The sequence below is a fragment of the Diceros bicornis genome, chromosome 11 (assembly GCF_020826845.1).
Source record: "Diceros bicornis minor isolate mBicDic1 chromosome 11, mDicBic1.mat.cur, whole genome shotgun sequence".
NCBI classification, from domain to species: domain Eukaryota; kingdom Metazoa; phylum Chordata; class Mammalia; order Perissodactyla; family Rhinocerotidae; genus Diceros; species Diceros bicornis.
In genome coordinates, this window is record NC_080750.1 from 34,355,549 (window position 1) to 34,499,727 (window position 144,179).

The window sequence follows — 144,179 nt, forward strand, 5'->3', positions numbered from 1 at the left end:
CAAGATTAAATAAATTTACAGCAATTCAGAATTAACAAATTGGTAGTCTTTAAGGTCTTTGTTAAAGTAATTGTTACCTTAAATATACTTGTGAGGTATAGGTTTATTGAATCTTAAAAGAAACTTTAGATGTCATCTGCTATTCAGAAATTCCATTATTAATATCTCTAATTCCAAGTTTAATTTTGTCTCCACAGTGGATGACCACATTCCTTTCTGGAGCTTCAGTGCTCTAGCTAATGTATTTCATTCCTTTCTCTGGTGTACGTTACCATTTCCAAGGCATATTTTGTGAAATAAATATTCAGGTCAGCTTAAAAATAAAAATTGTAGGATCTGCTGTATCTTTCTTAGCATATTTTCTTTTCCAGTAGTAAACAAAATAAACATATTAGAGCCATCTACCTCATGAATACAAGAATATTCATTCATATAAGTAATAAAATCAGAAATCTGTCCCCACAAAGCACTGATTTAAGACATTATCTCAAGTATATTTCTTTGTGTGGCCTTTGTTTTTGAAAATCTGCTTATGTATGAAAATTTGGAACCAGAATTGCCTAAATCAAAATGTTCAGAAAATTAAAATGTCGGGAAAAGTGACTTAATTCTGTCTTTTCCTTTGCCAGGAAAATTATGCATAGAGGTTACACCCCAGAGCAAAATAGCATGGATTTCTGAAACTCTTTGTATTGGTTGTGGTATTTGCATTAAGGTAAGTGCTATTTTATTTGTCGGATCAAATGTGAAACGTGGAGATGAAATCTGAAAATTCTGAATACATTATAGCTATTTTTAAAGAGGCAAAATGTAAAGCAATGAATAAAGAATATAAATTTAGGAAAATCGTATTCTTAGATCAATAATCTAATATTGTTGCTTTTTTAATTAATTAAACCACCCTATGTAAAAGTTATCCTTGGGGGCCGGCCCAGTGGCGCAAGCTGTTAAGTGTGCGCGCTCCGCTGCAGTGGCCCGGGGTTCCCCAGTTCGGAACCCTGGGCGCGCACCAGTGCACCGCTTGTCAAGCCATGCAGTGGCAGCGTCCCATCTAAAGTAGAGGAAGATGGGCATGGATGTTAGCCCAGGGCCAGTCTTCCTCAGCAAAAAAAAAAGAGGAGGATTGGCAGATGTTAGCTCAGGGCCGATCTTCCTCACAAATAAATAAATAAATGAAATAAAAGTTATCCTTGTGATACTCAACTTTGTAAAGCCATTTCCAGCCAAAATTAATTTCTCTTTTTTCACCCTTTTATGAGAAGGACATTCTCCAGCGTGTCTTGACCACAACTTTTTAGAAATATAAATACAAAAAATGTGAGTCATATTACATACGTTTTTTTCAAGTCTGTATCTAATTTTAAATTCATATCTTTTAAATAGAAATGCACACAACCAAAAATTTTTTAATTTAGCCTAATCCTTAAGTGCTTCTTCTGCTCTATTATACATGCTTCTATGTTGGATTTATCCCAGTAGTGTAATTTTTCAAAATACTTCAGTTTTTGTTGCGTTGAATAGTTTGATTAGGGCATTTGACTTAAGGATGATGAATTTCCAACTTTACTTCATAAAAGATATTTAGGAGCCAGTGCATAAAGTTCTTAATTAAGATATTTTTATTTGTAGATAATGTATTTTAGAGAGACACTTTACCAGAATATGGATACCAGCCTGTTACTTATTCTAATAAGGCTTATGTATGTTTTACATTGGTTTCTGAATCCTCAGTTAAGTGTCCGAAAAGATTTCATTGGTACCTGAACGCATTTTCCCTTGTTTTGAAAATATAAGCAGGAAACATTCCTTACAGCAAATATTTAGTAATCTCTTGTTATATACCTGCCAATGTTGTGGGTGCTGAAAGTCTGATTTTGAACATTATATTATCCTCTACTCTATTTTCTTTCTTCGCTGCTATAGAAAAATGAAGTTCCAAAATTTGGAGTATGAACTTCAGTGGCTGAAAAGATACTAATGTGATGAATCTGTTTGGGAGTGGGAGTAATATATACCCCCGAACACTAAGATACTTATCATATATGAATAGTATGGATATTTTTTCCTTGTAGATTTAGAGAAGTTTAAGTTACTTGTAGCCTATAAGCATCTTATGTACATTGATGGAATAATAGAGAATTCTGTAAATAGAGATAACTCCATTTGCAGAAAAATATTTCATGTAAAGAATTAATAGTTTTGGTTAGAGGGTGGTAATTACTTTGTTAGATAACAAGAGTTTTGTTTTTGTTTTTTAATTCTCTGTGTTCTTATAACTTATAAAGTGAGAATTAAGTGAAATCTTTATGTACGGAGACTTGAATTGGTCCCCTGATCTCATTGAACAGTTGTGCTAAACAAATCTAATCTGAGGCTATGCTTTTTGGATGTACCTATATCTATGCAGTTATAGACATCTGTATTTCTGAGAAATTTTTCTAGCCACGTTACCACTGTTGAATGAGCTTCCAGTTCTTGCCATTCTTGTCTCTTGGGCATTTATCTGATTAATAGTCAACTGTTATTTGAATAAGTTTTTTTAGGAATAACTTTTTTTTATGTGAATTTACTCAGTTGGAATATGAAGCATCTTTTTCGTATGGGGTGGTTAAAAATCACAATGGAAAGACATTAATCCTTACTCTATGCAAATATGCTAGCTGGTTGGTGGGACATAAATAGACCAAAAAAGGTACAATCCATGACCTTAAAGGACTTTACAAGGTAGAAGAGGAGGCATACAAAGACGGGAAGAAGTAGAAGGAAATCATCTGTCATGGACTGAATATGAAATCGTATACTCAGTAACCATGTTTTATCTTGCCTTAGCCTTCTCCTATCTAATAATGTAAAAACACACACACACATCAAAAAAACCTCAGGTTCTGTAAGGTTTTTCATAAATATGAAACACATGAAATGTCTAGGATTATGCCAGTCACTAAGGGGAATACAAAATTAGTTGATATGATTCTTGCCTTCAGGGAACTTAACTTTTATTTTTTAAGTAAATAAGAAAAGGAAATGAAACAATACTTTACATCTTTGTGAAACTCTCATGGTTGGAATATTGCTTATAAAAAATTCTTTATTTTAGTCATTTGTATATTTCTAAATATTAATACAAAATTAATTCTTTACTTTAAACAACAGAAATGCCCCTTTGGCGCCTTATCAATTGTCAATTTACCAAGCAACTTGGAAAAAGAAACAACACATCGGTATTGTGCCAATGCCTTCAAACTTCACAGGTATATTTTCAAGTCAACATTCTTCTTTACATCAGTCAAGAGTAAAATACATTTGGAATTTTCAGAGAAATGCAAAAATGGAAAAAATTGGTATTAAGCATCCACTAAAGAGAAATAACAATATTAGTACATCATGCAGAGTCATATTGCATATGTCAGTGGTTCATTCTGGCTAACATTAGAATTACGTGGGGGTCTTTTTAAAATTACTAATGCCTACGTTTCAGCCCAGTTGAATTACATCACATCTCTGGATGTAGAGTCTGGACCTCAGTAAGTTACAAAAGCTCCCAGGTCATTCTAATATACAACTGGGTTTGAGAATCACTATTGTTAAAATACCCTTATCCCCAAAATAACTTTTAATGAAATTTGTCATTGATTTTATTTATCTATTAATCTCATGATCTACAGAGAATATTACCCTGAACTTGGACATAGATTGTTAAATCACAGGAGCTCTGTGAGGTTTAACCTGCTGAACACTAATATTTTGAATCTGGGAGTCTAGATTTAACTAATAAAAAGATATTTCTCAACCTCCCAGCTTTAAGGGGCCTACTGCAGCAGGGAGAATGAAGTGGAATATTTCTGGTTGATGTGGCACTTCTCTCCTTGTAAGTAAATGGCAGGTCAAAAAAGAAGACAGTGTGAGGTTGCACCTGCTATGTAATTTTGTACCAAAGCATTTTGTTATACATTAAAACTGAGCCTTATATGTAAAGAAGAATTGTACTTTAGAATGGACTTTGAATGAAAATTGAAAAAATAAAATTTGAAGTAATATTGGTTATGGATGCATTTCTAACAATTAACGGTTTAAGTTAATCTTGGCTGTTTTTTTTTTTTCTTCTAATAGCCAATAATACCTGGCATATATCTCTTAGCTTATTAATGGATGTGTGTGGAGTGCAAATGCATTACAATACATCATTCAGATATTATGGAGCTTTTTCTGCCTAAGTCTGGTTTTATTATTTTTGTATGCTTATGACAGGTTGCCTATTCCTCGTCCAGGTGAAGTTTTGGGATTAGTTGGAACTAATGGTATTGGAAAGTCAACTGCTCTAAAAATTTTAGCAGGAAAGCAAAAGCCAAACCTTGGAAAGTATGATGTATGTATTACCACCTTATAAAAATGAATATCTAGGGTTGGTTTTATGAGATTTTGAAGGAGAGTGTATATGTGGTTTTTTTTTTTTTTTTTTTTTTTTTACTGCTCTTACTTTCAAGATTATTTGTGGAATTAATGCTGAGAAACTATATATAGATGGAACGCCTTGTTTTTTAATTAAAATATGTTAATGCTACGTAACTGATAATTCTGAGCATCCTTAAACTGTTGAGTTGGTATGCCTTGATTTGAAATTAAATCCACCTCTAATATTAAGATTAAGTTAGAAACCAGAAGTATCCTATTTGGATGTATGTTCTATTTTGTATAACAGTCATCCTCTTTGCAATTGTATCGTTAACTTAAATTCATATAATTATACGTATATTTCTAGGATCCACCTGATTGGCAAGAAATTTTGACTTACTTCCGTGGATCTGAATTGCAAAATTACTTTACCAAAATTCTAGAAGATGACTTAAAAGCCATTATCAAACCTCAGTATGTTGACCAGATTCCCAAGGCTGCAAAGGTCAGTTTCTTTTTAGGAGGAATTTATGCATTATAGATATGGGTGGAATATAAAAGATATATCAAAGAAAACTTATTTTACTTTGTAACTCTTTATAATATGGAAGGAATTTTAATATGATGGAAAATAGTAGTAACTGCTTCTGGTATATTATGACAGGGGACAGTGGGTTCTATTTTGGACCGAAAGGACGAAACAAAGACACAAGCAGTCGTATGTCAACAGCTTGGTAAGTGTTTATTTTGTGTGTGTGTTTTAATATGCCCTGAACTTAACTCACGAAGATAGATATCTTTATATGGATTACTGAAATAAAAGGGGAAATCTCTAGTAGTTGTCATTATTTACTTCTTATGTTATACAATTTTCAACTGAAATATCATTCAAACCCAGAATGACATGCAATGTTCATTTTGCTTAGAGGAGGTAAAATAAAACTTAACAACACTGAATACAATGCCTCTATGTTCTTTGTAGATTTAACCCATCTAAAAGAACGAAATGTTGAAGATCTTTCAGGAGGAGAGTTGCAGAGATTTGCTTGTGCTGTCGTCTGCATACAGAAAGCTGATATGTAGGTGACTTTATACCTTTTGTATATCTTAATCCTTATTTTAGAGTTTTTATTTGTAATAGTGCTGATAAAGCAATAGTTTTGAAAGAAATTAATAGAAATAGTATCTAAGGTTCTAATTTTGAGCTAAGATATTGAAGCAGTTATACATCCATTGCCCATTCGCCGCCTTATTCCCGCAGGGGGGAAAAACTCATTTATTTACGTTAAGTGCTTTACAACTTACCAGTTCCAGAGGTTTTTAATATAAAGGCAGTTTATTTTTTAAACTCTCTTTGTACATAAGAAGGATATTTTTTAAGACTTATGCTCTCCAATCAGACGGGCAAGTTTTTTTTTGTTTTGTTTTGTTTTCTTCCCAAAGCCCCAGCACATAGTTGTAGGTCCTTCCAGTTCTTCTGTGTGGGATGCCCCCTCAGCATGGCTTGATGAGCTGTGAGTAGCTCCGCGCCCAGGATCCGAACTGGCGAACTCCGGGCCGCCGAAGCAGAACACACAAACTTAACCACTATGCCACCGGGTCGGCTCCCCAGCAAGTTTTTTAAATACCTCAAGTAGAACATGAGGTATTTTAGGTTATCCCAAGTCAGGGTGACATGCCATGTTAGGGAGAAAAGGGAAGTGAAAAAGGCTAGTTTCCTTCCTACCTTCTACTGTCTCTCTTCTCCCAGATATTTATTGCTGTCATCTTTTTCCACATTTCTACTCTGGGATCCAATGCAGGCTAGCTCTTCTCCAGAAAGTATTCTGTAATTCTGTGCCATGCCCTCCTTTCCAAAAACTCTTGTTTGCGTTAATGCAGCTGACTTTAGGTAATAAGAGAAAAGTTCTCTGAATTACTTCTGACTGTATCAGAATATTTTTCATGAGGAGGTAACAATTTGTAAATTAGCCTAATCTGGAACTCTCTCTCCAGACTTGATATGCAGTCCTGCTTTTCATAATTTCTTCTACTTCTGAGCAGAATATAGAGGTTTTTACCATTACAGAGTGGACTCTTCATTAGTATAATAGTATAATTTTTGTTGTTGTTAAATCGGAAACTATATTACAGTGCTTTAAAATAATAACATGCAAGGTAGAATTGTCATATTTGTCTCTCAAATTATTACATTTGTTTTTCTTTTTCATAGTTTCATGTTTGATGAACCTTCTAGTTACCTAGATGTCAAGCAGCGATTAAAGGCTGCTATTACTATACGATCTCTAATAAATCCAGATAGGTAAGTACAGATTTGGTGTATGCCTGTGTTATTTTTGGGGGGAGTTTTATAGATTTCTAAAGATTAAACACTGGGACCATCAATATATATCTGCATGTTTTCCATCTTGGTTATTTAGAGCTACCACTTGAATTTCCCTTCCTCTATCTAAAACAGAGGTTCTTAATGTAAGATTCATTTACTACCATGCCTATTTCCAGAGAGCCTAGGAATTCTCTGAAATGATATGCAAATATTGGCATGTATGTATGCATTTCTGGGAAGCAGATCCTTACTTAGCTTTTACCAGATCCTCAAATGGATATGTCACCCAAACACACACAAAATTTAAAACATTATAAGGATCACCAGAGTAATTCTGGTTCAGGGTCTTACTGAGCACAAGAGAGTTCTTAACCTCTGTTAAGTAATCACAACACCCTGTGTTTATAGGGTGCTTTTGTAGTTTGCAGAGTTTTTAAATCCATTATCTCATTTGAGCCTCTCACAGTAATCTTATAAGTTAGAATCTTTAGGTAGTATTCCCATTTTGCAGATGAAGAAGTTTAAGGTCAGAAAAGCTAGTTATTTGTTCTAGGTTACAAATTTACTATATGGCAAAGCTATGACCAGAACCCAGGGTTTTTTTTGTACAGCATTTTTTATGCCTGTGCTTAGTGACTGATTTAATACACAGCTGATCTTACAAGAAAGCAAGAGAAATTCCTAGAGATCAAAAACCAAAGGGAGAACTATAAAGAAAAGACAAGGTCATGGCTTTCCTGAGGGATAATGCTCAACTCTCTAGTAGGTCTTGGGCTTTAACAACCACTTGTGAGCAAGAAGCAAGACCTTATATTGGATTATCACACGTATAATGCCAGGACTGTCAAAGGACTGCTTTCTCAGCAAAAGGGCAAACATATGAAGATGTCAAGGAAGCATATATATGCCGCTCACTGAGCTTGTTGGGGTTGGAGGGATGGCTCCCCTTCAAATCTATTCATGGACCAGCAGCTCACGGGGATATGGAATTGAAATTTATATAACAAGGGGAGTCTAAACTCTTCCATGGTAACAAAGCAAAATACAAAGGGTCCTAGAATCTTTAATCCTATGGTACCTAGCAGAAGCAAATATAAAACCACTCTGGAAGGGTGTGCCCTCAACTCTGGTTACGCAGGATAGTTACACAGCATCCTTACAGGTAAAGACTCATGAGCTCAAATCCAGGGTTATAAATGACAGGAGGAAACCGTCTACAAATGAGTCAGTCAGCAGACAGCAGGATTAGACCTTTAAGAACTTCAGGTGACATTCTCAAAGAGAGTTAAGATAATATTTAAAACAAATAAAAACATAAAGAAGGATTCAAAACCCTAAGAGTATGATACTACAAAAAAGCAATAGGTAAATATTCAAAAAACCCAAACAAATCTAGAAATTAGAAGTAGAGTCGTGACATTGAAAGCTCACTGGACAGATTATAGATAAGTTAGAGACAGCAGAGAAGAGCATTAGAAACCTGAAAAGTTGATCTGAGCAAGTTACCAGAATACAGCAGAGAAAGAATGAGATTGAAATACGAAAGGGAGGTTCAGAGACATGGAGAATGGAATGAGAAGACTATAAATATCTTAATAGGAGTCTGAAAAAGCCATGAAAAGATCATGGCTGAGAATTTTTCATAATTGAAATACATGATTCAAGGAGTGAATGATTCACCTACATACTTTGAATTGAAACTTAGTATATCAGTGATGAAGAGACACCTCAGTTGGGCCAAATAGTAGCTGTAATTTTCATTTCAGACATAGGCCTGGGCATTATGATAGGCTCTTGGGGGAATGTAAGAATATGAAATGTAGTCCCAGTATTCAAGGACTTCACAATCTGGTAAAGAAAAGAATACACAAGCAGTTGAGTCAGTTGTTCTTAACCCTAGCCCCTTTTTAAATATGTTTTTACTTAATTATTATACTGAAATGAAAGTCATAGATAAATCTACCTTCACACACAATTTTTTTTAAACATCAAGTATCATGCTAACCATAATAAAAAGAACTGAAAGGATAGTAATCTACAGCCAGGTGACGTGTGTCTCAGTACATAAATGTTCAGGCAAATCATTACAATCCTATATTATGAGAGGACAGTAACTTTAATTGTAATAGGGATGGCATGTCAAAACAAATTAGATTGACAAAGTCAATGAAATGATTGAGTTAGACATTTTTACAAATGTACTGGTTCTTATTTATAGGTATAGGGTGAAAATAATCTCTATAGTGATAGATTGATAATAAAAAGTTACAGGAAGTGTATGTGCTTCTTGAAATTCTGTATGTCAATGAACACTTTCAGTCTTTAATGCTGTAAAAAAAATTTTGGAGATCATATCCTTGGATAAACAACAAATAGAGGATGGATTGGAGAAAGGAATAATAATGCAAGAGGTTTTCTAGAATTTGACCTCTAAGAAAATCTTCAGTAAGATTAAAAGCCAACAAGTAACCCAAAATTAATTGAGGGGTGTAAATTTTCACAGCATAGATTTCTCATTACGCTGTAGATTTCTGTTGCTTCCCAAACCCTCAAAAATAGAATAGCTCACCTAAATCTTTTTTGTATTTTGGACTTCTGCATAAGCTTCATTTAAAGGTAGGGAAAGCAAGGAGGTTTGACCTGTTTTTTTCTTTTCAAAGCAAATTAAAAGCCACTAGATAATACCGGGCTTTGAAGATTTTAGTGATAAAAAGTAAAGAATTATTCCAGATAACAGAACATTGCCAAGAAAGACACCAAGGCAGGATGAGTATTGGCTCACTTGAATGATTTGCCATTTTTATTGATGCTTACCACCATCATGGTAGAAAACATATGCTCTTACTATTTCCTGTTTATATTAAACTTGCCCTTATCTTTTTTTATATTCCTTCTTTTACCACCTGAGACCTGGATTACTGTGATACCTTCCTTAAAAAAAGGTTCTTACCAGAGTAATCTTTCTGAAATGATATTTTTTCATATCATTTTCTTATTCTAGAACTGTGCTATAGCCTCTAGCCTTATGTTGCTATTTTAATTTTAATTAAAATTAAAAATTTATTTCTTCAGCCACACTAGTCACATTCCAGGTGCTCCACATTCCAGGTAGCTGCTTGCTAACATGTGGAACAACATGGAGATAGAACATTTCCATAATCATAGACAGTTTTATTGGACAGTGCTGTTTCAGAACCTACCAATTTCCCCATTGCCAATTAGCATAAGTCCAAATTCTTCATCTTGTCATTCAACAACTTTATTGAATATCTGTTTGGTACATAGCACAAGACTAAAGATCATAGAGGTTCTAAAATGTATTATAGTCTGTCTTCAAGATGTTTATGGGCAAGTTGTAGGAGTACTCAAAACTAGCAAAAGTCCACGTAAAAGTTCAGAGTTATGAGGGTTCAAGAGTGGAGGAAAGCAGGTTCATCTGCGTATTAGGGAGGGTGTCCCTACAGAAGGTAGGATTTGAGATGCACTCCAGAGGGTTAAGTAGGATTTCAACAGGTGAGGGTTTAGGCAGGAGACCATTTAGGGGATAGAATAGCTTTAGACGCACAAATATGGAAAAGCGGACTATTCAGGAAACAATGAAAGATCCATTTTCAGTGTGTCCTATATATGAGTGAAGTAAGAGAAATAATAGCTGAAGTTTTGGACGTTTTGAAAGAAAGTCTAAGGATATTTGTTTCATTTGCAACTGAGAGCCATGTGTGAAGATCTGAAGAAAATGAGATTTGTCAAAAGTCTGTAGCAATATTGGAAGAAACATAATGAGAGCCTGAACTAGAATTTAGAGAAAGAAAGAAAAGGATCAAATAGACACATAAGACATTGTTGAGAAAGAGTTCACAGACTTGACAATTTAAACAATAGATCATTGGGAATAAAATGAGTCACTTTTTATGAGAGTGATGATTCCATTAATACAAATATAGAGGAAACTTATTTGTACAGGAAGCTGATAAATTAAGTTGGAATTTGAGGTTTTTGGGGACGTTGGTTTTTGAACATATTGAACTAAGTCGAATAGGAATAAAGTGCTGCATAAAAGCTTCATGACTGTTATTTGCCTAATAGTTTCTACACTAACAATACTTTTTTCTTATTACCTCAAAAGTCATGTCATATCCCATCCCATTTTTTAAAGTGCTCCAGTACACACTAGCCTGTTTCCTTCTGACCTTCACTGGATTTTATTATCTGTAGAACATATTTTGCTATGTTGTCTTTTTGCTGTTGTTTCCTGTCTATTCCTTGTCTTCCCTGACAAAACTGCAAGTTCTCAGGTTAAGGTTCTCTGTCGTATTCTTTATGCATGCTCTACTAGAGCTGCCATGGGAAAGGACAAGTAGAAGGGCTGAATGCATAAGTTGAATAGCATAATAATCAAACAGTTGAGGCTACATCTGATTTAAATCTATTATAATTGTTTCTGCTTTGTAAAGTTTCTTTAAAAATATGTTCTTTATTAGCAGAACACATTTCATATATCCATAAACTATTTAATGTTAACTTTTTTTTCTTCCTTTTAGTTGAGGTAAACAATTTGAAATATGAACATTGATAATGTGTCTTATTCAAAGAAAATGTTTTATGGCTTTTGCTTAATATGGTCTTTACAATTTTTAAAAAATACATCTGTTTTCCTGAAATTTATAATGCAGTAAAAAGTTGAGTTTTAATTATAATTAAATATAATTTTAATTTAATTATATATGTTACATTACATTTAAAAATAAAAATCTGTATTGATTTTCAGATATATCATTGTGGTGGAGCATGATCTAAGTGTATTAGACTATCTCTCTGACTTCATCTGCTGTTTATATGGCGTACCAAGTGCTTATGGTGTTGTCACTATGCCTTTTAGTGTAAGAGAAGGTAACTTGAAAAACTGTATTCTCTTTCACTCTAGTGCTTAGAAAATATATTATTGTTGATATTAAGTAGTTATATGTTGCTGTAGTATTATTTATCCAAAACTCTTGTCTTATGGAATTTAATCACTCAACAGAATGTATATATAAGGTTATATACAGCAGTTGTTATATAAAATCTATTTCTTTTTTGAGAATTTTCTCTTGGGGTTGGTAAAAATGGTTTATCAGTTTCACTGTTTATTTGCTATAATAAAAGTTTCTTTTATATTTTGACTTCTGCAGCAGCATTGTCATCTTCAACTTTATCTTTGACAGGCCAATACCAGTAGTGAAACTCGTAGAATTCATTTAGTGTTCATCTTGTTTTCATGTTTCAAATTTATCTCTATTCTAAGTTTGTGGGAATAAGACTGTCTAAAAGTCTAATGAGATAGTTTAGTAACTATGATATAGTTGAGTAAGTGACTAAAAGTCTAATTAAAATAGCTTAGTATGTATATTTCATTTATTCCTTCTACTTTCAGAAAAGAGGGACTCGGGCCTCTCTTTTCCATGTCTCTTTCCTACCTAAGCAAATTAGGCAAAAGTAAAAACTAGCCTACCACCAAGTGACTCCTGAAACAAGTATCAGTGCACTCTCCACTTGGTATGTCTTTTTCTATTTAATTTCTTTTCCCATTTCCTTCCACTGCTTTCTTACTCCTATTTTACTTTATATTTTTTCTTTCTAGCTATGCCAATCTAGGACACCTAAAAGGACTACTTAAGTAGTCCATATCTTGAAAAAAATACCAGATTCTGTTAAGGATAATTGTTTAAGCCTTGTAGCTTCCTAGGTTATAGCAGGCCTCCTTTTCTTTCTTTCTTTTTTTTTAAAGCCATCTCTTCGAAGGGACAGTTTTTGAGATACCTTAGAAATTCTTTTGGAAAAAGAAATTTATATTGCAGCATACACTTCGCATAAAAGGGCAGTTGTGGCTTTTTTAATTTATAAAAAGTGCATAAATATTTTAGGTTAAGATGTGGGGAAGGAATTTCTATCACTTATCTACTTCTCTATAGATGCATATTTTAAGGAAAAATTTGTGAGATTGTCCAGTTTTCTTTCCGGTAGTATTAAGAGATGATCTCAGAAACAATTATTAATGTTTTATTCTCCTCAATTAGCAAGTATTTATTGAGTACCTACTCTGTGCCATATAGTAGTTCTAGAATCTCATTGATAATGATGTGGGTAGCTGGCAATCATTCTTTACAATTTTGGTTATTAATGCCATGTGTAAAGGCTTTGCCATTCAAAAAATGGTTCCTGGTGAAGTTTTTAATGTGCCTCATCTGTTAAAACAATTCAAGAAACAAACTGCACTTAATCTTTCTGCTTTCCTTTAATATACTGAAATTAATGCAGTATCAGTAAAAGCCTTCTATAAACTATAAAGGCAATTATAGTTTGGAATCAGTTTTTTAAATTGATAAGACAAACATTGCAGTAGGAATGTGAAGGCTGACTTAATGTTTTTTGCACAAAGTCACTCATTTCTCTGAGCCTTCATTTGCTTACCTGATAAATTAGGCATTTGGACTAAATGGCCGCTAAGGCTTTCAAGTTTATGTTTTTATTTAATTTTTGTTTTTAATTTTTTAACCTCACATTTATAATTTTTAAATAGTTTAAGATCAAAAAACATGCTGATTTTGGCAGAATTAAATGTATCTATTTATTCTGTCAGCAATTATTTACTGAATGCCTATGTTTTAGGCTCAGGATACAACCCCCCTAATGTGGCTCTCCATTCCGGATGAAATGAATAATAGTCTTAGACTTTCTTTCAAGACCTTCCAAAACTTCAGCTACCAACTTTCTCTTATTTCTCTTTAGGAAACATTTTAAAACAGATCTTTTCATTGTTTCACAAATAATCCACTTTTTCATTTTTGTGTCTGCCATTGTGGATTTTAACAACTTTAGTATAGAGGGATTCTCGTGTACAATATGTTAGTTTACTTTCAGTTATGAAAATCTGTTTAGATAATGGTGTTTGTTAAATGAAGTTAGTTCATTATAAATTTCTTACGAACCTACAAAATTAATCTGAAAAAAATGCAGTAAATTGTAATGTCAATGTATAGTTATATCTCATGTAAAAATGAATGCTCTAATTAAATTGTTTCAAAAATTATTTCCCAAACTATTTTATATCATTTTATGTCAATCTAGGAGAATATTCCATTTTTATTTGTCATTATTAGAGAAAAATTGCAATTTTTGATTTAAAAACACAGCAGAAATGGCATCATATGTCTTTGGATAAAACCTAATGGAAGAAATCTCGTCAAAATCACATCATAATGAAAAGATATGCTTCGTATATGTGTGTGTATATATAGGTACATATACATGCATGCATTTTTTAAATTATAATCGACAACACAATATTATATTAGTTCCAGGTGTACAACATAGTGATTCGATATTTTTATACATTACAGAATGGTCACCATGATAAGTCTCGTTACCGTCTGTTAACCATACAAAGTTATTACAATATTATATAAGTGGAAGTTTATATCTCTTAATCTCCTTCACCTATTTCTCCCATCCCGCTACCTCACTCCCCCCGGCAACCACCAGTTTGTTCTCTGTATCTTTGAATCTGTTTCTGTTTTGTTTTGTTTGTTTGTTTGTTTTTTGGATTCCACATACAAGTGAAATTATATGGTATTTGTCTTTCTCTGTCTGACTTGTTTCACTTAGCATAATACCAAGTCCATCCATGTTGTTGCAAATGGCAAGAATTTACTTTTTTTTATGGCTGAGTGATACTCCATTGTATATATATACCACATCTTCTTTATCCGTTCATCTGTCAGTGGACACTTAGGTTGCTTCCATATCTTGGCTGTTGAATTAATGCTGCAATGAACATAGGGTATGCGTGAATTATTTAAACTTGCATTAGATACATAAAACGCCATGTTGTCACAGCATGTTATAAGTCCACAGAAATTTAAAATCTATTTGGAGATTGCTCCCAAGAGAGCCTAGGGTTTTGGCTTTTATATGGTAGTGTCTTGCTGTAGAAAACGTTTAGTCTTTAACTGATCTTTACTAATCTCTTGTCAATGACTTTCCAACAGGCATAAACATTTTTTTGGATGGCTACGTTCCAACAGAAAACTTGAGATTCAGAGATGCATCACTTGTTTTTAAAGTGGCTGAGACAGCAAATGAAGAGGAAGTTAAAAAGATGTGTATGTATAAATATCCTGGAATGAAGAAAAAGATGGGAGAGTTTGAGCTCACAATTGTAGCTGGAGAGTTTACAGATTCTGAAATCATGGTGATGTTGGGAGAAAATGGTAAGTTTTCCTTATTTGTGATATTTGAAAGTCTGTTCTTTTTATCAATTAGTTTTAACTACTCCTTGAAAAACTTGGAGACATATAACTCAGTTATATGTCTGGAAGCTGGATTGAATGTATACATTTCTCAGTGTAGTTCACATTTTGTGACATTCTGTGATTTAATCTCACTGTCATTCAATCAAGTTCATACTTCCTATTTTGTTTTGTAACCTTCAGTGAAAATAAGGTGTTTTTCTATATATAAATTGATACGGCATTTATTCATCTTGGAAACTGACTAGGAAGGAAAGGATAAAGATAAATTGATAATTCAGAAGCAATCTAGTTTAAAATTTTTTCCTTACACTCTTCCATTGGAGTTTTTATTGCTTTAAATTCACGCTAGTCTACCTTTGTAAATAGTTGTATTACCGGCTTTTTTTGATATTAGATTGCCATCATAAATATGGCTATGAGATGAATTTGAGTACCAAGTATCTCGTATTGCTTTCATGATTTTGAAAAAAAGGTTTGAATGATATACTTCGAGTTTACAAAACTGTAGAAGAAAAAATTTTATGAGGATTGTTGCAATGTATCAGTCTTTAGTTAATGGAGGAATTTTGAACAGGGTTGCAATTAACTTCAATATTTTATGAAAGTGGACTTTACAAATGATAGTATCAATCATAACAGTACTAGCCTATCTTAACAATAAATTATGCACATTGATATTTTAACTGTCTTTTAAAAACTAACCCAAGCCTTAGACTTTATAGACCTACCATTTATTAAAGTGGTCGTTATAAGCTTTAACTAATCTATATTCCTCTTAATTAGTTTAGAATTATACTTGAGAGGTGAATCATGAAAGTATTTTTCTGTATAACCTTCAGAATTCAGTAATGTCAGTGTATATCTTTAAAACTAATTTCTCAATTAAAATCTGGTAGTACATAATGATTTACTCTAAATGTGAAGCCTCTTTCAAGTCAATTTGTTGTGTGTTGTATTGCCAGGTACCGGTAAAACGACGTTTATCAGAATGCTTGCCGGAAGACTTAAACCTGATGAAGGAGGTACTGTTGTAACATGGAGTATTTTTACTCTGTTGCACATAGTAAACGTTAAAGATCTGGGCAGTTTTCAGTGTTTTATTTATTTACATTATTTTGCAGGAGAAGTACCAGTTCTAAATGTCAGTTATAAGCCACAGAAAATCAGTCCCAAATCAACTGTGAGTTATTATTCTGTTATTTGGTTGTTAAAGAAAAGTTTATATGTGTGTGTGTGTGTGTGTGTGTATATATATATATATATATATATATATATATATACACCAATAGCTTTAATGTTTCACCATATCAAAATTCTCCAAATTAGTTTCTGTACAGTTTTATCGAAAGTGTCTGAAGAAGGTGTTAAGGCCGTGGTCTATGATTCATTTCCGCCAATAGAAAAATGCTTTTTTAAAATACTTTTTTTTTTTTTAATTTTATTTATTTATTTTTTCCCCCCAAAGCCCCAGTAGATAGTTGTATGTCATAGCTGCACATCCTTCTAGTTGCTGTATGTGGGCGGCGGCCTCAGCATGGCCGGAGAAGTGGTGCGTCGGTGCGTGCCCGGGATCCGAACCCAGGCCGCCAGTAGCGGAGCGCGCGCACTTAACCGCTAAGCCACAGGGCCGGCCCCCGGAAAATGCTTTTAAAATCTCTTTGGCACCTTTTTCCAAAATAAACTTTTGAAAACCTAATGTGTTTTGTGCTGTAAATGACACCATCAAGAAAGTGAAAAGGCCACCCACAGGATAGGAGAAAATATTTGCAAATCATATATCTAATAAGGTACCCATGTCTGGACTATATAAAGAACTCTTACAACTCAATTTAAAAACAGGCAAAGGATTTGAATAGACATTTTTCCAAAGAAAATATCCAAATGGCTAATAAGCACATAAAAACATGCTCAGCATCATTAGTCATTAGGGGAATGTAAATCAAAACCACAGTGAGATACCACTTCACACCCATTAGGATGACTTAAATCAAAAAGACAGTAACAGTTATTGGTGAGGATGTGAAGAAATTGGAACCTCATACATTGCTGATGGGAATTTAAAATGGTAGAGCCACTTTGAAAAACAACCTGCCAGCTCCTCAAACGATTAAACATAGAGTTACATATGAACCAGCATTTCTACTCCTAGATATATACCCAAGAGAAATAAAGACATCTCTCTACACAAAAACTTGCACACAAATGCATTATTCATAATAGCCAAAAAGTGGAAAACAACCCAGATGTCCATCAACTGGTGAATGGATAAACACAATATAGTATATCCATAGAATTTATGTTATTCGGCCTTAAAAAGAATTAAAATACTGATACATGTTACAATATTGATGAACTTTGAAAACATGAAGTTAACTTCCTTTGGTTTCTGTAGGTGTTATAATGAACTTCTTTATATAGTATTTACACTCAATACCTGTACACTCACTTTATGTTAGGCCTATTTGAGATGGCTTAGCTTACAATAAAAATTTTATCGTTGATACTTTCTATTAGCTTAGCTTTTAAGTTCTCAGACTCAGCCCTCTCCTGAAATGACAAGCAAAAGGAGTCTTAAGATTTGTCTTTATCACATTATCATGCATTTTGTGTTATCTTACTGATTGCCTAAGGTTACTAGATACTCATATTGACCTTTAGAATTATTCCTATTCTCAAATAATTTCTCCTCTGAAACATTCCTCATTTACTACTTTTAAATTGTAAGATTATTACTTTTTTTACTTGTTAGACGTGATGGGTTTTTAATTTAAAAATCTCAATACATGCCATAGATGATGGATTAAGCATAAAAATACTATTGATATCTGTTGGTGGCAAATTGACATACTTTTGCCATGGAGCTTAACTTTGTCAAGATTTATAATTAGTGGAGTCCTGTACTGAAATAAAAATTCAGTACTTTTTCCATTAAAAACAGGGAAGTGTTCGACAGTTACTACATGAAAGGATAAGAGATGCTTACACTCATCCACAATTTGTGACTGATGTAATGAAGCCTCTGCAAATTGAAAACATCATCGATCAAGAGGTACTCTAAAATAATTATTTTTGTTATTTTATTATTTTAAGCTTTGGATGTCTCTACGTGGTTTGCTAACTTTGTTCTCCAAATAGGTGCAGACATTATCTGGTGGTGAACTGCAGCGAGTAGCTTTAGCTCTTTGTTTGGGCAAACCTGCTGATGTCTATTTAATTGATGAACCCTCTGCATATTTGGATTCTGAGCAAAGGCTGATGGCAGCTCGAGTTGTCAAACGGTAATGTCCTGCTCGTAAGAGTATTACTTTTGATTATATGTACTGGCATACAACTGTTATAGCATTTGAATATTTGATGATATACAACTATAAAAGATTTCAAAATCATGTGTTTTATTAGTTTCATACTCCATGCTAAGAAGACAGCCTTTGTTGTGGAACATGACTTCATCATGGCCACCTATCTAGCAGATCGAGTCATCGTTTTTGATGGTATTCCCTCTAAGAATACAGTTGCAAACAGGTAAAACTACTTTGTAAAATATTCAGACCTAATTATAAGTTCTAACAATTAGAAAATTATTATTTAACAAATTTCCAATAAGCTTATAAACATTAGTCATACCATTTTAATTTTTGAAAAGGAAAGACATAGCCAGAAATTCTAGAAATGATTCTGTGACTTCCAAGATTATTCATATCAAATACTGGATTGGACCAGGTAGAACAGTGGTTTTCAGACTATAGTATAGAACTTCTGACTCGGGGGGGATAAGCATGCAGAGCTTTGGGCCCCTCACCTTTTCTTTCAGGTTAAATTTTGTCTGCTTCATTATTTGGATTTCCAAAACAGATTAGGATTTTGGTTTTGCAAATAATTTTTTGAAAACCATTGATGTCGTGTATGACAGATAAAGAAAACAAGATCCACGTTAGGTTACATGATTTGCCTAACTTAACACTCCTAGTGGTAAAGCTCACCATAGACCCCAAATATCTAGTATTGGTCTACAGCAGAGTTAAATGAATGATTTTACCTTCTCCCCTTTTCTTCTCTCATTTTTCCTTATTGGCTTGATTGAGAGCACTTGTAATATAGAGAAGCCTAACATTCAAATCAGGTTATGAGAAATTTCTTATACTTTTAGTGCTAAAACCTTACGTTAGGTTGAACCATATGAAATTACTGATATTCAACCATTTTTGACCTATAAAAACAGCAATTTCGTATGATTCCAGCATAATATTTTCTAGTATTAAAGAGGGAGGAATGGAGTTGCCATTTTAATAATTCATCTAAGAAATGAAAGCACCTTACTGAGCTTTTTCCCAGAATTCCTTTGTTTTCATTTTAAATTTGTATATCAATTATTGAGAATTACATATTTCTTTGTGAGTTAAGGAAATTTCTTAGACTGTATAAAGCTTATTTATTCAAATAATGATCCCTTTGTATTTATAAAATGCTTAAAATATTCCACATGTATGGTGTGATTTAGCATGATTTAAGAACTGGTTTGGGTGAAAAAGATGAATAAAGCATAGAAATGTAAAGAGGAGTTCTTACTAAAAACAATTATGTGGTACATATTCCCTCCAGTGCCAAATTCCTAACATAAATATTACCTTTTCTGTTAAATTCTCTTCTCCCCTAAAAATATCAGATTTGAATTTTCGTCATCTCCTAATTAATGTTTTTTTGTTTTTCTAAAGTAGTACTTCTGTCTTAAATGTTTTACACAAAAATACTATAGCCAAACAAACAATATAGCTTGAGCAAAGACATTTCTGAACATAGAATTTATAATATGCTCTGATTATATTATTATGCAGATGATATATTATATTGTGTGTGTATATATATTATTATGATTGGGGAATTAGAGGGAACAGTTATTCTTAATACTCTTCATGCCAAAAAGCAGTTAAATTTTGGGGGTAAAATTTAATCACAATTGATAGATCTTATTTTTCCCCTAGTCCTCAGACCCTTTTGGCTGGCATGAATAAATTTTTATCTCAGCTTGAAATTACATTCAGAAGAGATCCAAACAACTATAGGCCAAGAATAAACAAACTCAATTCAATTAAGGTATGTAGAAAAACTATCTTAAATTACAGATAACTTCTCACTGTAAATAATGGAAAGGCATGTTTCAAATTGGAAGGCTGTTTCATTAAAAATCTACACATATTTCATTAATTCTAAGATTCGTGTTTTTCACGTTTTAATATCTGGTGGCGTACTTCAGTCTGGTAGGCAGCAGTTGTGATGCCATTGCTGTGTGGACTCAGGCAGAGCTGTTCACATTGTCTCATTGAATTGTACCCACTGTTGTACTACGTGTGTTGAGTTTAATTGCCGTTTAAAATGTCTTCAGAAAGATTGCAGTAATTCACCATTGAAACAAAGAAGTTTTTACAAATACCTTGACCAGTTTCTCTTATATCTTTTTATGCATGTACAAGAGCAACATGGGATTAATATGTGTATTTTAAGAGTCTAAAGACGCTGCTTCAATGAGCATAATATTCTAAACAATGGAAAAGCATTTTCTCAGTTTAATTGGCAATGTTTTTTTCTTTGTGGTACATAAATAATCGTGCACCTTACACCTGATGTAGTCAGTGAAATATGGTTTGTTTTTTAGAAGGCAATAATCTCTTGGTCACTCAAAAAAAGAAAAAGTGAATGAACTCTAAAAAAGCATTTCTGTGTTTTTAGTATCCCCTGTAGTGCCTACTTAAAATGCTACTTATATTTTATGGCCCTCTAGCCAGCGTCCTTAATACTTAGAAGCATATTACACATACCTGTAGCATTTACTAGTTTTTATTTTTTTTGTATTTGTACTTCTGTAGCTTTGCTACTAAACTGTTAGCTCTTGACAAGCAGAGACAAGGTCATCGTACACATCATGTTTTCTTAATTACCTAACACGATGTCTGGATGCCTTTAGCCTTCACTATGTATTTTCTTTATAAATGATTTATATTACTCTCACCAGGAAAATGAAATGACAAGTTCTGACCTAAAATTGAAGGGTTTTCTCAGTTTTGAAAAGCATATTAAGTAGAAAAGAGGAACTAAATTCTAGTACACTTATTATGCACAGCTTAATTTTCCTAAGAATTTCTTCTGAAGCATTATGAACACTTTTCATTTTCTTTGTATTGTCATTTTCTTGTGTGGATACTCATGGTTCAGTCCCCAGGTACAGCTATTCATCATTTCTCTATGCCCAGTCATCTTAGACAGTCATACCATAATCCTGCTAAGGCAGCAGCTAGGCAAGTAGGTAGATGGATCATTACTGCTCAGTGTGTAAATAGTACTGGGAAAAATTATTTTTATATACATTTTGTTTAAGTTCTCAAACTGACAGTATGTTACCTTTTGGACCAGGAGCTTAAAGTTAAAATGATGAAAATGAAATTGTTTTCCTGGAAACTGTATTTTATATAGCATAATTTTTTATGTGTAAGTAAGGCATTATGTAAAGGGGCTTTGCTTGAGTTGGACCAGAGGAGGTGTTCTGTGAGTAGGGATGGGTAGCAGAGGTAGTAATCTTGCCTTCAAGTAGTGGACCAGGAATATCCAAAAGCAGACAGTGAGTACAGAGGAAGTTATACAAACACTGTTGTGAATACTGCTAAGTAATACTGTGGGTGAAAGTCTACCCCTACATATGGAAGAATGGTGTTGATTTTTGTTGCTTCTCTATTTTATTTTTTAGGATGTAGAACAAAAGAAGAGTGGAAACTACTTTTTCTTGGATGATTAGACTGAATCTGAGAATATCAATAAGCCATTAATTAAAAGAAACATATATTGGGATTTTTGTCATAGAAAACTTTAAGCAGGTTTTATGCCCCACATACTCCAGAGCTTGAAGTATAGTTTACTTAATGTAACATCAAAAGCAAGTCGTGTTGTAAGTTGTAGTCTGAACACAGAAAATGCCACTTTTCTGTTCCTGGTAAGGCCCTTTTTGTGTATAACATTCTAAAATGAAGACGTTTCAAGCTATACAAATTACCTCCAAGTTTTCATGATGTATGGGAAGATTTTTAATGGGTGTATTATATTCATGTACCAAATGCTGACCAGTGTTGCCCCCTTTTAAAAATCTTGAAAAAAGACTTCTGTACTTATGTGGTTTGCCACGTACGCCAATATGATGAAACTGCCCTTATTTTAAAAGCCGGTCGAAGACTCCACTGATGAAGTTTGATAAATAAACATCAGGATTATATTTATTATTTGTTTTCAGTCTTTGCACGATATTATTGATGTGTTTAGACTTTCAAAGGAAGATTACTACAAAACACCACTTTTGGGAAATGGCTCTTTGTCACCAACTTAAGCATTGTTTACAGTGTTTTGGATGCTTTCGAATATCTTTATCAAAAATCATTTCAACATCTTTATTCTGTCTTTATTCTGAATTATTCAATTTTAGATTTCCATAAGATTCTGTATTCTGTAATTATTCTCCAGATGATGACATTCTTTAAACATACATTTATATAATCACTGATCGAGATTTAGCAGAAAGCATTTTAAAGAATATTTGCTTCCCTTTAAAGTACAGCCTCAAAATTTTTCGAGTTGGTGCCTAAACATCTATGTATTTTTAAACTTCCACCGATTTCTGATGGGCAGCCAAGGACTGTGAGCCACTTACCTAAAGGCAGCATTAATGCAAACGAGTCCCCAGAGAGCAATACAAAGTGTCCTTTGGTACCAAATACATTCATTTGTAAGTTTGGATAAAGAGGACATTATCTAAATCTATTTGACTTTTTTTGTTGTGGTTTTTTGGAGTTTTGGATAGTACGTAGCAAGAGTTCTAAAAACTTATCCAAATCTCTTGGGTTCCTGAGTTTGAACAGTGGGATACCTATAATGTGAAATCACTTTCATTTATACTTCTGACTAATGCACTCAACTGGAACTTACAAGTGAGGAAAAGAGTTTACAAAATAAATTAATGGAACAAGCAAAATAGAGAGGAAAATTAGAAATTATTGAACAGACTTTGAGAGCTTGAAACTGTAGAAGCTTTCATTAATATGCAAACAGTGGATAGAAAGTATGGTTTAACGGTGCCACTAGGCCTTTTAAAAAATTAATTTATATGGGTAATCCATAAGTACATGTTTGTTGTAAAAAAATCAAATATACAGAAATATGGGGACTAAAAAGTTATCTCCCTTTATGTTATCCTCCCAAAGGTTACCAGTGTTTGTGCTTAATAATATATATCCTTTCATGCTTTGTTCACTTAGTATGAATATGTAAAGGGTTTGTTTTGTACATAAATGGGATTATACGAACATAAGTAGTGCCTATTTTTAAGGATAGGTTAAATTTGTGAATGATTATTTCAAATATATATTGAATAAAATAAGACAAAAGCTATTTTTATTTACCGATCCATATTCTGTCCTAAGAAAATACTTGTGATATTATAAGAACACAGTTCTTTCTACTTGTTGCTGATGACAGAATATTTATTGTAATGTTTTTCATGTAAATTAAATTTTAAAAATACGGATTTAGATGTTACTTGAAATTATATATAGCAATAGAAAAGAAAGATCTTACAGTTGCTAAAAGAAGAAAAACGTTTTTCTATAAAATCAGTTTTACCAACTCAAATACACCATCAATGCACATTAGCTATTAAAAGAATGAGACTGCTCAATATGTCCTGATTGGAAAAAATCTAAGCAAAAGAGCATGGTGCAGCACAGTTTATATAATACACCCCCATTTACAGAAAATATACAAAATATTAAAATACACAAAAAGACACTCTAGAAACTTAATAATGCTAACTTGATGGTTACAGAACAGGGAAGAAAAGGAGACATATATACACATATACCCATTATCTTTTGAATTTTGTGCATACCAACTTTAGAAATCATTTAAGTTTGTTTTTAAATCTTCAATAAAGAGATAATCCACATTTATTATGTTCAACTAGTGTACAGCAGTCTTAACAAAAGCAGTGTGTGTATGCAATTTAAGTTAACCTAATTTTAGACAATAACATCTTAAGTCCAGTCCAATATCTCTCTTATAATTCAGTGTATAGTTGTTTGGTGTCTGGCATGTCCTTTGCCTACTGTATTGAAAGAATGAATCTGCTTGCCACAGAGAGTGAGTGGGAAGACTGGATAACTACTCAATTCTATAATTTCATTCATATTCATTAATATTTGGATACGTTTATGTCAAGCTCTTAACCCAGTGCCTGGTGTATTTTGAGCACGCAGAAGAGAAATAGTTCTGGGTTGGAGAGTCAGACAGGGCTACATGAAGGAGGTAGCTCCCAGGAAAAATAGCACCCATAATGATAAAAAGATAATCCATGTAAAGTAGAATACTTGTCAGGTCAGGCAGAAATCAGCATGGGCATTGAAGAGGTTAGTGCAAGGATGCATACAGGCAGATTGTTGTGGATTTCCTATGCCTTCAAGATCTAAGTTTGAAGTTTTTACATATTTGACATAGCTACTAAAGAAGCACAGCAAAATTAGAGAAGCACCTAGAATTTTCAATATAGACGTTAAGGAGCTTATAATTTTTAATTTTTTTATTCTGTTGTCTTTTAATCTTTTGAAACATTTACAGCCTGTCCACTTAGCTCATGCATTGCTTTGTGTTGTGTCTGCTACCTCTTGCTCTTGGAGGATTGTTTCCTTTATTATTTTAATTTGTGAGTTGATGTTCACTGAAGCTTTATCTGTGAAAATTCTAAGGTTTATTGTGCCAAACAGTCCCCTTTTCCTTCCCCTCCTACTCACCAGCACCTCCTTCCTTGCCAATTTGATTGATAGGGTAGGCAGTGTGCCCAGCCCCCAATAATGGTGGGTCATCATTGGGCTAAGACAATCATGACAACCCTCTTCCATATTTTCCTACTCTCTTGCAGCTAGGCAGGGCCATGTTGATCCAGTTCTAGCCAGTAAGTTGAAAGTAGAAGTCTTTTGGGGTGTTTCTGGAAGTGCTCTTGCTTTCCTAATAAAAAGAGATACGTATCTATCTGGTACTGCTTCTTGTGGATGTGTTGTGCATATAAGGTGACACAAGGGAAATGCCAGGAAAGCCACAAGGATGCCAGTCCTGACATCAAGCAGTGCACAACTGCCAGCAGCCACTGCTCTCCAGATTCCTTATGAAAGGGAAATAAATCTCTTTTTTTTTTTTTTTTTAATGTTTTAATGGTTTCTAACATTGTGAAATTTTGGGTTGTACATTTTTGTTTGTCCATCACCCCATATATGACTCCCTTCACTCCTTGTGCCCACCCCCCACCCCCACTGCCCGGGTAACCACAGTCCAGTTTTCTCTGTCCATGTGTTGGTTTATATTCCACATATGAGTGAGATCACACAGTGTTTGTCTTTCTCTTTCTGGCTTATTTCACTTAACATAATACGCTCCAGGCCCATCCATGTTGTTGCAAATGGGACGATTTTGTCTTTTTTTATGGCTGAGTAGTATTCCATTGTATATATATATACCACATTTTCTTAATCCAATCGTCAGTCGAGGGACACTTAGGTTGCTTCCACTTCTTGGCTATGGTGAATAATGCTGCAATGAACATAGGGGTGCATAAGCCTCTTTGGATTGTTGATTTCAGGTGCGTTGGATAGATTCCCAGTAATGGGATGGCTGGATCATAGGGCATCTCTATTTTTAATTCTTTGAGGAATCTCCATACCGTTTTCCATAGAGGCTGCACCAATTTGCATTCCCACCAGCTGTGTATGAGGGTTCCTGTTTCTCCACATCCTCTCCAACATTTGTTGTTTTTTTGTCTTGGTGATTATAGCCATTCTAATGGGTGTGAGGTGGTATCTTAGTGTTGTTTTGATTTGCATTTCCCTGATGATTAGTGATGTTGAGCATCTTTTCATGTGCCTATTGGCCATCTGTATATCTTCCTTGGAGAAGTGTCTGTTCATTTCCTCTGCCCATTTTTTGATCGGGTTGTTTGTTTTTTTGTTGTTCAATTGTGTGAGTTCTTTATATATTATGGAGATCAACCCCTTGTCAGATGTATGTTTTGCAAATATTCTCTCCCAGCTGGTTGGTTGGTTGTTCATCTTGATTCTGGTTTCATTTGTCTTATAAAAGCTCTTTAATCTGATAAAGTCCCACTTGTTTATTTTTTCTTTAGTTTCCCTAGTCTGGGTAGGCATGTCATCCGAAAAGATCCCTTTAAAACCAATGTCAAATAGTGTGTTGCCTATATTTTCTTCTATGAGTTTTATAGTTTCAGGTCTCACCTTCAGGTCTTTGATCCATTTTGAGTTAATTTTTGTGAGTGGCGATAGCACATGGTCCACTTTCATTCTTTTGCATGTGGATGTCCAGTTTTCCCAACACCATTTATTGAAGAGACTTTCCTTTCTCCATTGCATGTTCTTAGCACCTTTATCGAAAATTAGCTGTCCGTATATGTGTGGTTTTATTTCTGGGCTTTCAATTCTGTTCCATTGATCTGTGTGTCTGTTTTTGTACCAGTACCATGCTGTTTTGATTACTATTGCTTTGTAGTATGTTTTGAAGTCAGGAATTGTGATGCCTCCTGCTTTGTTCTTTGTCTTTAGGATTTCTTTAGCTATTCGGGGTCTTTTGTTGCCCCATATAAATTTTAGTATTCTTTTTTCTATTTCTGTGAAGAATGTCATTGGGATTCTGATTGGGATTGCATTGAATCTGTAGATTGCTTTAGGTAATATAGACATTTTAACTATGTTTATTCTTCCAATCCACGTGCATGGGATATCTTTCCATTTCTTTATGTCATCGTGGATTTCCCTCAATAATTTCTTGTAGTTCTCATTGTATAGGTCCTTCACCTCCTTGGTAAGATTTATTCCTAGGTATTTTATTCTTTTTGATGCAATTGTAAATGGTATTATCTTTTTGAGCTCTCTTTCTGTTAGTTCATTATTAGCATATAGAAATGCAACTGATTTTTGTAGATTGATTTTGTACCCTGCAACTTTGCTGTAGTTGTTGATTGTTTCTAACAGTTTTCCAACAGATTCTTTAGGGTTTTCTATATATACAATCATGTCATCTGCAAATAATGAGAGTTTCACTTCTTCGTTACCTATTTGGATTCCTTTTATTCCTTTTTCTTGCCTAATTGCTCTGGCCAAAACCTCCAGTACTATGTTGAACAGGAGTGGTGAGAGTGGGCAGCCCTGCCTCGTTCCTGTTCTCAGAGGAATGGCTTTCAGTCTTTCCCTGTTGAGTATGATGTTAGCTGTGGGTTTGTCATATATGGCCTTTATTATGTTGAGGTACTTTCCTTCTATTCCCATTTTATTGAGAGTTTTTATCATAAATGGATGTTGTATCTTGTCAAATGCCTTCTCTGTGTCTATTGAGACGATCATGTGGTTTTTATTCTTTGTTTTGTTGATGTGATGTATCACGTTGATTGGTTTGTGGATGTTGAACCATCCCTGCGTCTCTGGTATAAATCCCACTTGATCATGGTGTATGATCTTTTTAATATATTGTTGTATTCGGTTTGCCAATATTTTGTTGAGGATTTTTGCATCAATGTTCATCAGCGATATTGGCCTGTAATTTTCTTTCTTTGTATTGTCTTTGTCTGGTTTTGGTATCAGGGTGATGTTGGCCTCATAGAATGATTCAGGAAGTGTTCCATCTTCCTCTATTTTTTGGAATAGTTTGAGGAGGATGGGTATTAAATCTTCTTTGAATGTTTGGTAAAATTCACTGGAGAAGCCATCTGGTCCTGGACTTTTATTTTTTGGGAGGTTTTTGATTACTATTTCAATCTCTTTACTTGTTATTGGTCTATTCAGATTCTCCATTTCTTCTTGGTTCAATTTTGGGAGGTTGTATAAGTCTAAGAATTTATCCATTTCTTCTAGATTGTCCAATTTGTTGGCATATAATTTCTCATAGTATTCTCTTATAACCCTCTGTATTTCCATGGTATCCGTTGTAATTTCTCCTCTTTCATTTCTAATTTTATTTACTTGAGCCTTTTCTCTTTTTTTCTTAGTAAGCCTGGCTAAGGGTTTGTCTATTTTGTTTATCTTCTTGAAGAACCAACTCTTTGTTTCATTAATCCTTTCTACTGTTTTTTTGGTCTCAATATCATTTATTTCTGCTCTGATTTTTATTATTTCTCTCCTTCTGCTGGCTTTGGGCTTTGTTTGTTCTTCTTTTTCTAGTTCTGTTAGCTGTAATTTAAGGTTGCCTATTAGGGCTTTTTCTTGTTTGTTAAGGTGGGCTTGTATCGCTATGAGTTTCCCTCTCAGGACCACTTTTGCTGCATCCCATATGGTTTGATATGGCATGTTATCATTTTCGTTTGTTTCCAGATAGTTTTTGATTTCTCCTTTAATTTCATCAATGATCCATTGGTTGTTCAGTAGCATGTTGTTTAATCTCCACATTTTTGTCACTTTCCCAGTTTTTTTTTCCTGGTTCATTTCCAGTTTCATAGCCTTATGGTCTGAAAAGATGCTTGTTATGATTTCAATCTTCTTAAATTTATTGAGGCTTGCTTTGTTTCCCAACATATGGTCTATCCTAGAGAATGTTCCATGCGCGCTTGAGAAGAATGTGTAGTCAGCTGTTTTGGGGTGGAGTGCTCTGTATATGTCTACTAGGTCCATCTCGTCCAGTTTTTCATTTAAGTCTAATATTTCTTTATTAACTTTTTGTCTGGATGATCTATCCATTGCTGTAAGTGGGGTGTTAAGATCCCCTACTATTATTGTGTTGTTGTTGATTTCTCCTTTTAGGTTTGTTAATAGTTGCTTTATATACATTGGTGCTCCTATGTTGGGTGCATATATATATTTATAAGTGATATGTCTTCTTGATGGAGTGTCCCTTTTATCATTATATATTTCCCTTCTTTGTCTTTCTTAACCTGTTTTATCTTGAAGTCTACTTTGTCTGATATGAGTATGGCAACACCTGCTTTCTTTTGTTTGCCATTAGCTTGGAGTATTGTCTTCCATCCTTTCACTCTCAGCCTGTGCTTGTCTTTAGTGCTAAGATGTGTTTCCTGAAGGCAGCATATTGTTGGGTCTTGCTTTTTAATCCATCCTGCCACTCTGTATCTTTTGATTGGAGAGTTCAATCCATTTACATTTAGGGTAATTATTGAAATATGAGGGCTGAATGTTGCTGTTTTGTCACTTATTTTCTGGTTCTTTTGCATTTCCTTTGTTTCTTGTCCCATTTGTTTTGGACTGCCAATTCAGTTTGGTTGTTCTGTCTTATGATTCTTCTAGTTTTCTCTTTGTTTATCATATGTGGTTTTGCTTTGATTATTTGTTTAGTGGTTACCTTGAGGTTTGGGCAAAAAATCTTGTGTATGAGATAGTCCATTATCTGATAGCCTCCTATTTCCTTATACTAAGTCAATTCAGTCACTTTCCTCTTCCCCTTCTAAGTTGCTCTTGTTATACCTTATTCTATCTTGTGTTGTGGCTGTGTGTTTACAGTGATGAGGTTAAATTTATTTTTGGTGAATTTCTTCCTTTGATCTTTGAATTTAGTATTTAAGTGGTTGCTAACCTATTCCGGTAAAGATCTACTATTCTCTGATTTTGTCTACCTACTTTTCTCCTTACTCCAAGCTTTGTGTTCCCTTTCTCTTCTTTTTTTCAGGCCTGAGGGCCTTCTTGAGTATTTCTTGTAGTGGGGGTCTCGTGGCCATGAACTCCCTTAGCTTTTGTTTATCTGGGAGAGTTACTATTTCTCCATCATATTTGAAGGATATTTTTGCTGGATAGAGTATTCTTGGCTGCAAGTTTTTGTCTTTTAGTATTTTGAATATATCATTCCAGTCTCTTCTAGCCAGAAAAGTTTCTGTTGAGAAATCCGCTGAGAGCCTGATGGGAGTTCCTTTGTACGTTATTTTTTGTTTTTGTTTAGCTGCCCTTAATATTGTTTCTTTGTCGTTGACCCTGGCTAGCCTTACCACTAGGTGTCGTGGTGAAGGCCTTTGTCTGTTAATATATATAGGTGTTCTGTTGGCTTCGCTTACTGGTATTTCCTGCTCCTTCCCCAGATTTGGGAAATTTTCAGCTATTATTTCCTTGAATAGGCTCTCTGTTCCTCTTTCCCTCTCCTCTCCCTCAGGAATACCTATAATTCTTATGTTACATTTTCTAATAGAGTCAGATATTTCTCGGAGTCTTTCTTCATTCTTTCCTCCATATTGTCAGCTCTGTTCTTTAAAGATTCCAGATTCTCCTTTATCTCCTCCATTGTGTTCTTCATCTCCATCAGCACTGATAGGTTTTTCTTTATGATTTCAATCTCTTTTGTGAAGAAACTCCTAATCTCATTGAATTGTTTGTCTGTGTTGTCTCGTATTTCGTTGAGTGTTTTTATGATAGCTATTTTGAAATCTCTGTCATTTAGTTTATGGATTTCTGTGTCTTCGGGGTTGATTTCTGGGTGCTTGTCATTTTGTTTCTGGTCTGGTGATTTCATATATTTTTGCATTGTGGTTCCTGTGTTGGTTTTGATTTTCCTCATCCTGGAAGTCTCTGGTTGCAATTTCCACCTGCCGCCACTGTGTGGTGGTAAAGGGCTGTGTAGTCTAAGGCCCCTGCGCTCTGCCCCAGTTTTTCTGCTGCGATCCGCAGTTTTGTTTTGTTTTGTTTTTTCCCCGCTGCGATCCAGGGGTCCAGTCCAGTTTGTTCAGGTCTGCCTCGGATCGCTAGGTCTGGTCGAGCTGCAGACTCCGGGTTGCGGGGAGGGGGGAGCTCTCTCTTTTGCCCTCTGGGTCCCTGACGTGGGAGGCTTCTCCTTTGCCCCTCTTTATCCGCTCTCTGGGGTGCTCAGATGTTGATGGTAGCCCTGTGGCTCCTCTGAGTCCTCTGTGCGGGAGTTTCCCACTGGCTGAGAGAGCCCGAAGAGCTACAGTTTTCCCGCTGAGGGCCGCCCCTCCCCCCTCTCTGGAAGCCACGCGGACCGGGATCGCTGATCTGATGGGGAGAGAGCGGAGTTCTTACCTCTCCCCACTTCCTCCGGGGGCCCAGCACGTTCCGCTCTCAGATGTGCGGCAGTGTGGATCCCTCCGCTCTAGGTTTTCACTGTCTGGGATTCCGTTGTTGGTCTGTGGCTGTTGCTTTTGTTGTATCTTGTGGGGGAAGAATTCACGGGAAAGCTCACTCCACCATGATGCTGACGTCACTCCAAAATCGCTCTTTTTTTAAGCTACTGTTAAGTCAAACTGGTTTTCTGTTAAAGTAACCTTGGCTCCTTGGCTGAGGTCTGCCTCTCCAAAGGCTTTGCGTCTGCTTCTGCTAGATGACCCAAGTGCATTACCAGCTTGGAACCACTTTTCAACTGGGCTTGCAGATTCCTGGACCTCAAGCCTAAACAAATGGGATGACATTCTCAGTGTTTTTTGGGGGTTTCTTTGCCTTTAAGAACCTAGAACCCAGGCCAGGAGAGGCTTTCTGTAGGAAATTTTTACTGTTTACCATTACGGCCCTTTTTACTGGGGTGCTCTCCTGGCTTGAATGCAAATGTTAATTCCAGTCCCCAACCTTGCATGTATGTGCCCAAGCCTGTCTCCCTTATCTACACAGTTCTCAGCTGAGACGGGCAACCATGTCTGTCCCTTCCCATGGACTGCAGCCTTGGTGTCACTTCATGTCTTTGCCTCTGGTTTCTGGTCCCCACTTCTGGAACTGATTTGTAAACATACCGTATAAAATTATAAAGGACTTAAATGCTTTTACTAACTCCTAATTTATAAAGGAACTTACAGGAAGCATGCAACAAGTTACAGTTTAACAGGTATATCCCTAGGTAGGTACATAGAATTACATTGTTTTCTACTCATATGAAGGCAGTTTAGTCTAAAGCCAAGGTTTTAAAAGAAAAAAGTTACTTTACTACACAGAATTTTTGTTTTTGTTGAATCACTTAGTAATTTGCCAGTTAAGTAGACTATCCAAAGGGATAGGTGGCCATAAGAACCACAGTTCATCTTCTGTATTTACAACTTTAATCTTTATAAGATTTTTTTTTCTAAATGTGAAAAATAAAGGGCCGGCCCCGTGGCTTAGCGGTTAAGTGCACGCGCTCCGCTGCTAGTGGCCCGGGTTCAGATCCCAGGCACGCACCGACGCACTGCTTCTCCGGCCATGCTGAGGCCGCGTCCCACATGCAGCAACTAGAAGGATGTGCAGCTATGACATACAACTATCTACTGGGGCTTTGGGGGAAAAAAAATAAATAAAATTATTTTTTAAAAAAATGTGAAAAATAAAATGTAATAATAGGAATGGTACGTATTTAAAATGGGTTGACTTCGAAGCTCGTTTCTCTAATAAACTCATAGGATCAATCTAAACAAACATGATGTTTATACCAATGTGTGTAGCTTCACTATTCTGGGGAGTGCATGATTCACACTTTTGGAAGAGCCTATAAATTTAGTTATGAAGGGAAGCTGTGTTTACTTCTTTTGTAGTTTATTCTCATACTATTCCCTAGACGTGAACCTAAAAGTCAAAGTTAATATAATAAATATTCAAAAGTGAAAAGCAGGCCCTTCTAATTATAAAAACCTTTTAGAGAAAGCCTGTATCAGACACCTCTTGTGGACCACCGGTCACTTGTCTTACCTTGTTATCACATCCACTTCAAGCTACCAGTTCTATAAGGGCTCCACCCAGCACCAACAGAACACCCCTCTTGTTTTCCTCTCCATACTCTGGCTTCTACATTGTCTCGTGGGGAAAGGCGCTGGCACTCAGCCAGCTAACAAATAAATGTTTCCTCCTTTTTTCCTTCCTTTGTCCCTCCAATCCCCTCAAGGTTCTGTGATACCTCACTCACCTCAGGCAGTCCCAAACTGGCCTATATGACTAACCAACTTGTCCTCCTCCTTCCCAGCTTGCTGCCCTTGTTCCTAGATCACCTTTCTAACAAACACTTGAGCTGAATGAAGCTTTTGTTTCAGGCTGTGCTTACTGGAGAAGCCATTCTGAAACAAAGTCTATATAATAAGTACGTTAAACAAGTATTGACTAGCAATATTCTTAGGTGACTTGATTTAACGAAGAAGTACAGCCTTAAGAAACTTGAGTTTTCAAAGTATTTATGTATACTTGCTACCTTTGTTTTCATATAAAACTTTCAAAAGATTTGCTTTACCTTCAGAAGACAAATGTTATTGAACACTAACTTAAAAGGGCCATTTAATCCATAAATTATTCTTAAGTATTCTACACATTCCCATTTCATTTAATGATTGCTGAAAAAATGGTAGAGAGCACTACTCTAAAACCACTCAGAGCTAGGTTCAAATCCAAATTCTACCACTTATTAGATGTACAATCTTGGTCAAATTACTTGGCCTGTCAGTTTTATTAGACAGTCGTGTGTCACTTTTAACGATAGAGATACTGAGAAATGCGTCATTAGGCGATTTCATTGTCGTGTGAACATCATAGAGTGTACTTACACAAACCTAGACAGTATAGCCTACTACGCACCTAGGCTGGATGGTGCTAATCTTACGGGGACCACCATTGTATATGCCATCCATTGTTAGGCAGTACATGACTGTATATATAAAGTAAGGAAAAGAACAGTTACCTACCCCATGGATTATAAATCCCATGTGGTTTTTAGTTGCACATACTAGAATTATCTTCTGCCTGGATAAAAACCATGGAAACCATCTCTTATTTTTAAAAGTTTACTATAATTCCTGTCAAGATTTATATGCTATATTATTTGGTTAACCCTGGAATCAAAGAAATGACAAGCAGAATCAAGAGACAAAATTTAATATATGCACACAGTTTTATATATAATGCAGCATCACACCATGTAGGGCATTTACTCTTATTTTATACATTCAGATATGTTTGAAACACTTCTTAAGGCTACAAAACAGAACATAGAAAAATAAACAGGAATATATTCAACACTTACAAAAAGTGATATGATAAAGAATATAAAGTACTATTTTCCTTTCAACACTTCAAAAGATATGTATATATACTTTTTTTACAAGTAACATCACAAATGATCACATCTTCACATGCTTTTAAGTATTATTTGTACTCAGTGTAAGGCTATTATCATTTTTCATACATAAATTTTTTTCTAGCTCTGTAACAATGCAATTTTTAATCCATTCAAGTAAATTCAACCCCAAAGTTGCTGTTTCCCAGCATTAAGACATGCACCCACCCTCTTCTAGGATTTTCTAAAACTTATATTTCAGGGGGAAAAAAATCCCAATTAGTGGGAGAGTAAATGGCTGACACTAGTAGCAAAACCTTAGTTCTTTGAAATTGACATACTGGAACTGAGCCATTAAGATTTAAACAAAAACACAATAGCATTTAGACATTAAATAGGAAGCAGAACACAGTAAACAGAAATAGTGTAGCCAAATATGCATTCTCTTCAGCTACACTAAAATGGACCTTGCTTAGTACCCATAAGTGAAAGACTAAGGTTACCTCATCTAAAACTGAAGGTAAAATAAATGAGGCATAAATAAATATTGCTAGTTTCTAGGATGGCTGAATGTTTTCTAAACCAGAAATGGTTAGAAAGGAACTTTATTGCACCAAGTCAATCATAAGCAAGTTTGCAGTTCACAGGCATTTTAATTCAACCTTGAGTCACAAAGGAAACACTGCAAGAATATAGAGTTTGCATCAATTACGTTGCATCAGCATTGTGGTTTGGGAAAACCCACTCTTGCCAGGTCAAGGCAGGCTCTGAGCTTAGGTCAGCCGTGAAAATGAACGTACAGGCTACCAGGAAACGAACAAGGACTACACAGATGCTAACATCCTGCTGCCAACCAGTACATGGAGCAAGAGTTGAAGACTTACTGAGGAACTGAAATTGAAGAAGAGAAACACACACGATACTAAAAGGAAAGGGACAGCAACCAAGTTGAGCAAAAGCAACTAAATAAAACGAAAAGAACAGGTGAGCTTTGGTCATTCTAAACATTTGTTCTTAAAAATGTGTAAGATCATAATACAGTGAAGTTCCATAATTTCCAACTCAAAATACAAATGATTCTCACTTCTAAGCTTTTTTCTGTTATACAGAAACATTATATCTCATGTCAACATACCTCTGACTCAGTTAAAACGGAGGACAAAAGCTAGCTTGGCCCTAGTTTGACCTCAGCATAAGGCAGAATCCCCTGGACTAAAACATTTAAAACAAACCTAAAGGAAAAAAACAAAACTGACCTTCATACAAAGACTGATAACTTTAAAACTAATTATCAAAAGTCAGAGTTCTTTTATTCCAGAGGTCACTGAGTAAAGTACCATCTGCTAAACTTCTCTTTCAGCACTGTTTCCATCATGTCCTGGAGGTAAGGTACGGGAAACAGGAAGCAAATCACTATTTCCTTCAGGAACTATAGAGTATTCTGTTACTCAATTGAGGTAAGACAGAGTGACAGTGAAGAAATGAGCAGTATTCTTTCCTATCCAATTTTTAAACATTTCCAGAAGAAACTGAGATCAAATCTCAGTCAATAAACTGAAGGACACTAGAAATAGCAATTTCTTTTGGACTCCTGAGATCACACTACTGAACTTTTAACTGTGGTCATTCTATCTAAATTTGATTTTCATAAAAATTATCAGGTAAGCTAATTCTACATAATAAAGCATTAGCTGAAAGTGGAGGACCCTCTAGTCTTCATTCCATAACAACTGTTGATGTTAACTAAGAAAAAAATGGCTTAAACAGTACCTTCCCCAATTGTTCTAGCTTAGGTGACAGAAATTCCTTTCAACAGGTTGTCTCAAGAATTTTTTTTTTCCACACAACCATCCCAGTCTTCACAAATTTTTGCCTAGCACCATCATAATAAAATGTTATCTTTCAAAGTGCTCTCTAAAATCCTATATTACAAAACATCTAAATGCTAATCACTACTCAAATCAGCAGTTACACAGACATTAGGTAATTAAAACAACAGAGGTAAATAACCATTATTACAGTACAGTGGAGATTCACTGAGCCTAGCTGGCATCCCAACATTCCTGCAGGTTATCAGAGAACCCAGAAAACTCATCCGCTTCAGTTTGTCAAATTCAAGTGAATTGTATTTGCTTTTAAAGTAATTTGCTTTTTAAAAAAAAAAAAATCTATTTTTGGCTAGATATATTACACGTGGCATGCAAAGAGAAATTACTATGTTATTTGCATAGCACTCAAATTTCCTGATCAAAAGAGAACATAAAAAAGGGTAGATTTTCACATTGGTATGTACAAATAAGAAACATAAGCTAGTTATTTTTACAGAGTAACACAGATAAACGAATACTGTGTTAATTGAGAGAGTCACATCTCCACGTGAGAACAGAGTGCAGCATGCAAAGGGAATTTCTAGTGAACACTGCAAAGACTGGAAGGAAGCAGCATCAGAGGCGTTAGGGAAGGGGTGACAAGCTATAAAATGCAAAGCAAAACCATCTTCTAGCAGCATCCTCTAGAAAAGAACTAAAAGTCACAATCGTACTGTTTTTGTACAATAGTTCCCACTGTGACAAATTGAACATGCAAATGTAAAGTGATACACATAACCAATGGTGCAAAGAGAAAAACAAAACACAGTAACTCTATAGAAACCTGTCAAGCTAAAAATTTTTAACATTTCTTCTCACAAAATATTTAAATCTGTCAGTGCATTAGTGTTAAAGTGGCATTAAAAAATTTCTGCAGTTTTAACAGATGCAGATTATTTTCAAAATGCATAGCATCTACATTTCTTTCGAGTAGGCACCATGATATTTACACCAGTGCTAAGAATTCTTGGTGGAAACAGCCATTTCATTAGATTTCCTATTTCCTAAACATCTGTTCTTGTATGCGATCTCAAGTTCAACAAATACTCACCAAAATTCAAAAATATACCCTATGAATATTAAAAGAACTATATACAACATTTCTAAGACACAGGTTAATAGGCTGCCTTATGTGTAATATTAAAGAGAAGACATTATTCAAGTTTGACAGATATTGAGATGAAAGGCCTTTGGGTTGGAAGCATTTCAAAAGACAGTGTTTTAGGCTAAGAATTGTTTGAGCCCAGTTTATGACTAAGGCATTGCATAATAAAATATACATTTCTATTTGGTGCAATGTTATGTTTTGGAATCTATAGTGTGTCAAATGGTATATTTTCTTGTCACTTTAGTAAACACTATAAAGCACACATTTCCAACATTTGAAATTAAACTTATATAAGGAGAAAAACAAAAAACTAAATCTATAATGTTTTATATTAAGCTGTTTATAAAAAATACTTTAACAAACTTATTTTCTATTTTTTATGGGGGCAGTCACCTAATAAACAGATTCTGAACGAAGAAAAATGGCAACGCCAGGAATTCACCTGCCCCCTTGAACGCATATCCAACATCTCTTGTCCAAGATGGGAATGAGGGTATGGGGGAAGGGAGAAGACAGTTCCAATTTGGGTTTTTATTTTAATGTATTTTTTTTAAAGCCTTCAGAAACATTTCATCTAAGAAAGGGTTTCTGCTCTAAAATACCACAGCAACAAACATCAAGTGTGTTGTCCCCGATGGCCATCTCCCATGCCTGATCTCCTCCTGTCCCCCCTATACGGCCGTCCTCTGACATTTCGATGGTACTGATAACCTTCGTCTCGGCTTCTGCTTTGCTGCCCTTTCCAGGACTCCTCACCTCTCGCGTGTTGATATCCTCCCCTGCCAGAATAGCCCCAATCACTTTTGTACTTCCTGCCTCCATAAGTCTGATTATAGAACTGCTTGGATCTACCACTTCTCAGAATATTAGACACTTCATTTTCATCTTCTGAACTCTCTTCTTTTGGTCTTTGCACTCTGCTATCCACAGAGTTGGCCCCACTGACCACATCAGCAGCAGTCTTAGGATCTTTCACTTTTTCTGGTTTTTCTTTCAGACTTGGAATGGTCCTTTTAGGCTCAAGTTCAACAGGCACAGTTTCTCGCTCTCTGTTTAGAATCTGAGTGGGAAGATGAGCCTTTCCCTCTGCTACAGGAGGGATGGAAGCCAATGCCAGATCTGCCTTGGGTGTCTGGGACGACTGCTCCACCCGGCCTTCATGCTTACTCACACTGGCTTCAGGGAGAGAATGTGTGCCTTCACCTCTGGCCTCCTGAAACTCTTCTACTGCTGAACCTGAACCACATTCTTTAGAAAGATCCAAATTTTCCAGAGGCAGATCCAATTCTCCTTTCTCATCAGAGGGCAGAACAATATTCTGCCTCATTACTGGATTTTCTATGAATCCCTGAAAAGGGTACCCATACCACACATGAGGAAAGAAAGGAGGTGCAATGGGAACTGGGCCTAAGAATGGATTGGGTCCAAAGGACGGTTGTGGGAACATATTCTTGCCACTTAGTGACTCTTCATATTCAGCATGAAGAAGCTGTCCAGAGTTTTCCGATTCAAGATCAGCCTGGTAAGACAACTGTCCATGACTTTCAGACACCTGAGATGCAGGGATAACTAGAGGTGAAGAAAATGTCGGCGGTCCAATCTCGGCCTGCGGCATCTGACCATTAACACTGGCCTCAGGCTGCATGGGAAAGTGTGCATCGGTACAGGTACAATCACTTTCATTCTGAGCAGAAGGAGCTTCTTGGAACCAAGGATTTTGAGGATACACAGGGACAGGGACCTTTGGGTACATCCTGCAGGCTGCAAGGTAGGCCTGGTGCAGAGGGTACAGATAAGAATGCGGGGCCCACATAGGACAACTATATGCCTAAAAGAGACAAAAAATAGATAAACAGAAGGAGAGAAAAAAAGTTTAGAGTAGGCTTAATAAAAATTTCTCATGCCTGCAAAGATCATATAATCTGCAGTCCAAATACCAGATCACTGTGACATGCAACCTGAAAAGGAATTACAAAATTAAGTCACTGCTCTAAGACTCCATTCCTTGTTCCTATCCTGAAACCAACCCAAAGTCCTGGTATAAAGGCTGATAGGAGACAATATAATGAACCACCCATAGATTATCATAATCATTAATTTCATCCTTTGGATATAACTGCATCGAATTAATTTTGGTTGATACAGATCTCAAAAACAACCAACATCCAGCACTTGAGCCTCCAGCTTCAATATCCCTATCACTGGCTGTTTAGCCTGACCTGCATTTGGGTTCTGGCTCTACCACTAACTCACTGTGTGACCCCATGCCAACTAGTTAACTGCTCTGGACGTGTTGTACCAGAAAAATGCTGGTATAGGAGCAGATGATCCCCAGTGTTAGGACTCCACAGTTCTAGGAGCCCCCAAACCACTTCAACTCCAAGATTAAAGTTAGACCTCTAGTCAGAGAAGGGTAATACTGAAAATGAAATATCCCAAATCCTTCTCCTGCAAAGGTTCAGCTAAAGATCAAGACACACAGAAAAATTTACCAGCTAATTGGCTAATTAACTAAATAAATCCAATATTAACTAGATAAATATAAAACTAGGCAATGAACACAGTAGATGGTCAAATTAACCAAGTCTCCTTTTATGAACTGGTCAATAGGCTACAGCAGGACACTTCATTCCATATTTTAACAGTCTAGAACCCTCAGAAACTAACCCAAGACAGGAGACAACACAGCACTGACAAAGACATAGAGCTTTCCAGCCTCTTTCTAAGACAAGCTGTTTCCAGGCAGACCACTTCCCAAAGGATACCTCTGCTCTGATAACAAGCACACCGCCTTCCACAGGAGTACTTTCACATGTCATTTCCTTTCACCCTTTCAACAACTGAAGCAGGTGGAAGAATGTTATCCCCGTTCCGTAAATGAAAAAGCTAGGCTCGCTGATTCGCCCAGGGCTACACAGCAAACAAGTGATGGAAGAGAACTTCAAACCCAGATCTTTCACTCAATTCCTCACTAAGGGCATTTCCACTACACTGGTCAGGGACAGGGCTGTTTCCTGAATATACTAACAGGGTTAAACCACCGCCAATTAAAAGGAAAAGCAATGGGGCCGGCCCAGTGGCGCAGTGGTTAAGTTCTCGCGCTCCGCTTCGGGGTCCCGGGATTCACAGGTTCAGATCCCAGGTGCGGAATTACACACCGTTCAAGCCATGCGTGGCGGCATCCCATATACAAAGAAGAGGAAGACTGGCAAGGATGTTAGCTCAGGGCCAATCGTCCTCACCAAAATAAATAAATAAACAAAAAGGAAAAGCAAGCAAATATGGAGTCTCAACCACCACCAAAAATAAACAATACAGTACTGAAAATGCTAGTTCTTAAAATAATGAGATTTAATAGACCTTGTTATTGACTGACAGCATTAAGAGTTAAGATTATTAAAATAGTAGTAATTTAGAACAGTGTTAACTTAAAAATAACTTGAAAATGATAAAAATGTAAATACCTTTACACCAAGATTGAAGAAGAATCGAAGAATGTTCTTATCTGAAAATAACATAATAATCACTCATTAAAATTATATATTCAAGAAGCTTTTTTTCATTATCCTCAAACAACATATAGTTCTAAAGACAATGTTGCCTACTGGAATTGTTTTCTCCAGCCTGTGATATAAAACACAGATAAAACCTGTAATATAACCGAACCAGGCTCTGCCATTATAGGGTAATTCCAGGTTCAATATGCTTTGTCTATGCTAACATCTAAGTCCCAAAATGCCTAAAATTGAGGGTTTTATCCGATTAAAATTAAATCTGTGTGAAGGAAACTCAGGTGTTCACTGTTACTTCCTTTCCAACTTCTCTGTGGGGTTTAAAAAATTATGAAATAAAAATGTTGAGGGATAAGGGTAAAATCAACATAAACCTAACATTAATAACCTGAGATTAGTAGGATGATATTAGCCTAGGTATTCATTTGACACCAGCCAGTTACCCAGACTCAAACATCAAACCACTAATAAAACCAAAGGGTCTACAAAAATCCAGGTAAAGAGCACAGAGATAGTCACTGCATTACCCTTCCAGTTTTTCTACAGATAAGAAATTTTGCAAACTAAAATTCCTTTAAAAAAAGGGAGGGACAGGCAAATTTTAAGAGAATTCTTTTAAAAAAAACACTGTTGATTGTAGTACTATAATGATGGCTGTTACGTATTATATTCATTCTTCTCTATAATTTTTTCACGGATAAGGTAATATGAGTAGTTCCAAAAACCAGACCAGTGTTGAGAAAACTCAGTGTTTAGTTATCTGGTCAGCAACATTATTAACACTGAATTCAAAATGGTTTTAGGCTGTTTTTGAAAACAGGGACATTATTAAGAGACATTAGTAAGACTGAAGTCAAAATGGTTTAGGCTGTTTGTTTTGACATAGGGGGAGGGGCAGTTACGAAACACACAAAAAACATATTCCAATCAAACACAAGCTGAAACAGGAGCGTGAACGACTAATAGCCAAACCTCTGCTGTCCCTCCCAAGGAAGTCCTTTGGCTTGCTCGGCAACATGACTTCTGACCTCTGTTTACATTTCTCACTGATCCTGTATCAGTACTTGGGTAAATAAAACCCATCTGAACTTGGAGAAGGATCTCACCTTTAGGGAGGTCCTCCCCAGTGTGACACAGTGAATAAGGTGGTGCAATGGCTCGATCTCCCTTTTCATTACAAGGAAACCCAGGATAGAGTGGGTCTTGGTAAAGGCTCATTGTCTGAGGCAAAGGCATCATGGGCTGGTTAACTGCCTGTATTGACACAGGAACTGGCGATGGTGTTAAATGAGCTTGGGACACAGCAGATTCGGGTCCAGTGGTCAGAGTCTGTGTCACTGACAAAACGGGAATTTGAGCAGGAACACCTACAAAAGAGAGGGAAAGGAACCAAAAACTATAAAAAGGTGAAAATAATTCTCTACAGATATAAGTTTACACTAAGCTAAAAAGTAAAGAATTCTGTAAAATTGACACAGCTGGTAAAAAGTTGTGTACTTAAGCAATCTAAAGAAGTACTTTTTATATCAACCAAGGACCCTCCTGGACACAAAGGAGGAAATGAGCCCAGGAAACAAGCTGTGAGTCAACGTCTTCTAATAGAAGCTCTTATAAACATGTGTAAGACACAGAGCTTGGCAAAGGGTTCAATGAGGGGGCCACAAAGAGCTGGTCCACGAAGGATGCAAACTGTGGTGCCAGTGCTGAGCAACCAAGGCAACCAGCAGAGATAACCAGCTCAAACTTCCTGCTCTTGGGATTCTGAGGGCTTATCTCAAATGAACCTGGCCCTCCCACACTAGATGCAGAGGACCACAAAAAGCTCCGTGAGGCTCAACACACCTAACCCTGCTCTGAGGTCAAGCTCTCACTCAAGAATTTGAAGTCTCTGACTTGGAAGGCTTTTGATGGTTGGTTTATTGGATTTTTAAAATTCTTATCTAACCTGTTGGTCCAAAAGTTGTAGGTTCACTTGGCCAGGCTGGCACAGTGGCTGGTAAAGAAGGCACCGCAGGAGTTAGATGTACCTCTGGAGAAACTAGAAGGGGAGCTGGATTTGACAAAGACACGTGTTCTGCTGGCTTCTTCAAGAAGAGAGGTGGAAAAAGACAAGAGTTCATTTTGCTTAACACTAATTTTAATGACCAAACATAGCTTGAGTTGCCTATCTTTTACGCAACTGCAGTTTCTATATAAATGGTCTTTCTGGTCTTAGAAATGAAAGAAAAAAACACAGTAGCTAAAAATTCCACACAAAGTTGATCCTAACCAGAGATTGCCTACCAAAAATCACAAGTCACTGGCAGTTAGAAACAAATTCTGAAGCAACTTGAATCCAATGCTTTTAAGGCAAAATCTCTGAAACCACCTTGAAATTCATGAGTCATTTAGAATAGCTCCTCACACAAAGATATACATGAAACTACATGCTTTCTGACATGAAGGATGTTAACAGAAAAGCAAGGACTCAGAACTTACTCTACTCCTGTATTAGACCAAGAACCAAAATATCTGCCAGAACTCAGGTGCCTTCATCATTAAATTCGTAAATTGGTATACTGCTTTTTAAATATATATTTTTCTAATCTCTTCAATCATTACATTCCCTCCCTTCTATGAAATAATTGTTAAGGATGCAGACAACTCTTTTTTAAAGTTTTGAAGTAGAAATTTATAATTTCCCTTCAAAAATCTAATTTTCAAGCGAACTCACCACAAAGATAAGAACACAAGATACCAAATATAAACTTACTCAAAATCAATTCAGAAGATGGCTTCTATGTCCAGAAAATGCTGATTATAAAAATAACACTCCATAAAAACTGAGAACATCACAGACTAACCAACAACAGAATTATAGAAATTCATAACTGCACCTAAATTATGATGCTAAAATAAATGTTCCATTTCCTATACAAATGTTTTTTATTCTTTTTTTTTTGTGAGGAAGATCAGCACTGAGCTAACATCCGATGCCAATCCTCCTCTTTTTGCTGAGAAAGATTGGCCCTGAGCTAACAACCGTGGCCATCTTCCTCTACTTTATATGGGATGCCGCCACAGCATGGCTCTACAAGCAGTGCATCGGTGCGCGCCCAGGATCTGAAACAGCGAACCCCGGGCTGTCGCAGCAGAGCGCACGCACTTAACCACTTGCGCCACCGGGCCAGCCCCGATGTTTTCTATTTTTAAATGATCATATATACAGAGCTAAGAACCCCAGAGAATGGAGAATGTTGGTGTCAAATGCAACAATGTACTTACTTGTTCTGCAGGAGGCGGGCACTCTAATTTCTTTGACTTTGACGGTGATGAAACTCTTGCACATTTATCATCACTAATATTCTTTGGAAGCAAAAAAAAAAGCATAATTTTGTATTTCAAAGACCCACATTCTCGGATAATCATGGTTGCCTTTATAGTTCACCCTACCTGCACCTAAATGAACCCTCTCACGACTGAGTATTTTTTTCAATTACATCTGGTTTTCAACAGGTAGGTAACGTTGCCTGCCCATCTTTATCACATCAAACTACTGGGCCACCGTTTTGATTGTGGGTATGGTATCAAAATAGCACACTCTTCCTTTAAAAATCTCCATCTACTAGTGAGTAATGGAAAGTAAAAGCTACTTTCCACCCGTTCAGATAGGTCGTCATACTGTACCCTTGAAGAAATGGTTATAATTTGTGAATGCATTCTCCTTAAGCACTATCATCTCCTCCCAATTTTTTTCTCCGCTTTTCTACTTCCCTACCAGTTATAAAATGATGACGTCATCTCCATTTTCTCCTTCAACTTCTTCCTGCTATACTATCACAGTGTTAAGGAAAAAGAAGATGCAATTAGTATTTAAAATGTTTACCTCCAATGTGCTTGGCTCGGGTTTTTTATCCATGTGAACATGTCCATGGACAGAGTCTGTAACACATGAAGATAAAAAGGACAGCATCAGCCACTGGTCAGGTCTGAAGAGAGAACAGCAAAATAGGAAGACAGAGAAAGCCCAAGACTATCTGAACCATGTTTAGTCAGTGAAAAATAGTTTTCAGAATAACATTTAACATGCTTTAGCTTGAGTCAAGGTTTCTCTGCAAAAGTGAGATACGTGACAATAAACTGCTTTATGATTTAAATAGTAAGCGTTCTTTTCCCAATGTATGACTTTAAATCAGACACGGATCTCTAGCACCTGCATTCAAATGATGAAGTAACACACCTTTCTCTTTTCGTTCTTCGGGATCCACTCTCCGCCTGCTTCCTTTTCTATCACCTACATGTGATGATTTTCTCTGGACACTTGGGTTGCTGCTCTGAGAAGCTGACTGACTGACTGATGAGCTCTTAAAATGAACAAAACCCAACACTTTGTGTTAAAATTTACCCACAAATACATGAACCAAAGTCTCATAATCTTATTCTTAATACATCTGACTAAAAATCTCAAAATTCATAGCCCTATATCATTATACTTCTGAAACTACAAAAAAAAGAACCTAGGGTTCATATTTAATTATGTACTCTACAGTAACAGGCTTATCAATAAGTATTAGGCAATAGACCATTGGCCTAAATTAGGAGTAAGACTTCCTCAGATCCCCGTTTCAGGGAGCCACCCTGACCAAACTCTCACCTTGCAACTTATACTTACATTCTTTGCACAAAGACTAGCACCCTTCACACCAAGCTTCAAAAGCAGCCATTATAGAGCCACCATCCTTTGTGGGGAAAAACACCCAAGTGCAAAGAGCAGAAACAGTGCACTAGGATTCTTATCACTGAAATGCTACTGACTGTCAACAAATCACTTAAGCTCTGCTTGAGATCCAACCTTCTAATTGGTGAAACAAAGGGACCGGAATAAGTCAGGTTTTTAAGCTAAATTATCACTGAAGCCCCTTTCCTCTTCTAGCTCTCTATGAGTGAATGTTGCACACAGCTGAAGAGAAGATCTCAGCCCTCTGTGGCAAGAGTTTTCTAGAACACAAACCCAAGTCACTATCAAGTCCAAGAAAGGCTCTAACTGCCTAGTCTAAGTATGAAGACCCCACTTTAACAATCAAAAAATTTTACAATCTATTCCCACATGACAGTAGTTGCAGTTTTATCATTCCCTAATTGAAAAAAAGGACAAAAAGCTATGAGTACAATCTTAAATGATTTGTAGTTATTTTACTATCTAAATGTCATGAAAAAATAACATATATGACATAAATATACTTAGCCTACAGACCATGCCTAATTCACATATGGATGTGGGCACTTATTCCAACCCCTGTACCAGAATGAACTAATATTACAGATTAGCTGCTTTAAACTGAGCATCTCACACCTCTAAAGGATTCCATAAAAGCCAGAGGACAGAGAATTGAGTGTGTGAGGCTTTAATGTTTTATATTCTGGGTAGCCTCCTACAAAACCACATTTTGCTTGTTTAATCCACTGTTAAGAAAAAGTGTCCAACCACCATTCTGGATCACAAATCATTTGGTACCACTTACCAATATTTAAAAGAACATAGGCCCAGGACTCCCAGTGCAACCAAACTGAATCAGTTACCCCTCCCCTGTGCTGCCAATGAACCCTCCCCACAGAGCATTTACTTCACTCCACAGTAGAACAGAACTGTCTTCCCTTCTGACTCCCCCAAAAGAATTAAGAAACCTAAAGGTAGAGAACATTTCTTCCATCAGAGAAGCATCCATCAAAGCCCAGCGTCCGACACACGGAACACGGGCAAAGCCACAGGATTACATGTACTATCATCTCCAACAGCAAACACTCAGAATGACAGCTCTTATTGTATGTTCTAGGTTACCAGGTCCTCGTATGTTTAAGAAGGAACATTGCAAAGAGTGTCCTGATTTTATAGATGTATCTTGTTAACTGAATCATGAACTTCTACTGCATATTACTCTGGCTAGCAAAATAAACATGTTTTGGTTCAAAAGAAAATACTAAACTAGAAGTGAGGTAACCAGTTTACTTGCCTCAACTCTGCCACCAACTAGTACTGTCTTTAGACCTAATCTTCTTCATAAAATATGTCAAAAGGAAAGGCAACTACATGATCTTTAAGGTACCTTTCAGTTTAAAAACATTTTAGGCTATCATTGGAAACTATGGTTTAATATAAAAACTGTATTAAGGAGTGACTTCTAAGTGATAACTTCTAAAATCTTTTATACGTACGGAAAGGGCTGGGAAAGCCTGTTCATCTCTGTTCTGAATCTCATAGAGTAAACGAGATTCTTCTATAGCTTGCTTCTCTCTGCGCTCTTCTGGGGAGAGGCCAAAATAGTTTGGTTCTCGACTCGTGTGATCAGAATCCTCAGCTCTCTCACGATCAGGTTTTCTGTCAAATAAAACATTCTTGTCATGAAAAAAAAAGACAAAATGTATTGAGTACCTAAAATAAAATAACCTTTTTTGCAATACACATATTTGACTAATTTAGCTACACTGTGATATTATTCAACTTTTGGAGGCCTGATTAATAAATGTTTAGCAAATGAAAGTTCCTGTAGCATTAGGTTCCATTACAGAGTCAAGACGACAAACTTACAGGAGGGGGAAAAAATTTAGAAAGAAAAGAAATATATAACTCACTTTCAAGAAATAATTCAGATTTTTTTTTTCCTTTTCATCAGGGCAGAAATGTAAGCACTGTGTATATGCTTTATGTCATATTCCAATACTTTCATAAGAATTCACTTTCAAAAGAAAAGGAAAGTTAACAGTTTAGGTCTCAAAAGCACTCTAATTTTCTGTTCTAAGGGGACCGTTCAAGGGAGACACTTGGTCCATTCTTCTGCTTTCTGACGACACCACTGAGGGAGATGGAAAGCTGAGAGGAACAAAAATTAAAATGCACCAGGCTAAATACTAACCACACAGATAAGACTGCTGTCATCTCAACATAATTTTGGTCAAAGAAGAACAACAAGAAATTCATGAAAAGAGTTCTGTAGCCTATAACATAATCCTAGTGTTTTTATATAGCTCACAAGTATTATAGGCAATATAAATACCATTTCTACTATGTCTAACAGTTTCACAACAGTGGGAAATGAAAATCTAAAACTCACAGGAAAAATTTGTCACAATACAAAGAGATATAACCTTCTTAAAAAGAGTGGGAAGAACACAATGATACCATCTGATTTTTTTACCTCTGAAATAAATAGTCATTTCATGTCCTCAAATGGTCCCACTTAAAATCACACCCTAATTCCAACAAGGCAGATGTCAACCCCAATGATATTGGGTAAAAAAAGCAGGGGAGCTAATCTGGACCCTCATAATCTTACGCCAGTCCTTTTCAAACCTGGTGGTGGAAGACTCCACAGAGGACTCAGCAAGTGCCAGGTGTCTCTGGAAAGTTAACAGTAACGTCCTATCACTCAAATCCGTCCATCTTATCCCCATCCATGAAGGTCTCATGCCCAACATTACATTTCTTTTATTCTATAACTAGAAGAATTCAAAACTGATGTGTTAAATCTTAGAAATAAAGTCAAGATAAACTATGAGTGTAAATCAATTGGACTATTAGCTATAAAATTCTAAACTTTCCCTAAATTTTTTAAAAAATCTTATTTCAAATATTTAATCATCAGCAGTCTCTAAATTTATTTTAATATACTAGTAAAATCCACTCTCACACCCACAGTGGAGAAGGCAGACGAACTGCAAATACAACTAGGTTCCCACGTAATCAATCAGTCACAATGTCGAAAATTCTCTAAAGCTTCATATCTATGTTATTACCTGCTGTCTTCTACCACCAAGTGTTTTCATGTACCAACTAATACATAGCTAACACATAAAAAAGAAAAGGATCCTAATAAGACAAAGACATTTCACATCTGTCTGACCATTCCACCAATTCCTAGGAGATTGGATACATCACCAGAAACACACTGGATATAAATTCAGTTTGTGGTAAACAAAAGTATATTTAAATTAGCCATTTAGTAGTCTACATGTACTTTCTTTTTTAATCTTTAAGACACTAAAGAATATCCTTGTGTTCAAGGAAAAAAAAAATGCTTCTTTTCTAGTCTATTAAAAAAACAAGAATTTTGTTAAAGAAAAGTCTCATTTCTGCCTATGACCTTCCTATATTTACTTCATATTTTTAGGTTTCCAAAGTCAATATTCAAAATAAGTTAGTCCTCTTAGCTACTTTGCCTGCATTGGGTAAGATGCCACCAGATGCTAGTGGAGTCTGGTCAACGTCCAAACAACAGACTTCAGCCTCAACTAGTTGACTAACGGCACAAATTCCGTCTGTTGGGAGAGGTAACCCACCGTGGGCCCTGAATGTCCCTGCACATTGTTGCTAGGTGTGCCAAGAATGCAAAGCCCTGACCACTCTACCCAGGCCAATTCTCAGGGTTGCGCTTGCAATGACCAACCTCGACGGATGAAGTAACATCATTCTTCTGACTGATTTTTAATCACTTGTCCTCATTAAAACTTTTGGAAAACTGGCTTATGAATATGTATGTACCTTTTACATATGTATAAAGTAGCCCTGCAAGGACACACAGGAGTCTGTTAACACTGGAGACCTCTGCAGAAGGAAACTAGATCACAGGGAAAACAGGGACAGGAAGAAGGATTATCAAAATAAATAAGCTTCTGCATATTTTGGAGTTTGAACAATATGAATTAATTTCCTATCCTAAATAGTTTGTTAAACTAAAAAGAAAAATGTAATGGCTGTGAAGTATTGTTATTCGTTACGGATTGAATTGTGACTCCCAAAAAGATATGTTCAAGTCCTAACCCCGGGGTGCCTGTGCATGGGACTTTATTTATAATAGGTCTTTGCAGAAGTCATCAAGTGGAGGTCACACTGGAGTAAGGAGGCCCTAAACCCAATATGACTGGGATCCTTATTAGAAGAGACACAGACACACAGGGAGAACACCATATGATGACGGAGGCAGAAACCGGAATGATGGATCTACAAGCAAAGGAACGCCAAGGGCTGAGGGCAACACCAGAAGTAGGAGAGGGGCATGGAACAGATTCTCCCCTTGAGCCTTCAGAGAGAGCAAGGCCTTACTGACAACTTGAACTCTGAGCCTCCAGAACTGTGAGAGAATAAATTTCTATTGTTTTAAGCCACCCAGTTTGTGGTACCTTGCCATGACAGCCCCAGGAAACTAACACAGTATTGGTAACATGTCAGCCTAAGAACCCAAAACTGTCTTGAAAACGTTACATAAACTATCTTTAATGTCAAAATGTTAAGTACATTCCCAAGAAAGGGGAATGCCCAAATGCCAGAAATAAAGGAACTAACAACCAGAGCTTGACAAGCACATAAGCTGAGGCTACAGCTGTACAGACAATTGGGGACAGGGAGCATGTATGGGGAAGGCACTGGTCACAGTAACCAGCAGGGCCCCAGCACCCGCAGGCCAAGTCCATGTGAAGAGGACAGCCTCAACTTAACGCATACCCTCTCAAATAAAGCTCCTCCAAAGGGCCACAAACTACTCCGCAAAAGGGCAGATTAGGGAAAAAATAAAATCCACAGCGCAGGAAATTTTGACCCTGAAGTTCATCTGTCTCTTGATACTCAGTGAGAATGTTAATATTCAAGATTACATGAAACTAAAACTCGTAGCCCCATTCAGTACTGGACACATTACCAACACAAGCAATCCAAAGCTATCAGAACAAAGTAAACCAACTATTTTCGTTGATTTCAAGTTCATATAAAAAGGAGAACATCCTCACCCTCCAAGGAACTTGGAATGCAATTTGGAATTCAGTATATAACGTATTACAAGCTACCAGAAAACTAATAAATGCCAGAATAAGATTTGGCTAGGATAAGATCTCCCAAATCATTTGAAAAAAATTATTCAAAAATATAGATGTTTTACCCTACAAAATTACTTTGACTTGTTGAAAGAGAATTATAAAGGACTGAAATCCTCAAATGTTATCTTATCAACGATACTTCTCATATTATGCTATAGACAAGTATATAAACAAAAAATTCTAACTATTTAAATGCATGTAATGTGGCAAATAAAAGAAATGCCCCTCACTTAATTTCTACTTCTCTTACATTCAGGAAGGTTACCTTATGATTTGTGAGGGTGTCCTGCTAAGACTTTTGTGCTCACTGGAGGGTTTCTGAGACTGTGCCCCTGCAGAATGACTGGAGAATGCGTGCTGTCTCACTCCCGAAGGGTGCTGGAGTCGAGGAGGTAGTGCTGATGGGGCTTTGACTGGCTTGCTTGGATTCTTTGGCCCTCTGTAATCCATGTCTGTGACAAGAAGTCAAAAATGCCTCATAATTTTCCTATTACAATCCAAGTACCATCACACCTCCCCCAAAGAAAGTGTAACTCGATGTGCTCCTACCAGGATGGAAATTTTGTCCAGAAGTGGAAGGTTTTTTCATCTTCTTCCCTGATACTGTGTTCCAGCTTTCTGAGGGAGGTGGTTTGAGATTCTTCGGTGAGTGTCTTCAAAAGGAAGGAAAAGACTTGTAATAACTTAAAGTATTCCTAGTAAGAATATCTACTTAAGTATTCTGCATAAATATTTTATTTTCAACTTACATAAGAATTTCCAGTTTTAGTTCTTATATTAAAAACAAATTAAAATACAAAGCATTTAGCAATCCAAATGTAATTCTAATCAAATAAGATGACATAAATCAAAAGCATATTTTCTAAGCTAACAAAAACAGAAGACTAAAAGGCCTTAATCATAATCTAAGCAAAAGATTAGATAAAGGAATGACTGTTACTCTGTTAGCTGTGATGATGATACTGTAGTTAAGGTGGGGAAAGAGAGGAGTCCTCACTGTGTTAGGGACACATATAAGCATCTATGTGTCTATAACAACTGGTGTGATGTCTAGGATTTGCTTCAAAATATTCCAAATCCATCCCCATTTAAAAAAAGAAAGGGTTAGGGAGAACAGATTAGAAAAGATTGCCAAATGCTGTTAGTTGCTGAAACAGGGTGATGGTTATATTGAGGGTCACTGTACTATCCTCCTGATATCTGTGTGTGTTTGAAATTGTCCAGAGTAAAGTTTAGGTGTAATTTACTACCTTTTTCCCTAATAAAGGCAGCAGCAACTGAAACAAAAGGTGCTCTGAAGTATTACTATAATAGAAAGTCAACCATAATATGTGACTACTCCATCTGACAAATATTTACTGAAAACTACATATGCAATGCAATGCTGAATGAGATCAGAAATGAATATCGGCTCTGTCCTCCCAAGCTCCCACTTTAAAGTTACAATATAATCAATTTCCCAAATTGCCTTTGTGAAAAATGGCACATTTTAAACAGTAAGCAACAAAACACGTTATTTTTTATTTAAATATGTCAACCTGCAAAACACTAAATTTGAACTCAACTCTTTTTTTCAAAAGATCTAAACAAATATATTTTCTACACATAGGCAATACCTTTAATTGACTTTGCAAATACACAGGGCCATTTAAAAACACTCATGATTATATTAGGCTAAATGGAAGAGACAGGAAATGCCTTAGTTGAAGAGTAGTACATACTTCTTTCCAAGTTCTTCAACCAAAACCGGTCCATTCTCAGAGTGAACCCCTTGAAAGTCTACATTAGAAAATTTTCCATTGTGATCCAACCTAACCTGTTGAACAATTCCAGAAACAAAAATCAGTCACCTGCTTCCTTTGCATTAATGATCAGTTTTTAAATTTTTATTTTGTTTTCAATTAAAGAGAAAATGAACGTATATTGTTAAAAACAAAACTAAGTTCAAAAGGGTGCACAACAATATCTGTCTCTCTGACCTCCCAGACCTACGGACCTCTACCCAAAACACTTTGCTTACTTTCCAAAATTTTTCCAAATTGTTTTTCTAAATAGTTCAAGCAGAAGGAAGAGCACAATCGATTAAGGCTCCAAACAAGAGAGGCAGCATGTCCTGGTTCGGAACCAGGGCAGTGGCACCCCACACACTAGGACTCCAGGCCCACTCTTCTACTTACCAGCAATATGACCCTGGGCAAGTTACTTATCTCAGTTTCAGTGTCCTCATGTGTGGGGCTAATAATAGTACCTACATCATAGTACTCGTGGAGATGGAATGAGATACATACGATATACATAAGGACACCAACTTGCACACAGCAACCACTCTACAAATGAGAGCAACTATTATTATAATTACTATTATCTTCTCACTTTTCCAATATTTAAAATGTGTAACTGTGACCTTTTTTCTCCCTAAAAATAGATCGACCATCTGTTCTCTAATATACAACTGGTATTAGCCAATAGCAAATTGTGACAGAAGATTAAGCCTTTAGGTTTCTTTCTATAGTCAAACGGTACACATTAATCAAGGCATCTGCCGATCACCATGCTAGGATCACTGCACTAGGAGCCATATGTGCACAGCAAGGCTATAAGTAACCTCCTACTTTTATGAGCAGACGAAAGTCCTCAAGCTGAGGTTTCATTATTCATCAACCACAATAGGACATTTTGCCTTCCTCTCATCAAAAGTTTAATAATAAAAAAGATTTTCCTGAAGTTAATTTTGATCAAGTAAACTCCATCTTACATGCTTACTTGAGTAAACAAAAGTCACCTTTGAGTCACAGCAGTTTCCATAATAAAATTTCAATTTAAATTTTAGCCAAGTGAAATAGTCTAGTAGAAATCGAAACAAAATACTCTAAAAAGGACAAAATTAAAATTAAAACAAGTATCTGCTTTACCATCTACTTTATCAACAGCATCTACTTTACCGAAAGCAACTGCAACCTCAAAGGAAATATGCTTGATTTAAAATAACGAATAACACAATTCTAGCGATCCAACATAAGATAAGCAATCTTCTCTTCTCTGTTTAGGGGGGGTGGGGGTCGGGAGGGAGAGGGAGCCCTAATTCACTCTTCTCTTTTATTCCCTTCCAAGATTTCCAAATCACTGTAACAAAACATTCCACAATTCTGTTCTGCCATCAGAGCATACTTCTGACAAGCCTGTAAAGAAGAACCTAAATTAATCATATTCTCTCCATCCTCTCCTTTCAAATACCCCACAATCAGAACAGTATTAAAAGTTCTTAAGGTAAAGTCTGCCATTAATGCCCAGATACAATCCTGGTCAATCAGATACTTTTCACAAGCTATCATAAAGGAAACGAGTGTTTCCTTCACAAGTCAAGAAGAAATGTCTGTCAATGGCTATAGTAATATAGTTTTAAAATGGCAACACTTTTGGATAGAAACCATTTTTGATGAAAATTATCTTCCAAATAACAATATTTTTGTATATGTGGGTTGTTTTTGTTTTGCAAATAGTAGTATTTTTTCAAAAACAAAGAACAGAAAAGGGACTTTGAAAATTATCTTATTGACAGTTTCTCTAGCCTTGACACGACTGGACCAGATAATTGGCATTACCCACATTATTTGGATCAGATATAATTCTTTGTGGGGGCTAGGGTAGAGGGGTGTCCTGTGCATTGTAGGATGTTTGGCAGCATCCCTGGCCTCTACTCACTAGATGTCAGTAGCACCTTCCCAGTTGTGACAACAAAAAAAATGTCTGCTGACACTGCTAAATGGAGGATGGGGGGGTGCAAATCACTCCAAACTAAGAAACACTGATCTAATCCAACTTTCCTCTTTAACAATCAGCTACTTAAATCCAGAGCAGTAGCTTATTCAAAGTAAACAGCACTCTCCTTACTGTTCACTCTCCTTTCTCAATCCAAGAGAAAAACATTATGTATCTATCAAAATATTCCAAGATTACTTTCATAAAGAAAACAAATTACTCTATAATGTCAAGTTTGAATTACTTTCAGTAAATTATTTGCCAAGTGTAATGAAAATATCTAAAAATCTAAAATGTTATTGTTACTTCTTTGAAGCAAGTAATATCAAAGGTTGAACTGTTGTTAAAGATCACGTGATGGGATGCCATAGTTTTAGATACGTGCAACTTTGGTAATGTATTCAAATGGGTCAAAAAGCTAAGTATTTATAACTATTAAAACATAAACATGATAAAATATATTCTGAAATCCCAAATTAACAACACATTCAAACTTGAGCTGTTTTCTTGGTTCCTATTAGAATAAGTAAAATTTGAGGTAAATCTTTTCTTCCTCTGTATAATCACTTACTTGGCATTTATCTCCAACTTCATACTGTAAGCCCGCAGCAATGGAATAGTCACGTTTCTGCTGAGCTGTAAACAATATCAGTATATCAAGTTGACTTCATTATTTTCAAGTGCCACAAATCAAATTTATGGGAAATGCAGAGATTTTTTAACTCACCTTGTTTAGACTTCAGCCAAATTTCATATTCCACATTTCTATAGACTGCTGGATTGAGTGACTTAAGAACCTTTCTAGACAAAGGAAGGCTAGGAGAGTTCCCATTGTTTTTCGGGTGCTAAACAAACAAAGTCAGAAAGTCCGATCAACACAGAAATGCTTTTGAAACATTTTTGTTTGAGATATATATAAGAGTAAAATCAAATGAAGAAGAAAACCTCAAAAATTAAGAAATCAGCCAAAAAATTTCTTACTAGTAGGTGATCCTGACTCTACTGAAAATGTACCAGAAAAAAGAAAAAAAAATAAGACTATACAAAAATACCTCATCACTTGACAAAGCTTTACATCCATTCACATCATTAGCAGTGGTAGTTTTAATCCTACAAAGGAAGAAATATAACCATAATTAGGAGTACAAAAATGTCTTTCTATGCAATTAACTTATTCTAACCTCATATAAAAATCTCAAGTCAGTTATATTCCAAAAAGTCAAAGCTATATTCCAAAGAGGTCATACGTTAGTATAAGTGTGCAAGTGTGTGTGTGTGTGATGTGTGTGTGTGTGTGTACATAAGATATAAGTCAAAGATTTATATCACTAATTCTTACTGGCCGAATCATCAAGAAAACAGAAATAAACTGAAATCTGGGTGGATAGAATAATTGAGTTTATAAAACATTCAACGTAAAAATTTCCTTTCAATGCATAGATGAGGCTCCATTAAACAAAATATTCCGCTACAACAAGATGTACAATCTAGTGAGAGGAAATACAACTAAATAATCAGTAGGTTAAATGCTGGTAAGTGCTATGGGGGGTGGGGGAAGAGGTAGGAAAAAATGATAGTGTTGAGACATAGGCTCAAACAATAAAAAGTGGGATAAGGAAAGAACCTGCTGAGATACATTTTTGAATAAAGAATTAAAGGTGATGAGACAGCAAACCATATGGCTACTTAGTATTCCAGGCAGAGGGGAACGTCAGTGCAAAGACCCTGGAGTGGCCAAGAGGCTGAAGATGCTGGAATACAGTGATGGCAGGTCAAGTGGAAGATGAGGTAAGCGGCTACCTGTACTCTTCTCTCCCACAATTCCTCCTTAATAAATCAATCTCTAGTCTTCAGAACATTCTCCAAGTCTATACCCTTAAATGCCGCAATACTTAAAAGACCCCAAGTATCTAGAGTCTAGACTAAAAAAGCACCCATAATTTCCAGTACTTCAGGACTGACCGACAGGAATGTGAAAAGAATCCAGGTACAAGACTATAGTGACATCAGTGGTCTTTCCTCCTTATTACCACACTATGCCTATTTATCCTGCCATGATTACGTAGCACTATTCCCTAACTGAAGCCTTGTCCTCCCTAAGCCAGAGATGACACAAGTAAAAAGAAATCTTAATAATGTAATGAAAAATTTAAAAGGCTTCCATGTTCCAAGGGCTACAACAGAGCAGTATAAGAAGAAAGACTGAGCATTACAATGAGCATACCTTCCCTGGTAAACTTCTCCATCTTATTAGCCTTTTCTCCATACTGCACGTGTGACCCACCATCCCAGGCCCAGCTGTTGCTAAAATCATTACCAGCAGCAGCAGCAACCACCAGGCATGTGCTGTAAGTCCCCCCACACCAATCACAGGAGATAAGTTATAACAAGCTAGTCATTCTGTCCCAACTTCCCCTATGCTCAACGATACGTCTTAATCAGACAGGTGGCTGGAGAAAACCATGGAGCAGAATTTCTAACTGTGCAAAGTTAATTAGTCTATTCTAGGACTAAATTTACAATGGCAGACCCAGATTCTAACCTAAGTGACTCATTTCTTTCTTATAAAGAAATGGCAGTCAATTAAATTTTCAATCAGGATCAGAAAAATTTAATTCAACAAATGCCTGGAATTATAGATAAAAGGAGATAGTAAGTATTTAATAAAGAATTAGATATTCTAAGGCTTAATTTCATTCCTTTCTCTAGTTTCACAGTATGTAACACTAAGTAGGATACTTTCATACTCTCATACAGGAGAAATAACATACTTTTAGCTTCACTGGGATTGGAATAGGGTTGGTTCTTACATAAACTTCTCAGTATTACTGATAAAAACTAATATATGTTGGACACTACATCTAGGAACTAGGCTATGCACTTTACATGTTATCTCATTTAATTCTTACAAATTCTCCCCTTCGAAGAAATACTAATACATCCTCAGTTTATAGCCTACAGAATTGAGGCTTCTTAGTGAATTTAAGTAACTTGCCCCAAGTCTAGTTAGTGGGCAGAAAGCCAGGATCAAAACCAGGTTTGGATGTCCACAGCCCAAGCTCCCAACCTACACATTAAGGTTAAAGTTATACTTAACCTCTAACCTAAACTACCCTATACAGCCTGTATGGAAAAGAAAAATAAGCCTCAGAGACTCTAGGTTAAAAGGCGTTTATTCCCAACCTAAACAGTGGCATTATCCAGAGCTGTTCACATACTTAAATGGCAACTGGGGATTTTTATTATGTAAAAAGAAAAAGAGGAGGCATTATCTAAGAAAGAACAATAAAAGAAAGTCAAGGAAATCAAAATGGCCATTTTTTCATCACTGGATATGTAAATAATTGACAGGGTAACCTTAAAATTTTACAATACACACACATACAGGTAAGACCAAATCTGTTCTATGGATACCCATTTAGATTACATAGAAATAGATTCTTATCAACCAAAACATCCACTTACAAAAGAAACAGTCCTGTAATCAAAATTAGGTAACATTAGTGGCAGGGAAAGAGAAACTTCCACTGCAGATTGCTTATTTTAGGAATACCATAATGTCTCAATATGTGAGGCAACTCTATGCAGAAACATTTATTGAACTGTTTCTTTATAAAGCACTATAAAGAGATTTTAGGAAAATTTATTCTTACTTGCAACTATCATCCTCTGAATCTGATATTTCACTGTTGTTTTCATCAGCTACTTCGGAGGTGTCTAGTCCCATCAAGATTTTACTAACATCGGTTTTAAATACCTTCTCATACAGCAATTCATAAAGGAGAGCTGCAATTAACAAGAGAGAGATGTCATGCAACATTAACTAATTTTACGTTCTAACATAAAATTGAGATTATCCATTGCCGAGACTTCTAACATCCTAACTAGACACCCGCAACATCTTATGGTCAATAACACAATTTAATCAGAAAGCTACCTAGTCTGTGCAGTTAATTAGTTCAAAATCATTCTATAAGATACTGCTGTTTTTAAAACTAACAAAAACACAAAAAGGTGTCACCACTGTGAAAACAAGCATGACACAGTAAAAGCTAAACATAAAAATTGAGCAATTACTCCATTCTACGCACTGTGCTACGCCTTTACGTATCTTCATATTTAACCCCAGCAGAGTGAAGTATTATTATTCTAACTGTACAGATGAGAAAACTGAGAATTAGAGATGTCATACAACCTGCCCAACCTTAAGAGACGGATGGAAAACATTAAGAAACGTTAAGATTGCTAGAAAGAAGATAACTTAAGATTGCCAGAAAGAGGATAACTTTTCATAAGGGACTAAAAAGAAACTATTATAAAACGTATTCTTAGCAGCTACTGAAGGAAAGAAGTATATTTGGAGAACTTTGTTGCTTAAAAAAAAAAAAGACTCCGGGGCCAGCCTGGGGACACAGTGGTTAAGTTCGCACGCTCTGCTTCAGCGGCCCAGGGTTCACGGGTTCGAATCCTAGGTGTGGACCTGCGCACCGCTCCTCAAGCCACGCTGTGGTGGCATCCCATATGCAAAGTAGAGGAGGACAGGCATGGATGTTAGCTCAGGGCTAGTCTTCCTCAGTAAAAAGAGGATTGGCAATGGATGTTAGCTGAGGGATCATCTTCCTCACACACACACAAAAAAAAAACATGGAAATATATATTACCAAATGGAGTTTAGGACTCTCACTTGGTTTTATTACAGTAATCTTTATGAAAACAAGTACACTAAGAATTCATCAACAATGGGTGCCCACCCTCTAAATGAGTCCCCAAAGAGATCTCCTTCTCACCAACCACCTTTCTTCCAACCCTGGTATCATCCAAACCACAGGCACTGAGAAAGTACAGGAAAGGTAGCCTCCATGAACTGAAGTGTCCAGATTTCGACTAGCTGGGAGAGGAAGAGGACATAGCCCAGGACACCGACAGCTAGACTTTCCTGTCTCAAAATAGATCAATCAATTTAAAAAAATTTGCATTACACATATATCTTTCCTGGTCACCACTAGCTTAAGAACAGGGGGAAAAGTTGTTACATGCCCAGCACTGCTGCTTTGTATGAATGGTGTGCCCTTTGTCAGAACAGATGATGAAGGATTTGAAGGCTGGAAGGTAGGAAGCAACTACTAGAGCAGTAGTTCTCAGCTGGGAAGGAACGGGGTATTTTATCCACCCAGGAAATATTTGACAAGATCTGGAGACATTTTTGGTTGCCACAATGGGAGAGAGAAAGCTACTGTCATCTACTGTGTAGATGCCAGGGATCCTACCAAACATCCTATAATGCACAGAACAGCCTCCACAACAAAGAATTATCTGGCCCAAACTGTCAAATAGTGCCAAGGCTAAGAAACCCTGCTCTAGAGCCCAATACAATCAAATGCTTGATTTGCTCATTTAGATTTTCAGGCTATACACTAACAGCTTTAAAAACACATACAAATCCTTATTATTAAAATCAATTACTGCAGGAAAGAAATAACTTTGTATTTACAAGTCAAACTCTAGTAGCTAACTCTTTTTTATGTTGAAACAAGTCTTTATTACAGTACTAATATTTTTGGGAAGCTAAGGTTCTTAGAAATCTTTTTATACAACAAAACAGAGTATATTTGCCCTGATTTGTTTGCATTTAGACTGTATAGCTTGGGACTATAAGTTCCTATACAAAGACAAGGGTGATACTTACACTGACACACAGCAGAGCTCTCTTTATACTTTATGGGATAGACAATATCATAATGATTTCCATTTGAAAAACACAGTAATACCTGAAAAGGAAAAATAAAAGACACCTTTTAGCCCTTCATATATGACATTTACATAGCAACTTATACCTCCAATATCTCTGAATTACTAGTAAATAATTCCCAAATAGAAAGTGAATATTTTAGAGACAACCTAACACTCCAATGTGGTCAACCACGGTACATCCATATGCTGAAATGTTACACAGACATTAAATCAGAAAGTTCTTAATGACTTGGAGAAATGCTTATGGGATCACAAAAAGCACACACAATATATGAAAACAACATGATTTCAACTATTCAAAGAACAAGAGTTAGAAGACTAAGAAAATATTCCAAAACCTTATTGATGCTTACCTCTAAGAGGGAGAATCAAAAGTAAATTTCTTCTGCTTCTTTACAATTTTAAGTACTTTCTAAATAGCCAATTACTTATGCAAAGAGACATACACACTGATTTTGTTTGGATTATATCCTATTCCAAAAACTGTATTGAAAAGGCCAGATTCAGAGCCAAGCACCTTGGAAACCCCCAAGTCTTTATAAACGTAGTGTTTCACTCAATTCCCCTCCCCCTTACCACCATTAGCATGGTGACAAGATACTTCAACTTGGCCTGGATGATTCCAAAACAGCTAATTAAAACAAAGTTCTCTTATAATGGACCACTTTTTTTTTTTCTTTCCAGGCTTCACATAATTTTTCAGTTGTTTCTGCTTTGTGACTAGATAACACCTTAGCCAGTAAATTATCTTTATAATGGGAAATTACCAAAGTATTTGTGGATGCACTGGCAGAACCTATTTTCACAAGTTATTTTACTATTGAATGTTTATAGTGACACACAACAGTAGTAGTCTAGTTAATCATATTTGTTATTTCCAAAATATATAAAGAACTCATACAACTCAACAACAAAAAAACAAACAACCCAATCAAAAAATGGGCAGAGGATATGAACAGACATTTTTCCAAAGAAGATATACGGATCGCCAATAAGCACATGAAAAGATGTTCAATATCACTAATCATTAGGGAAATGTAAATCAAAACTACAATGAGAAAGCACCTTATGCCTGTCAGAACGGCTATAATTAACAAGACAAGAAATAACAAGTGTTGGAGAGGATGTGGAGAAAAGGGAACCCTCATACACTGCTAGTGGGAATGCAAACTGGTGCAGCCACTATGGAAAACAGTATGGAGATTCCTCAAAAAATTAAAAATAGAAATACCATAGGATCCAGCTATTCCACTTCTGGGTATTTATCCAAAGAACATGAAAACACTAATTTGAAAATATATATGCACCCCTATGTTTACTGCAGCCTTATTCACAACAGCCAAGACTTGGAAGCAACCCAAGCGCCCATCAACAGACAAATGGATAAAGAGGATGTGGCATATATATACAATGGAATACTACTCAGCCATAAAAACAAACCAAATTGTGCCTTTTGTGACAACATGGATGGACCTTGAGGGTATTATGCTAAGCGAAATAAGTCAGAGAAAGACAAATACCATATGTGGAAGATAAACAAACACACACATAGATACAGAGAACAGACTGGTGGTTACCAGAGGGGAAAGGGGGTAGGGGAGGGTGAAAGGCGTAAAGGGGCACATACATATGGTGACAGATGGAAACAAGACTTTTGGTGGTGAACACAATGCAGTCTATACAGAAGCTGAAATGATGTACACCTGAAATTTACACCATATTATAAACCAATGTGACCTCAAAAAAAATTTTTTTAATTATATACACTAATATCTCAATTTTTTTTCCTCTAGTGAAATGTCATAAGGGTCAACACAATGATGTGTGGGGAAAAACAAATATAAAGTAGTATGACTCGACAATTAACAGGAACTTAAATCAGTATCATAAACTTCATTCAGAAATTTATTTCAAAAGTCACTTAAAAATTATAGCTCAGGAGGTCAAAGTGGCAACTGAGTGGTTCTTTTACTTAAATCCTTTAGAAACACTTAGAAAAATTCTTACCTTTTCAGGAAAATTATTTTCAGTTACTTGAGAAGGAGAAACATTTGGTTCTCGATAAATTACAAAATCTTTCCTGAAAATAATGTTTAGAAATTACTTCTGATGGAATATATTTCATGAATTGAGATTTAATAGTTCATTAATTCATTCATTAAGAGTCTAATACATGCCAAGCAATGTTCTAGGCACTGGAGATAGAGCAGTAAACAAAAGATAGTAAGGGAACAACTAAGTTGTAAAATACTTATCTAAAAGTATCTTTTTAAAAAAATAAAATTTCAAATATAACTTCAGATATAAATTCTAAAAGGAACCCTCAAAGCGCAGAAATTGTGGAGATGAAATTTATTTACATTTTAAAAAGAAAAAATAAAGCATCCACCTTCTCCTCTACTGGGCAAAAGTAGTAAAACTGATAACATGGTATTTTGCCTCTTCTAGTGGCCATTCAACGCTACCGGCCCTGAGAAAGTAGGTAATCATTTCTCTACAAGGTTGATAAGTGATATAGTTTAATAATTTTTATTTATTTTTTCCCCCAAAGCCGCAGTAGATAGTTGTATGTCATAGCTGTATGTCCTTCTAGTTGCTGTATGTGGGACACGCCTCAGCATGGCCGGAGAAGCGGTGCGTGGGTGCACGCCCGGGATCCGAACCCAGGCCGCCAGCAGCAGAATGCGCGCACTTAACCGCTAAGCCATGGGGCCGGCCCCCAGTGATATAGTTTATAGGCCTGGGAAAACTTCTGTATTCCTTTCCAAAAATATTTTGAGAATTAAAATTTCTAACCGTTGACATACCTAAATGGCAAATTCTAAATTATGCATTTAAAAACACAAAACCTTAGAAAAGATGCATCACAACCAAGGCATAAAATTGCTTTGCTATTTTAACAATTTTAGTATAATGGAATATATCAATTTCCCACTGACTTTATTTTTGTTTCCTTATGTTATTACTGTGTTTACCTGTACATAAGAGAAAGGGCACTTATTTCCACTTGTCCAACCCATTCCTGTATTGAAGAAAAAACAGTTGGCACATCAGTCTCTCATACTTCTTACAATATACCTCTATACAATACCTTAATACATAGCTTTATACAATATACCTAATGAGCCAGAAAAGCTCAATACTATTAGTATTGTGAAAACTATAAAAACATTTATATAAAACAGGCTATAGACACTAAAAAGCTGCCCAAATCTCTCTTGCAAAAATCCTTAGTAACAATGTGGAATGACAGCTCCTATTGCTGTGCCAAGACCATGGAGGTGTATCTCTAACCTGACAACCGGTTGAAGGCGAGGGCTCTGTCCTCCAACCTAAGACAGAACCTGGCACATGGTATGTGCCCAGAAAATGAGACGTTCAACAGAAGCAGAACTCAGGAATCAGAAAGGATAAAAAAGGGCAGAAGGTCTCTTATCTTCAGGGAGATTGAAGGTACAAAGAGAGCAGTGTCCCAGCAATTGTTTTGAAATAAGGCAGAAATTCTAACAGTCCTAAAGGAATCACTTTAAGTCTTTTAGAAGGAAATGGCCAGTATATACCAAAATTTAAAATATCCATACTTTTTGATCCAGCAATTCAACTTCTATAAACCTATCCTAAAGAAATATTTCATATGTCCACAAAAGTGTATATAAACAAGGATGTTCACTGCAGCTATATGTAACAGTTAAAAAAAAATTTTCTTAAAGAAAGCCCCAAGATTCCACTAATAGGTAAGAAATAAATATTTTATGGTTCATCTACACTATGTATGGAATACCATGCAATTGTTAAAAAGAATGAGGTATACCCATACGAACGGATCAGACTATTAAGTGTAAAATGTCATAGTAAAATAATCCTATTGTGTAAAACAAACAGAAAGGTATGTTCAACATGTATGCATATGTGCACAGAAAGAGGAATGGAAGGATACGTTCTAAACTGACAGTGGAGATAGGGAATTCAAGAGGAGGGAAAACGAAGGATTTTCACTCTTCATTCTGTATTAAATCTTCTACCATGAGAATGTATTCCTATACTATTTGTGAAATTAGTAATCACAATACCAAGAGTCACTAAAAATAATGAGCTATGGTAAATGAATGCTGCCACTTTTTCCTTGAAAGAAAAGAAATTTGAGATAAAAGATTTTAGGGGCCAGCCCGGAGGCATAGTGGTTAAGTTTGCGCGCTCTGCTTCGGTGGCCCAGGGTTCACAGGTTTGGATCCTGGGCACAGACCTATGCACCACTTATCAAGCCATGCTGTGGCAGGCGTCCCACATATAAAAGTAGAGGAAGATGGGCACAGGTGTTAGCCCAGGGCCAACCTTCCTCAGCAAAAAAGGAGGACTGGGCAATAGATGTTAGCTCAGGGCTGATCTTCCTCACCAAAAAAAAAAAAAGATTTTAGACAATATTTTGATCTCAGACAAGGAAAATCTTTGCCCCAGAGACTTCCCATTTTAATAGTTCTTAAAAGTTGGCTCTGGTTTTCAAAACGAAATGGGTGCCATATAGTAAAATAGATTTCTTAAAATAGGCGTCTGCCTAACAATCATAGCTTCTCATAAACTGTTACAAGCGACACCCTCTGGCGTAGAGTAAATCCTTCACTGAAACCAGTCTGCTTAGATCACAAACACAAGCTACATCTACTTTTATGCAAAATGTGTTACATCACTTTGAAAAATGGAAAATTATTCTAGTGTCAACAAAATACTACCTCTCAAATAACGTACCATTTTATAAGTATTTAATCTGCAGAAGAAATTCTGCTGTACTCTGGTTTAGAAAACAATAGCTTTCATAATTATCTTCTTGTCTGCTCTAACCAGGGTCAATTTCAAATTATAAAACAAAAATCTATGTTCTACCACTGTCTATTAAGGCTATAATTTTATTTACTCAGCACTTTTTATGATGTTTGATATACTTTCTTACTGTGTGTGCAAGTAAAGCATTCCTGCAAAATCTGTTTTAACTAATGAACTATACTATATCAAAAACACAATTTGAATGCTCTTAAATAGTCATCAAAACCAACCTCTGTTCCTCAAAAGACACTATAAAGGAAATGAAAAGACAAGATACAAATTGGAAGAAAATATTTGCAAAATATATACCCAATACAGAACATATATCCAGTATAAAGAACTCTTATAATTCAATAAAATCAACAACATAATAAAAAACGGGCAAAATCTATGAACAGACATTTCACCAAAAGATATATGGATGGCAAGTAAGCACATGAAAAGATGCTCAAACATTATTAGAGAAATGCAAGTTAAAATCACATGATATCACTACACAACCGCTAAAACAGCTACAATTTAATAAGCTAACAGTATGGAGTGCTGACGAAGATGTAGAGCAATTGGAATTCTCACATGTTGCTGAGAAAGCAAAATGGCAGAGCCACTTTGGAAAACAGTTTGGCAGTTGCTCATTATGTTAAACATACATTTACCATATGACCCAGCAATTCCACTCCTAGGTATTAATCCAAGAGAAAAGAAGACATATGTCCACACAAAGACTTATAATCAAATGTTCTTAACAGCTTTAATCATAACAGCCCAAAACTGGAAAAAACCCAAATATCCATCAACTGTAAATGGATAAACAAATTGCAGTACATCCATACAATGAACGACCACTCAGCAATAAAAAAGAACTACTGCTCCCCACAACAACATGGATGAATCTCAAAGTGTTTCCATTATGCTAAATGAAAGAAGCCAGACACGTAAGAATACAAACTATATCATTCCATTTATATGAGTCTAGACAAGTCAAAACTTAGGAAGCAGATCAGTGGTTGCTGAGAGCCAGGGGGTGGGGGAAGGAGATTAAGCGCAACAGGGCATAAGGAACTTTCTAGATTGATGGAAACATCCTACACGATGTTTGTGGTGGTGGTTACACAACTGTATACATTTGTCAAATCTCATCAAATTATACACTTAAAATTGGTGAATTTTATTGTATGACAATTTTATCTCAGTAAAGCTGACAAAAATATATTCTTGCAAAAAGTTTGAGGCACTTTTCCAAATGCTCCACTGATACTTTAAGTAAAAGGATAAAGATGCTTTCTCTTGAGAACTGGATGAAGCAATGGAATTTATCCATCAACCATACTTCTGTTTTCATTTCATACATCCCATATATGAGAGAAAGAGAAACAAATGAAGACATAAATTTTGTTGCTAATAATGAAGAACAAAACTGTTCAGAAGGTTTGATCAGACTGGGGAGAGGAGTGTCAAAAGAATAAAAAGTCTGGCCAGCCAGCACCCTGGGAAGGAGGCACCTGTCCAATGTGCTCAAAAAATCACAGCAACTCTCCCTCCTTCCTCTCGCGCAGACTCCCCACTCAGTCTCAGTTCAGTTCACACTACTTCATTTCCTCCCTCTGTCCCCTTCTCTCCACTCCCATTATGTCTGCCCTTTCTCAGACCCTCATATCCCAACAGCCTGAAATGCTGCACAAGATTACTACAAAATAACACTGTGGGGTTTTTTCTGATTAAAAAATAAATGGTTTTTGTCATTTCCTTTATTTTCTATAAAAGAAGTAAAAATCAGCAGTAATATTACTGCCTAGAGATAACTGTTAACATTCTGGTGTTTATCGTTCCTGTTACATATAATGCAATATGGATTTAACATTCATTCAACACACACAAATTGATCATCAATTAGGCACCCCAAATTGAAAGGTACCAATGGGAATTCCAAAAGCAATAAAATATACAATCCTTGCCTTCAAAGAGGCTTATAAACTGAAAGAAAAAACATAATCTTCAGGAAAATGAATTTGTGACCATCATATGCAGGCAAAACTCAGTTTCGAAATCACTGAAATAAAAATATACTCAGGGTGGAGTTAGAGAAAAGGCCTTCATCAGAGGGTATCTGTCTCCAAAACTGGAGTAATACTATACTATTCCTTTTTTTATACTTAATAAATAGTGTGCATATTTTCCATGCATTAAACAATTTTTTTTTAAAACCACTGCAATTGGTCTTCCTGCCTCTAGTCTCATCCACCTCCAAACCATTCTTACACAATATTCTTCCATCCATCCATTCAGACTGTCAACAAAAATGCCAGGCACTATTCTCAGTTCACAGCAGTGAACAAAACATACTCACTTCCTGCCTCAGAAAACTGGAAAGGCTTCCCAATGCCAGATTCCCAGGCCCCAGGCACAGAGACTTTGACTCAGGTCTGGAATAGAGGCCAGGGAATCTGCATTTTACAGCCACCTCAGGTGCTTCTGATGCAGCTGCTCTGTAGCTCACACTCTGAGAAATGCAGGCCTAAAGCATAAGCTCAAAACTACTGAGCCCAGCATGGAAGGCTCTCCCATGATCTGGCCCACAACCTGCCCTCTGACTTATTTCTCACGACCTCCTACCTTCGCATGCTCCATGCTCCACACTATCTGAACTGCCTTCTGAATCTACCTTGCTCACAATTTTCACTACCTGGAAATGCCCTTCACCCCAGGCATTTCTTATTCAGAATCTATTCAGACTTTAAATGCCAACTCACTCTTCAACTCTTGCTTTGCCTACCCGGCTAGAAATAAAACTCTGAATGCCTACATTCTTATGACACACGCACTTTCTCACTTGTGTTAGATATTCTTCCCTAATACAGGGAAACTCCTGAGAACAGTATCCAAATCCCAGTTACCTCTGCATCCCCAGGGTGCCTAGCAATTCCTGGCCCACAACAAGCACTCAAATTAGTGTTAGGGAATCAAATGGAGACACCAACTGTTGATCAAACACCCTATTCCTATGTTATTATTCCCCTTCCTCCCTACCTGACTCCTCTTCTTAGCTTCTTCCTTTGGTCATGTCATTTTACACTTAACAGTGATTACCTCTGGGGATGATGGAACATTCTACATAGCATCCTACATGGCATTTCATACCTGTGTTTTTACAGGGAGAATATTAGTTTTAAACAGGAAAAAAAGATAGAAAATTCTTTTAAACTTCTACACGACTGAGAAAGTGTGGCAGGGGGACTTGGTGGGGACATGCTGCCCTTTTACTCTCAAGTCTCTTCCTCCTTCTCAAGTTGATCATGGGAAATGGAACCTCCAAAATGAACCTGTCTTCTCAGCTGCCTAAGGAAGCAATCAAATCTTGCCCTGTCCAGCAAGCCCTATACACATATCAACACAGCATCCCGAAAACCACCACCAGTGTCATTTCAGGTCTTCTATGCTACATTCACATGCCATTATGACAAAGAAAAAGATAGCACAACTCTGTCCTTAGTGAGGCAACATCTCCAGTGCACAGTACACAGCTCCAACTGTCTTCCAATTAAATGCTGCATAAAATGTGCACCTAAGAAATGTTTATAAGGAAACAGTAACTCACTGTAACCCCTCCATACACTGTAATATTAACCTTACATTTTAATGAATTTTGAATACATTATTTGAATATGTAAAAAACAGAAATTAGAAGATTATTGCATACCTGTGGATTTTCCAAACGTTTTAAATACTCTTCAAATGACCCTTCTATAAACTGCAAAAAAAAAAAAAGTCTATTAGGAATACATCAAAACAACAGTTAACCTCTTCACTGTGAATTACTGAGCTCTTACAGAAACGTTGGATACATTAATAACAGTAAAAGTATACATATATAAAATCTAAATATAAAAATATATACAAATCATTAAGTAAAAATCATAAACATACAAAAGAATTTAAAGAAGGAAACACCTTCAGAAAACGCTTCCTAGACAGAATCTGGATGGGCATAGGGACAATGTGGGGTGAGGCAGCGAGGGCACTGTGGTGGGAAGACAGGCTCAACCTGGCCAGCAGGAACAGGGCAAGTTGGTGGGGAGAGCAGTGAGAGAGGTGCGAACTCAGGTGGACACCTGTTTATGAGGGACCTCGAGTCCAGGTAGGACTTTCAACTGAAGGAGGAGGCAATTCAAGGTTACTGCAGGTGACATTATGAACAGAAAAAGTACATGATAAAAGCAGCACTTTAAGATTAACTTGGTAACGACCAATGCATAGAAGAGAATTAAGCAAAGACAGATACACTAGCTGAGAAATATGAGTTTACTAATACAGATATGAATATCCCCTGTCTCTTAGGTCAGTTATACTAAAAACAGAGATGAGAACCAATAATGCTACAGCTATTTTGAAGAATCAACAAGATTTTTAATACAGCTTGCTTCACTGTTACTTTAACATAAAAATAAAATTGAGTTTGGGGCCGGCCCAGTGGCTTAGTGGTTAAGTTCACATTCCACTTCAGTGGCCCGGGGTTCATGGGTTTGGATCCAGGGCTGGGACCTATGCACCACTTGTCAGGCCATGCTGTGACGGTGTCCCATATATAAAATAGAGAAGGATGGGCACAGATTTTGACTCAGGGCTAATCTTCCTCAGCAAAAAGAGGAAGATTGGCAATGGATGTTAGCTCAGAGCCAATCTTCCTACCAAAAAAATTGATAAATAAATAAAAATAAAATTGAGTTTATTCAAGCTACGTGATAACGTTTTTTTCCTCACAGTGACTGCACTAATTTAATTGAGAAAGCTCTGAAAGACATTCGTCTGAAACACCAAATTCAATTTTATTTAAATTACAATTCGTTAATTTAGCAAAGTGATACACTTAAAAACATTAAAGTACACTACCCAGTCCATAAAAATCTTTTAAACGCCCATGCATTTTTTTTTTTAAGATTGAGATTGATTCTTTTATAGATTGTATACTGTCAAATTTCCAAAGAGTATCTTAAGTTTCAACACATATAATACTTACTTATAAGAAAATAGCCACATATTTTAAATATCCCACCTATCAGAGGCTACCGTTCTATATTAGGTGATTATTTATAGATTTAAAAAAAAAAACAACCCAGAGAACCATTTAAAGTTGGAAAAGACCTAAGTAGTGTTCTGACACAGCCCGCATGCAATCTGAGGTTTTCCTTTCAAATAAGAAAGTATCTATCTAGGCCCCGACTAAACATCGTCCTAACAAGGCACACTCACTCTTCCCGTGACAGTCTTTCCCAATTCTAGCCAGTAGAAACTGTTAGAAGGTACTTATTATAAGGAAAGCGAAACTTTCCCCATTCGAACTTTCAACCTTTGATACCTCATAAGACTAAAGGCTAAATAAATATATGCAAAGCACTTCAAACAATGCCTGGCACACAGTAAGCACTCAATCAATGTGAGCAATTTCCATTACTGTCAACAGGGTTTTACCCTCTGGGGCCAATAATAATGATTAATTCACTTGCAATGTCTTCAAATACTTAAAAGACCACTCCACTTCCTCCCCTCTTCACCGCCACACCCTAATACTCTCTTACCTAGCCTTCACATTACCAGTTTCTTTTTGGTAAGACGAGTTTTCAAATCTGATCAAGCAGGTTACTCTCCTTCCTGGAATATATTACTGTCCATCTTATAACATGGCACCCAGAAAAATGTCACCAATAGTAATATTTTGCTTGAATACCGAACCCCAACCCAAGAGCACATCCAAACTAAGAACTATTTACCTAGTAAGTCTTAAAATTGAGTTATTTGCCAAGTGTCAATGTTCTTTTGGCAGTCAACAGGGAAAAATACCACTGAAAGTTGTCAGATGACATAATTCTAGGTCACACAACCAATAACTAGTAAATCCTATAAGGTTTTCAATGTAAAATGAAAACAGGTCACTGTGGCATCTTATTGCACAGCCTACTACATACTACTGAGAAAATTACAGTGAATTGTTATACAATATTCTATTTACTATTAATTGTTATCTACATAATTAGTGTTCTGATAATGTGATTCATATCATCACAGTGACGAACCCTGAAAATTAAAAATCTATAAAGCCCTTGTGATAAAATTAAAGGCTCAGTATTAGCTATGCTCAGCATATTTCTTATACTCCAAGTCTGAAATTTCTTAAATTCATAGGGGGTTACCAATCATAGAAAACTCTATTAACCACAACACCTAATTCCATGTCACTCTTAATATGCAAGGATCCTGCCCAAGTCATCTTTCCATCTTCCACAGCTCAGTGTCTTTTCTGCCATAGCTTTCTAAACGTCTGAATAAATGAATTCCACAAAATGGCCTAAAAAATATCACAATAAATTCAATAAAGCAATTCTTTTTTATAAAGGTTATTTTCATAACTCACATGAAGATCCAGCCTGTAAAATCCCACTAGACCACTTCTAAAGGCTGAAATGTAAATGGAAGTCAAGACACCATTACGTGTTTAAAATTACAAATTACCGCTTCAAATTTCTCTCTATTCTCTCGAAGATAGTGAATACAGGCCATTCTGACTTCAACATGGCGGGACTGAGAGTGCAAGACCTGAAAAGGAAAAGCAACACACTATTAATAAGCATTGTGTTAAGAGGATTTAAGTGGCAACCGAGTACCGCCTTTCACACCCAAAATAACCTCGTAACCAATAGTCGTCAGTCTCCCTCCATTTCCCTTTCTATAATTTCTAGATCTTTATTCATTCCCACCTCTTCCTCTAATCACAGAGATGACATGACATATATAAACAGTAGTACTTCTTAAGCTTAAACAGCTTATTACCATTTCTCCTTCAGATCACTGGAATCACTCCTTTGTAAACTTAAGACACTCCTCTCCTGGCCAGCCCTCTACTGTAACCTTGCTCTCACAAAGCTAGGCTAACAAAATCCCTGCTCCGCAGTGCTTAGCTTCATCCTATGCTTGTTGGAAAAGAGAACAAATAGGCAACTTCAGCAGGAATCCCCCTTGAGGCTTTAAGCCTGAAAAAGATAGACTTCTTTTTCCCAATAATTTTGAGTTACTTGCCTTATGTAGAAAAAGGTCCACCGAAGTGTCAGAAAAATTAAGGCACTCATTCTTATATCCTTAGCTGTCAGGCTTACCTGACTCTTGAAAGAACACCCAGTGGGCAGCAGACAGGATGCAAACATGCTGCTGTGTGTTGTCATCCCAATAGCCTTGAAACTTGTTCTTATGCCCCAAATCAAAAAGCACCACCTGAAATAAGCCACACTACCAAGATGATGCAAATCCTCACTTTGTGGCCTTTACATTCTTGTTAAACAACTAGTTCCACAAAAGGATAACTTATTGGCATTTTTGTCTCTTACTAAAATTCTAAAGCTTTGATTTGAAACAAACTAATATCAAATGCTTAGGAACCCTTTGGCTAGCATCCAGTATTTTAACTACCATGCTTAAAAAAGGAGATTAAAATTATTTTCTATTACTAAGTGTCTCAAATGAAGGTGTTCCTGGTACCCAAAAGGGTTATGGTGGCAGGAAAAAAACCTGACACATTTAAAATACTGCACCTCAAACTACTATCAAGGCCTCTTGAGAATTTTTATTAATATAAAGTAGCTTTAAGAGTTAAAGCTCCAATAGAGTGATTCTCCCTCATGTTCAGGGTGAGCAGAGAATTCAGGAAAAGCGAGGCTCCAGCTGCACACTTGACGCATACTTTCCGGTCTCTTTGGATGACAACCAAGGCTCATTTATACCCCTAGAACCAGAGGCACAACTGTCTGGGAGCTAGTATGTCCCTTTACATTGAGATACACTGAAGACGCACTAGCTGAGGTCAGCAATGAGTTTGTTTTCAGTATACTAGTTGGTTTTCAGCTTAACTGAGTGTACCTACGTTGCTGTCTTGGGAACTATTAAAAAGCCTCCTCACATATTCTAAGCTTTCAGCACTAGAAGGACTGTCCATATGTAAAAATAACCACCCCACAATTTGCCAAATCAACAAAGGACATTTAGCAACACTTCTTTCACAGAAGCTATGTTAGACACTATTATGAATCACGGTATTATTAGTTTGAGTAAACCACAGTGTCATCTGATAGGGCTTTCCTGCTGTTAGCAAAGTGAAGCTAGTCTTAAAGCCATTTACCTAGCAACAGGTGGCAGACATAAGTGAATAAAGCTTATTTTCCATCAAAAACAATGGCAGGTATATCTGTTTTTCCTCCTCTTTTAACAAAGATTTTATTAGCACATGAAACCCAAACCTGTTAGAAGCAAAACCCCCAGCAACTTCCATAAGATGTAGGGTGCTGGTGTTTTACAAATTGATGCACTGCAAGAGAAGGTTAAATGACTGTTTAAAAGTATAATACTGTTTAAAAAGTATAATACAGTGCAATTTCAAGGATACTCAGGGAAGAATTCAAATGGTATGACAAGCATCTCTGCAAATTGTTATGTAAATGAAAATAAGCTAGAAATAGGAGGCTTTCCAATCTTTGCTTGGGACAAGATAGTGATAAACACTGGGAAAGGCTGAGACACACTGCTTTAGCAAGCCCTCTAAGAGCGCCCTATTTTTAGCTCCATGGCCAGGAGCTGATTCAGGTCAGGTCTCCTGCAGGCCCAAGTCCAGAAGCGTAAAAAGGGAAGGACCTACCTAAATCAAGTAATTTGGAGGAAAAGACTGCTCCTAATTCATTCTCTCCTCACCACCCCCATCCGAAGACTGCCATTTAGAGTACTTACTCTGACTCCTTCTTAGAAATGCTAAATCATTTTGATATTTTTGGAGAAATTGTTGGCAAAAAGGTAAATCATTTGTAGATTGTTAAAGGGCAGCCTGAGGTTGGTGTTACTCCCCCCGCCCCACACTCTGCCTTTGGAAATGAGGGCTACACCCTTAGGCCATGTCTACTGAAGACTTGAGCTTCCCCAAAATTCACGGTATTAAGCTTTCCAAGCTCAGTACGCTAAAAATCAGTATCACGTAATTGGAGAGGATATTCCCTTCTGCCTAACTTAAATGCCATTACAACAAGATACAATAAAATGTGTTATCTGAATGCTAGCAGTGAGTTAGTCTAACTAGCTCTTGCCCCTTTCCACTTAAAAATAGAGATCCCACTATGATAACAGAGATGCTTCTGTAATAATCAAGTTCGCCAATTAACTATGGCATATAATACTGAAATCAGACACACCTTCTGCTTCAATACAAACTAGGATCTGGATAATCCAACTCCAAATAAGTGCCTTATTTCTATTTGCTTCTACCTCCTTCCTCACCAAACTTTTGCTAGAGCTTCCAATATGTATAAATAGGGGTTGAATTCACTTCCACCTCTTCCCTCTGCTTCTGGAGCTGCTTTGGAGTACAGGGAGGCTGAGGCAGAGGAAGCAGGACAGATGGAGATCCGGAAAATTCACAAACGGGACAGACTGTTTACCTACTAATAGTAAAGACTGGGGTGGCCGTGTGTGAACTCATCCCACAGCAACATTGGAACATTCTAAATTTCTATTACGAAAAAAATCTAATAACCTGAAAAAGACAGAGCTTGATTTGGGACGCTTTACCAAGAACGTCTGAATGACAACGCCTGCAACATAATACAAAGGTTCCTACCAGCTAAATCAATTTCTTGTTTTAAAATAAGATTTTATGGTACTGATGTGAAAACGAGGGCCTTTGGAAAATAAATGGCTAACCTTTCGACGTTGAAAAAAATGAGAATAGACTGGGCTGCAGACGTTAAGTAAAACATTTACTCACAAAGAGAAATTCTGAAAGCTATTTAACATTCAAAAAGGGTGAGAAAAACAGAAACATAAAAACTCCACGGGAGGGAAGGAGAGGAGAGGGGAGGAGTGGATCTTAGGCCAAAAGGAAAGCAAACTGTGAAAGGTATGAAATACACACCAGCGCAGTAATGTGAAACTTTTATCCAACTATTTCAGCAACTATTTTTCAACATAGGATGCGTTTTGGTGACTGTATACCTACCAACCACACAGTATTATAACACGGAATAAGCTCTCTTACCAAAAAAATCAGAAACACCTTCCTAAACAATTGTGTTAGAAAGCGATTTCGACCATTAACAGGGAAAAAAAGGTCAAAAAGGGCCCAGAGAACTCCCAGTCATACCCTTCCCACTACCAACACCAAAACATGAGTTTCTTAAAAAGTAAATTATTTTTTAGTATACCTACACTGCCTTGCAGAGCATAATAAAGTGTGGAAGCTACTCAAAGATAATTCTTTAAAACATTCTATATTTTTAAAAGGCTGGCTTTCCCAAACTGCACATTTTTCCCCTCTTGATTCAAGCGGACATCGGCGGGCTTGACTACCCCACATTCCAAAGTCCAGGAACAGAAAAAAAGAATGTTCTCCGGGTAAAGGCTGGTGCACCACCTCCTCTAGTAAACATTTGGTGGACTGGTACGAACGCTGTGCTTATAAAACGAAGAGAAGGTGAACGCGGAACAGAACGGTAAAGGATCATCTTGCCAAGTCCCCAGCAATCCATCAACTGTCCACGCTCTCAGCAGGCCTCACAGGTTACCCTCAACTCGTTACCTCTTCACCAGGAGGAACGACACCCAGTTAATTTACGGGTTTGTAAGTTTCGATTTACAGCTTCCAGACCCAGGGCAGTGTCCCGTTCCGGCGTGACAATGGGCCGCTGTGACGACAGCGGGGCCACGCGCAGCCCCAGCCGTGGGCGGCCCGGACAGCTGCCCGCCGCCGGCCGCTCTCCCACCCAGCCCCGCCGCCCGCCATCCCCGCCCTTCGTCCCATTACCTGCTCCGCCACGGCCCGGAACAGGCACGACCCGTCCTTGGCGACCAGTTTCCGATACAAGCCGAGCTTCCGCAGATAGGCATCCATAGGCGTCGCGTCCTCGCGGGGCCCCGCGCCGCCCTGGTCCCCGCCGTCGGGGGCGCCGACGGCCGCCTCCATGTTGCCGGTTCCGCTGCAGGCCAGGCGCGGCGCGGGCTAGCCCCACATGGCCGCGCCGCCGGCTCCTCGACGCCCCGGCCTAGGACGGGCGGCGGCTCGGGCTCCGCGGGCGGCGGCAGGCGGCGGCAGCGGCCCGGCGGTCCGCGCTCTCCGCGCGCATAGGGGAGCCCTGCCTAATGCATGGCTGCGCGCACGCGGCCGCCGCCCGGGGGACCACGCGCCCAGGGGGACGGGGGGAAAATTAAAGAAAACCCGAGCGTGAGCAGTCACTTCCCCGTGGCCTCGCCGCCCGGCTCAGGAACTGGGCCGGGGGTCTCCGCCCCCACAAGTTTCCTCGTCCTGACGAGGGGGAGGCGAGGAAACCTCCACCCGCCGCGCGCGGGGCCGGCTGAGGTGAAGCGAGGCCTGCGTCCCCCGCGCGCTCCCCACACTGGGAGCCGAGGAAGCCAAAAGAGAAAGCCGCGGCCTTTCGTTTCCCCACCTCGCAGGAGGGCGCCGGAGGGGCGGGGAGCGGGTGGGGGCGCCCGGCGGAGGACAGCACCCTCGCAGCCCAGAATTTGTTTTCGCTTTCGGCCCGACAGCAGAGAGGACGGCGGGAGGTGTAGTTTTGGCAGCGGCAGGAAGTCGGCTTGCGGCGGGCGGGGACACGCGGGCCGGCCTACCCGGGGGAGGCGCCCGGAGGCACGCGGACTACAAGTCCCTACAGCGCGGGCGCCGTCGCCGCCCGAAGCCGGCTTCGCGCTTCCCGGGCGCCGCGTCCGCGAGCGGGCCGAGGGTCTCCACGAGCCGACGCGCGGCGACCTTCGCGCGCCGTCCCGCCCCGCCCGCCCGGCCACCCACTGCGCAGCGGGGCCGCGGGAAATGAGCGCGCGCTGCGTGCGTGGAGTTGCCAGGGCCACAGCGGCAGCTAGGTCGGCCCTTTGTGTACTCCCAAACAGAGGGCGCACCTGTCTGCTCCCCTCCCCCCGGCCTCTTCTGGCGTTTCCATGGAGGTGGCTTTAACGGCTTAAGCAGAAAATAGAGCTAATTGGCGAAGGCTCCTGGAACCTGGCACCATAGGACGACACAGGCTGTCCATAAATCAACCGTGGACTGCTGATTCCTATTAGATAGAAGTACAGCTCACGCCCTATGGCAAGATGATGCCTTTGCCACAGACATTTTTGTTCACCCTGCCGCTGTGGTTCACACCGCAGCACAAAGAGATGTCGCTGGTCTGAAAAAGTTAGATTTTTTTTTCTTAAAAAATTCATCTTGTAATTGCTTGATAACGTGCTGGATTTGCCATGGGTTCCAGCAGTGCTCGAGGCTTCCAGCTGCACTTCCCACCCTTAGAAGCTGGATGACAAGTTATGCCTTAGAACCCAGAATTTATCCAGCATGTTTTTGTGACAACAGAATTTTATTTTGCTGAAATACAGCAGCATCCGGTGTCCTAATTATTTAAATACGTGGTTAATCGTAACATCTCCAGTCTTGAGGCCATGGGGGATTGGAGGGTGGGGAAAAAAAGGGAAAAGTGGAGGGTTATTGTAGGTTTAGATACGTAGTCAAATAAACTCTTTGGAATGGGGCAAGACATGCCAGATGGTGAGAGTCCAACGCAAATTGCTGAAAACTCTAATTTAGAAATTTGCTTTTAGTACTTTCGGTGCAAGCAATTAATGACTCGTGTGTTCACTTGGTGCTTCTAAATTTGATTTCTTAATGTTTAAAGATTCGAGACAATTGTGCTGTTTTTAGAGAATACAAAAGTTATTGTGACCTAAATGAATTTTCTTGTCCCAATATGAAATTTTGCACGCGATAGAGAAACACTTTGGAATCATTTTTAGGAAAATCTATTTTCAAGTCAAACCTGTTTCTTTTCTTTCTTTAAAAATATTTACATTGCATATACTTATCATTCCACTCAAAAAGGATTACCGAGTATTGCCACTAGGTACAGTATGGTTCGCCTTTTTTTTAAACATGGTTTGCCTTTTAAACTTACAGAGGAATTAAAAGTACAGTAATATCTAAACCGTAGAGCTTAAATATTGACTTCCTAAAATGAGTAGATTCTATAGTATTAATTTTATAAGCAACAGACTTTCTGATACGCCGAAAGAAGACCATGCCTTTCCTGACATTTATTTTAATATTCCTTCATTAAGAATTTCTGAAGCTAACCTCATATTCTATATGTATGTAAGGGAAATCTATTGTATATATCATGCTAAGATTGCATCGCTGAATATCTTGAGGATGTATTAGAAACTTATATTTCCAGGGACTTCACATTTGAAAATTTATCAACCATTGTTTTGTAATTGAAATGTTCATGATTATATTGCTTTAATTCTTTAAAAAGTCATTCAAATAAAAAGTTTTGCTAACTTTTATATGCACAATAATTTCATTTTGGGTAGCTAATAGTGTTTCAGGCATATTTTCTATTTTAATACCATGTTTAATCTCGTTTAAAAGTGCTTTCACATGTATATTTTTTAATAAAGTAATATCACCATCTTCTAAAGCCCCAAAATTCCTTTGAAATACTTTGAAAAGAAAAGGACACTAAATATATCATTAATTCTACAATGTCTTTATTTTACATCGCAAAAATTTAATGCACTGACAGTGGTATAATCAAAATAAGAATGGACGTGATCATTTAAATAAGTATTCTAGTATAGAACTAGACACTAGAGTCCACTTTCAGTATTTTTTTAATGAATTATTGAATACTAAGGAAACAGAGCCCTTTATTAGAATTCATCCAAATTCTATGTTATCTTGTAAAAAGATGGTTTGTTATCAGAAGTACTAGAAGAGGGCCGGCCCCGTGGCTTAGCGGTTAAGTGCGCGCACTCCGCTGCTGGCGGCCCAGGTTCAAATCCCAGGCGCGCACCGACGCACCGCTTCTCCGGCCATGCTGAGGCCGCGGCCCACATACAGCAACTAGAAGGATGTGCAGCTATGAGAGATAACTATCTACTGGGGCTTTAGGGGGGGAAAAAAAAAAAAGAAGTATTAGAAGAATAATACTTTTCCTGTCTTTTCTACGCTTGATGCCTTGGCAGAATTACTTATTGTCCTCACTCCTGCTGAATGAGTGCAGTACAACCTCCCTCTAAACTGACTGCTACTGGTTCCAAAATTAGAAGTAAAACACCTGTCGTATATGACCCTGGGCCTGTTTAAGGAAATCCTTTAGGTATTTTGAGACCTAATCCAAGACAGACCCTCTGTATGCCAAATTCCCAAATATAGCTCACCCTTCAGGCATCGTTAAAAGATCCTATGACTTTAAACTGTACCAAAACTTACAGAAACTCATTTAGTCTCAAAAGATCTTTAGTTATTACTATTAACTTCTGAAACTTTTCAAGAAACCACATCTGATTGAAAATGTTTGCTCTGAGGAAACCATTTCTGACCAGCAAAAGTGAAGAACTCGTTAAACAGGCATTTTAATCAACTAAAACCTGAAACATTCAATGCTCCTGAGAACCTAATGAAATTAATCAAATTCATCTTATGCAAATGTGTTAACTAACTTTGTTTTATTGTACACGGTTAATACCTCAAGTTTGTTTGTTCTGACAAACTTTGGAGCTAATAATTGTACCACATAGAATTTTTTTTTTTTTTTTTTTTTGGTGAAGATCAGCCCTGAGCTAACCTCGATGCCAATCCTCTTCTTTTTGCTGAGGAAGACTGGCCCTGGGCTAACATCTGTGCCCATCTTCCTCTACTTTATATGGGACACCGCCACAGCATGCCTTGACAAGCGGTGCATGGGTGCGCACCCGGGATCTGAACCTGCGAACCCCGCCGAAGCCGAGTGCGCGCACTTAACCGCTGCACCACCGGGCCGGCCCCCTAGATAGAATTTTTTTGTTTCAAAAAGTGATAGATTTTGTGGAGTTTTTTTCCAATAAAAGGTTAGGTTTTTTGATAGCCAGCCCCTAAGACGGCCCCCAGTGATCCCTGATTCCTGGTGTTCATGCTCTTGTATAATCATTCTCACCTTGTACCAAGGTTGGTGTGCGTGATCAGTAGAATAGAGAAAAATGACAGGATGTCACTTCTGAAATCAGGTTATCAGAGACACTTCAGGCATTTTGGTTGCTCTTTTACACTCCCTCTCTCATGGAACTCACTTTGGTGGAAGCTGGTTGCTACGGGTCCTGAGCAGACTTATAGAGAGGTTCTCGTGGTAGGGAACTGGAGCCTCCTGCCAACAACCATGTAAGTCAGTTTTGAAGTGAATCCTCCAACCCAGTCAAACTTTGAGATGACTGCAGCCCTGGCGGAAATCTTGACTGCAAGCTCATGAGAAACCCTGAACCAGAACCGTCCAGCTAAGCCCTGATATTCTTAATTCTGAGCTTCTGAGATTCTTGACCTCAGCCACTGTATGAGATAATAAATGTTTGTTGTATTAAGCTCCTAAATTTTGGAATAATTTGTTACACAGCAATCAATAAACAATACAAATATAATACTCCATTGTGGGCCAGCCCCATGGCTTGGTGGTTGGGTGCGCGCGCTCCGCTGCTGGCGGCCGGGGTTCGGATCCCGGTTGCGCACCGATGCACCGCTTCTCCGGCCATGCTGGGGCCAAGTCCCATACACAGCAACTAGAAGGATGTGGAACTATGACATACAACTATCTACTGGGGCTTTGGGGGGAAAAATAAATAAATAAAGTTTAAAAAAAAATACTCCATTGTTTCTCTTTACTAGGTAGACATAGAATGTATTTCAATAATTCTTGAAAATAATCACTGATTTAATATCCTTAGTGGTTTCACTATTTCTCTAGTAAACTAGCCAGTAAGTGGAGTTTTTTTTTTTCAATTATAAACTCCTTTACAAAGATAGAGTAACCTAAGAATGTCTGGGCTTTATGGCCTCATAGCATTTTGGTTTATTTTCTATCAAAATTCAAGTAATTGAATCCTACAAAAAACCTATTTTATGAAGAAAGACCTATTTCTTTCAGATCCTATGTGCTAGAGACTACTAACTATCCTCCACTTCCCATTTTTTCATCCTGAATATTAGCTGGGCACATGGCCGCCCAGCTTTGGACCACATTTCCCAACCCACCTTGGAACTGAATGTGACCAAGTGACTATTTTAGGCCAGTGGGATGTGAGCAGAATTGATGAGTTTAACTTCTGGGGGTCATCTCCTTAAAGAGAAAGCTTCCTGCCCTCTACTCTCTTTCCTGTGAGCTGGTTTGAAAGCACAGTTGAAACTAAGCCAGCATTCATCATACACAGACAACACCCTAAGAGATAACAGAGCAAGGAGGTGAAGGAACCAGGGTTCCTAAATGCTTCCTGGCCTGTAAAGCTTGCACCACTCATCTCTAGACTATTTTGTGAGAGAAAAATAAACTTACTTAACCAACCATTTTTTGTTGCTATTCTTGAAACAACTACTTAGTCTATGTATTCTAGCATATTTTTCTTCTCATGTTAAATAGGTAGTAATATTGGGGGCCAAATAAAACTTATTTACAAAAGTTACTTCCTGAGTTGAACAGAGCATTTTTTTTCTGAAAAGTTCAGAAATATTGTTTTCTGAAAATTTGGGAATCACACATGTTAAAGGACTTCCAAAAAGGTTTTCTGATGTTTTGAAACAATGACTTTCTTCATCACCAATCCACATTCTCCTTCAGTTTCTAACTTAACACTGTTGACCACCTCCTCATTTTGAAACTTTCCTTGCTTTTATGAGTATAACCATGTCAATATTTTGACTACTTCTCCTTTGTTGTTTCCTTTTCTTTGCCCTGCTTCCCCCCATCTTCTAAATGTAGAGGTTCCTCAAGGCTCAGGGTTCAACCTTATTTGGTCCTATTCTCTTTTCCAAGCCTTAATCCCCACCTCCAATCCATACTGGGCATTTTGACCTAAAACACAACATTTCTAAAAGTAAACTCACCTTCCTTTTAAAACCAACCCCCTCATGTGCTCTAACATCAAGCATTTGGGTTTACATAGTAGGTACTCAAAAAACAGGATAAACACTTATTAAATGATAAATCAAATGACAATGATAAGTCATTTACTATGGTAATTATCTCTTATTTTTGCTTGATCATCATCCATTCTCTGTGGACTAGATGAGAAAAATTAAGGGAGTATATTATAGCCAAAATAAATCAATAAAAACCAACTTTTTAAGAATGAGGTAGTTTAAATGCTCAGGCAAAGTAAGAAAATATTTGTATGATGGAGCAAACTCCCAATTTATATTTTAGGGAATTATCACTCAGAAGAACCTTATTTATACATTAATGATAGAATGAAATGAGAAAAAAGATACGTTATAGCTTATGTGTTTCATTTGCAAACTCTTCACAGGAAGACTTGTGGTTCTAGAAGACTTCAGCTAGTAAGCCTCCGATTCTATGCCCATTTCTCACTTTCTGTGGTAGCTTGAAATATTAACCTTAGCAAGATCTTTCATGAATCTTTTAAGTCTTCAATACTACACATTTCTAAGTAGCACAAAATTCTTTAGCATAGCACAAATTATTTAATTATTTTACCTTTTCCTTGCTCCATCAAAAGGATCAAAAGAATGGTGGAGATGAGACACCTTCTCCCGACAGCAAATATTTCTTCTTACCACAGGAGAGTATTTCAAGATCACACTCTGCTAGCCTTGAAGGAAAAAGGAAACCACTTTTCTTTTTTTAATTAAAAAAATATGACTCAAGACCAATTCAAGAACTTTACAAAAAAAGAAAAAGAAGGAAGGAGGGAAAAAGGAAAGACAAATAGGCATGACCCTGGCGCCAACTGCCAGCCAAGTGTGAGGTGAATGGATCTAGAGAAGGATCTTGCAAGAAGTTTGGCTAGAAATCCCAAGAGCTGGGGTAGCTGAGTCCTGTCTAGCCCACCACCCAGCCTCAACATGAGGGAGCATCTCCCACTGGCCATTTTAGTTAACTGCACTAGTGCTTCACCACTTGACTGTTGTGTAGGACCAAAGTGAGTCTATGCCATGATATCCTTGCCCAGTGCCAATATGAATACCTAGAGGAGAGGAGAGGGAGCACCCACCTGTGCTTCAGGGGATGAACTGAGTAAGTTCCAACCCCCAGCGCTCTGACTATAGTCCTGATACCCTATTGCCAGTATGTTTGGAGAAGTCAAACTGAACTATGGTTTAATTTCTTGTCATAGCTGTCACTTCCTTGTGAGGTAAACACATTGCCATGCCCATGCTGCAAAGACTAATAAACCTCACAGTAAATTGAAGCTCTTATACAAACAGCTAGTCAGAGTCCATTATTTCTACAAGTAAACCTTCACCTATTTCCAGCCTTTTACCCCTCCGTCCACCACCACCTCTCAATTCCCACCCTGACCAAAGCAAACTCACCAAGTCACATTACAAGGAATTTACTTTAGATCCCCAGTGGGATTGTAAACTCTTTGTAGGCTTGTAGAATTTAAGGTTACTTTGTATTTCCCAATTGTCTAAGAGTATATTTGTTTTTGCATATCCAGATTAACAATTCAATAAATATTCATTAAATATTTTCATATATTCTCAATAAATCTCTCAAAGAGGAAAACATTTACAACAAAAAATTATAATTATGGATCCTGTAGTTGAGGCCTAAATATTTGGCCAAGATTGTGTGTTAGGTTATACATCATATCCTTCTTTATAAACAAAGAATTGAAGAAAATCTAAATGTTCAACAATAGAAAATTGATTAAATACTTTTTAATATGCCCATACAATTAGAATACTATTAAGCCTTTTAATGATGTGTGTGTGTTGGTGTGTGTTTATTATCACAATCACGCAGAGAACTTCTTAAAACCACAGATCACTGAAATTGAAGGGAGAGGATGCAGATAAATGAATCAAAGATTGGGCCATGAGATAATTATTGTTGAAATTAGGTGATGAGTATATGGTTGTTCATTATACTATTCCTTCTACTTCGTACATGTTTCACATTTTCTGTAATCAAAAGGGTTAAAAACAAGGTTTTTGAATCTCACTCCAGATTTCTCGAATGAGATTAACAAGGGATGGGGCATAGGAATCTGTTTTATCAGTCTCCCCAGGTGATTCTGAAGATCAGCCAACCTATCTGGGAGCATCTGAAAACTGGGATGGTGGCAGGGGGACAAGGCACACCTCCCAAGAAAAGGAAATTATGATTTTTTAAATTAATGTGAGAGGAGGAAATAGATAGTTGACGTGTATCTCAAGACCATGATCCCTGTTCTAGATCATCATGAAAAATTCTTAAAGATTCCAATCTTAATGTTGTATTCACTGTTTTATACGTAATACCATCAGATAAGACATCTAAAGATACAATTGTATTTCTTAAGGTGGTTGCAACATGTAATACCAGTATTTTAAAATTAAAGTAAGAATATACAATAAGACATTATTAATAAAAAATACAATGGGGGCCGCCCAGTGGCATGGTGGTTAAGTTCACATGCTCTGCTTGGGTGGCCTAGGGTTCACGGGTTCACATCCTGAACGCAGACCTACACATCACATGTCAAGCCATGCTGTGGCAATGACCCACATACGAAATAGAGGAAGACTGGCACAGTTGTTAGCTCAGGGCGAATCTTCCTCAAGCAAAAAATAAAAAAAAAGAGGAAAGATTGGCAACAGATGTTAGCTCAGGGCCAACCTTCCTCACCAAGAAAACAAAACAAAACAAAAATGTACCATAATAATTGAAACCAACAAAGGTATAGAACATCCTACCCTTAAGAGCAATGTAAAAGTTAAGTGAAATAATTTTTAATAGTTGTATTGAGGATGCAATTGACACACAGTAAACTGTATATATTTAAAGTGTACAGAGGGTCGGCCTGGTGGCGCAAGCAGTTAAGTGCATGTGCTCTACCACAGCGGCCTGGGGTTTGCCGGTTCAGATCCCGGGCACGCACCCATGCACCGCTTGTCAAGCCATGCTGTGGCGGCGTCCCATATAAAGTGGAGGAAGATGGGCATGGATGTTAGCCCAGGGCCAGTCTTCCTCAGCAAAAAGAGGAGGATTGGCAGATGTTAGCTAGGGCCGATCTTCCTAAAAAATAAAAAAAAAATAAAGTGTACAATTTGATGTCTTAACGTAAGTATATATTCATGAAACCATCACCACAGTCAAGATAATGAACATATCCATCACCCCTGTAAATTTCCTACTCCCTTTTGTAATCCCTTTACCCCAAGTCTCCCCAACCCTCAAATCTCCATGTAATTACTCATCTGCTTTCTGCCACTACATTAGTTTGCTAGGGCTGCTATAATAAAATATCACAGCCTGGGTGGCTTAAACAACAGAAATTTACTTTATCACAGTTCTGGAGGCTAGAGTTGATTTGTTTTGAGGCCTCTCTCCTTGGTTTGTAGACAACTGTCTTCTCTCTGTGACCTCACATGGTCTTCCCTCTGTACCCATTTGAGTAGAAATTTCCTCTTCTTATAAGGACACTAGTCAGATTGGATTAGCATCCACTCTAATGACCTCATTTTAACTTAATTACATTTTTAAAGACCCTATCTCCAAATACAGTTACATTCTGAGGTACTGAGGGTTAGAACTTCAACAAATGAATTTGGAGGGGACACAATTCAGCTCATAACAGTCACTGTAGATTGGTTTTCATTTTCTGGAGCTCTATGTAAATGGAACTCTTTCAGTATGAACTCTTTCTCGTCTAACTTTGTTCAGTCAGCATAATTACTTTAAGATTGATCCATTCATGTATCAATAGTTCATTTCTTTTTATTCCTGAGTAATATTTCATTGACTGGATGTACTACACATTGTTTTTCCATTCACCTGTTGATGGACATTTGGATCATTTCCAGTTTTTGGCTATTAAAAATAAAGCTACTATGAACCCTTCATTTCTCTTGGGCAAATTACCCAGGAGTGTGATGGCTGGGTCATATGGTAGACGTGTGTATAACTTTCTAAGAAACTGCCTGTGATATTGTGATTTATAATAAGAAATATATATTTGGTCTTTGTCCTTCTCAGTTCCTGGCACAGAACTCCTATAACTCTTAGAATTTCCTAAGTGAAGAGAGTGGTAGAGGTGTCTTTGTTATGTTAATGAGATGGTTTTTGGAAAGCCCCTAGGTAACCTAAAGATGGGTTGGTTGCTACGAGAGCCAACCACGAATAGAGGATTGGAACTTTCGTTACCACCCCAACCTCCCAGGAGGGGAGAGGGGATGAAGATTGAGTTCAATGACCAGTTGCCAGTGATTTAACCAATCTTGCCTATGTAATGAAGCCTCCATAAAATCCCAAAAGAGCAGGGTCCAGAGAGCTTTGGGGTTGGTGAACACCTTGAGATTCTGGGAGAGTGGAGCACTCAAAGAGCCTGGAAGCTTTGAACCCTTTTCCCATACCTTGCCACATGCATCTCTTCAATCTGGTTGTTCCTGAGTTAACTGTTTATACTAAACCAGTAATCTAGTAAGTAAAATGTTTCTCTGAGTTCTGTGAGCTGCTCTAGCAAATTAATTAAACCTAGGGAGGGGATCCTTGTGTCGCCCAGGGACGTCCCTAAAACATTTTCCATGTCTAATGCTTTGTTTTTAAGTTGTGCTTGCTTATAGAAACCAAGGCAGAACAAAACCAGATGGCCAAATGGCAGAAGTAGTCCAAACCAGAAAGGTCCAAGATGGCAATGGGTGCCATATGCAAAAGGTGCTGAGTGAAAGAAGGGAAGATCTGCTCATACCCCAAATGCCTCCACCTGAAGCAATGATGCAGAGACCCCTCCCCCTTCACATCCCATAAAAACCCTGCTCACCTTCCCTTCAGAGAGAATGTGTTTTAGAGCGCAAGCTCTGCCTCCTCCATTCATGGATCAATGAATAAAGTTTCTGCTCTGCTATTCCGAACCTGGTCTCGTTCTACAGGAGTGAGCGGCCCTGGACAAAAGGACCAACTTGCAGGTCACTGGTCTCTTAGGGCTCAGTAACACTTGGAAACTCCAATCTATAGCTGGTTGGTGAGAAGCACAGGTGACAAATGGTCTTGTGGTTGTGCCTGAAGTGGGTGTGGGAGGGGTGGGGAGACAGTCTTGAAGGACTGAGCCCTTAATCTGTGGGATCTGACCCTATCTCCAGGTAGATAGTGTCAGAATTGAGTTGAATTGTAGGACACCTAAATGGTGTTGGAGAATTACTTGGTGGTGTGGGAAAAGGCACACATTGGAATTGGTGTCAGAATTGGACTGCCAAAATGTTTTCTAAGTGGGTTGTTTCATTTTACATTCCCATCAGCAGTATATGAGAGTTCTAGTTCCTCCACATCCTCACCAACATTTGGTATGGTCAGACATTTTAATTTTAGCCATTCTAGTAGGTATGCAGTAGCATCTCATTGTGATTTTAATTTGCATTTCCCTAATGACTAATAATGTTGAGCATTCTTAAGTATGCTTTTATGCTATCTGTGTATCTTCTTTGGTTGAATGTTTGTTCAATTTGTTGAGGTCTTTTATGGTTTCTTAGGTGGGACTGGAGCAGCATTTAGCCTGGGGATAATTTATCTCTACTACAAGGCAAGCCCTTTCTGAGTATCCTACCCAGTGTCCAATGAATTATGAGGTTTTCCAGTCTGCTGTTGGGAAATAGCACTATTCCTGGACCTGTATATACACGGGGCATTGTTCTCTCTTATCTTCACAGATGTTTCTTTCCTTGACCGTGGGTAGTTTCCTCCCATGCATACATTGGTAAGAGGGCACTTCACTAATCTACTAGAGTTCTCTCTCTGTGCAGCTCTCTCCTCTCTTGCAAACTGTCCAGTGAATTGTAGCAGCCTTGGTCTCTTCTAGACTCTTTGCTCTATCTCCTCAACTCAGAGATTCTTCACACTTTGCCTGGATTCCCTCTCCATATACCATGGCCTGAAACCTCTCTCAGTACATTAAGCTGAGGTAATCATAGAACTCACATCATCTGTTTCCCACCTCTCAGTGACCACTGTCCTTCATTGCCTAATGTTCAGTGTCTTGAAAACCATTGTTTAATGTAATTTGTCCAGATTTTTGGTCATTTCAGGAGGAAAGATAAGTAAAGGTTCCTGTTATTCCATCTTGGCTGGAAGCAGAAGTCTGAAGTAATAATTTGAAAACAAATACAGAACAACATAATGAGCATTTTTATTTTTGTAGATTTTTCAGTTTGGGGCACAAAATAAATCTAGATTTCCCTAATTTTGCCTCCAAGACTGCTGCACCATCTTGATTCCTACTGGAGATTCTCTGATCCCAATCATCTCCGCATCTTCCTCTGTCATGTCTTCTAGAGGTATCCAATCTATCTTTCAGAAAATGCCATGTGTGTTCTTCCCACCGTGTGGCAATAGACAATCACAAATATATGTCTACAAAGATCATTCTTCATAAACATTCTAATTATGAGAAACCATTTGCCTCATTACTTTTATATATTGATGTATGTTTGTTAACCTGCTTGTGTGAATGTACTTTTATTTGAAGATTTCTTCAGCAAGTCTTTGAAGTGACATAATTCACTAGTTATATAGATATAGTGGTACTGTAAGAGGAGCAAGAGTTTAAACAAAAGTTGACAATGAGTTATAAATGGAGACAAAAAGTTTTCTAAAAGTGAAGGAAGTACGTATATGAGATACATACCAAAGATACATTTTCACTCTGAAAAAATAAAATGAAATCCACTAGAAAACTTTAAGAATAAATAAACAAGTTCAGCAAGGTTGCAAGACACAAGATCAATACAAAAATCAATTGTATTTCTACAAACTAGCAATGAATAATCTAAAAATGATGTCAAAAAAACAATTCCGGGGCCGGCCTGGTGGCACCGTGGTTAAGTGCGCACGCTCCGCTTCCTCGGCCCAGGGATCACAGGTTCGCATCCCCAGCGCGCATCGATGCACCGCTTGTCAAGCCATGCTGTGGCCATGTCCCATATAAAGTAGAGGAAGATGGGCATGGATGTTAGCCCAGGGCCAAGCTTCCTCAGCAAAAAGAGGAGGATTGGCATCAGATGTTAGCTCAGGGCTGATATCCCTCACAAAAAAAATAAAACAAACAAAAAAACTCAATTTCATTTACAATAGCATCAAAAAGAATAAAATCGTAGTAACAAATTAGCAAAAAAGAGTTCAAGCTGTGCAAGACTACAAACACTGTTGAAAGAAATTAAAGACTTAGGTACGTGGAAAGCCATCACATGTTCGTGGATCAGAAGACTTAATATTGTTAAGATGGCAATACTCTACAAATTATCTGTAGAGTGAACACAATCCCTATTTGTTTCTCCAAAAAGAAATACAAATGGCCAATAAGCACATGAAAAGATGCTCATTATTCATCATTGATATGTAAACCAAAACCACAATGAGATAACACTTCACACCCCCTAGGATGGCTACAATAAACAAGACAGACAATAACAAGTTTTGGTGAGGATGTGGAGAAATCGCAACCCTCCTACATTGCTGAAGGGATTGTAAAATGGTGCACCCATTTTGGAAAAACAGTTTGCCAGTTTCTCAAAATGTTAAACGTAGAGTTACCACAAGATCTAGCAATTTTTACCATAAGGTATATATTCAAGAAAGTTAAAAACATATGTCTACACCAAAACTTGTACACTATTGTTCATAGTAACATTATTCATAAGAGCCAAAAAGTAGAAACAAACCAAATGTCCATCAAATGATGGATAGGTAAACAAAATATCGTATATCCCTTTAATGGAATATTATTCAGCAATAAAAATGAGAGAACTGCTGATATGTGCTACAAAATGAATGAATTTTGAAAACATTATGCTAAATGAAGGAAGCCTGTCACAAAAGTCCATGTGTATGATTCCTTTTATACGAAATGTCCAGAATAGGCAAATTGATGGAGACAGAAGGTAGATTTATCATTGCCTCGGGCTGCCAGGTGGAAGGAATGAGGAGCGACTGCTAATAGGTATGACTTTTGAGGGGAGATGAAGATGTTCTGAAATTAGATCAGGGTAGTGGTTGCACAACTCTGTGACTGTACTAAAAACCATGAAATCATGCACTTTAAAAAGGTGAATTTTATGGCATGTGAATTACATTTCAATATAGCTGTTATAAAAAAATAAATAAAATGGACTCTAAGTGTTTAAAATAAACTTAAAAAGCCAAAAATGAATGCATTTTATTATTTACCTTCAGGTCTACTACAAGGTTCAGTTTTACAAAGTACGTAACGTTTTCTTGTGCCAAAATCTATTATGTTTTCAATCAATTCAATTAGTGTTGGTTTTATTTTCCTCAATTAGGGAAAACAGTTGAAATGCTTAGACTGATTAGTTTGGTAATATAATAAGCTTATCTGGTATTAGTCTTCCAGGATAAATATCTGTAACTTTACTAATAACACATTCAGTCCTCTAATTACCCATTTTAATAAAAACCTTATCCACAGATAATGTAAGATGTAAAAGCAGAAAATAGAGTGCCAAGAAAAAATAATGCCAGTAGAATGAGAAAAATGTCTCAAGGTATGAACTTTTTACTTGTTTTAATACGTCTTCTTTCCGTGTTTTCTTTCCTTGCAATAAACACATCCTAGGGAAGAAGGCACTTCCACTGCCACTCCTGAGAACAGAATGGACCAGGTATTTCCTTTACTCATGTAAAGACTGATAACTAGCCTATAAGGCTATTGGTCTAAGCATGGGTTTTAACAGGCCACCAAGATCTGTTGTGAAAGAAATTTAAGAAGACATTTGATTTGTGTAACTATATAAAAAAAGTATAGGGCAGAAAGCATGTGGGGAGAGGTGAGATAGGGGCTGGTGCTTGGGATATAAACACAGGAAAAAATGTCCTAGAAAGTAGGAGCCTAGTGCCCAAGAAGTGCCAGAGGAATGGACTAAGGATTACTGACCAGACAGCCCCCAGCCTCCACAAAGGTAAACTCCAGGCCCCTGAACACAGTGACTCCCTTGGCTGACATGCTGGCAGGCACCCAGCTTAACAGCTGATTACCAGCTGAGTGTAGAGGTTTCACTCAATGACTAAGTCTGGTCAAGTTTCAAGGAGGAATACCTAGCAGAGTAATGAGGGTGCTGACCTAAGGAAAAGCCATATTCCCTCCTCCACTGTGACCTGCAGTGATGCCCACCTTTTCCCTTACTAAAATATGGAAAGATGAAACAAAAAAGAAAAAAATTCTTCAATGATGCCCCTTAGCCAGCTGACTGGACTGATTATTTACCTATAGTCTCTTAACTCCCAACTGACCCTTTTGTAACTTCTCTATTGACGCTGGGACTGGGACTTCTCAAATTAATTTCCCAGACACCTTCATCAGCTGGCTGTTAAATTCAGCCAATAGGAGGCACTAGAGTGAGATTAGAAGGTGGGAGGACGAGGAAGAGAGTTCTGTCCTGAGTTTTTGCTATTCCGACTGTGTTGGCCCAGCTCTTTTCAGCATGCCCCAACTTCACCACCCCCTCAGAGGGAGCCGGGCTGCATGCACTTCTCAGAGGCTCAATCCCCAGCTCCAAAAGGGCCCTTCCTCTCAGGAGGTGAATGGTAATCCCAATGTATTCCCTTTTGTTACCCCAGACCTAGACGTAGCTGATGCTTCTGCTGTTATCACTGGGTTACCTCGGTGCTGCATTCTTATTCTCTCAGTCCTACAACACTTGAGTAACCAATTCTCCATGTAAAATCTCCCCTGTTAAAACACCTAGAGTTTTTCTTTTTCTTTTTTCTCTTTTTCCCTGATTGGACTCTGACTGACTTAAAACCGTGCTCTGCTAGCTGTAACATGTAGGGACATCTACCTCTTCCTTTATAAAAATATGGAAAGACTGAACCAACAGAGAAAAAAAAATTGGTAAATTTTGAGTTAGCTCAACCCATATAATCTTCCTAATTAAATTTTTAAATTTTTCTGGTTTGAACATGTTGTACTTGTTTTTCTGCATGCCTAAGTACCACCTATAAAGCCTCCTATATCAGTGAATGAATTCCCACATAAAATAAACATTTGAGATTCTTTTTCTTAGAGTATGCAGTGTGTTTTTATAAAATAAAATGTTACTCTAGATGTAGTTTCCATTGCAATGCCACCTAGTAATGTATTTCCACGCCACTCCCCAGATCAAAGTAAGAGACTCCCAAATTTCCATCTATTGTCAACTATTCTGAACCAAAAAATCTCTTGTAGTGGCAAGATTTCAACCTCTCCTTTGACATTTGTAAGTAGTCTCCTTTCACCTGCAGAATTTACAGAGCCTCCTGAGACACTATATGCCCTCCTCCTTCTCTGGCTAAGTATTTAAGTATAGCAGAAATAAGGCTGGTATTTCTTCAAGATGAGTATTTAGGAAAATCCCATAAATACTCTGTGCCAGTCACTAATTTATTGCTTCTCAGATCCAAATCCACCTTTCGTTGCCTGCTTTACGATAATGAAGCTGGACTTTCTCCTTGGCCAGTTAGCATGACGTTAAGCTTTATCGGTAGAGGATGTTGGGAGCACACTGGAGGAGAAAGGCGTTTCTCTTCCTGGTTACAATGTGCTCTTCTCTTCCAGCTCCAGCAGTGGCCAGCAGCACCCAGGACCATTCGTAATGGCACCTTCCTATGAGCCGCTTCTCATGGCACCTCTTGGGTGACTTTATAGCAGAGAGCTGGTGGCAAGGTGTTTCCCCATGGACAACTTCTCCCAGCACTCCAGGGGGTGGATTTCCAGCAAGTTTCACAGTGTGAAAAAACTTTCACAGTGTGAAAAATGGAGCACTGAGGTAACTCAATGAGCTAAGGCCATGCTATTTCCTATGAGGTCTGGATGTCAGCACTGAGGGGCCCCTTCCTTGGTGCTCCATCTCAGCCCTGCGGATAGTGGCTGCTCCTTAAATCTGCTATTCATGTATCCTTTAGAATTCTCTCTACCTCTTACTAGTCAGTCCCTCATTACTCCAATCCCCTGTTATAGTTAATAATTCTTTAAACTTTCCCTGTTCAAATTACTATGTGGTTTATCTCTCTGGATTGGCCCCTGACGATACATACTTGTTTGCTATATTTTGCCTCATTCCATCTATTGCCAATGTGTAACTAGGCAAATATCATCTTCTATGACTAGTGATACTCATGAATCACAGCATGAATGTACATGAGAAAGGGAAGTAAAGTTTTTGAAAGGCTTGATTCATGTTAGTGTTGTTTTCAGCCTTTGTCTTATTTTATTCCTGCTTCAACTAGATCATTTAAAACCTAGACTTACCTAGCTTTTAAACCTTAACTTTTGTGTTGCACATCAATTGTTTTGTCTGTCCTGCACTGCTGCCCTCTCATTTTGGAAAATGCAGCCATTCCTTTGAGGGGTCTGCTCATCTCCCACTCCCACCCACTCTTCTAAATGTGTGATTCTAATGGAGGCTGCCAGTAAAACACTCTGTTACAGGACTGGGCCAGGACTCTAGTCTGGCCAGTCGGAGACTTTGCTGAGGATTTTTCTGAATTAGATGTTAAAGAAACAAGTCATTTCCTCTTGGGCCAAGCTGGGAAGGAGTGAACCGAGAGCTGGTGGTAACTATGGTTCCAGCCTTGTGGAAAAAAATCAGTCTAAGAAAATGAAGTTGATATATGGAAAAAACCCAACAATAGGAGGAAGGAGAAAAAAATTTTGTTGGAGTTAGAGTGCTTGGTTTTTGTATTATCAGAGGCACAAATGTGTGCCCGCCTTTCTCACAGTTTAGTTTAATTGGTTAGTTGAACCAACGAATTCCTTTTTTTCCTCAGCTACTTTAAGTTAGGTTTCTATCACTTATAATTAAGAGTCCTGACGTGTTATCTTTCCTGAAGACCCCTGATGGCATTCTTATTTCCATTCTTTAATTCCTTCAGCACATTTTATCCGTACTAACCATTTGCTGCTTTATACTATGCTTTTTCCTTAACTACCTATACAGTACAATTTAACGTTTAGTTAATAGTATATAAGGCCATATTTGTGTAAATACATTTTGTTCTTACCAGTTAGATGGTAATCTTCACATCTATTACAGCGCCATGCTCATGGTTTACTGATTAATTGATGGGTGGGAATTCCATGGGGCTATACATGTAGTTATCTGTTTCCCTTTTGGGATCTAGTTTAACTATCTATTATAGTAAATGGTACCTAAGAAATATTCAAATAGCATACTGTAATAACAATAGCCTCTATTTATTAAGGCTTTGTTATATTTAAAGAAATATGTTTTATACACACTGTCTTATTTAATTGTAACACTATGAAGTGTTATTATTTTCATTTTAAATACGAGAATACTAAAGTTAAATTAACTTGACAGAGTTTGAACCAAGACTTAACCAACTCCAAGCTTCATCCACTATGCTATACTGCTTCACCCATAATGTATATACATTATATTTTAAAAGGAAGTCTTCTGGAGGTATATCGTGTATACTTCTACTTTTAGCTGTAGAAAATGGTTTAGGAAGAATAGTACCTCAGGGTACTAAACACTGGGCATCGTAAAGACATCTTTTATTTTTTCTTTAAAAGTTCAGAATCTACTCAAGATGAGGATCCTCTTTACCTGCCTGTTGAATGGTGTACACATAATGATGTAGGGGCAGTGTTAGGAATGTGGTCCCATCAGCCTCATTTGCTTTTGATTCTGCTCTATTTTGCAGTGAAGAGAAGCCTTGGACAGTCTTGAAACAAAACCAGTGACTATCTAAAGCTAGTTTTATTTTTCTGAGAAAAATATAAAACAGATACACACAAGTAGGCCTGTCGTTGGTCTGTCTTAATATCCTCTTATCAAATTTCCTTCTCTTATTTTTGTTTAAATTTTGCTTGACATATAAAAGGAGGCCAATTCAATTTTTATATCAAATTAAGATTATACATTGGTTAAGAAAAGATACACAGAGCAGCATTTTCTCAATAATTACCACATCTTTGGGCGTGGGGTTATCAGAGTTTAGGTCATGAGTCAAAATTACTTTTAATTTTAAAGAGCTTTTTTTTTTGGTTACTTGACCCAGCTAATTCCCTTTTTTCCTAAGCTACTTTGAACAATTATCCATAAAAATGTGCTCAACTGGAGTTTTTATTGCTAGTTTCTTAAAAAGGCCTATTACTGAAGTAAATAAAGTAATTGCAATTCATTTGCTATGGTTCCCATTTCAGCCCTACATCTGTTTCTGGAGAGAAGCTTGAAAAGACGGGTGGAGTTGTATTGACTACTTGCAGTCAGAACATGTTTCAGTAGCTGTGTTTATGTCAAAACAGATAGAAGAAAAGCAAAACATTTGTTATATCTGTCAAGTTTTTGTTCTCAAGTATGGCAAATAACTGATTTGAGTTATTATCACACAATAGACTAAGTTTTGCTTTTATTTTTATCTCTCTTTTAACTGAAATTACAAGTCACCCAGAACTCAAAGGCTAATTTTGTGCCAATAAAGAAACAGCAAGGATAAAAGTCTTCACTCTGAAAAGCATCATAAAGCTGGATCAACTGAATCAGGCCTCGCTTAACGTTGACTTTCAGTTTAGAATCAGCTCTGTTTAAAGGAGATTCTAGTGAAAGCTTAAACCCTTAGAAGCTTTTTGTTTTAAATACATTTCTATGGGGGCCGGCCCCGTGGCTTAGCGGTTAAGTGCGTGTGCTCCGCTGCTGGCGGCCCAGGTTCGGATCCTGGGTGCACACCGACGAACCGCTTCTCTGGCCATGCTGAGGCCGCGTCCCACATACAGCAACCAGAAGGACGTGCACCTATGACATACAACTATCTACTGGGGCTTTGGGGGGAAAAATAAGTGAATAAATAAAAAAATTATTAAAAAAAAATACATTTCTATGGTTTGGCCCACAGGCAGAAGACAGTTAATCTGCAGATGGACACACATTCACTAGTGGACTGCTCAGTGTTGCAAACAAATACATTCACAGCCAATCGAATCCTTTCTGCAAATGGGTAGATTTTCACATAGGGACCCCAAGTGACAGGAACACACACATACACACCTCTTTGATGTTTTCGAAGGACATCTTAGAGGGACTTTTTTTTCCCTGTAACTAATAACACTATTGTTTTACATGTGTTACGTCTGCCCTGTGAGATTTTCCAATAGCTCAGTTGAATTCTTTTTTTTTCTGATTACTACTGAAATGAAAAAGAAAAGTAAACAAGCAGAGACATTTTTGTCTTTGGAAACCTCTGTTTATTACAATCTTAGCTCTTAGTAGCGAAGAAAAATTCAAATGCATTTAAATCATCTAGGGCTACAACAGAAAATAGCAAAATTCTCTGCTTAGAGGAGCTGAAAATTAAGGGCAAACCCATAACCGCCTCACTTTCACCCTAGCCTCGCTCCATGTTCTGGGGTAAAGAAAACAAATTAGAATCTCTTTCTCAAAAGCTGGAGGGCAATACCAAAGAGAGCCTCAGAGAGCAGAAAAATATACCCCTAAATACACATTAAGAAAATGCCTAAACTGAACAACCCCCAGGCATATGAAGTAGTATGTATACCACTGTTTTCCCATGTGGATTTTTCTTATCTCTTTCCTATTTAAAACATGGAGTGGGCAGAATGTTTTAATCCAGAGTTTTTACTGTTGTAACCTAGGAACAATAATTTGAGGCTTCTAAATAGGTAAGTGTCACCATGGAGACAAAAGAAATCTCTCCGAGATATGCTTCTGCCTGGAGTTGATCACTAAAAAAAGAACATGAAGCATGAAGCTCAAAGCACATATAGATCAGCTCAGGGACTGTGGAGCTAGCTGAACCTTTGGTCTGTGACTAGCCCTGAAAATGGAATTTTAAATGTCCAGATACATTGTCAGTTGGTATATAAAATGATGTAAACTCCATGGGGAACAATTTGCAAATAATCATTAAAATTGTAATTATGTGTACTCTTTGACCAAGCAGATCTTCTGGGAATTTTTTCTATAGCTATGTATAGCATATACATATATGCTCAATAATGCATACATGAGGTTATTTGTTGTCATATTCTTTGTAACAGCAAAAGTGTGGAAACAACCTAAATTTCTGTTATTAGGGCACTGGTTAAAATAAAGCATGGAAATCTATGCAGCCATATTGATATGGAATGATATACAAGGTATACTGTGAAGCAAAAATAGCAAGTGCAGTAATAAGCAGTGTATAGTATGCCACTATTTATGTAAAAGGGAAGGATCATATTCATATTTGTTTCTATATGCATAACATATCTTTGTATGGATTCACCAGAAAGTGTTAATGTTGGTTGCCTCACAAGGAGTAGAACTGGGTTAACTAGGGTACAGACATGGGATGAAATCCTTTCACTATATATTTTTTAGTACCTTTTGAAATTTGAACCATGCAAATGTACTATCTATTCAAAAAATAAATAAATTTAAGAAAAACAAAACAAAAATATGTACAGGTGAACAAAATTGTTCACTGACCCACAAAAATTTCATTGGTTCTACCCACATTTAGGAATGTCTTATCATCTGTCTTTTATCTTGTATAAAAAGATTTTCTAACATGGAAAAAGTATGTTCTGGAAAATGTATTGCAATAGTAATAGCCAGTTGAACATATGCTCTGTGCCAGGCAATGTACACAACTCTTCACATATATTTTCTCATTTAATTGTCACAACTCCGTGAGACAGCTACTATTCTTATCTTCATGTTACAGAGGAGGACATTGATGTAACACAGCTAGGATCCATACCCAAGTCTTACTGACTCAAAATCTTGTATTTAGTCACTCTGCCGTACTGTTGGTCTTTTCTTCTTTCACCATACTTAAATGCTTCAAAGACTTTTGGCTGTACATCAGCTTATTAAAATTGGATGAGTGGGAAAATATGTACAGACATTATTTGGCAACTGGTTATCTCATTTGATCAGTAAAAAAACCTTGTTTCAGAGTAGAGGCCAAATGTATTGGCTGCATTCTTGCATAGCAATGCAGGGTAATCTTGAAGTCATCTGGTCAAAATCATAAGTCATTAAATATAACTTGTGATTGAATAGGAACCTTCAACAAGAATAGAATTAACCATCATAAAACCCCCAAAAAATCCCCCAAAGCCCACTCTTCCTTGGTGGCTTGGTATCAAGAGCCAGATGTGAAAACATCAGTTAGCTTTGGGCTTTGTGCAAATTTAAGATTTTTAGGTTCGTTGGACTTGAGTCTTGTGTAGTTCAAGTTTCACTTAGCATTGGCAGTACTCAACTTTGGTCTTCAAAGGATAAAGATATTTGAAAAGCATCATAGGGCTTCAAATGTTTTATACCAAACAATGCTGATTATTTAAATATAAACAAATCAGTAACATCTGGATTATTTGCAACTTCACATGTAATTTTCAAAAGAAAAAATAAAATGAACAGAAAGTGTTTAGGGCTTTGCTTGATCAAACATAAAATCTAAGGAATAGACTTGTTTGGGTAGGTTTGTGGAATTTCATCCATCGAAAGATTATCTACGTTCAATGTGTAAATCAAGAGACTAAAATTTAAAAGATCGTTTCTTTGCCACATTACAAGAAAAATACTCAACAATATTCATGTAAATAATAACTCTATCTTATAATACAGTATGGTGATGAAATTTCAAGTATTTAGATGATTTTAATGTCTGTTATTTATTTATTTATTTTTTAAATTTTTTGTTTATTGCAGTAACATTGGTTTATAACATTGTTTAAATTTCAGGTGTACATCATTATACTTCTATTTCTGCATAGATTACATCATGTTCACTACCCAAATACTAATTACAACCCATCACCACACACATGTGCCGAATTATCCCTTTCACCCTCCTCCCTCCTCCCTTCCCCTCTGGTAACCACCAATCCAACCTCTGTCTCTGTGTGTTTGTTTATTGTTGTTATTATCTACTACTTAATGAAGGAAATCATACGGTATTTGACCTTCTCCCTCTGACTTATTTCACTTTGCATAATACCCTCAATGTCCATCCATGTTGTCACAAATGGCTGGATTTCATCGTTTCTTATGGCTGAGTAGTATTCCATTGTGTATATATACCACAGCTTCTTTATCCATTCGTCCCTTGATGGGCACTTAGGTTGCTTCCAAGTCTTGGCTATTGTGAATAACGCTGCAATGAACACAGGGGTGCAGGTATCTTTATGCATTGATGTTTTCAAGTTCTTTGGATAAATACCCAGCAGTGGAATAGCTGGATCATATGGTAGTTCTATCCTTGATGTTTTGAGGAATCTCCATACTGTTTTCCATATTGGCTGCACCAGTTTGCACTCCCACCAGCAGTGTATGAGAGTTCCCTTCTGTCCACATCCTCTCCAACACATGTTGTTTCCTGTCTTGTTAATTATAGCCATTCTGACGGGCGTGAGGTGATATCTCATTGTAGTTTTGATTTGCAATTCCCTGACAGTTAGTGATTTTGAACATCTTTTCATGCGTCTGTTGGCCATGGTGTATATCTTCTTTGGAGAAATGTCTGTTCAGGTCTTTTGCCCATTTTTTGATTGGGTTGTTAGTTTTTTTTGTTGTTGAGATGCATCTGTTCTTGGTATATTTTGGAGATTAAGCCCTTATCAGATATATTGCTTGCAAATATCTTCTCCCAATTGTTAGGTTGTCTTTTCATTTTGTTGATGGTTTTCTTTGCTGTGCAGAAGCTTTTTAGTTTGACGTAGTCCCATTTGTTTATTTTTTCTATTGTTTCTCTTGCCCGCTCAGACATGGTGCTTGAAAATATGTTGCTAAGACCAATGTCGAAGAGTGTACTGCCTATGTTTTCTTCTAGAAGTTTCATAGTTTCAGGTCTTACATTCAAGTCTTTAATCCATTTGGAGTTAATTTTTGTGTATGGTGTAAGGTAAGGGTCTACTTTCATTTTTTTTCATGTGGCTGTCCAGTTTTCCCAACACCATTTGTTGAAGAGACTTTCTTTTCCCCATTGTATGTTCTTGGCTCCTTTGTCAAAGATTAGCTCTCCATAGATGTGTGGGTTTATTTATGGGCTTTTGATTTTATTCCATTGATCTGTGTGTCTGTTTTTGTGCCAGTACCATGCTGTTTTGGTTACTATAGCTTTGTAGTCTATTTTGAAATCAGGGAGTGTGATACCTCCAGCTTTGTTCTTTTGTCTCAGGATTCCTTTACTTATTCGGGGTCTTTTGTTGTTCCAAATAAATTTTAGGATTCTTTGTTCTATTTCTGTGAAAAATGTTGTTGGAACTTTGATAGGGATTGCATTGAATCTATAGATGGCTTTAGGAAGTATGGACATCTTAACTATGTTAATTCTTCCAATCCAAGAGTACGGAATATCTTTCCATTTCTTTGTGTCTTCTTCAATTTCTTTCAGAAATGTTTTATAGTTTTCGGTGTACAGATCTTTCACCTCTTTGGTTAAGTTTATTCCTAGGTATTTTATTCTTTTTGTTGCAATTGTAAATGGGATGGTATTCTTAATTTCTCTTTCTGCTACTTCATTGTTAGTGTATAGAAATGCAACTGATTTTTGTATGTTGATTTTGTATCCTGCAACTTTACCATATTCGTTTATTACTTCTAAAAGTTTTCTGGTGGATTCTTTAGGGTTTTCTATATATAAAATCATGTCATCTGCAAATAGTGACAGTTTCAGTTCTTCCTTTCCAATTTGGATCCCATTTATTTCTTTCTCTTGCCTGATTGCTCTGGCTAGGACTTCCAATACTATGTTATATAGGTGTGGTGATAGTGGGCATCCTTGTCTGGTTCTTGTTCTTAGAGGGATAGCTTTCAGTTTTTCACCATTGAGGATGATATTAGCTGTGGGTTTCTCATATATGGTCTTTATTATGTTGAGGTACTTTCCTTCTATACCCATTTTATTCAGAGTTTTTATCATAAACGGATGCTGTATCTTGTCAAATGCTTTCTCTGTATCTATTGAGATGATCATATGATTTTTATTCTTCATTTTCTTAATGCGATGTATCACGTTGATTGATTTGCGAATGTTAAACCATCCCTGCATACCTGGAATAAATCCCACTTGATCATGGTGTATAATCTTTTTAACGTATAGTTGTATGCGATTTGCTAGTATTTTGTTGAGGATTTTTGCATTGATGTTCATCAGTGATATTGGCCTGTAGTTTTCTTTTTTTTGTGCTGTCCTTATCTGGTTTTGGTATCCGGGTAATGTTGGCTTCATAGAATGAGTTAGGGAGCTTCCCCCCCTCATCAATTTTTTGGAAGAGTTTGAGAAGGATAGGTATTAATAAGTCTTCTTTGAATGTTTGGTAGAATTCACCAGGGAAGCCGTCTGGTCCTGGACTTTTATTTTTGGGGAGGTTTTTGATTACTGTTTCAATCTCCTTACTGGTGATTGGTCTATTCAAATTCTCTACTTCTTCTTGATCCAGTTTTGGAAGGTTGTATGATTCTAAGAATTTACCAATTTCTTCCAGATTGTCGAATTGGTTGGCATATAGCTTTTCATAGTATTCTCTTGTAATCTTTTGTATTTCTGAGGTGTCTGTTGTAATTTCTCCTCTTTCATTTCTGATTTTACTTATTTGCGCCTTCTCTCTTTTTTCCTTGGTGAGTCTAGCTAAAGGTTTGTCAATTTTGTTTATCTTTTCAAAGAACCAGCTCTTGGTTTTATTAATTTTTTCTATTGTTTTTTTGTCTCTATTTCATTTATTTCTGCTCTGATTTTTATTATTTCCCTTCTTCTACTGATTTTGGGCTTGGTTTGTTCTTCTTTTTCCAGTTCCTTTAGGTGCATTGTTAGATTGTTTATTTGAGATTTTTCTTGTTTGTTGAGATAGGCTTGTATTGCTATAAACTTCCCTCTTAGAACCGCTTTTGCTGTATCCCATGAATTCTGGCATGTCGTATTTTCATTTTCATTTGTCTCCAGGTATTTTTTGATTTCTTCTTTGATTTCTTCGTTGACCCACTCGTTGTTCAGTAGCATTTTGTTTAATCTCCACGTATTTGTGGCTTTTCTGATTTTCTTCCTATAGTTGATTTCTAGTTTCATACCATTGTGGTTAGAAAAGATGCTTGGTATTATTTCAATCTTCTTAAATTTATGGAGACTTGTTTTGTGGCCTAATATGTGACCAATCCTGGAGAATGTTCCATGTGCATTTGAAAAGAACGTGTATTCTTCGGTTTTTGGATGGAATGCTCTGTATATATCTACTAGGTCCATCTGTTCTAGTGTGTCGTTTAAGGCCAATGTTTCCTTATTGATCTTCTGTTTGGATGATCTATCCGTTGGTGTAAGTGGAGTGTTAAAGTCCCCTACTATTATTGTGTTACTGTCTATTTCTGTTTTTATGTCTGTCAATAATTGCTTTATATATTTAGGTGCACCTACATTGGGTGCATAGATATTTACCAGTGTTATATCCTCTTGTTGGATTGTTCCCTTGATCATTATGTAATGCCCTTCTTTGTCTCTTTTTACAGTTTTTGTTTTAAAGTCTATTTTGTCTGATATGAGTACTGCTACTCCAGCTTTCTTTTCATTGCCATTTGCATGGAGTATCTTTTTCCATCCCTTCACTTTCAGTTTGTGAGTGTCTTTAGGTCTGAAGTGTATCTCTTGTATGCAGCATATATATGGGTCTTGTTTTTTTATCCAATCAGCCACCCTATGCCTTTTAATTGGAGCATTAGTCCATTGACATTTAAAGTAGCTATTGATAAGTATGTACTTACTGCCATTTTTTAACTTTGTTTTTCTCAGTGTTTTAGTAGTCCTTCTCTGTTCCTTTCTTCTTCTATACAGAATTGATGGTCTCTTTAGTTTGAACTCTGTCTGAAAGCTCTACTCTTTAACTCCCCTCCTCCCTCATTTTATGTTTTTGATATCATATCTAACCTCTTTTTTGTGCATTTGTATCCATTACCCTCTTATCATGGAAATAGATAATTTTTCCTATTTGTGGTCTTCTCTTTTCCCCTTATATCAGTCCCTTTAACATTTCTTGTAGCACTGTTTTCTTGGTGACAAACTCCTTTAATTTTTGCTTGTCTGGGAAATTTTTGATCTCTCCTTCCATTTTGAATGATAACCCTGCTGGGTAGAGTATTCTTGGCCGTAAGTTTTTTCCTTTTAGCACTTTAAATATATCATGCCATTCTCTTCTAGCCTGTAAGGTTTCTGCTGGAGAAGTCAGCTGATAGCCTTATGGGGTTTCCTTTGTATGTAACTTGACTTTCTCTTGCGGCTTTTAGGATTCTCTCTTTATCTTTAATTCTGGACATTTTGATTATGCTGTGTCTTGGTGTGGGCCTCTTTGGGTTTATCTTGTTTGGGGCTCTCTGTGCTTCCTGTACCTGGATGTCTGTTTCCTTCCTTAGGTTAGGGAAGTTTTCATCTATTATTTCTTGAAATAGATTCTCTGCCCCTTTGTCTCGCTCTTTTCCTTTTGGGACACCTATAATATGGATGTTATTGTGCTTGATGTTGTCCCAGAGGTCCCTTAGACTGTCCTCACTCTTTTTAATTCTTTTCTCTTTTACCTGTTCAGCTTGGGTAATTTCTTCTAGTCTTTCGTCCAGCTCACAGATCTGTTCTTCTGTATCCTCTACTCTGCTTTTGAGTCCCTCTAGTGAATTTTTCATTTCCAGTATTGTATTCTTCATTTCGTTTTTTAATTTTATTTATTTATTTATTTTTTCCCCCAAAGCCCCAGTAGATAGTTGCATGTCATAGCTGCACATCCCTCCAGCTGCTGTATGTGGGACGTGGCCTCAGCATGGCCAGAGAAGCGGTGCGTGGATGCACGCCCGGGATCCGAACTCGGGCCGCCAGCAGCAGAGCGTGCGCAGTTAACCACTAAGCCATGGGGCTGGCCCCTATTCTTCATTTCTGGTTGGTTTTTTTTTATATCTTCCATTTCTTTGTTGACATTCTCACTGAGTTCATCTATTCTTCTCCCCACATCAGTGAGCATCCTTAACACTCTTAGTTTGAACTCTCTGTCGGGTAGGTTGCTCATTTCTGTTTCATTTAGTTCCTTTTCTGGGGTTTTGTCCTGTTCCCTTACTTGGAATGTATTCCTTTGCCTCCTCATTTTGCCTCTTTCCCTGTACTTGTGACTACGTATTAGGTAGGTCAGCTACGTCTCCTGCTCTTGGATAGGTGACCTTATGTAAGTGATCACTTAGGAAGCCTGCCGTGTGCTTCCCTCAGTTCTCAATGTTCAAGGGGTGACCCCTATGTGGGCTACGTGTGTCCTTCTGTTGTGGCCTGTTTGCTCTCCCTGTAGGCGCCCAGGTTGGCCGAGTTATGCTCCTAGCCAGTTGTAGTGATGCTCAGCTGCTTGTAGTTGTTGTGGGCCCTTCAGTCTCTTTATCAGGTGTGGGGAGCCCCAGCACAGTTGGCTGCAAGTTCTAATACCACATTTGTGTTGCAGTATTTCTTTTAAGTGAGTAGGCCCCCAGCGTGGCAGGTTGTTAGGCTCAGGGCCTTACAATTGCTATAAGCCTCCAGCCTTTAGGTCTCTTGTCAGCTCTCTGAGGATTGCAGCTGGGTGGGGCTGGCCTCAGGCACAGGAGCACCCAATTGTTTCAGGCTTTGGAAGGTGGGGCAAACCCCCTATGTGGGTCTTTGAGAAGCACAAGTCTTCTGCAGCTGACAAGCCCTGCCGCCCACAGGTCCACACCCACAATCAACACAGTCCTGCCCCATGTGCGCGCCCTGACCGCCCGAAGTGGACCCAGTCTCTCCACGGCGGGAGCCCCACACACTCCACCACTGCCCCACACTCTCCACTCGCTCCTTGTGCACGCCCTGCCTCACTGAAGTCGGCTCAGTTGCCAGGCTGCAGAGAATCCAGTCACCTATCTATGCAGGCCCACAAGTTGCCTGAGGGCTTGTTGGGTGGGGCCAGTCTCTAGGGTGGGCTGCCTGCCCTGGCTGAGCTGGATTAAATCGGTGCTCTACGAGTGGGGCAGACCTGGGCTAGCAGGCCTCAGGGAGAACTCCAATGGTGTCTGTGTCAGCACACCCACACCAGGCCACAACAATGGCCACCGCCGATGTCCCAGTCCCTGGAGAGGTCTCACCTCTCACCGAGATGCACACAGGGCCTATCAGGTGAGTCTCTTTTCACCAAAGCACTGTGCACCTTTCTTTCTGGTGATTTTAGGTTGCTTTCTGAAATGGGTGAGTTTGCGCACGGGCCCTTTAAGAGCCGGTTTTAATTTCTTTGTGAACCAGCTTTTCTGAGGGTGCTCCCCAATGTTTTAGTAGCAGGCAAAGTCAGATATTATGCCGCTGGTCTCGATTGTGCTGGGTCCACAAAATGCCCACAGCGGGGGCGCGGCCCGGCGCCTCCAGGGAGGCTGCGTACCTGTGCGCTGCTCCCCGCGGCCGGCCGTGAGGTGCTGCGGCTCATGAAGGCGGCGTTCTTTCTCTCCAGAAGGGAGTTTCTGCCTCTTCTACCTCAATTAGGATTGTCCGTTGTTGCAGGAGTTCCCCTTATCCAGTTTTCAGTTCTGTCTCAGGGATAATTTTTCCATGAGTAGTAGTAAATTGGCTGTGTCCGCGGGAGGAGGTGAGTTCAGAGTCTGCCTACGCCGCCATCTTGACTTCCTTTTTCTGTCTTTTATTTTTTAAACTCCTATTTACTTCCAAAAGAGTTTGAGGTAGTTTACAATGAAATATACATTGTGTCTCCATCAGAGTCCAGTCAAGAAAATAGAAACCTTCACTCAACATCTTTCACAAGAGGGGATTTTAATTCAGAGCATTAGATCGTCACCAACAAGTGACAGAAAAGCTGAGAAGACAAGCGCAGGACATTGAGCAAGCAACCCAGGCAACAGCAACACAGGACGCTACCACCACCCAGAGCAGGAAGACCACTAGAGGAGGTGGACTTACCACAGTTCAGAAAATTGGGCTGGAGTGGAGACCTGTTCCCACTGAGCTGGGACAGAATAGGCTGCCTGGCAGAAACCGAAACCAAGAAAGTGACACAACCACTTCTACAGGTGCTGCCTGAGGCAGTGTTATGAATAATTTACCTTCTCCCCTCCTCCTGTTCTACAGTCTTCTGCCGGTGCCTCTCATTGCCTGAATCTGCCTAGAAACCAGGGGAAGAAGAAACTGGGAGATGTAGTTCCCTCTGATCTAGAGTAGAGCACAGGAAAGGCAGAGAATGGATTCTCGAATCTAGCCTTTTCATTATTCAGCACCCACTCTTACCCTTAGACCAACACAAGAGCAACATCATGGTTCTGCCTAACATGAAGCAACTATCCATCATGCAAAGATACTGACGTCTTCTTCCAGCAAGGGGAGACACAAAGACTCCCAAAGTCCATCTCAAGGTTCTCTGGGTAGTATGAAATCCTCCCTGGATGTGGCTCCCCATCGTCCTTGTGACTTATGAACTCAATTGTAAAATTAAGTACTACTGATTCTCATTCAACATAGTGGGGAAGAGAAAGGGAAAAAATCTGAAAGACAAAGAAAAATCTGGTGTATACACAGATATATATACATATATCGTGTTTGTGTGTGTATGTTTGTATTTTTTTTGGAAGGGCATAGCTGTTATGATCTCTGTTTCTATAATTATTACAAGGTCAAGGGTGATATTTATGGCTTCCTTCACCACCCATTCCATAATCCTCTTGTTCTCATCCAGCACCTTGATTGGTTGTGATTCTTTATCTGATTGAGTGACCATAACCTTTATTCTGAAGGACCTGAGTCCATAACAGTCCAGCCTTTATTGGGTTGCTTTATATTAGCATAGAGCTATCTTCTCCTGGATCCGACCTTGAGGCATAATGGCATCTGACTCTAGCTATGGGCCAGGAAGCAATGATAGATGAAAGATAGGGAAGATTGCTAATCAACCTATTGCAGGATGGCTGTTCCTCTCTTCAACAAAGAGGCTTGAGACCAAGGTCCTAGGTCCTGTTTAGCTGTCTCAACCCCCAAACTGCAGCCACAGTTTTATATTCCAGACTGGATAATGTGTACCTCTCAGGCTGTTCTCACAAATGGCCTCCCCTGTCTACTTTGAGTACACATTATCTGTACTCTGGGGTTCACACTGGGTCATTCCTAATCACCTCCAGTGTTATCTACAAAGTCAATGACCAGCCTCACTGCCCCAGTGGTTGAAACAATATTGACAGAGCAAGGGATGAAGTATAGAGGTCAAACTTGGGGATCCGAATTGTTAGGGAGGCACTAAGAGGTGAGGGTTAATTTGTACAAGACAGATACCCTTGCAGAATGGTCTTCCAGAAAAAGAGTTGGCTTTCTGCAAAGTTTCGTGGAAACTGATTACAGCTTAGTGCATAAAGGCACTGGCCAATGGCAAGTGTTGGACCCAGGCTCCTCCATCCTCATTACACCAAGGAATGGACTGGTGTTCTTCCAACTTCTCCTTGAAGAATGTTAAGGTGCTAAGCCATGCAACCAGCTCACCACATATTAGAGCTTCAAGGCTTGGACTCCACTCCCCATTTCATGTCAGGAATAAGTGGACAATGCTGAACTGGCAGGATAGGGCTAGAACCAAGTTTCTGCTGTGTCATATTGCTATTATGTCCCAGGCTCTGATAATACCTGGTGTTAGGAAAGGGGCTAATGCTTCCCTAATAATGCATCTTAAAAGTCTCATAGCCCAAGGGTTGGGGTCTCTCTCCCACAGGCTGATTCAGCCGGAAGTCTCTGCACGCCCCCAGAATGTATGGGCAATGGGATGATCTCCTGAGACTTCTGTTTCCATGAGTCTTCCCCTATGAATGAAACTATATGTGTGTGCTGCATGGTCATTTTCCTTGTTTGCTCAATACCCATGTTGAGGTCTCTGTTCTGATTTACGTATTGTTTGTTTAGAGTTATTTTTCAAGTATTTTTCTCAGATTGAATACGGGGATGATATATTCTCTGAATCTATGATTATAACTTTCCTTTCCAGTTGGCCAACTGTATTTTTATCTATGTAAATTATCCTAGCATCGCAGTTCTTTTTATAATAATGTACAGATGTTATTCTATTAATTTCTAGCTTCTGATATTACAGATTTGAAGTCAGATGGCAGTTTGTCTTTCTTCCTTTGTAAGTAAAATCCTTTTCTGACCGGAAGCTTTTATGATTTTCTTAAAATCTTTGGATTGTCAAGTTTGCCGGAATATGCCTTGGAATGTATCTTTTCTTATTAAAACCATCTGGAATTCAGTGAGATCTTTCAGTCTGCGTGTCCTTCTTCAGCTCAAGGAAATTTTCTTCTACTATGTTTAACTATTGCCTTTTTTCCATTATTTCTTTTCATTCCCCTTTGGAATGCCTATTATCCATATGTTGGGTCTTCTGGACCTATCCTTCAAATCTCTTATCCTTTCCCTAATGATTTCCATCTCTTTGTATTTTTGTTCTATGGTTTCAGATTTCTTTCACTTGATCTTCAGGCCAGGAATTTGAGTCTCAACTTTAAACATCTTCTCTTTGTATTAATCTGCTGAATTCCTAGTCCATTTGTGCTGTTCATGAAACTCCTTTAGAGTTCTTGTTATACTTTAATTCTCTTCTAGCAGCTCACTTTTAATAACGAATTGTTGTGAGTATTCTGTTTATTCATCCTCTCCCTGGCTGCTGGACCTAGTTATTTTGATCTTCCTCCTGGGGGTCTACTTATCTTTGAGAACCACATTTTCCATAGGAACTATGGCTTTCAGATGATTTCTGGGGCAGGTCCTTAGGCTCTTATCTGGCTCAGGAAGGAGAAGGATCTACAGCAACTCCCTCCTGACCAGGAGTTACATTCATGATTGGCCTCACGTCTTCACCCCTCCTTATATCTATGCTCTTGTGATTTTGCAATACCTTCCCATTCTGGATAGGACTTTCTGCCTCAGGAATTTATACTGGTCTCAGTCATGTGACCTGATGTGACCAATAGGATGTTTTTGAGCAGAGGCTTGAAAAAGTGCATGCACACTTGCACTTGCTGTCTGGTTCCTTTGCTTTCACCATGGGAACATCTCTGGACTAACCTGTGGAAGGATGAGACACATGGAGCAGAGGTGTGTCATCCAGTTGACCCTCCAAATGACTTCTTATCTCATTTCAGAGTGTTCATAAAGTCTGAAAACATAGGCTAATGTATATAATGCTATCGAGAACATCTTTAATCTCTAAAAAATAAAATAACAAATAGTTATTTATGTTTCCAGGCTTCATGGACATTTTTGTGGAACAAAAGCGCAAGTCTCTATAATGATGCACAAGGAGGCCCTATATGAGATCCTACTCCCTCCATCTCTCTGACCTCTGAAGATCTCTAGCCTCCTTGCTGTCCTTTCTCAAGCACAGGCACTCTCTTGCCTCATGGCCTTTGCATGTGTCTGGAATGCCCTTCACCTTTCACCCAGATATCCAAATGCCTGGCTTACTGTCTCAATTCCTTCATATCTCCTCAAAGGTCAACTTCCCTCATCACCTTAATTACTCCCCTCTAACACTCTCTATTCTCTTTTGTTTTTCTCCGTAACACTTACCATAATCTAACATACTCTATATTTTGCTTATTTCTTTTGTTTGTTTTTTACCTTCCTCAATAGACTGTAAATTCTTTGAGGGAAGGGATCTTTGTTGGTTTTTTTCACTGCTATGTATCTCTTATACCTAGACAGTACTTAGTAAATACTTATTGTATTGAATAAAACAATCAATATTTTAAAACATTATCTTTGGCATAGAGCCAGGTGCTTATTTTTATTGTAACAGAACAAGCATCTGTTAATTGAAAAGTTGTATCATGTCATTTAAGTCCAAGCAAAGTCTAATGGTGGCTGCAGAGAGATGGTGGTTTTAGATACAACTTATGTAATCTATTAAGGGCCTATTATAATTTCACTCATGGTGGATTCTCATGGTGGTAGATATAATGTGAATTTTTAATACATTTGAATGTCCACATAATTTTTTTCTGTGAAATAAATCTCAACAAAACCCTTACAAATTCTTAAACATTCTTAACAGATTTCTCATCAAGTTAAAACAGAATATAGTTTTGGCCATTGGTATAAAGTGACATGAGTTATTTTGAGGCTTTGCCTAAATAAAATAACTGCATAATGTGTTTCAAGTAGAGAATTAATTCAATTCTTTCATCAAGTCACAAATTGTTTATATATACACACACACACGCACACACACATACATTTTTCCAATTAACAGTGAGAAATGCTTACAATGAAATGTTTGTAAAATACACAAACAAAAATAAATCGAACAAGGATCTTTTTTCCGTTTAATTCTGCATGTCATTAAGTATTCTTTATAAATATGGTTATAATTGCAGCACACCAGTCTATATGGATCCTCTATCCCTTATTTATCTATTTCCCTGTGATAGGATTTGTAGGCTGTTTCCAATTTTTCTCTGTTATAAATAAGGCCTTGATGATCATCCTTGTGCCTAATTCTTTGAATGTATCTCTGTTATATATATTTTGGATAGAGTCCTGGATATAGAACTAATAGATGAAAGGATAAACATTTAAGAATTTCTTGCTATATATTGTCACATAATTTTCTAGAAATATTACATCACTTTTTACTTCCATCAGCAGTGTGTTAATGCATCTCATCCCTCTCACATTAGCATTTATTTTTTTTAATTGTGGTAAAATATACATAACATAAAATTTACCATCTTAACTATTTTTTTTTTAATTTTATTTATTTATTTTTTTCCCCCAAAGCCCCAGTAGATAGTTGTATGTCATAGCTGCACATCCTTCTAGTTGCTGTATGTGGGACGCCGCCTCAGCATGGCCAGACAAGAGATGCGGAGCGCACGAACTTAACCACTAAGTTAAGATTGGGGCCGGCCCAATCTTAACTATTTTTAAGTGTACAGTTCTGTCGCATTAAGAATATTCACATCCTGCAACCATCACCACCATCCATTTCCAAAACTTTTTCATCTTCCCAAACTAAAACTCTATACCCATTAAATACTAACTCCCTCTCTCCCCTCTCCCCAGCCCCTGGCAACCACCATTCTACTTTCTATATCTATGAATTTAACTACTCTAGGTACCTCATATAAATACAATCATACAATATTTGTCCTTTTGTGACTGGCTTATTTCACTTAGTATAATGTCTTCAAGGTTCATCATGTTGTAGCATGTGTCAGAATTTCCTTTCTTTTTAGAGCTGAATAACCTTCCATTGCAGGAATATACTATATTTTATTTATCCATTCATCTGTCAGTGGACACTTGGGTTGCTTCTACCTTTTGGCTAGTCAGCACTGAATTTTAAAAAGACTTTTCCTTGTGCAGTTTTCATTATATTTATTTAATTTATTGTAATGCTGAACACACACAGACACACACACACACACACATACACATACATACTTTTTTCCCTCTTGTTTAGTTATTTGTATATTAATTTTGCTAATGCTGAATTTTTGGACAAAAACTTCATTGACTTTAATAGGTATTATACGGAATCAATACAGGAATATATTAAGCTAAGAACATCTCATTTATGTTTGTATCCAGAGTGAAAAATTTTAATATTTAGTCTTTTTTTTTTTTTTTGCAATTTGCCACAGCTGCCTTTAGATGGCATTAAATCCTTGGGCATGTGTCGTGGAGATTTTTGGATATTGCATGGGTATGTGTATGTTTTGACAGCTTGATGGATTTAAAATCTGATCCAAATGTTATTTGGGGCCTAGAATGCAGGATAAGTCAATATAAAAGCTGTACATCCTGACACCTCTTTCAGTAGGCAGACTATATTCTAAGTTCTGTCCTCTTGCTTTTTCCTACAGCAAATACTCTCTAGGTCTTTGCCTTGGATTAGATAGTTTTAGAACAAAAATCTTTAAAATATTTGAAGATCAATGTAAGGTCTTAAGTGAAATAGAAACCATCCTCTCTCCCATACATGGTAAAAGTTTGGATTGAAAGAAGTTTCTGGGCCGGCCCCGTGGCTTAGCGGTTAAGTGCACATGCTCCACTGCTGGCAGCCCAGGTTCGGATCCCGGGCGCGCACCAACACACCACTTCTCCGGCCGTGCTGAGGCCGCGTCCCATGTACAGCAACTAGAAGGATGTGCAGCTATGACATACAACTATCTACTGGGGCTTTGGGGGGAAAAAATAACAAATAAATAAAATTAAAAAAAAAAAGAAAAAAAGAAACAAAGAAGTTTCTTTCACCTATGTAAGGAATCCCTTACATTCATTTTTCTGAATCAATACTTCAGACATCAGAATTTGCAGTTCTCCTTGGCATAATGGACACTTAAACCAAACATCTAGCAATGAAGGATGTGGGGAATTGCCATCTTCATGATTCCGATATTTGGTTTTGATGTGAAGCAATGACATTTGTATTCTCATTTTTTGCAACTGCATTCAGAGTTCATTTTGCTGAAAGACACTTTTTTTTTTTTTTTTTTTTAATTCTCAAGCTGCTTTTTGGCCTCTTGAAAAGATGCTTTACCCTCAGGGAAAGGGAAACTGACTCTAGCACATTTCACTTTGTTGTCATGGGTTTGACTGGGGCTCGGGAGGTTGGGGGATTGGACCAGGGTCTCAGCGTCTGTTATTCTGTGGCTAGCCTCCCCTACCCTGTGTTGGAATCAGCTGGCTCCAAGATCTGTGTTCTGTCTAGCCACCAGACCACACTATCTTTCAAATGAAACCAAAGTACGGCTGAAAGCCGGAAGGAAACCCTTCAACTCATTTGATTGTTTGCACAAAGACTTCTTTTGAGGCAAGGAGGTGGGGAGAGACAATAAGAATAGCTTTTTTTCATAAGCAACTGGCTTGGACCATCTCTACCTTTTGAACCGTTAGCTTTTTCTTTAGTAAATTATTGCTCAAAACACTATGCCTATTTGTAAAGATCAATGACATATATCATATATGCGATAGTACTTTAAACCCTTTTAAAGAAAAAACGTTTCCATCATATCTAGGCTGGAGAGCTAACAAATTTTAAAAACCTGTTATGTACCAGGGGCCTCACATTTGTTATTTCAAATAATATTCACAATAACCTGCAATCACAATCTCCATTCTATTGGTGCAGAACTGGAAGTTCAGAGAGGTTAAAGAAAAAAATGTGTTCAAGCTAGCAATTAGTGAATGACAGATCCAAGATCTTGGTCCATTCCCATTGACTATATGGTGGAAATAGGAACAATTTATTTAAGTTTGAAACATATTTGGTTGCTTAGCTCAAATTGACACTTTTGAATCTTTGTAAAATTCCCACGCCTTTTCTCTCCTGAACAGTCTCTCAGATTACAATAAATGAATTTTAGATGTATTTCGCGATTTTTCTTTCTGTAGTTGTATCTTAATCATAATTGGCAGCACTTTATAATTTTTCCGCTGAATTTGTAATTAGTTTATGTGGGGGTTTGAGCAATGTGGGGCTGATCAAGGAAAAAGATGATCAAGAAAGGCAGTAACACACAAGCTTTAGAGCACAGCACTTGAACAAGGCTGCATGACAGAAGAAGTCCCTCACAGCATGAGACCATCCAGAGGCTTACCACAAGGGACCACCATCCAGAGTGGGAGGAAGGCAAGGGAAGTCCCAGGGGAGAGAGGGATGAGACGGGGCTTACGTGGAGCCTCTGGGTGAGAGAGCTCCAAGGGCAGAATTGCTTGGGGACTTATCACTGTAAGGCCCTGTCTTATCAATAGGTAACAGCTGTTGGGGGAGTCTTGGGGGTATGCAAAGCAGGCAGGCAGGCACTAAGTGGCTAAAATTTTATTGTTCAGGCTATTTAAAAAAAAATTGGATGTGTAAAACTTTGAGTTTGGCACCAACAGGCTTTTGACCTAATGGATCTCAGCCTGCAGTGAAGAAATAAACAACCTACGGGCCAATACACAGAGGCCATCTTTAAGTAATTTATATAACAGTCTATCTCAAGGCACCAGAACTACTTAATTGTTCTGGGAACAGAGAATAGTTTCTTCTGATCATAGAAAGGTATCTGATTCAACTAAACTAATAGTTTACGAGTTCAATGAAACTACCTTCTGTGGTTTTATTCAACAAACTCCACAGGACACATACAAGCTTATCTAAGAATTCTTAGTCACTGTACACTGCATTAAGTTCTTGTTGCAGCCCTGGGTCTCTGCAGCTGCAGTCTTCTCTACTCTCAAGAATTCCGTGAAGGAAATCTCATCTCAAATGAAACTCTAGGCTCTTGGTTGATGCGGGTTGTTGCACCAGCTTGGCTATCTCCAAGGTGATGTGTCTAGTCTCTCTCCTTGAATGTGTGGGCACTTTTCCCACTGGCTTCAACTTTAAGGCCTTGTCTGATGCACCAAGATTACCAGAAGCATCCCATTTTTCATCCTATTACCTACATAGCAGATTACTATTTACTGGAATAGAAGAATCTGCTTAGGAAAAACAAGGAGAAGGGAACCAACATTTGTTGAGCACCTACTGTATGAACAGGTACATTATAGGAATCATCACATTTACTGTTCATGAAAACCCTAAGAAGTAGGTATCATTTTGTCCCTTTTTATGATTGAGTAAACTAAAGCTAGGAAACTGTACCTATGCTCAAAGCAATGATTCAAACTCAGATCTGTTTGACTTTGAAATATGGGCATCAAAATTAATAGCATTTAAAAATATATATCAGGGGCCAGCCCCATGGCTTAGTGGTTCAGTGCCCGCGCTCCGCTGCTGGCGGCCCGGGTTCAGATCCAGGGCGCACACCGACGCACCGCTTCTCCGGCCATGTTGAGGCCGCGTCCCACGTACAGCAACTAGAAGGATGTGCATCTATGACATACAACAATCTACTGGGGCTTTGGGGGAAAAAAATAAATAAATAAAATTAAAAAAATAAAAATGTATATCAATAAGCATTTCCTTTTCCAAATAATTCAAAGATAGAAATAGAATTAAACCAATTAGAGATTGAGAAATATCTGAGAAGAGTGACAAAATGTATAGAATAACTCACTTTTCCATTTATAATATCAATTTTTACCAATCTGAAGTCAGTGGTTTTCTTTGAGAAACTTTATAGATCTACAAGTGAAATATGAAACCAAAAGGATGATTTGGTAACACATTACTTGTCGAACTAGGTAGTTTCTTATCATCAGTGAGCATTTTGTTTAGGACAACTGAACTTAATTGTGCCCTTCACCTCCTTTACATAAAAAAATTATACACATATGTTCACTAAAAACCATAAATTGTAAAGTTGTATGTCTTGTCTCCATTTTTAAGCTGCTTTATTCAGGTATAATTGATATTTAATAAACTGCATATTTTAAAGTGTACGCTTTGATAAGTTCTGACATATCTCTACACATGTGAACTCATCACCACAATCAAGATAGTGAACATATCCATTAGTCTAAAAAGTTTCCTTGTGCACTTTGATAATCTCTCTCTTACCTCTCTCTCCCACCCAAACGATCACTGATCTGCTTTCTATCACTATAGATTAGTTTACATTTTCTAGAGTTTTAAGAAAATGGAAACATTTAGTATATACTCTTTTTGTCTGGCTTCTTTCACTCAGCGTTTTATTTGTCCATGTTGTTGTATGTATCAATAATTCATTCCTTTTTGTTATTGAGTAGTATCTCATTGTATGGATATAGTACAATTTGTTTATCCATTCACCTGTTGATGGACATTTGGATTGCTTCCAGTTTTTGATAATTTCAAAAAAAAAACCTTTTATGAACATCTGTGTGCAAGTCTTTGTACGCACACACGCTTTCATTTGTTTTGAGAAAATACTCAAGTGTGCAATGACTGGATCATAGGGCAAGTATATGTTTAACTTTTTAAGAAACTGTCAAACTGTTTTCCAAAGTGACTGTACCATTTTACATTCCACCAGCAGTGTATGAGAATTCCAGTCTTCAAATCCTGGCCCACACTTGGTATGGTCAGTCTTTTTAAGTTTAATCATTCTAATAGGTGCATGGTGGTATCCCATTGTGGTTTTAATTTCCATTTCCCTAATGACTGATGCTGTTGAGCATCTTTTCATACGCTTATGTGCCATCCCCACCTGTTCAAGTTTTTTCTCATTAAGAAAAAATCTGTTCCTTGATTTTTAAAAATGCAAAGGAATAAAATAATATTGGTTAGTATAGGCAAAGAAAAAGATCTGGAGAACCATTCCCCAAACCAATAAAGTGAATATCTGTGGATATTAGAATTTAAGGGAAATTTAAATTAAGTTATGCATTTCTGAAATTTTTGATTTTGTTTTTGCAATAAGCGGGGACTACTTTTCTTATCAGAAAAAGAGATTTGTCTTTCTTTATTTTGCAAAACATGCATTCAAGACAATCTTTATAGATTTGATGATTTGGTGAAGAGGGTCCAGAGAATCATTTTGGAATAATGGGAATTGAATTATATATTGCTACTGCTATCTCCTCTCAGACAGCATTTTAAGGACACTTACTGAGAACAGAACATCTGGGGACATCTAATGGAAGGAGGGTGGTGTTAGAACAGTGTTTTGACTGGTCTTTGGTTTGAGGCAGGGTTGGGGGGAGGTGCTGCTGAGCCAAACATCTGGAAAGACAGGTGAGTTCTAGAGAGAGATGAGAGGATGAGAAGGCTGCCCCTGGGGAGAATCTCTGGGAAAGAGGTGTCAAAGGAAGCGAATTTAGGGGAAATTGTTCTGTGAAAGGGTAATATAATCCTCTTCTTCATCTGCCCAGGAAAACATCTTTAAAATAGACATTATTCATGAATGCTTTTTGCAGCTCAATTTGTGTTTTCTGGGAATCTCCACATTGGTATAGAGAGAGAGTAGGGGTGGGTCAAAGAGGCCTTCTGGCATTTAGGTTACAAAAACTATTAGACTGAGAAGAGAAAGTGGTGAAAGAAGAGAGAAATGGAGAACAAGTAAAAAATTTAGTCTTAAATCACTTAAAGTAATTCTAAAATTACTTTTTAAAGTTTTTTTTAGAGCAATTTTAGGTTTACAACAAAACTGAGAGGGAGGTACAGAGATTTTTCCATATATCCCCTTTCTTTACGCATGCATAGGTTCCCCCCTTATCAGCTTCACTTACCAGAATAGTAAATTTTTTTTTACCAAAGGTGAACCTACATCAACACATCATAATCACCCAAAGTCCACAGTTTACTTTAGGGTTCACTTTTGGTGTTGTACATTCTATGGGTTTGAACAAATGTATAATGAAATATATCTGTTATTATAATATCATACAGAGTATTGTCATTGTCCTAAAAATCCTCTCTGCTCTGCCTATTTATCTCTTCCCTCCCCCCACCCCTGGCAACTACTGATAATTTTTATTATCTCCATAGCTTTGCCTTTTCCAGAATGTCATATAGTTGAAATCATACAGTATGTAATCTTTTGAGATTGGCTTCTTTCACTTAGTAATATGCATTTAAGGTCCTCCGGGTCTTCTCACAGCTTGATAGCTCATTTCTTTTTAGCACTGAATAATATTTCATTGTCTGGATCTACCACAGTTTATTTATCCATTCACCTACCTAAGGACATCTTGGTTGCTTTCAAGTTTTAGCAATTACAAATAAAGCTGCTGTAAATATCCATATGCAGGTTTTTGTGTGGATGTAATTTTTCAGCTCCTTTGGGAAAATACCAAGGAGCGTGATTGCTGTATCGTTTGGTAAGAGTATGTTTAGTTTTGTAAGAAACTACCAAACTCTATTCCAAAATGGCTCTACCATTTTGCATTCCCACCAGCAATGTATGCGAGTTTCTATCACTCCATATTCTCACCAGCATTTCGGGTTGTCAGTGTTCTGAATTTTGGTCATTCTAATAGGTGTGTAGTGGTATCTCATTGTTGTTTTAATTTGCATTTCCCTGATGACATATGGTGTGGAGCATCTTTCCATATGCTTATTTGCCATCTGTAAATCTCCTTTGATGAAGTGTCTCTGAAGATCTTTGGCTCATTTTTCAATTGGGTTGTTTGTTTTCTTACCGTTGAGTTTGTGGAAATTAATAAACAAAAACCACATTTAAATGGAGTCAGGAGGCCAGAAGAGAGAACGCTCATTCACGTGCCACTCAACACACACTACTGACCCCAACAGGAATAGACATACCTTGCATCTCCAACAGAAAGTGATACTACTTACTACTCCAGCAGAAGGAAGGAAGAAATTCCTCCTTGCCCAGCATCAGCTCAGCCAATGAGAGACTGCCATAACTCAGCCAATGAAAAACCATTATACTTCAAATTCCTAGTCTCCTCTTATGGGCTCTTCATTTACAACAGCCCCTTCCAACTTCATAAAAGAATGTTTCTCTCCTTTGTTTCTTCAGACTTGCCTGTGGTTCATCATAGACCGCATGTCCCAAATTATAATTCTTTGCCATTCCCAAATAAACTCATTCTGCTGGTAAAATAACTGGCTGTTTATTTGTTTTGGGTCAACGTTATTTGGTGGCCAATAAGGGGATCCAGAGAAGACCTCTGACCACTCCAAGGTTGGTGAGCCAACAGGTGTGGTACCCAAAGAGCCCACTGAGCTCACTGCTCTTCCCTGACCTTGGAGTTTGAGGGTAAGTTTTATCTTGGATCTAGAGCTCTACTCTCTTTGCATTTTGAAGCTCTCTAGGCTGTATTCAGGACCTCACCTTTCTGTTAAAGGCTTTTGCCCTTTCTGTGAGTACTGTTTGAACTTTGGTCCAATTCCTTTTGGAACTGGGCTATTCCTACTGGAACTGTGCTGTTCAGCCTTTGGCCTGACTTCTTTGGAATCAGGCTATTCCCATTGGAATGGTGCTAGCCTTTGCTTCAATTCCTTTGGAACTAGGCTATTCTACTGGAATTGTGCTGTGCTTTGGTTTGATTCCTCTTGGAACCAGGCTGTTCAGCTGACATCCTAATTATCAGCTTCCCTTTTTCCTGTTTGTGTATGAAAAGGAAGGGAATGCCCTTGGGTACTCACCCAAAAACATGATGACAACCGTTGACCCATAGGGTATTATAGCCAGTAACTGGACCCTGTCACACAAGGATATCCCCATTGCCTTAGAGCCATTATTGCAACTGCCCTTTTGGTTAAGGCCACTGAGGAAATAGTTGTGAGTCTCCTTTAACCATCTTTGTACCTCTTGCAGTAGAAGCCTTCTTAAATTCTCATCACACTCAACATTTTTCAGTCAGCTGCCTCACTTCCTATGAAATATTTTTCTAACTGCTCCTTTCACATTGTAATAATCTTAATCCTGCCACTCTTCTCCCCTCCACTACCAACAAAGTCCCTCATGCTATTTAACACTGATGGATCACCTCCTGACCCCTTGTGATGATCTACAAGAAACTCCTTTGAGTGACTCCAACTTCTCGTGGTTCACTGATGGTTCTTATTTAAAAGGTGACAGTGGTAGATATTGTGCTGGATATGCAATATCAACACCCTTTGATGTAATTGAAGCAGCACCATTGCCTTTGGCTACTACAGCCCAACAAGCTGAATTATAGGCACTCACGGGGGCCTGCACCCTAGCCACAGGCAAAACTGTCAACATTTATACTGATGGTAGATACACTTTTGCTTTCAGAGTGGCTCATGTTTTGGGAATGATGTAGAAGCAACTTGGCTTCCTTACTTTCAGTGGAAATAAGATTAAAAATGGCCCTTATGTTCAGAAATTATTGGATGTTATACATAGTACCCATTTGATAAGATTGCTGCAACAATTAGCTTAATTCAGATAATGTCTTATAATAGGATAGCCACATTTTGTTATTATTCACATGGTCACATATATCTGGAAGGCTGTGGAAAAATTCTTTCCTGTCATTCATTCTTCTGTTCATTCATTCTTGTATTTCTGAATATTTACTGAGACCACTAGGTGCTCAGCACTGTGCTGTGTGCTAGAGGTATAATGATCAACTAAAATAGAATTAGTCCCTGGCCTCACTGAGCCCATAGTCTAATGGGAAAGACAGATATTAATCAAATAATCACAACCACAAATATGAAATTACCATGGAGGAAAGGTACCTTGTTCTATGATAACCAATAATGAAGGGATATGACCCTAAAGAGTTGTTTAATCCGAGGTCTTGAGGCCGAGAAAGAGTTATCTACCCCAAATTCAATTAAGTGCTTCTAGACTTACCTTTTGGACAGCCAGGGGATTTCTGCATAGCAGAGGAGAACTTCATTCTGCTTTCCTAACAAAACTTCTTGAAAAGACAGAAATTCAAGGCTCTGACATTGAATAGGTTGATGATTTTTGTGATAGCAAATAAAATTTTATTCAGGATTTTTCTTTGACACTAATGCAAGACAATCTGGAATGGAATGAATCTCAGTGACATGTGAAGTTTCTTTCTTCACCGAGGCAGAAAACCCAGAGGTGCTACCAAACGTTGCTGGTTCTCCAACCACGCCCAGTACCAATATTTGAGTTGAAGTTTTGTTTGGCAAATAAAGTTTTTACAATTTCAAAACCACAAGAGGCCTTTGAACTTTCCAAAAGAGCTCCCAAAATAGGACTCCTCATCTGATACTGTCCTTGTCCAAATAACATGGGAACCAGGACTTGGCTCTGCTGAGAGAAGTCAATACCCTCATGATGAAGAGAAATAACAATTCTTCTGTGATCTGCTTCAAAGTACCAGAATAGATTTTAATGATTCTGATTGGATGAGAACATTTGACAGAGGCATTGTTTTGGTTTCAAAATTTTCCTCCAAAGCACAAATCAGCTTAACCATTTCCAAGACATATTGCTTCACCAACGTCTTTTATCTGGTAATGCTGCAAGCAATTTTGTAGGATGACTCAAGATAATACTCTTTGTGTTGGAGCAAATCCAATTTTGGAAAAGTTTTAATGTTTTCCAATTGAGCCCTTTACTTAGGAAAAAGCAGCAGATTGTGCGATGTATTTTCAGGATGTAAGGGACCATTTCAGTTCTGCTGGCTTCCTACTTCTATGAGTAAGAATCTTGCCACACAAGACACCTTCTGGCTTTTGTGTTCCATTATGTTCAATGATACAAACAAAATCCAAGGAGATATGTATATATCTTTTTTTGTGATATTTCCTAGCCTAAGCTGGTATCAAGGTATAGACAGATTTGTGTTCATCATTATAATGACATGTCACATTTTCAATTCATATCAAAGGAAGGCCTGGTAGATATTATAACAGGCCAACGATGACAATTACAAATTACCCAACTGCCCTTTGCTTTGCATGCTGCCTTTTACTTGTTTAGTACGAAACAATGCTTTAATAAAAAAAAAGTTATACAAAAAGTTTTTCCTTCAACTATAATTTTAAATACTGAGGAAGACATAAAAGAAAAATATATTTTTCCCCAGGTTTGTGGATCCTCTAAAAGCCACCCGTGGGTGCTCTGGGTCAGAAACCCTAGGCTAATAACCCCACCATCTAGGCTTTAGTCTTACAATACTAATGTCTCTCTCTCTCTAATTTCAATTTCACCTTCACTTTCTCTATTAAGTATAACTGTCTAAAATGAGACAGAAAAGAATTAAAACAACTTGGAGTAGTGATTTATAAACTGTGGTGCAGGGGATCACTGATGGCCCACTGAACAACCTCCTAGCTTCTTCCAGCTGTCCTGGCCGTAACAGTTTTCAGTCCTCTTGCCGTCTCCTCCCCTCTCCTCAGACTTTTTTTTGAACCCCAATGTTTCTCTGAAATTATGATGAGTCTCTCAAGAGGTTTTGTGTATCAAGATAGATCATTTGCACATCTCAGAGAATATTGTCTTCTCCTAGCAGGATTTCTTGACCTATGTAGGGTCTGTGAACTCTTAGGCGACTCATAGATATCCCTTAATAGGGTCTGGAAGCAAAACCTCCATATTAATTTACCTATCTGGAGTTTTAAGTACTACCATTCTTTTCTTGCTATGACTTTTTCTCCTGTCTTTGCTCTTATTTTTCTAGAAGACTAATTACTTCAGCCTGTCATTCATGATCATTTTATCTTATATGCTTTTTCTTCCCTCATTCTAAATCCTCATCCACTTAAGTTTTTGAATTTGCAACCTCCCATTTACCTTAAACCTGGCCCTGTATGGAGAGCCTTTCACTTCATCCCTCCAGCAGGGGTCACCCTAGGTCCTTCCTAGAGAGCCATATAGTTCAAATACCCATTATCAAGTTAAAGAATCTACCTTCTAGTCTCGATATAGTTCCAGTCTCCGTGTAACATTGTAAATACTTAAGGCTCAACATTCTCATTGTAGTCATCTCCACCATCTAACACTGGGTAGCACTTTAAGCACTTTTTGAAGAGAATATTTGTTTTAAAATTGTATTTGTTTATTTATTTTTGCTATAATTCCTACAAGAAGGACAAACTCAAAATCATGCCTTATACATTGTAGATCAAAGTTTCTATTCTTAGAAACAAAGCATACCACAAAGTAAAATTACTGCGCTTTTCTCTTTTGTCTTGGACTCACGCTTTCTCCTAATACATTGGAGATTTATGTATGTATGTATGTAGTTGAAGCACTTAGCATCTACATGATATAATCTAAAAGATTAAATTAGGATACATTCTAATTTTTTTTAAATCAAGCATTCTTTGTAAAATTCTTTGCTGTAATTATTTATGCCATATATTTAATGCACTGAATTTATTATTTTTTCATCATACTAAATAAAAAAGAACCAGGAAAAATTAGCTACATGATAGCTAGTTATGAAAACATAATAAAGTGTTAATTAAAGTGATTACTTTATGCTCAGGAACAACTTGATTTAAACAAAGATACCACACCAAAAATTCTACCTTCTCATTCCTGCAACATTAAATTAGATCTTTCCCACAAGCATCAGACATGATATTATTTTTCTCATCTTAAAACAAACAAACTCTTCTTTTGAGCCTACTTCTCCAGCTATTGCCTGCTTGTCTCTGAAACAAAACTACTTAAAAGACTTGTTTATATTTTCTGTCTTCCTCTCCTCTCGTTCTCTCTTATATCCATTCAAATCAGGATTTTCCCCCCTGCTCCTCTGAACTCGCTCTTGTCCAGGTCACCAGTGACCTCCATGTTGCTAAATCCAATGGTCAATTCTCAGTTTTCATTTTACTTGACCTATGAGCTGCATTTGACAATTAGTGCTTCTCACTTCAAACGTTTTCTTCACTTGCTTCTAAGACGCCACACTGGCTTGGTTCTGCTGTTACCTTGTTGATCTCTCATTGTTGATCTCTTTCCCTAGATTCTCTTTCTCTTCCTATGGGTGTTAGAGTCCCATAGGCTCTGGCGTGGTCCTCTTCTGTTCTCTATCTCCACTCATTTCCTAGACGATCTCTTCCAGTCCCGTGGCTTTAAATACTATCTGTTCTCTAATAAATTGTGTTCCACTGCTGATAACAGAGATCAAATTACAATAGCTTAACACATAAGAGTTTGTTCTCTCACATACCAGGAGTCAGAAGGAGTCAGTCCACAGCTGATATGGGGACAGATCCACAAAGTCGTCAGAGACTTAGCCTACTTCTGATTTTCTGTTCCATCATCCTAGTACGTGGCTTACATCTCAGGTTTACCTTATGATCTGAAATGGCTGATTTAATTCTTGGCGTCATATACACGTTCCAGGAAGGAGGAAAGGAGAAAAGGTCACCACTCAACAGATCAGCTCTTTTAAAGAAGCCTTTTGGGGAGCAACACCCACCCCGACCCTCACCCCCCACACATATTTGCATGTTTATCTCATTAGTTCAATGACTTGACTCAGTCATGTGTTTACATCTTACTGCAAGGGAGGCTAGTAGTTGAGACAGCAATATGCTCAGCTAAAATTGAAGTTCTGCACTAAGTAGGAAGAGGAGAAAGAATATGTGATAAACACCTAGTAAGCTCTGCCATATATTAAAAGATTGCATATTAATATCTCCTGCCCTGTACTCTTCTCGGAGCCTCAAGACTACTTAATCATTATCTCTGCTCCATGCCTACTTGGCAACTCAAACTTAACAGGAGCAAAACATTCCCTTTTAAGATAGTCTCAGGCGTCAATGCCTGATTGGAATGAGTTAAGGAAAGAATGAGGAATGAGAAAGTGAAGACAATGAACATAGAGAACTCTTTCAAGGAGTTTTGGTATAAGGAGGAGCAGAGGGGCAGAAAAACAGCAAGTAGCTGGAGGAGAATATGAAGTCTGAGAGTTTTGTTTTTTTGTTTTTTTTTAATAAAATAGATGATATTTCAGCTGACTCGTGTGATGATGGGAATGGTCCAGGAGAGGGGAAGAAACCAATGATTCAGTAAAGAGGGGGAATAATTGCAGGAGCAAAGTTTTCAAGAAGACAAGGGTGTGGGAAATGCAGTGCACAGAGGAGGAGAGTGGCTTTTGATAGAAACAAGAGAGAAGACGGAGTGTATGGGTATGACTTTCAGGCAAGATGGCTTATCAAGTTCAAGCTTTGATAACCCATTCTGCTCCAAACATAGACAGTAATAGATGAAAGCTAAACGGAGGAAACAATAAAGATAAATCCAGTTTCAGAAACAAGACAAATACCTCCTAGATGGAAATAGAACTAAAATGTGAAAGCAAGTAGGCTGAAGCCACAAAGTTTATGGAAAATCCAGAAAGCCTAGAGTACTGGCCAGGATTTCAGCTCCTGAGGGGTAGAGGACACTAACAGTGCTTCATGAGAAGTTGGGTCCAACTTTACAGCTTGAAAACTCCTCCCTTCTCAGGAGCGAGGCCGGAAAAATACTAAAACTCTAGATGACTTCTACTTGCAGACATGGCTTTTAGAAAACTGTGGACTTAAGGAGTTGGGGGTACCTAGATACAATCTTACAATCAAAAATTGAGCCAAGCTGCCTAATTGCTCTGTGACTGGATCTGCGGAACCATAATATCACCTTAGGGCAGGAATTCCAAGCTGCTGCTATAAGACTTGGCTTTTGATGGAGGGTCTGCTGACAGAGAGGGGTGAGCTCATGGTTGAAGGCATGGGGAGAGATAGAAAGAAAAATGTTAAAAGCTTCCAAATGCTTCAATATGAACCTACAAACCTAAATTCCAAAACATGTGGATAGGTCTAATGCTTAGAAAGAAAGCCAACAGAATCAACAATTAGAATGTGAACTGACTATAGATGAAATCAGTTTTATCTCTGGAATAGTTTTGATATGATTTTAATATAAATATGATTGAGGTGATAAAAGAGATAAAGGCATAACTTCTACTAAAAAGAACAAGAAATTATGGGATGAAAATGAAACACAAAAGAGGTGAACAAAAATCTGTAAATGAAAAACACAGCCATTGGAGTAAACAGTATTAGAAGATTAGAATTCTAATATAGTTGAAGGGACAGTTAGTGATTTGCAAGAGTGTAAAAAGGAAAAGCCCAGAATGCAGCACAGAGAGCAAAGAGAGAAGACACATGGGTATGGACGCGGGTGGGTTGATGTATGTAGTGGTGGGAGATCAGGCAGGTCTCTTTGTATTCCTTCTATTTTCTCAGTAAAATTAGAGGTGAGATCATCAGCTGAGATGGAGGAGGTGTTGAATGTTAGAGGAGAAAGGATAAGATGTGATAGTCCTCTTAGAAATAAAGTGAAGAAATATGAAAGGATTGCCAGGAAGCACTGGTGGCCCACTTTAGTCTGCGAGGATTTAGACCCCCTGCAAAAGTCTTTGTTGCCGATAGGACAAATACAGGGCAAGGGGCAACAAGGAACATGAGTGGAAAGACAAAAAAATTAGGAACACATTCAATTCATTGTGATTATTTACTTTGATAGTTGAATAAAAAGGTGGATTCTGTCTATAAAAACACAAATTTCCAAAAGAAAGTGTAGAGAAAAGAGGAAATAGATGATCTATGAAGAAAGAAGAGCAAAGAAAGAGAGAAAAAAGAAGAAAACAGTAGAGATATGTCACAGTCACATATATTAGGAAGAAGCAGCAGTGAGTAGCAAATACTCAGAAAGTGGAAAGGATAATTTAGAAGACAGATCCACTTAGGTCTTGGGAGTGGGGATCAAATAGCCACTGCTAGTTCCTTGACCCTCGAAACTTTCTTTTTAGTATATTATAGAAATTTTTCATCAAAATAAATGAAAAGTTTATAGTCTAGTGTTTTAAGAGTTGTGTCTATCTGAAAAAGTATCTTGAAAGCTCATTTCTTGATGATGACAGTTATTAGAGGTATGAGAAAGTATCATTTCCCTTTCTTCATTTAGAAAGCAACCATATATGCCATAGGAATCCAGTAATGTTCTAACTACTTGAAACATAGAGATCTATAAATTGTCATTCAGTCAGTCAACATATATTTGTTGCCTGTATACTTACACACATCTCATGGCAGGTCAATTCTAACACCTGGGTTCCATTTCAAGTTCCACTACTCAATACCATTGTGACTGACTTAAACTCTTTGAGTCTCAGTTTCCTCTTCTGTAAAATAGAGAAGATGATAATAATGACAATACCCTCCATCATCAGGTTCTTTTGAGCATTAAACGGTATAAGGTACCTAAAGTGTTTAGTGCCTCGTAAGTACTCATTAAATGGTAGTAAATGGTAGCTGTTATTATTATCTACTAGTTAAAATTCTAAGGAGCATATTACATGGTCCTAGACAGGGATACTAAAGCTAAATATTTTAGAGTGGATATAATGCATACTTTCTATTATGTACCCAGTGCACCTAGTACCATCTTGCTAGATGCTCTGTGGATAGTCCGTAAATAATATCTACCACTATTATTCAAAAAAATAGTACTTTGAGTTTGATAGTATTTTGTTTTTTTGTTTGTGTGTGTGTGTGTGTGTGTGTGAGGAGGATCAGCCCTGAGCTAACGTCTGATGCGAATCCTCCTCTTTTTTTGCTGAGGAAGATTGGCCCTGGGCTAATATCCGTGTCCATCTTCCTCTACTTTATATGGGATGCCGGGACAGCATGGCTTGACAAGCAGTGCCTAGATGAGCGCCCGGGATCAGAACCTGCAAATCCCAGGCCTCTGAAGCGGAGCGCAGGAACTTAACCACTGCACCACCGGGCTGGCCCCAAGTTTGATAGTATTTTAAAATTCTCAAAATGCTGACATAAAAATTGTCTAAATTCATCCTCACTGCGCCTAAAGAAGTAGATATAGGACGAATATTATCTTCTCAGTTTAATAGATGAAGAAGCAGAGACACGGAGAAAAGCTAAATGACTTCACCAAAATCCCACAGCTTGTAAACTGAAGAACCCAAACTAGAATACAGGTATTTGTTACTCAGGGCTGTTAATAAGCATCATAGAGATTGAACACAGTCATTAAGGGAACTGTTGGTTAGCTGAATAACTGCCCTAATCATCTGTTTGTTTTGATATAGAAATAATTTTATTTCACTTGTCGGTTATTAATATATCTAAGGATACCCACAAACCACAAAGTAACTTCATTAGTTCATATGCTGTATGAGACATAATTTTTCTTATACATTTACAGTGGGAGCTATTTCATTTTTTTAATGGAACGCATGCTTTCTTTCCCTTTCCCTCTTCTATTTCACATTGAAGATCTGTGAAGTCTATGACATTTGTTATTTTTGCCCTATCATGCCAGGTGAAAACAATTATTAATATGTTTTTGCTCCAATCTTTCTTTATTTATTAAAGGTGGGAAGTTGCTGGCACTTTCTACGAAGCTATATTAAACACTTGCCTAGAGTTTGCCGTTGCTGTGACTTGACCTTTATCAGTCTCTCTCTCCACTCTTTTGTTTGAGAAGGAAGGTCCTTTCCTGCTTGGGAAGAAGGATGGGGCTTTTCATGTACTGATGGAGAAACGTGCCAAGCTTCAGATCTGTGGGAGCCTAGAAAAGCGGGTGGATGATTCTACATAAACAAAGACATGCGGCAGCTCTTCTGGAATGGGCAGGAGAGACGGGAAGAAAATTGTGGGGACAGCAGCTGCCGTGTGATGTGGGACTGAGGAAACATTGTGGTGTGTTACGTGGGGGTAAAACTCTCTTAGCTGCTCCTTAAGAACACCTGTGAGGATCAACATTGTTCTTCAGGCTCTTGGAGTTGAATCTAAATTTTTCAGACCTGTCACTGTGGGTGCTACGATCAGAGCAATGCTATATTTGGATTATATGATCATATACACAAAACTAATTAAGCTATATTTAATTAAACATACATTTGTGTATGGCCCTATTCTAGATTCTTATACAAGAAAAAAAAATTGTGTTTTGGTGATAATGCAAAAAAGTTGAGAACCTGCACACTAAGGAATTTCTTTTGAAGAAAGAATTTTTTGAGATTTATCTAGACAGGTACCAAAACTTTGTTAGTAATCTTTAAAACTAGATGGAAAGGCCTTTTCTAGATGGATGAGCTTCTCTGGAATAGTAACCAGTATTAGTGTTGGTATATGTTACAGACTATGGGCTTTAGTTTATAGATTTATTCAGAAAGGCTTTTAATTTTTCTGGAAATGAGAGAGCAGCATTGTTCCAGCAATTTTCCTGAATAGTCTATGTGGTTGGCTTCACTGCCCTCTTTGCTAGGAAAATTTGGCCTGTAGTTCTCCCGAGTTAGCAGAATCAGTGAAATTTTGTATACAGCTGTCATTTTTTCCAGTTAACCAATTTTATTGTCAAGTGGATGAGTCTCTTCTGATGGGCTCCACCACAGATTTATGATTTCCAGCCTCAGCTGGGGCTTCAGTGCTGTTAGGCCATCATTCCTGTGGCAGAGACCACGGGTGAGCTCTCCAAAACAATTTCCAGTCCCCTTCTCCCTTATCTGCCTCTACAACTCAGGCTGGAAAACAAAAATTCCCTACTTCCCAGCCTCTTTTGTAGCTAAGAGGTGGCCACATAGCATAGTTCTGGCCAATAAAGTGAAGAGTTTCCCTTCGCAAATAGAGAGGCAATAGCGTTCTAGGAGAACACTTTTTTCCTTTAGACCATCATTTTCCCTTCTTCCTTTTCTCTGTCTTGAACTTGGATGGAAAGCCTGGCAGCGCAGCAGCCATCTTTTGACCATCAGGGAATATTCAGGAGAAAGGAATTTGAGTTCCAAAGGGCATCATTGAGCCACTATACCAACCTTTGATGGCCTACCCATTATTGCTTCATTGAGTAAAATAAATAAACCCCTGTCCACTTAATCCAAGTTAGGCTTCTGTTGTTTGATTACACTTTGGACTGAAACACTCCTTAGCCCCAGTTGGCTCCTTTCTTTCCTAACAGTGGCAGGTCTGTAATCCTATTTGAGTAGGCACTTCTTGGTGGCGTCTCCAGCCATCCCACAAAGCTCCAATTTCTGTTCCAGAATCTATTAGGTTTATGAAAATCCATTCCATTCATGTATCTAGATGTGAAGCACTTGACCTAGGCTAAGCCAACTGGTGCATTCCATATTATAGCCACAATGTTTGGTTCACAATTGAATATATGACTCAAGATAGTTCAGTCAGAGAAGGTCTCAGTTCTTTTACTGAGAATTCTTTCTCTCTCTTTCTCCAGTCAATGTGGTATGCAGATGCAATATCAGGAACTGCTGCAGCCACTTTGCTACCATGTAGTAAGGCAGCCTGAGTACACAGTTGGCACACTGAGGAGGACAGATCTCACACCCACGCAGAGAGCCAGCCTCCTGATTTGACTGCACTTGAAGCCTGTTCAGTAACTCCTCTTTATTGTTTAATCATTCCAAGTAAGCTGAAGTCTTACTGATACACTGTTCTAGTGCGGCCTCTAACTCTTAGTAGAAAACTTCATGTGCATGATATCTTCCATTTGCTCCTCCAGATCCATTCTACTCCTTTGCTCCCTGTTCTGTGCCTCGTGAGGCTGAATTGTTTTGACCACTTCAATATGGATCCTTGCCTCTGACTTCCAGTTGGATTTGGAAGCACCAGCACGTGATCAGATGGAAGGAGGGAGTGGAGTAAGATCAAGGTATTTATTTCCCTGGACCTCTCCTTATGGGGTCACTGCAGGCTGGCTATGTTTCTTGGCCAAAGGCCAGAGCTCCTGTCAGGTGGTCTCTCTGCATAGACCTTTCTCTCTGTGTTCTAATAACCACACCCTCCTCTTGTCCTTCACTCCCATGTGTGGTGATGGTTCCTCACTGATGCACACTAGAGAATTGCACTATGTCTTGTGGTTTTTCTACACCCTGAGCACTCTTTTATAAGTAGTCCCTATATTAAAATCTCCTCAAATTATCCAGTTGGACCATGTCATCTATTTCCTGCTGAGGCCCCGATTGATACACCTCATTCTCTACTTCACCAAGGAAGAGGAGGTCACACCTGTCCATATGTCCAGCCATCACTCAGAGTACTCACACAGACTTCAAACATCGTTTGAGACTTCAGCTCTGTGTTTCTGAGATTGCTGGGGAATGTAGAACAAGTCTGTGCCTCTTTTCCTTTTCATAAGAATAGGAATAATGATGCTTTTCCTGCATATCTTGCCAGGAATGTTGTAAGAATTAAATCATACAATGGCTGTGAAAGTACTTAGAGAAGCTGAGTACTAGATATACACAAAGCACTGTATGTCATTGTTACTACTGTAGAGCTAAATGTCAAACCAAGTTTTGACTGTAGCCCAATGAACGATGTCTGAATGCTCTTGTTCTCTCTCTCTCTCTCTCTCTCTCTCTCTGAGTTTATGTGCTACTATCTAAACACACGCGTGTGTTTTGGTGACAACAGCAAATACCTCTAATTACTGGCCATGTACTCTGATCAACCATCATTTTGGTACAAATACGCTTGCCCTTCACATCCTCTCCTCCCCTAGTGGTTATGTAGTGGGAAGAACATGAGCTTTGGAGCCCTCCAGACATAGCTTCAAGTTTTGCTGTCCCTTACTACTTCTTGGACACCAGGGAAAGCACGTAGCCTCTCTGAGCCTTAGTTTTTTGTTGGTGAAATGGTGATCATTGCAAAGATTGAATGAAATAACATATAGAAAGGGCCTGCACTGATGGCCTTCCCTTTTCCTTACCTAGCTATAGGAAGAGATGTCCAGCAACGGAGCAGCACACATTTCCTGGACCTGGAACAAGCGGGCCATGGCTTATCTTGTGTACAAGGGACAGAAAGTTAGAATGCCAAGAGATGGACTCTGAGATGATTGTGGCAAAAGGACTGGGAAATGATAGTGTTCAGGTCAGGGAGGGGACATTCTCTTTGATTGAAGCTTACTGGAAACCACATGCTGTGGGTGGGACTAACCGGCCACAAAAACCCTTCCCAGAAGTAATCCATGTGATTTGAGGACATTTTCCTGATGAGATTAAGATGCTAAGATGCCATCATGAAGCAGCCAAACTAAAGTACAATTAATGTTTAACCAGCTATAAACTTGGAAATTGCAATATTCTAGGGATGTCAACTGAAGTGATGATATTGGGATGAGGGAAATAGTATTTATAGGGCATCTATGTTGGGTCCAGTAGCTTATGTACATTATCACATCTAAGCCTCATATTAACTCCATGCAATGGATATTAAATTCTTTATTCAATTGGTGGGGAAATTAACATTCCAATGTCACAAGGCATGTAAGTAGCTGTGGATCAAGCTCTCAAACTCACAGGAAGCTGAAGTATATAATATGTATAGTGGATATGAATCTAAGGCCACAAATTTAAGTGCACAAGAAATACATCAACTTCATTCTTACATAACTCAGCTAAATTTATATTCTGAGTCGCCATTCCATCAGGATGGCCAAAACTTAATCTCTGACAATTTGGATTCCTGCTCCCTCCCTTACATGGGGTTATATCTGAGTTCTGACTTTGTATGGTTTATTTAAATTTATATGGTTATATGGATTATATGGTTCCAAAGCATTGGTGGTGGTAGGGCAGGGTAGGAGGAAGTCTGGTCTTCATTGAGGGAACCAGGGGGAAATCTATTCCTTCCTAATTGGTCCATGTAGGTTGTCATGCAGACATCTTTTGTTCTCATCTGTGCAACACTTAGAATCTAGCCAGTCCCCTTCAACTATTTCTTTGCCTCCTTTGGATGCGTGAGACTCATTGATGCTGCCCACCCCGATAGTTTGAAGGTTAGATGTTGAGGCTATCTGCCTACGCAGACCACAGAGATATTTCTTCTCTGGATTATGCTGTCTCCGCAGGGGTCTACCCAGTTGCTTAGGCACAGATCTCTTCTGCTATTGGATTCCATAACTCTACCTGGGGGTTTTGGTCCCGGTTCACGTCCCAGCACTCTGCCTGGAGAGCAGGGCACAGACTCACTTTTTCCAGTTCACACTGGTGTCATACTGTCATCACTTCCCTTGAATTCTTTTCTTTTACCAAATGGGGAGAATTCTTTTCTAGTTGGTAGAGAAAGTGGACAGGGAAGGCCTGCTCTTACTGCTCTCAAACCTTGCTATGATCCTTTCTTTTTTTAATTCTAAGGAGCTAGCTTTTGAAACACAAAGCTAAAAGAGTTTCCATTTTTTCTGTTTTCCGCTAACACATATCTTCCCTGAGCTAGTGAATACCTAATGGTTTAGCTGTCTTAACAGAGAGAAGGAAATGCTAGGAAACAAATGAAACCTCTTTCAGAACTATTGTCTTGTCCATATACAAATAACTTTATTTTTTATTTATCTAATACAGGGAGAAATATAACTGCAAGGTGGATTGGACTCACCCCTGACTCCACTCTCCCTCTGCTGATTGGGGCGTGTTTTCTCTGTGGACAAGACACATGAGGAGCCAAATGACCACTAGAAACTTGCTGTCAGCGCAAGCTGAGACAAGTGGAGGATGTTGCTTCACTGTGATGGTCTGAAATGCCTTCTACTACTCCTCGGGTAAGACCTGACAGAGACCAAGACTTACACTGACCTTGAGAGCTGGCCCCGGAATGGGGATGAATTCTTGATTTCCAACTCTCACTTCCTTTGCTCCATAATGACCGTCTCTCTTTGAGTTTTCCCGTCACTCTTTCCTTGGTTCTCATTTTGGCCATCAGCTTCTCTCCAGGCAGGGCACCGTGGAGCTGTGTAAGTCTTCACTTTCTGAGAGTTGTATGCCTATTCCAGACCTGCTTCCAAGAGACCACACCCAAGGTAGCTTGGCTGAGCTTGAGTATGCTCCAAACACCTGAGCCTTGCATTCCTGGGCAACCTCGTGCATTCCTGTTTCGTTTTGAAACAAAAATATATGCACATGGTTAAAACACACACACACACACACACACACTCATACTCACACACACACACACACACACTCTCACACAGAGAAAAAAGCATACAGCAAAAAAGTGTACTCTTCACCCTTGATCTCCCCCCTCAACCTAGTACTTCCAATTCCATTTCTCAGGGGCAATCATTCTTACCAGTTTCCTGTCCTTCTAGAGACATCTATATCACACACACACACATACCTCACAAATCGTAATTTCTTCTGTCCATTGCTCTGCTCCATGCCTCTTTTGTTTCACAGTATGTCTATATGTTGTGTTTTGAGCGTCTCACTCTCAGTCCTTGTGGTCAGAATATTCCATCATTACTACACATCTAATTGTGCTCCTCTTTAGCCCTCTATTCATCATTACACCCATCTTCAGAGGAAGTTACCTTCTTCCCTATTTGAAGTCAACACTGTTGGAGGACAAACCATTTTACAATTATTCAATATATACCATTAACAAACCACTTGAAAGAACTCCCAGCAAACTTAACAGTAGCACAAGCATGTGACTATTTGTGAAGTGTTTTCTTATGATGAGCAGAACATAAAGGCACTCAAATATTTTGAAAAGATAGAGACCTATACTTGTTCCATGTTTTTATTTCTGTACCTATAATCTATGACCATGTATAGCACACTAAAATACTGTCTTTTATTGTGCTATGACTACAAATTAGACTGTCCCAAGTTCTGGAAATGGATGCTTAGGTGGCTTATTATTTATATTTAAATTATTTCTACTCTAATAACATAAACTTTTTGGAAACTTGTACATCAGGATCGCAGCCTTGTTAAAAAAGAGACATTTCTTTTTCTTTTTTTTTTTTTTGTGAGGAAGACCAGCCCTGAGCTAACATCCCATGCCAAGCCTCCTCTTTTTGCTGAGGAAGACTGGCCCTGGGCTAACATCCGTGCCCATCTTCCTCTACTTTACGTGGGACGCCGCCACAGCATGGCTCGACAAGCAGCGCATCTGTGCGCACCCGGGATCCGACCCTGCAAACCCTGGGCCGCCACAGCGGAGCACACGAACTTAACCGCTACGCCACCAGCCGGCTCCAAGAGACATTTCTTTTTAAGAAATGTCTTGGGACTGAACATTATGGTGTGGAAATGAGATCTAATAGTCTGAAATGAACCTTCTAATTAGTAACTTCTCATGCTGGAGATGCTGCGGGACAAGAGGGATCCTTGGGGGAGGGTTGTCTGGAATGTTTGCCACATCTCTTTGCTGGCCAAGAGAACCTGCTGCTATGTGCACCCCCAGCATCTCTTTCTAGGAGTTGACGAAAAAGCCAGGCTTTAAGGATTTTGTGCTGCTTCTGAAAACCTATGTAGCCTCTGCTTGAGACGGCCTTATTCTTGAGAGCTTTATGTCTAAGATTTGATTTATTATTACTTTTCCCTTCATGTCCTGCTTGACTCTCTATTTCACTCCACAATTGGCCTGTAGAGTCAGACAGCCCTGGATTTGGATACCAGTTCTGCCACTTATAACTGTATAAACTTGGACATGTTACTCAACCTTTCCAAGCCTTTGTTTTAACATCCACAATAATGAGAATAACAATACCTACTTCACAGGAATTTTGTGAGCATTAAATGAGATAATGTGCATAAAATTATTAAGATATAGTAGATACTCAATATTTTGTAGTTATTCATTCAACAAATATTTATTCAGAGCATAATATGTGTCAGAAACATAGTTCAGGAGGAAGCCAAACCTTGAAGTATAAAGAAGAATTAGTCAATGATGGTGGATAGAAGGGCCCTGGGAGCAGAGGGAATAGAATTCTGTCAAATGGGGGGAACAGCATGGCCAAAATTACAAAGTAAGAGTGAGTGTGTTGTGTTCTAGGAATGGAAACTAGGAGACTGGGATGACTGGACCAAGAAATGCAGGATAGAGAGTGACCAGGGATGAAGCTGGAAGTCATACAGAGATTTATAAGCCAGGCTAAGATATTTAAATTTTATATTAAAGGCAATGGCTCACCATTATTATGCCTATTCTTCAAATGGAGAAAGTGACCCAATGAAAATAAATATTTTCATGGTGCCAAACAGCTAGTAAGTGGCAGAGCACTCACTTTTTTTTTTTATTGATGTCCTAATAGTTTATAACATTGTGAAATTTTGGTTGTACATTATTGTTTGTCAATCACCATATACATGTCTCCTTTCACACCTTGTGCCAACTCCCCACCCCCATTGCCCCCGGTAACCACAATACAGTTCTCTCTGTCCGTGTGTTGGTGTATATTCCACATATGAGTGAAATCATACGGTGTTTGTCTTTCTTTTTCTGGCTTATTTCACTTAACATAATACCCTCCAGGTCCATCCATGTTGTTGCAAATGGAATGATTTTGTCTTTTTTTATGGCTGAGTAGTATTCCATTGTATGTACATACCACATCTTCTTGATCCAATCATCAGTCAAGGGACACTTGGGTTGCTTTCATGTATTGGCTGTAGTGAATAATGCTGCAATGAACATAGGGGTGCATAAGCCTCTTTGGATTGTTGATTTCAGGTTTGTTGGATAGATTCCCAGTAGTGGGATAGCTGGATCATAGGGTATTTCTATTTTCAATTTTTTGAGGAATCTCCGTACTGTTTTCCATAGAGGCTGCACCAGTTTGCATTCCCACCAGCTGTGTATGAGGGTTCCCATTTCTCCACATTCTCTCCAACATTTGTTGTTTTTCGTCTTGGTGATTATAGCCATTCTAACGGGCATGAAGTGATATCTTAGTGTTGTTTTGTTTTACATTTCCCTGATGATTAGTGATGTTGAACATCTTTTCATACGCCTATTGGCCATCTGTTTATCTTCTTTGGAGAAGTGTCTGTTCATTTCCTCTGCCCATTTTTTGATCGAGTTGTTTGTTTTTTTGTTGTTCAGTTGTGTGTGTTCTTTATATATTATGGATATTAATCCCTTGTCAGATATATGCTTTGCAAATATTCTCTCCCAGCTGGTGGGTTGTCTGTTCATCTTGATTCTGGTTTCGTTTGTATGTAGAAGATCTTTAATCTGATGAAGTCCCACTTGCTTACTTTTTCTTTAGTTTCCCTAGTCTGGGTAGGCATGTCATCGGAAAAGATTCCTTTATGCCCAATGTCAAATAGTGTGTTGCCTATATTTTCTTCTATGAGTTTTATAGTTTCAGGTCTCATCTTCAGGTCTGTGATCCTTTTTGAGTTAATTTTTGTGAATGGCGATAGCAGATGGTCCACTTTCATTCTTTTGCATGTGGCTGTCCAGTTTTCCCAACACCAATTATTGAAGAGACTTCCCTTTCTCCATTGTATGTTCTTGGCTCCTTTGTTGAAAATTAGCTGCCCGTATATGTGTGATTTTATTTCTGGGCTTTCAATTTGGTTCCATTGATCTATGTGCCTGTTTTTGTACCAGTACCATGCTGTTTTGATTACTACTGCTTTGCAATATGTTTTGAAGTCAAGGATTGTGATGCTGCCAGCTTTGTTCCTTTTTCTTAGGATAGCTTTAGCTATTTGGGGTCTTTTGTTGCCCCATATGAATTTTAGTATTTTATTTTTTCTATTTCCGAGAGCACTTACTTTTTTGTGTGTGTGTGTGTGAGGAAGATCAGCCCTGTGCTAACATCTGCCAATCCTCCTCTTTTTTTGCTGAGGAAGACTGGCCCTGGGCTAACCTCCATGCCCATCTTCCTCCACTTTATATGGGATGCCGCCACAGCATGGCTTGCCAAGCAGTGTGTCGGTGCGTGCCCAGGATCCGAACCGGCGAACTCTGGGCCACCGCAGTGGAGCACGTGCACTTAACCTCTTGTGCCACCAGGCTGGGCCCTGAGAGCACTTACTTTTTAAGTGATGTGATCAGATTTTGCTTCAGAATATCATTAAGGCAGCGGAGTGGAGTATATGTGTGTGGGAGGGAAGCAGAGGTGGGTAGGAAGGCTGAGAGGCAAAGAGGCCGTGAAGCAATTCATAGGAAAGATAATGAGATGACACACTTAGGAATTAGAGGACAGGGAGGAGTCGAAAGTGTTCCTTCCTCCCCATGGACTTTGGCAATCCTGGATCCTTCACTGGTGACATGTCCGTCAACATCCCAGGCTTTAGGGACATGGCACATGGTGGCCTAATAGATTCAAACAATGGCAGGGGTAAAAATGACAAGATGAGAAGAGAAAGAGACAAAGCCATAGATACTCTATGGCGGGTCAAGCAGGTGGTGGAAAAGAAGTGGATGACAAACCTGTAAACAATCTTCCTCACTGAACAGGGGGGATGAGTAAGCTATTTTCAATGTGTTTGTGTACTTGTTTAACATAAAGTCATGGAAAAGGAAAGCCAGCTCTCCAGTCCATAACAGAGGCTATGGAGAAGCTGTTTAGTCTAGCTGCCCTGAATCAATGACTTGGGAGGTTGGTTGTATTGTGTGTATTTGATTTTGGCCGGTTCCCCTTATTTCATTGCTCTCGATTTTCTTATCTCCACAATAAGGGTTCCACAGCTAAGCCTACTGAGTGCCTGTGTCTGCCAGATATTTTACATGCATTTTCTCACAACAACCCTGTAAGGAAGATATTATTTCCATTTTACAGATTAGGAAACTGTGAAGTGTTTACAGAGATTAGATAGTTTTAATATTTATAGTTATAGTAGAAGTTGTTCCATTATTATATTGGGGTTGGAGAAGACATTCCTAAGCAAAATTAAAGCCCACAAACTTTTAGGGAAATAATTACAGATTACTCTCTTTAAAAATTTTTAATTTCTGGGGCCGGCCTGGTGGCACAGCAGTTAAGTTCTCATGCTCCACTTTGGTGGCCCGGGGTTCACGGGTTTGGATCCCGGGCACTGACCCTGATACACCACTTGTCAAGCCGTGCTGTGGTGGCATCCCATATAAAGTAGAGGAAGATGGGCAGGGATGTTAGCCCAGGGCCAACCTTCCTCAGCAAAAAGAGGAGGATTGGCAATGGACGTTAGCTCAGGGATAATCTTCCTCACAAAAAAAAAAAAAAAAAATTTAATTTCTGAGCCAGCCCTGATGGCCGAGTGGTTAAAGTTTGGTGTGCTCTGCTGCAGCAGCCTGGATTCACTTCCCAGTCACAGAACCACACCACCCATCTGTCAGTTGCCATGCTGTGGCAGTGGCTCACATAGAAGAACTAGAATGACCTACAACGAGGATATACAACAATGTACTGGGGCTTTGGAGAGGGGAAAAAAAAAAAAACGAAGATTGGCAACAGATGTTAGGTCAGGGAGAATCTTTCCCTGCGGGGGGAAAAAAAAAATTTAATTCTTGAATGTTGAAAGATGCCTGAAGACAGTTAAAAGGCAAATGACAGGCTGAGAGAAAATATTTGTGCCATATATATCAAGCAACATATCAATATACAGAATATACAAAAAGCACTCACAAATCAATAAGAAAAATTGCAAATGACCCAAGAGGAAAAAATGGGCAAAAAATATAAACAGGCAATTCACAAAAATGGAGCTATAAACGGCCAAAAAATATGAAAAGCTGCTCATTATTTCTAGCAGTCATGGGAAAATCTTATTTTTAATATTAAAAAAAGTTGAAATGTTTTAAATTTAGATAATCATATTTTTAATTTCCAAAAACTGTAATCAATTCTTTTCCACAGCAGCCTATTCTGTTTTAAAGAGTGCGATATTCTCTTAATTTCTCTTAGAATAATAATTATATGCTTTTAAAATTGTCTTCCATTTCCTGTATTAACTCTACTTTCTCAGATGTTAATCCAATGAAATGAAATAATATAACAAATGAAACAATTTGATTTTATTCCAATATTTGGCAGTTTTCAATTGTTTATATTTGTAAAAAAGGTCTATATTTGTTGATGTGTATTGAAGATATTTAATATCTCAGCCGTGAATACAGATTCCCATCTTAGGAGCCAGCTATGGCGATTGCCGGGATGGCAAGGGCCAGGGGGACTGAGTGTGGCCAAATGAGCTCTTTTCTTTAGGGTGGCTAGATACCTTGTCTTCTATGTGTTCGGGGGGCTCCCTGTCCCTCAAGCTAGTTATCAGTTATAGGGGCTACTTCTCTAACCCCAGTGCTCATAGTTGGAGTCTTACTCATCAGAACTCTAATTTTACTTGGCTATTTATTTATTTATTTTTAAACTTTATTTTTCTCCCCAAAGCTCCAGTAGATAGTTGTCAGTCATAGTTGCACATCCTTCTAATTGCTGTATGTGGGACTCAGCCTCAGCATGGCCGGAGAAGCAGTGCGTCAGCGCACGCCGGGGATCCGAACCCGGGCCACCAGCAGCAGAGCGCGCACACTTAACCACTAAGCCACGGGGCCAGCCCTTTATTTGGCTATTTAATCATGTATTCATGGCTTTACCCCAGGGCTGAGGACAAGTCAGCAGCTCTGAGTTGCAAGCTGATACAGGTATTTCCCAGACCCTTAATTACACGCCAGCTGCCTCTCAGACTTAGTTTCCTACTGTGCCCCAGCTACTTCCGATCAGGGCTTGTTCCCATTCTCTAGCAGGAAAATTTGTTGAGAAGTCTCTTCTTTCACTTACCTGAGGGTTCTGGTTCTTTGTCTCCCTAAGTTTTCTCCTACCTGGATTAAATCTTCTAGAAATTCCACACTGTTTTGGTCTATTGGTACCCTTCCTGTTATGGATTTATTTGTATTGCTATATTTCTTTCATCGTCTCAGTCTAGTGTACACTAGAGAAATCTAACCTAGTTTGGGAGTTTAGGGAAAAACCTTCCCTAGAGATACATTTCAAAACGTAGACCTACGTTTGAAGTTTGGTGTTACTCAGAAGCAGAGAAATATGGGAGATGGCCTTTAGAGATTTCCTTCATATTCATGATTCACTGGTTTGCCAAGTTTGTGTTTATAGTTGAGGATTTTTTAAAAATGAAGTAAAAATGAAAGAAAATAATAAATTCATTTTCAAAACATGGAGGCTCAAAAATCTGAAATTGCAATGGGCTGAGCTCAGCATTTTAGCCAGCACCTCTGTCATCACCTCATTGGACTTGCTCTGTTTAGGCCTAAATGAGCTTCTCAAAGAGATAGAGCTTTTACTGGACACTGGAAGGCTTGTCAAGGGGTTACCTTCTTGTAGAGAAGGAAAGCTCACTTCTTGCCTCAGCAACAATTATCTCCTTTAACTGTCTAATTTTATCGGGGGGGGGAAGCCATTAGAGAAACTGTTAATAAAATATAAAAAACTAAACTGATCTTTCCTACAGAATTTAGAGTAACTAGAATTTATATTGCCTTTCTTATTATAATTGATGATTATTTGACTACCATGATCATACCTTGACCCTCAGCATGAGGATCAGAACATTATTACTCATATAATCTTGTTAATGGGATAAACTGATGGCTGAATTCTAGTGGGACCAAAGAAGGGATGCTTCTTGTCACATCTGTTAAGTTTGAGTTTTAGAAATTTGTACTTGGAAGACTTTCTCTAGCATACAGAAATTGAACGAATGAGCTGAGTCCCCAAGTTAAGATCACTGTAGTAGTCATTTAATGATACCTCACTTACTTTGTGAAGAATCCCCAAGTATGAGCATAAAATTCCAGAATGTCTACTTGAAATGCATTGGAAGCATGAATTTGGTTATCCTCTGGATCAAATTCTTCCTGCATATATAGCAATGTTCACCAAAATACTAAAATTATAGGCATTTATCATACGATTAGCCATGAACTGACTGCTATTTAGCAATTACCAACACTTCAATTGAAAAGTTTACTTGAGAATGACAATCAAAGGAATGTATTAGTTTCTATTTCTCTTTCCCTGTATGCTCTATCCCTGTGGAAAAGTATATCCCCAGGAAGCAATATACTTGGATTATGTAATCTGAACTCCCCACAGAAATAGCTTTTTTGAGATATAATAATTTACCCGCTCAATTTTTATAGAAGTTTGCTATACGAAGAACATTTTTGGGGTCATTTTCAAAACACTAAAATTAAGCAATAATCCAGTTTGTATCCTAATGTCCCTTATGGAAAGATTTCTTTTGGTATTCAGTGAAAGGAAATTTTTTTCTTGAATATACTTTTTTTTTTTTTTTGGCATATAAAAGTTTATTACTACCATGTTTGCATCATCAAAACTTATGATCTTGGTCTTTTCTTCTCGTGTTTGCATAAGGCCAACAGAGAGACATTGGCTACTTGACAACCCTAAAGTGGACTCCAGGAACGTCACCAACAGCATGACCTTTACAACCAAATCCAGTAACCAGAACTTCATTGTTTTCCACAATAAAGTTCAAGCAACCATCATTGGGCATGAAAGCTGCGAGTTTCTTGCTATTCTTCATCAGCTGGCCCTTGACACACTTCTTGTCGGCAGAATTTAGCTGTTTGGCTTCAACACTGACTTTTTCCAGCAAAATTCCCTTTGCACGTGAAGTGCCTAAAAGGGGGCGGGCCTTCAGGGCTGTGCCCAAATGGGCTTTCTTGTACTGTTTGTCTTGCCACTCTGGTCCTGTCGGTGGCCGTGGAGGTTCCTGGCCGTATGAAGACCTTCACACTTGCCCACCTTGCTTGTGCTGCAAGTCCGAGTGAAAGATCTAATATACTTTTCAAAAAAACTCGTGGTAAAATACACATACCGTAAAATTTACCATCTTAACCATTTTAAAGTGTAAAGTTCAGTAGTGTTAAATATATTCACATTGATATGCAACGAATCTCCAGAACTTTTCATCTTATAAAACTGAAACTCTATACCCATTGTGCCAGTTAATTTTATATGTCAACTTGGTCAGGCCACAGTGCTAGATATTTGGTCAAACATTATTCTGGATGTTTCTTTGAGAGTGTTTTTGGATGAGATTTACATTTAAATTGGTAGACTTTGAGTAAAGCAGACTGTTCTCCTTAATGTGGGTGCGCCTCATCCAATCAGTTGAAGGCTTGGCTAGAACAAAAGATTGACCTCCCCCAAGCAAGAGGGAATTCTGCCAGCAGACAGCCTTCAGACTTAAACTGCAACATTGGCTCTTCTCTGGGTCTGCAACCTGATGGCCTACCCTGCAGATTTTGGACTTGCCAACCTCCATAATCGCATGAGCCAATTCCTTCAAATTAATCTCTGTTTATATATATAAACATCATCTTGGTTCTGTCTCTCTAGAGAACCCTAATTAATACACCCATTAAATAATACCCATTTTTCCCTCCCCGCAGTTCCTGGCAACCCCCATTCTACTTTCTGTTTCTATGAATTTGACTACTCTAGATGCCTTATATAAGTGAAATCATATAGTATTTGTCTTTTTGTAACTGGCTTACTTCATTTAGCAGAATGTCATCAAGGTTCATCCATGTTGCAGCATGTGTCAGAATTTCTTTCCTTTTTAAGGCTGAATAATACTCCATTGTAGGTATATACCACATTTTGTTTATCCCTTCATCCAGCAGTGGACACTTCAGTTGTTTCCATTTTTTTGGCTGTTGTGAATAATGCTGCTATGAACATGTGTATGCAAATATCTCTTCAAGACCTTGCTTTCAATTCATTTGAATATATATATATTCAGAAGTGGAATTACTAGATCATATGATAATTCTATTTTTAATTTTTTGAGGAACCATCATACTGTTTACATAGCGGCTGTATCATTTTACACTCCCACCAACAGTGTCCAAGGATTCCAATTTCTCCACATCCTTACCGACCACTTGTTATTCCCAGCAATAATAATCCTGCAAGAACCCAAAATAATCTTCTGGAGGGGTCATTTTTGTTGTGAGATGGTAATTTATATGTGTGTATGTGGGGGAGGATGCTGATATATTTTCAGTCCTGGAAAATAGGATGTTAAGACGTGATACATACTTAATTTAGGCTGAATCTACATGACATCAAAACGGTTGTTTAAAAATGAAAAATTCTGTCAAGAAGTTAGTTTACCCTGCGGTGCTAAATGACTGGAGTGGCAGGTTTTCTTGTTTAGAATTTGTGTACAAGCAGCCTTATTTAAAGTTTTTCTCCATAAAATGTACATAGATCATTACAAATGTCACCAAGTCATTTTGAGTGGTAAGCATTTTTAAATTCTGAGGGAGTTTATAATGTAAAGCAGAAGGCGCAAACTGGCAGGCCACAGGCCAGATCAGGCCTGCAGACTTATTTGATTTGGCCTGCACATATGCTGGCCCACACAGTGTTTTTTAAAAATTTGAATTAGTTGACAACTTTTTTAATGGAGAGATTTCATGCAAAAGTCTTGATTTCTAGCTTTTTGGGAAAAACTAGCTGACCTGGCAAGAGCGGGCCGACATTCCCACGCAGCAACAGTTGGCTTGAGCTGAGCAGCAACTGCCCTTTTAGCCTGGGCTTGTGCTGTCCAGTTCTCCACAGGCCCCACCCGCCCTGAGGCTGGAGAGCTGTGGACACCCAGACAGCAGACTTCTCCGTTTCCCCAGGAACCACTTATAACTTCCTAGAACGTCCAGTAGTTTGCACAGCCCACGGTGAGCTCTCAGTAACGGCCTGATTATTTACTGATTCTGATGCTTCATGTGCTAAAATTGCTCAAGATCCTTTACTTTCTTTCTTGGTGGAAAAGGAGACCGTAAGACTATGGCCTTAAAACAAATGAAATACCAAAGGAAAAGGATTTAGCCAATGCAGAGATGGGGAGACACCTTAAAAGAAAATAGTAATGCAAATGTAATTTTTTTAGTAATCAATTTAGCCTTGAATTCTTTTTCCTATGTGAGGAAAACTGAAGAAAACAGCACCCAAGACATGTTTCAAGCTAAGCCCTCTGTTTAATACAAGAGAGAAACAAGGGGCAAAAGGTTAGTCGGCCGTCTCACAGTGGCAGAATTCTTGAGTTAACATAAATAGAAATAGATATAGAAAATGAAGACCATATGGTTGGCTAGATCAAAGCCACTCTGTGTGTGTGTGTCTGTCTCTGTGTGTGTGTGTGTATTTGCTAGGCCACCCACTGAGAAAAATATTCAACTTATTGTGTCTCAGCTTATTGACTTCTCCCTTTTAATTACTGAGGCACTTGAAGTTCTTATGCACTTTCAGGTGATAGCAAATGAAAAATGTGTCAAAGAAAAATACAATTCTCTCTCTCTCTCTTTTTCTTTTTGGTGCTCGTGTTGACTAAGAGAAACACGAAAGTCTTC

At 38.0% G+C, this 144,179-nt stretch overlaps 2 protein-coding genes and 1 pseudogene across 2 annotated transcripts in view; 1 reads left to right on the forward strand and 2 right to left on the reverse strand.

The window, feature by feature from the left end:
• The window catches only part of ABCE1 (ATP binding cassette subfamily E member 1), a 27,516-nt gene extending 3,949 nt beyond the window's left edge, over positions 1–23,567 (forward strand). The window contains exons 3-18 of the mRNA XM_058550137.1: positions 630–715; positions 3,154–3,251; positions 4,249–4,366; positions 4,760–4,897; positions 5,057–5,126; positions 5,375–5,471; positions 6,605–6,694; positions 11,487–11,608; positions 14,746–14,967; positions 15,972–16,031; positions 16,131–16,189; positions 17,948–18,058; positions 18,145–18,287; positions 18,409–18,531; positions 19,989–20,100; positions 21,746–23,567. Of these exons, the coding sequence (XP_058406120.1) occupies positions 630–715; positions 3,154–3,251; positions 4,249–4,366; positions 4,760–4,897; positions 5,057–5,126; positions 5,375–5,471; positions 6,605–6,694; positions 11,487–11,608; positions 14,746–14,967; positions 15,972–16,031; positions 16,131–16,189; positions 17,948–18,058; positions 18,145–18,287; positions 18,409–18,531; positions 19,989–20,100; positions 21,746–21,793 (1,697 nt within the window). The 3' untranslated portion in view covers positions 21,794–23,567. The remainder of the gene's footprint in view (positions 1–629; positions 716–3,153; positions 3,252–4,248; positions 4,367–4,759; positions 4,898–5,056; positions 5,127–5,374; positions 5,472–6,604; positions 6,695–11,486; positions 11,609–14,745; positions 14,968–15,971; positions 16,032–16,130; positions 16,190–17,947; positions 18,059–18,144; positions 18,288–18,408; positions 18,532–19,988; positions 20,101–21,745) is intronic.
• Positions 23,568–33,841: 10,274 nt separating this feature from the next.
• Positions 33,842–75,886, reverse strand: OTUD4 (OTU deubiquitinase 4). Its single transcript, XM_058550136.1, has 21 exons — positions 75,523–75,886; positions 71,202–71,285; positions 68,395–68,445; positions 62,855–62,901; positions 61,887–61,959; positions 59,815–59,896; positions 57,782–57,914; positions 55,181–55,238; positions 54,856–54,973; positions 54,700–54,764; positions 52,091–52,185; positions 50,919–51,022; positions 50,635–50,821; positions 46,719–46,881; positions 44,746–44,869; positions 44,392–44,447; positions 43,791–43,871; positions 42,472–42,610; positions 41,633–41,893; positions 40,479–40,519; positions 33,842–38,842 (listed from the first exon to the last, which is right to left on the reverse strand). Exons 1-21 carry the CDS (start codon positions 75,679–75,681, stop codon positions 37,631–37,633), a joined length of 3,333 nt encoding a protein of 1,110 aa, XP_058406119.1. The 5' UTR covers positions 75,682–75,886; the 3' UTR covers positions 33,842–37,630.
• A 65,251-nt stretch (positions 75,887–141,137) lies between these two features.
• LOC131411181 (small ribosomal subunit protein uS12-like) lies at positions 141,138–142,090 on the reverse strand (annotated as a pseudogene).
• Positions 142,091–144,179: the final 2,089 nt, after the last annotated feature.

Excerpts from the sequence above, each read along its gene's own strand:
- OTUD4 (XM_058550136.1), bottom strand. The coding sequence starts at position 75,681 with ATGGAGGCGGCCGTCGGCGCCCCCGACGGCGGGGACCAGGGCGGCGCG. Across the intron at positions 50,822-50,918 it reads TGGACAAAATTTCCATCCTG|ACATGGATTACAGAGGGCCA; the intron begins GTAGGAGCACAT and ends TTCTTGTCACAG. Across the intron at positions 43,872-44,391 it reads CCGAGCCAAGCACATTGGAG|AATATTAGTGATGATAAATG; the intron begins GTAAACATTTTA and ends TTGCTTCCAAAG.